This window comes from Haliotis rufescens, unplaced genomic scaffold (assembly GCF_023055435.1).
Source record: "Haliotis rufescens isolate VD_foot unplaced genomic scaffold, xgHalRufe1.0.p SCAF_81, whole genome shotgun sequence".
In the NCBI taxonomy this organism is placed as follows: Eukaryota; Metazoa; Mollusca; class Gastropoda; order Lepetellida; family Haliotidae; genus Haliotis; species Haliotis rufescens.
Genome location: NW_025964374.1, coordinates 1,450,356 through 1,594,534, shown reverse-complemented (window position 1 = coordinate 1,594,534; position 144,179 = coordinate 1,450,356). Strand labels below are relative to the sequence as shown.

Sequence of the window (144,179 nt, the reverse complement as noted above, 5' to 3'; positions counted from 1 at the left end):
GAGAAACTACGCATGCTCACATGTTCTGTGACCGCCTCTGTGGTCTAGTGGTAGAGCGTCCGCCCGGAGAGTGGAAGGTCCGGGGTTCGATCCCGGGCCGCGTCATACAAAAAGACGTTAAAAGATTGTACTTGTTGTTACCCTGTCTGGCGCTCGGCATTAAGGGGCTAAAACAAGGACTGGTCGGCTCGGAGTCAGTATACTGTGTCTGAGTGGGGTATTCATGTTAAACTGCGGCATGGTATCTCAGTGAGCTAGCACTATAAATCGGCATCAGTCCGGACTAGTACAAGCAGCCACACACACACATACACGTGCATGCACGTCGCTATATAAGTGCAATAATCTTGGACGCGACGTTAAACCCAATTTCACCTCACCTCACCTCACATGTTCTGTAGTAAAGTCTTTTGTAGGTTGGTTACAGCAAATGTATTCAAACAATCATCATTAGATAAGAATGTCTGTTTAGAACTACGTTGTCAGTCACAATGATAATTTTCTTCAAGTACAGGACGTCAAGATGGCCAACACGATCACCGTGACGGCAGATTTCCGAAGTCGCCAATGAACCTGTGGCGATTATTTGTGGATCCTGGCCGGTGACTATAAAGAGTGAGTGAGTATGGTTTTACGCCGCTTTTAGCAATATTCCAGCAATATCACGGCGGGGGACACCAGAAATAGGCTTCACACATTGTACCCATGTCGGGAATCGAACCCGGGTCTTCGGCGTGACGAGCAAAGACTATAAAGAGGTGTCGATTAGATACGAACCGAGTCGATAGTCTGGGCTTGCGTTTTTTCGTTCTGTTCGCTATGATGAGTCGTAGCGACGATATTCGGTCACGTGCATGCAGTCAAACCTTTTTCAATGAATGCAAGATTAACGTGGTTAAATTATCTGAAACAAGGCTTCTGTTTTAATTCCTACAAAGGAACCCCAGGGTTTTCCTCAGGAATGTGGAAGTGTTATGAGGTAAAAATGCATCCCCAAAACCTTAGAAAATTATAACAAAGTCAACCTTTAAATTGATGGTTATACTTAAAAAACCCGATGAAAGCCGAAGTGTTGGCGCAAACAATCAGGAAATCAATATGGCGACGACAGTGACAGGATACTTCGGGATAGCTTCGGTGGTGTTGTCGCCAATTAATCAATAGACATCTTTAATCGGTTAGTGGGTTCTGGTAATTTGCTGATCACAACACAAACACGCACGAGTTCATGATCTGATATTGTTCTCAACCAATTAAAATGATCTATGAAGACAGGTGACAAAGACAGGCCAGGCCTGAACACTTTAAAATGATACCGTCAACATTAGGAGAGGAGAGTGCGGTTTGCAGTCGATCGAGTCGAACCATGATCCTTCTAAGTTCTCCCCACTCAGTGACGAGCCTGGCCGGTCCGATCCTGTCGTGTATTGATAGATAGACTGAGAGTAAGTAAAACTAAAGTGAGTTTCGAGCTGGTGTTGCGTTTCTTTATTATGCGAGTATAAATGCTGATGAAGACAATTCGGAGTAGGCGTCGATAGACCAATCACGACTTGAGATGAGCCGATGATGTCCAGACGAGCTGTAAGGTCATGGATTAACTGACCATGACAATAAGGAAAGACAATGCGTTTAGGTAACTGTAGTAGATCCCACTAAGACGCCCGAACGTCAAAATGTGTCGTTCATATACATGTATACGTTTATGAGCGTCATGTGACCGGCCTCTCGTCCAATGGAAAAGCCGAATATCGGCTAATACCAACTTCACATTGATGAGAAGGACGGAGAAGAGCGACTCCGTAATGTGGTGGATAGACCGTCTTTCTCGGATAGGGGAAGGTCGATGTTTGCGGATTACCAAGAGACCGTAATACATAGTACTTGTTGTAACCCATCCTGGCGCTAGGCACAGGCACGCACGCACGCACGCACGCACGCACGCACGCATCGAACCCCGGCCCTTCCGATGAAATGTGGTTTAACGTCGCGTCCAAGATTATTGCACTTATATAGCGACGTGCATGTACGTGTGTGTGTTTGTGTGGCTGCTTGTACTAGTCCGGACTGATGCCGATTTATAGTGCTAGCTCACTGAGATACTATGCCGCAGTTTAACATGAATACCCCACTCAGACACAGTATACTGACTCCGAGCCGACCAGTCCTTAATTAAGCCCCTTAATGCCGAGCGCCAGACAGGGTAATAACAAGTACCATCTTTTAACGTCTTTTGGTATGACGCGGTCGGGGATCGAACCCCGGACCTTCCGCTCTACGGGCGGACGCTCTACAACTAGACCACGGAGGCGGTCTGTAAATTAGTCATTAAATAACAAATAAATCTGTTTGTCCTAATGGCTTGTTGCTTAATCGCAGCTTTGAAAGAGAATGGGACACAAATGATTAAAAGACAGTGTTTATTCTACTGGTACACAGGTATATTGGATCTGACGCGTTTTCCATTTCGGCAGGTTCGGCCTTGGCCTTGACCTTGAACTGAAATAAAGTCGTGGAATGACGTTGAATACAAGGATCATAACCTGTACACAAACGATTTGGAAGCTGATGATCAAAACTTAAGCCTATTTCCAACATAATGCATGTTGGAACAAAAGTGATGTTGATATACTCATATCCAAAACAAATGCACACCCTAAAATATGAAATGTCCGAAAACGAAAAGATGTATGCATATTACCTCTTTAGAGTGTGCGTTTGTTTTGGAGGTGAATATATGAACATTCCTATTGATCGTTTGGAAGTGAGTATATATAATATAAGTCTAATAATAATAATATCTAAGAAATTACAACAGAGTAAAAACGTATATATTCCTCGAATATGTATTTTGAGGCAATCTCAATCATCCAGTGTATTATATCTATATACTAGTGAGTGAGTGAGTGAGTTGGGTTTAACGCCGCTTTTAACAGTATTCCAGTTATATCGCAGCATGTCAGCTTAATGTGGGAGGAAAGCACGAAGTGATGCAGGTCTCAGACGTTTACCACTTCGGTGAAACCCACGAGCACGGGTATGGTGCTGACAAACCTAGAAACATAATAGGGGCGAACCGGGATTCGAACCCACAATCATAGGTTTCTGGCGTGCCCAAGGGACGCAACTCTGCACAGCGAATCGCGGCGCCTTAGACGACTGGGCCACTCGTGCCCCCTATATAATATCATGGAGGTATAATACCCTTGATATTCGAAAGTGATTTTGCTGTTAAAATTACTCGTTCAAGGCTTTGGAAAATGAAGCGGAGGCTATTACCTACCTGAACTGGATCCCATGGAATCTAATGGATCAGGCTGTGTCCGTGTAAATAAGGACTGGTCTGGGGATACACGCTAGTTTGACCTCCTGCGTAGGGATATGAGCCAACTGACCCGGCGTAGGGATATGAGCCAACTGACCCGGCGTAGGGATATGAGCCAACTGATCCGGCGTGGGGATATGAGCCAACTGATCCGGCGTAGGGATATGAGCCAACTGATCCGGCGTAGGGATATGAGCCAACTGACCCGGCGTAGGGAGATGAGCCAACTGACCCGGCGTAGGGATATGAGCCAACTGACCCGGCGTAGGGATATGAGCCAACTGACCCGGCGTAGGGATACGAGCTACCGGTGGAACTAGCGTAGGGATAGGATCCACCGAGACCAGAGTAGGGGTAAGATCCACTATGACCAGCATGGCCTGGGGCGTCTAGGTGTACGTAGGGATAGGAACCGGATGAGCTTGCGTAGGGATAGGATCCACCGAGACCAGAGTAGGGGTAGGATCCACTCTGACCAGCATGGCCCAGGCCGTCTAGGTGTACGGGATAGGAGATACTGCCACCATAGTAAGGATACGACCCTCCGTGTCCGAGGTATGACCCCCCGTGACCCATATAAGGGTAGCTTCCACCCATGTATGACCCCTGGCCAAGGCCGTAGATACCCAATCCGGAGTGAAGGCCGTGCATACGGGCCCCGAGGAGCAGGGGACTATGCATGTATGGGAATGGGTACAAGGCACGGGCCACTGCGGCCATGGCCATGACCACGAGGAGGAGCTGGACTGTCTTCATGTCTGGTGCTGAAAGTAAAATGAGGAGTTTGGTTTAACGCCAGCGCTTATGTTATATGATTGTGGTGAAAACTCAATCTGCAAGTGTTCGGTTTAACGTTTATGTTATATGATTGTGGTGAACACGCAATCTGCATGGGTTCGGGTCAACGTTTATGTTATATGATTGTGGTGAAAACTCAATCTGCAAGGGCTCGGTTTAACGCCTGAGTTTATGTTATATGATTGTGGTGAAAACGCAATCTGCAAGGGTTCGGTGTAACGCCAGAGTTTATGTTATATGTTTGTGGTGAAAACACAATCTGCAAGGGTTCGGTGTAACGCCTGAGTTTATGTTATATGATTGTGGTGAAAACTCAATCTGTAAGGGCTCGGTGTAACGCCTGAGTTTATGTTATATGATTGCGGCGAAAACTCAATCTGCAAGGGCTCGGTGTAACGCCTGAGTTTATGTTATATGATTGCGGCGAAAACTCAATCTGCAAGGGCTCGGTGTAACGCCTGAGTTTATGTTATATGATTGCGGCGAAAACTCAATCTGCAAGGGTTCGGTTTAACGCCTGACTTTATGTTGTATGATTGTGGTATAAACTCAATCAGCAAGGCTTCGGTTTAACGCCTGAGTTAATGTTATATGATTGCGTCGAAAACTCAATCTGCAAGTGCTCGGTTTAACGCCTTAGTTGATGTTATATGATTGCGGTGAAAACTCAATCTGCAAGGGTTCGGTGTAACGCCAGAGTTTATGTTATATGATTGCGGCGAAAACTCAATCTGCAAGGGCTCGGTTTTTCTCCTGACTTTATGTTATACGATTGTGGTGAAAACGCAATCTGCAAGGGTTCGGGTCAACGTTTATGTTATATGATTGCGGTGAAAACTCAATCTGCAAGGGTTCGGTGTAACGCCAGAGTTTATGTTATATGATTGTGGTGAAAACTCAATCTGCAAGGGCTCGGTGTAACGCCTGAGTTTATGTTATATGATTGTGGTGAAAACTCAATCTGCACTGGTTCGGTGTAACGCCTGAGTTTATGTTATATGATTGCGGTGAAAACTCAATCTGCAAGGACTCGGTTTAACGCCTGAGATTATGCCATATGATTGTGGTGAAAACGCAATCTGCAAGGGTTCGGTGTAACGCCAGAGTTTATGTTATATGATTGCGGCGAAAACACAATCTGCAAGGGCTCGGTTTAACGCCTGAGTTGATGTTATATGATTGTGGTGAAAACGCAATCTGCAAGGGCTCGGTGTAACGCCTGAGTTTATGTTATATGATTGCGGTGAAAACTCAATCTGCAAGGGCTCGGTGTAACGCCTGAGTTTATGTTATATGATTGCGGCGAAAACTCAATCTGCAAGGGCTCGGTTTAACGCCTGAGTTTATGTTATATGATTGTGGTGAACAAGCAATCTGCACGGGTTCGGGTCAACGTTTATGTTATATGATTGTGGTGAAAACTCAATCTGCAAGGGTTCGGTTTAACGCCAGAGTTTATGTTATATGATTGTGGTGAAAACTCAATCTGCAAGGGTTCGGGATAAGGCCAGGGTTTATGTTATATGATTGTGGTGAAAACTCAATCTGCAAGGGTTCGGTGTAACGCCAGAGTTTATGTTATATGATTGTGGTGAAACTCAATCTGCAAGGGCTCGGTTTAACGCCTGAGTTTATGTTATATAATTGTGGTGAAACTCAATCTGCATGGGTTCGGTGTAACGCCAGAGTTTATGTTATATAATTGTGGTGAAAACTCAATCTGCAAGGGTTCGGTGTAACGCCTGAGTTTATGTTATATGATTGCGGTGAAAACTCAATCTGCAAGGGTTCGGTGTAACGCCAGAGTTAATGTTATATAATTGTGGTGAAAACTCAATCTGCAAGGGTTCGGTGTAACGCCTGAGTTTATGTTATATGATTGTGGTGAAACTCAATCTGCACGGGTTCGGTGTAGCGCCAGAGTTTATGTTATATGATTGTGGTGAAACTCAATCTGCACGGGCTCGGTTTAACGCCTGAGTTTATGTTATATAATTGTGGTGAAACTCAATCTGCATGGGTTCGGTGTAACGCCAGAGTTTATGTTATATAATTGTGGTGAAAACTCAATCTGCAAGGGTTCGGTGTAACGCCTGAGTTTATGTTATATGATTGCGGTGAAAACTCAATCTGCAAGGGTTCGGTGTAACGCCAGAGTTAATGTTATATAATTGTGGTGAAAACTCAATCTGCAAGGGTTCGGTGTAACGCCTGAGTTTATGTTATATGATTGTGGTGAAAACTCAATCTGCAAGGGTTCGGTGTAACGCATGAGTTTATGTTATATGATTGCGGTGAAAACTCAATCTGCAAGGGCTCGGTTTAACACTATGTGTTATATGATTGTGGTGAAAACTCAATCTGCAAGTGCTCGGTTTAACGCCAGAATTTATGTTATATGATTGTGGTGAAAACTCAATCTGCAAGGGCTCGGTTTAACGCCAGAGTTTATGTTATATGATTGTGGTGAAAACTCAATCTGCAAGGGCTCGGTTTAACGGCTGACTTTATGTTATATGATTGCGGTGAAAACTCAATCTGCAAGGGCTCGGTTTAACGCCTGCGTTTATGTCATATGATTGTGGTGAAAACGCAATCTGCAAGGGTTCGGTTTAACGTTTATGTCATATGGTTTTGATGAAAACGCAATCTGCACTTGTTCGGTTTAACGCCTGCGTTTATGTTATAAGATAATGGGGAAAATTCAAGGGCTCGGTTTAACGTTTATGTCATATGGTTTTGATGAAAACTCAATCTGCACTGGTTCGGTGTAACGCCTGAGTTTATGTTATATGATTGCGGTGAAAACTCAATCTGCAAGGACTCGGTTTAACGCCTGAGATTATGCCATATGATTGTGGTGAAAACGCAATCTGCAAGGGTTCGGTGTAACGCCAGAGTTTATGTTATATGGTTGCGGTGAAAACGCAATCTGCACTGGTTCGGTTTAACGCCTGCGTTTATGTTATAAGATAATGGGGAAAATTCAAGGGCTCGGTTTAACGTTTATGTTATATGGTTGCGGTGAAAACGCAATCTGCACTGGTTCGGTTTAACGCCTGCGTTTATGTTATAAGATAATGGGGAAAATTCAAGGGCTCGGTTTAACGTTTATGTTATATGGTTGCGGTGAAAACGCAATCTGCACTGGTTCGGTTTAACGCCTGCGTTTATGTTATAAGATAATGGGGAAAATTCAAGGGTTCGGTTTAACGTTTAAGTTATATGGTTGCGGTGAAAACGCAATCTGCACTTGTTCGGTTTAACGCCTGCGTTTATGTTATAAGATAATGGGGAAAATTCAAGGGCTCGGTTTAACGTTTATGTTATATGGTTGCGGTGAAAACGCAATCTGCACTGGTTCGGTTTAACGACTGCGTTTATGTTATAAGATAATGGGGAAAATTCAAGGGCTCGGTTTAACGTTTATGTTATATGGTTGCGGTGAAAACGCAATCTGCACTGGTTCGGTTTAACGCCTGCGTTTATGTTATAAGATAATGGGGAAAATTCAAGGGTTCGGTTTAACGTTTATGTTATATGGTTGCGGTGAAAACGCATTCTGCACTTGTTCGGTTTAACGCCTGCGTTTATGTTATATGATTGTGGTGAAAACTCAATCTGGCGCAGGTTGATTCGTTTTCCACTGTGGTGAAACTCACGATCACAGGTGTGGTGGCGATGCGCCAAAGATCGTAATCGGGTCGGATCTGGGATTCGAACCCATAGAGAGCATTGAGGCGGATACCTTCAGAGATGATACTCCCGCCACAAGAAAACCACTGTGCTCAACCCACCTAGTTATTTTAGTCGTTAAAAACATGAATATATAGTACAACAAAAAAGATAGATGCAAAACCTCAAATCCGCATTTGCCCTATTTTGAAACAGACAGTATGAATTGTTTTGTCAAATGAACTTGAGAAATGAAATTGAAATGTGTTTCGCCAACTTGAAACTACAAACTCAATCCTGAAAAAGACCCGTGAAGATCCGGGATGGAACAGGTCCTCAGCAACCCACGCCCATAGCGGTGAAAATTATATGAATGGATGCGAATCGGTGATGACTACGAAATCCTAATGGTGCCACTATGTTACCATAATTATATTTTATTTTAAATCGAAGTTTCTCATTATTTCAACTATTTATTTGAAATTTCGATTACTTCGACCATTTTCTCGTTACTTCGATTATTTTCTCGTTATTTCAATTATCTTTTCGAAATTTCGAGTTTTTGAAATAAACTTGAAATAACAAGAAAATAATTGTAATAAAGCAAATAATCGAAGTAACGAGAAGAAAATCGAAATTTAGAGTAATTGTAACAAACTTGAAATAACGATTTTTGTGTGGAAATTTCCATTGTTTGAAATAAACTTGAAATAACGAGAAGATAATCGAAGTAACGAGAAAATAATTGAAATAACGTATGGAAAAAAATAATTATTGTATCAAAGCGGCATCATTAGGCTTTCGTAGATGACATCACCTATTCGCGAAAACTCACCTTCAGTTTATTTGAACTCCAGGGTACCGTTTTACAAAACGATGTTAGCGCCAAGATGACCATTACTCCCACACCTTGCCATATACTTACGACAATGATAGAGCTAAGGATGGTTTGTACAAAGACACTTCAAATCTTTAAGATTGAACCAAACCTTTGCAAACCCTAATAAAGACAACCACAGCACTTTGATCGCTTTGAGGACAGCGACCTCGAGTCTTTGTACGTACGCTCATTTCCTAAACACACCTCACTGTCCGCGATTAAGAAACGGAAGAAAGTATAATAAATTTAAAGAATACAAAAGTTTTTACTCACAGAATCCTGACAATCTTGAACTTCAGATAAGAATCTGCTACAAGATCTGGAAGGTCTTCCTCCTCCAGGGCCGTTTATATGGTCATTTTGACAGGCGGTGGAAACAGGGTGATCTATTGCAACATCCCTGTTGCCGTAGCCGCAGGTATGTGAAATGTTTTTTTCAATCTATCAACGCTGGACATGTTTTAAGAAAATAATGTTATTCTCTATGTTTATTCTGAGTTTTAAAATCTTTGAAATAATTACTCTGAAGGTTTAATTAAGATTAAATCTGTAATATATCAAATAATATATAAATATATATAATTGGTCTATTTTATATGTATAAAATAGACAGCACGCGTTACATTTATCCAAACGAACATTATCTCAGACCATTTAGATAAAAAAATTAAACCTTTATCATACCTCCATGTCAGAATGATCTGATTGGTACACGTGATCTTGATAAAATACTGTGTATCTCGCCTTGGACGGAAATAAATTTCTCAGCGGGGAATAAATCTCTTATACCCCGCCTAGGGCTAGTCAGGCTGGACGTGGATTTCTGAGAGGCAGAAAAAATCCCTTATATCCCGCTTCCAAGGAAAAAGCCGCACACTTTTTCCGAGTCAATGGAAGCCACGTGACATAGCGCAAGCTCACCTCCGCTCAATCGAACAGCTGTTTTCTATCAATTTTGAAATTGTTTTAATCCTTTTAAAACATGTCGGTAAGATAAATTCGTTGTAGCAGGATCAGTCGGGTACATGGGGTTTTATGCGTCCCTCGTTAGGTTTTGTACCTAACGCGGGACGCATAAAACCCCATGTTCCGGCGACTGGTATAAAACATAACGCGGGACGAATAAAACCCCATGTTCCGGGACTGGTATAAACATAACGCGGGACGAATAAAACCCCATGTTCCGGCGACTGGTATAAAACATAACGAGGGACGCATAAAACCCCATGTTCCGGGACTGGTATAAAACATAACGAGGGACGCATAAAACCCCATGTTCCGGCGACTGGTATAAAACATAACGAGGGACGCATAAAACCCCATGTTCCGCGACTGGTATAAAACATAACGACGGACGCATGAAACCCCATGTTCCGGCGACTGGTATAAAACATAACGAGGGACGAATAAAACCCCATGTTCCGGCGACTGGTATAAAACATAACGCGGGACGAATAAAACCCCATGTTCCGGCGACTGGTGTAAAACATTACGCGGGACGCATAAAACCCCATGTTCCGGGACTGGTATAAAACATAACGAGGGACGCATAAAACCCCATGTTCCGGCGACTGGTATAAAACATTACGAGGGACGCATAAAACCCCATGTTCCGGCGACTGGTATAAAACATTACGAGGGACGCATAAAACCCCATCCCACGTGATCCTGCTACAACTTATAATAACGCCAACGCCACACAATAATCGTTCTCGATTATCTTGCGTTACAGATTCCAAAGAGGCAAAACGGCGATGGAAATATATGATTCATTGATTGAGTGAGTACGGTTTTACGCCGCTCTTAGTCATATTCGGTGGGGGACACCAGAAAAGGGATTCACCTATTGTACGTAACCGATGTGGGGAATCGAACCGGGTCTTCGGCGTGATGAGCGAACGCTTTAACCACTAGGCTACCCCAACGCCTTTAAGATCCGGGATAGAATAGGTCTTCAGCATCATATGCTTGCCGTGAGAGGCGACTATGCTTGTCGTAAGAGGCGACTAACGGGATCGGGTAGTCAGGCTTGCTGACTTGATTACTATTTGTGATCGTATCCCAATTGCGTGGAACGATGCTCATGATCTCATGGTGTCATGATGTCAATGATTGTCTGGTCAAGACTCAATTATTTACAGAACAGACAAATAGCTGGAATATTGCAGAGCGCGGCGTTAAACAACAAACTCACTCACTCATCAACTTCATTTATGCCGTGACCGCCTCCGTGGTCTAGTGGTAGAGCGTCCGCCCGGAGAGCGGAAGGTCCGGGGTTCGATCCCCGGCCGCGCCATACCAAAAGACGTTAAAAGATGGTACTTGTTGTTACCCTGTCTGGCGCTCGGCATTAAGGGGCTAAAGCAAGGACTGGTCGGCTCGGAGGCAGTATACTGTGTCTGAGTGGGGTAGCACTATAAATCGGCACCAGTCCGGACAAGTACAAGCAGCCACACACACACACACACACACACACACACACACACGTACATGCACGTCGCTATATAAGTGCAATAATCTTGGACGCGACGTTAAACCCAATTTCACCTCACCTCACCTCATTTATGCCGAACAAAAATTAAAGTTTCTGATGCTCAAATGTACTTTTTGAATACCTGAACATAATATTAGAATAGTGGGTGCATAAATGCATTTTCCTTTGCACTAACATCCCTCGGATACAGAATTCACAACAGCTCTATTCCCACCTAATGCTTTCGCTCTTCAATGCCCGAAGCATCAGCTATTTTATCTTTGAAGGTAGAAACATGTCTTGCCATCAATCATATCACATTTAATGAGTTTAAAGATGACGACATTATAATATGACTTGGAGACGTTTTTCAAATCTCGGCAATATGGAATAGGGTCACGTGGCACTATGTGAGCGTGTCTACGAGCAAGGATTGGCCCAAGTTGTTTGTTTACTGGGAGACCATGCGAAAAAGAACTAAAATACAAATAAAAAGATATACGATATACGTTAAGTAATAAGCATACGTTTATGAATCACCATCACATAGTTAGGATACTAGGTGTTCGCACCAGTGAAAATCCAGGGTAGGATAGGTCTTCAGGAAACCATGCTTGCCGTAAAAGGTGACGGTGATTGTCGTAAGAGGCGACTAACGGGATCGGGTGGTTGGTGCATGTCATTGTATCCCAATTGCGTGGAAAGCATATGGTACAAGTCAAAATAGGGAATTGCATCAGAAATAATTTTGGTCATAAGACTCTTGCTCAGAAGTTGTTTGATCAAGGTTACAACATTCAAGGCCCCAGTAAAGCTTTCCAAAACAATTACGGTAGACATGGGGAGGACATTTCCAAATTTGACTCATCAGTGACAAAAATTATGTCCGATGCAGTACCCTATTTTGATTTGTACCATATGTTCCGGTGCTTTTTCAGGTGAACAATTAACTTGCCGTTGCATGTGTTTGTGACGGGTGCCACCGTAGAGGCAGGATACGCTGACCTTTTCGCGAACACCCGGTATCATCACTATTTGATAGTGATTCATAAACACACGATCACGATTAAGTCGGAAGCGTACAATCGACTCGGCTTTATGCAGAGATTTCTATTGGATATGAAAAGGGTTTTGTCGCTTTATTACCCAAATCACACTTGTTACCTGAATCACAGAACCTATAATAACAGAGACGGCGTAGCAGTGGTGATACCCAGGCTACTGACAGATTGTATCACACAAGTATGTTAGACGTACAGTGACTGCATCTTTGTTGTGTTTAAATCACAATTCACGAGATTAGACAGGGCTATCATTCTCGGATTTGCGTACATACATCCAGAATAATCTTCAGTCGCGACAGCCGTGATATCAAAGGTATACAGTATCTTGATAAAGATGTTTGGTTTGGTTTGTTTGTTGTTTAACGCCGCACTATATTCCAGCTATATGACGGCGGTCTGTAAATAATCGAGTCTGGACCAGACAATCCAGTAATGATATCATGAGCATCGATCCACGCAATTGGGATACGAGGATATGCATCAACCAAGTCAGCGATTTTGACCACCCGATCCCGTTAGTCGCCTCTTACGACAAGCATAGTCACCTTTTACGGCAAGCATGGGTTGCTGAAGACCTATTCTACCCCGGATCTTCACGGGTTCTGATGAAGATGTAACATAACTTAAATCACAACATGGGATGCAGATATCATCTCATGGACTATGCCATTTCCGGGAATTATGAATAGATTCCCGGAAGTGATGCAGTGGATGTTGCAGACATGTTTGATACACCGCGCTCTTCTCGAGACAATGAGATTAATAACTCTGGCAAAGACTTAAGGCCCCATTACACAGGGCTGCGACTTTTGTACCACCTTCGAGCGATCAAAACCTGGCCATGATGCTCAATGGTCGCCTAAACCAAGAAAGTCATGTTTCCATGTAACTGCTCAAGCAGTTGTTCAGTAGTAATTGCTCGAGTTGTTCAGCGTCTGCAACCACAATGAAACACTGCAGGTACAAGCCCTCTATTTATAGGCAGGCTGAGGAGGCACTACAGGTAGCTCAAATGAGGCAGAAAAGAGGCAGAAGCATTGCCATGGTGTCTCAAGGGATGCCGTGGTCGCCGAATGGAGGCACGGCGGTCGCAATACTCATCGTTCAATGCACGCTGTTGTTCACCCAAAGAAGGCACAAGGGACGCAGAAGCATCGCCCACATTTACTGGACAATATTTCAGCAGAACGCATCTATTACCTGGCGACCATTGGGCGACCACTGTGCCTCCATTCTGCAACAACGGCAATACTTGTGCCTCCCTACTGCCTCCTTTGAGCCACCTTTGAGCAACGAACCTCCTGGGCGACCTTTGTGCGACTGTTTTGAACATGTTCAAATATTCACGGCGACCATGGCGTCCATGGCGATGTCTGAACCTCCTGTGTACCACCTTGGAACGACCTAGGCAACCATTCTGCCTCCTTTGAGCCTCCAACGACGACCTGGCAAATTCTATGGTCGCACACGGGAGGCACGAAGGTTGCCATCCTGTGTAAAGGCCCCATTAATTAACTCATGTTGTCGCCACGGAATCCGTATTTTGAACGGTAGATCTCGGGGTGGCTCTTGTGGTGCTTTTACATGTTTTGTAAACAGAGGCGCTAGTATTGTTGACTACATGTTGTGTTCAACTGATTTATTTAGGTCTATTTTAAATTTCAGTGTTGAACAGAACAGAACGGGTTTTTCTCTTCAAACCGCCGGCGACGGTACAAAAGAGTACACAAGAATAAGCATGTTCACATTAAGTATTAGTATGTGACAAGATGGCAGTATGTCTAGCAGGGATATATTACCTCTTTTCTGTTTTGTGTTTTCGTACTGCTTTAAATATTTCATCGATAAATCTTGAAATGTTCTGAAGATGTCTAGCGTTTTGACTGGACAACAACCTCTTAAATGTATACAAATTAGACCATTTATTTTGGTAGGAAATTATATATACAAGTCTATGTTTAACAGAGCTTGGCATCCAAACAAATATTGACATTCGTGTGCAACTAAAGGAGAGTTGTACAGTTCACATACACGATCTTCCTACTTTACATTATTCCAACGGCCGGTTTCAATTGGTAAATCTGGTTACATGTTCTGAATTTTAAGATTGGGATATACATATTTTTTTTCATTAAAATGTATCGAAAGATAATTTTAATAATTTAGGCTTTATATAAAAGTGAAATTACTAATGTCTTCCTTAACTTATATTGAAACCAGGGTAGAATCGGATCATTTCCCGATAACATGTCAACTAAAACGCTATGAGAAAGATATAACTGTGTCTGAGTCTTATGACATCAGGGGGCACGGGTGGCCCAGTCGTCTAAGGCGCCGCGATTCGCTGTGCAGAGTTGCGTCCCTTGGGCACGCCAGAAACCTATGGTTGTTGGTTCGAATCCAGGTTCGTACCGATTATGTTTCTAGGTTTATCAGCACCATACCCGTGCTCGTGGGTTTCATCGAAGTGGTAAACGTCTGAGAGTTGCATCACTTCGAGCTTTCCTCCCACATTAAGCTGACACGCCGTGATATAACTGGAATAATGTTAAAAGCGGCGTTAAACACAACTCACTCACTCACTTATGACATCTCTGCTTTTTAGAAACGGTTGTGGCATCCAGCAAAAGCAGAGACATTGAAAAAGGCTTCAGAAAGTGAGTAAGATATGCTTTCTCTGGAGGAGTTTGATAACATTTCATCGAATAGTACATCGCTTGCTTCCCATACACTTATTGACAGTATATAATCGTCCGCTTTGAGCTGTGGTGTGACACCGAGTGTAAATAACAATAAGTTCTCCAAGAGTGGTGCATGGTTTGATAAAGACTGCAGGAAGTTGAAAAATGTCAAATATAAATTACTGGACAGTTTTAGACTCGCAGGTGAATTTGGATATTTGAGAGTTTCGTAAGGTCCGAAATAAATTCAGACAGATGTGTCGTCATCGTAAAGAAGTGTGTTATTCTAAAGCAACAAATGATATTTTTGGGCTCATGTGGAGGCTTTTAATAACAACTTCATATAGACCGTGCCTTCAATTCATCGTGCTTCAAGGGCTGAACACTGTTTTAAACATCCAAGATGATGTCATCGTTGATGGGGGCGGTCGGGTAGCCTAGTGGTTAGAGCGTTCGCTCGTCACGCCGATGACCCGGGTTCGATTCCCGACATGGATACAATGTGTGAAGCCCATTTCTGGTGTCCCCCGCCGTTGGAATATTGCTAAAAGCGGCGTAAAACCACACTCACTCACTCATCGATGATGACTTACTTTCGATGACTATGAGTTTCACGATGAGAGATCAGACAGCTGGGATGTTCGTCATCATGATGCCTGTCTTGTTAAACAGAGGCATCAGTATGGAGAGATTGAAAAATCTAAAAGTTACGGTGGCCCATAAGGGACATGGAGTCTGTTTTTCAATATTTTGATATTTCACTTACTTTTAACTTTTGCAAATTAACACGATTTGTCTTACAAATATGTGATAAATCATGTGTAAAGAAGATATTGAATCGCTGAAAAGTGAAACGAAAATGTCAAGAAGTAAAATGAAAATGTCAAAAACAAAAACGAAAATGTCAAAAACTAAAATGAAAATGTCAAAAACAAAAGCGCAAATGTCAAAAACTGAAAATACAGAAAACTATTTCCACCGCGGTGATAATAACCCACCGCGGTAATAATATTTCAACCGCGGTGAAAACTATTTACACATCGGTAATAATATTTCCACCGCGGTGGGAAAATTATCACCGCGGTGGAAATAGTTTTCTGTGGTTTCATTGTATTTTTTTGACATTTTCATTTTAGTTTTTGACCTTTTCGTTTTGGTTTTTGACATTTCCATTTTAATTTATGACATTTTCGCTTTACATTTCAGCGACTCAATAGCTACTTGAAAGTACATTTTCCATGTTTTCGGTTGTTTTTATACATGATTTATCACATATTTGTATGACAAATTGTGTATATTTGCAAAAGGTTACGATAAAAGTAAGTTAAACATCAAAATATTGAAAAACAGACTCCATGTCCCTTATGGGCCACCGTAATAAGTGATCTTCAAGATCAGTGGTCAAAAAGCATATTTTCTTCCATAAAACAAAAAGGGTAATCAACATGATGTCAATAAGTATGGTGGGATATGTCTAACGTACGTTTGTGGGTAGATATTCACATCTATACTTAACAATTGTTTGAAAGGTTTTGTTGAGTTTATGAATGTTTATATATGGAATCGGGGCGGTCGGGTAGCCTAGTGGTTAAAGCTTTCGCCCGAATACCCGGGTTCGATTCCCGACATGGGTACAATGTGTGAAGCCAATTCCTGGTGTCCCCCGCCGTGATATTGCTGGAATATAGCTAAAAGCGGCGTAAAACCATACTCACTCACTCACTATATATTGAATCCTAGAAGGGACATTTTTGCGTTGTCGCGTTGTCGCATTATCGACCTTCCAAAAAACAAACAAAAAGTCTCAAATTTAACCAAAGAGCGACAATGTGACAACGCGACATTTTGGCCATTTGTCGCATTGTTACAACAGTTTTGTCGCAAATGGGGATTGAGTGTTAATTTTAAGAAGACTGAAGTTTTAATTTTTAGAGTGGTGGAAAAGTGAAGTTTGTTCTATTGGTGGTAGAAAGTTGAAGATTTCAACCTATTATAATTATTTGGGACTGATATTTTCAGGTAAGGTTTTCTGGTCAAAAGCTGTTCAAAATTTTGAAAATAAAGCTAACAAAGCACTGTCCTCTGTAAAAATCATTGTTAAGAGTTTGGAAAAGATATCCCCTGCAGCTCTATTCAAAATCTTTGATGTCCAGATAAACCAATCAGTTCGTATGCATCTGAGATATGGGAATTCCAAAAATGGACTGTCATTAAACAATTTCATGTAAGATTTTGCAAATATGTCTTAGGTGTGGGTTATAATTGTACTAATGTTGCTATCCTAGCTGAATGTGGAAGACATTTTATTTTTGTTGATTCGTTGTTGGTTAAATACTGGCTTAGACTTCATGAATTGCCAGAAATCAGATATCCAAAACAGTGTTAAGCAGCTCTCACACTTTGCCGAGGTGGTTGCCGAGCTCTACCGAGCATAACTCGGTTAGGACTCGGGAAGAGACTACCTATATACGAGTATCATACGAGTACGCTACGAGTGTGTTACGAGCCCCATAGGAGTCCAATAGAAGTCCAGTAGGAGTGCAATAGGAGTCTATTAAGAGTTGCATACGAGCACAACGATCTCGATACGAGCTGTACGAGTTTGGTACGACTTTGGTACGAAATGGCTACGAGCTGCGAACTAATTCGGCGGGAATTACACTCGTACAGCTCGTATTAGACTCGGTCAACTCGGCAATAAATTTTGCAGACGATCCTCATACGAGTTCTGTACGAGCACCACGAGGTCGCCACGAGGGTACTACGAGTAGGACGAGTGTGTTACGAGTTTATTACGAGTTTGCTAGGAGTTGGAGTCGTAGATCAGTATGAGGTATCCCGAGTTACCCCGAGTTTAGTACGACCTCGCTACGAGCTCCATACGAGTACCCCCGAGCCAGCTCGGGTCCATACTCGGGACGCAACTCGGCAAAGTGTGAGAGCCCCTTTACAAGCTAGACAAGTTAGGACAAAAATGTGGGTATATCATATTAGAACGATATGGTTTCGATATGGATATAGTTTTGTTTGGGATGCATCGGGTGTTGGCAAGAAAGAAACCTTTTCGTTTAAATTTGAAACAAGAATAAAAAATTGCCACGTGCAATCTGTATTTTCGGATATTTCCAACTGTTCATCATATGGATTTTATTCTGAAATAAAACAATCGTTCTGTATAGAAACGTACGTGTTGAACATAAAATCAAAAGACGAACGGAGTAGAATTACTTTATTAATAACGTTGGTGACCACGGCGTTCAGCATCTTGACTCCTGCGAGTTTCTACGGCTTTGGTCCTGTCCCGCACAGAAGCACATGTACCATATGTAGTGTCTCCTTAGGCAAGTGACTTTAATCGAAATGTGCCTGTTCACCCAGCAGTGAGTGGGTACCCGGCAGGATGAGATGGTAACCATCTAGCGCCTCACATGCAGCTTGGGTAGTATACTCCCCAGGGAGCTGAGAATTAAAATCGAGTGCTCACTGATCCATTGACTGGTGTAATAATATAGGCGCCATGAGCACACGAGCTGGTATGGAGTAAAAATGGACTCATTATTACTATTATTATTATTATCATTATCATTATTATTATTATTATTATTAAGGGTTGCCGAACTACCCATTTACAAACATATTGGTAGACGTGATGGTGTTCCACGTCAGGGTCGTTTTTGTTAAACATATATCGTAGAAGATAAATTTCCCTTTCTCTAAATAAAAAAGTCCAGTATATCATCATCTTCGTCAAAAACGTTTAAGAAATTTACCTTCGCACATCAAGAATAACTTCCTAACTCATTTCTTACATGTAGTAATCTCGTGTATTTTCGTACTCATATTATATTAGTGATACTTTGTTTTTATACAGTTCCTTTCTATAGTAAAATCCATATGATGAACAGTTGGAAATATCCGAGAATACAGATTGCACGTGGCAATTTTTTTCCTTGCTGCAACTCCTGTTTTTGTATCTTCAAAATTGACGTTTTATGTACGCGAGGCTAAGGTATGTCTACTGAATGAACTGATTGATTGATTGTACGTCCGTTTCTCTGCATGTTTTCGTATCTCTGCCTGGACAGATTCTCTGCTCTGTTTGCTTGTATACTTGTACATGTATCAGCATTTTATGTGTATGTCTTCTTGTGCATCTTTTTGGTGTGAAGAAATAATTTGTTCCAGAAAATCGTCGAAGGTTTGCTTCAAGTTCTGCGACCTCAACCTGCATTATTTACTTGTCATCTGGGTGTCTGGAAATATGTGTTAATGTTTGATTCTTCCCTTGAGATGTTTCAGAAAATGTTTGTCTTGAAGCCGAAGCAGAAAAAGTATTATGACCCTAACGAAAACCTCTGGATTTTGTCATGGCAATGCTTGTTTCGTTTCTACCCGTTTAGATCCGTGGTAGAATAGGTCTTCAGTAACTCACGCTTGTCATAAAAGGCGACTATGCTTGTCGTAAGAGGCGACTAACGGGATCCGGTGGTCAGGCTCGCAGACTTGGTTGATGCATGTCATCGCTCCCAACTGCGTGGATCGATGCTCGTGATATCAATCACTGGCTTGTCTGGTCCAGACTCGATTGACAGACGTCATATAGCTGGAATATTGCTGAGTGCAGCGATAAACAACACAGAAGCAAACACAACTTGTTTCGTTTGTTACAACTTATATACTGAACAAAAAACGTGGTTGGGGAAGACTAAGGACACAATTGCATATACATATCTCCCAAAATATTCATGATTCCTAACTTTTTCAGTATATGAGCAAATATAATATGTTACCAATCTCATTATTTGTGTCTTTAAAAATGGCTTTTACTAATTTCTTCCTTCATGAGTTCATCACTCTCCTTGTCGCTACATGTCATCGATCCCAATCGCGTGGATCGATGCTCATGCTGTCAATCCCTGGATTGTCTGGTCCAGACTCGATTATTTACATACCGCCGTCATATAGCTGGAATATTGCTGAGTGCGGCGTTAAACAACAAACAAACCAACCAACCAACCAACCTTGTCGCTGGCGTCAAAATGAGTCAAGTTCCCGGTTGTCGTGTTTGTGCGATGTGTTTTGGCGCCATGTTCAGAATGATTTGAAAAACGCCATCAAAACAGCGCTGAACACTTACAGCATGTTTTTGTCTCTAAAGCTTCCGGGAGTGTGTTGTATTCCTCTACATCAAAGATGTCTACTTCCGGTTCACTCGGAAGTAGAAATAAGGTACAGTCGAAGGTACCAGGATCACAGAGGGCATCTTACCCGAACGCAACAATACGTTTAACCAATAAGTACGTAAGTGAGTGACTTGGGTTTCAGTTATAGCAACATGTTGTAGACTGGTGAAACCCACCAGCATTGTATGGTGCTGTAAAACAGAATCATACACCGGGGGAATCTTGAATTCAAACCCGCGATAATAGGATCCACGAACACCTAAGGGAAACAACTCTGTTCAGATATTTAACGCCTGGACCGTCCGTGATCCACTTTATCCACACACAAAAATAATTTTAAACCATGAACATCGCAAACACCAACGTCAACAGCAACATGACGTCAACTGGAAGGCAGAACATGATTTGAACATTTTCGAATGAGTGAGTGAGTGAATACTGTTTTACGTCACCAATAGTTCAGCTATTTCTTGACCTGCCAAACCAGAGGTTGATATTATGACCGCCGTCGAGGTAAAATGCACGACTGACCGAGTCTGGCCACCCGATACACTTTAGACGTCGGCTTAAGACAAATATTCGTGGGGTCAGGAGTCCCCCAGGGGGACTGTTTCATCACAGGTCTCAGAATGAAAGAAATGACAGAAATTCATCAGTGCTCAAGAGCTTTATTTTCTTATTTTCTTTCTCCGACCCTACAGCTGAGGCAACCAGACAAGCGACGGAGCAACGTAAAGGACTTCCGGGAGTGTGATACCTTCAACAGAAATAATAACAACCTTACCACCACAATGGCTGCCATTTATCAACACAACAAAATTATTAGAATGAAAGGTATATTTAAATCTGATTACGGACATAATATATAAAGTTCAATTCATCCCATTCTACAGATAAATCCATGGAACTTTTAGAAATATAACACAGCAAAATTATTAGAATGAAAGGTATATTTAAATCTGATTACGGACATAATATATAAAGTTCAATGCATCCCATTCTACAGATAAATCAATGGTACTTTTAGAAATATAACACAGCAAAATTATAAGAATGAAAGGTATATTTAAATCTGATTACGGACATAATGTATAAAGTTCAATGCATCCCATTCTACAGATAAATCAATGGTACTTTTAGAAATATAACACAACAAAATTATAAGAATGAAAGGTATATTTAAATCTGATTACGGACATATTGTATAAAGTTCAATGCATCCCATTCTACAGATAAATCAATGGTACTTCTAGAAATATAACACAACAAAATTATAAGAATGAAAGGTATATTTAAATCTGATTACGGACATATTGTATAAAGTTCAATGCATCCCATTCTACAGATAAATCAATGGTACTTTTAGAAATATAACACAACAAAATAATAAGAATGAAAGATATATTTAAATCTGATTACGGACATAATGTATAAAGTTCAATGCATCCCATTCTACAGATAAATCAATGGTACTTTTAGAAATGTTGCAGGATTATGAACAGATTTATTTCTGTGTATGTGTGAAATCGAGCCTTGACCATGCTATTTTATTGCAAAAAATCTTAATGATAAGATGTTAAGGGGAAAAATTACCTGTTTTCAAACCCGTTCTACCCATTGATGCCGTCACCAATTCCAGTTCCCGTTCCTGTACCCGTCCCAGTACCTGTCCCGGTTGTGGTTGGTAAAGTTAAACCATTGCTATTAAATCCGGTGAATCCATTTAATCCCGTGAAACCGCTGAACCCGTTGGTGAATCCGTTCAATCCGGTGTTGAATCCGTTCAATCCGGTGTTGAATCCGTTGGTGAATCCGTTCAATCCGGTGTTGAATCCGTTCAATCCGGTGTTGAATCCGTTCAATCCGGTGTTGAATCCGTTCAACCCGTTGGTGAATCCGTTCAATCCGTTCAATCCGTTCAACCCGTTGGTGAATCCGTTGAATCCGTTGTTGAAACCGAATTGGTTTAAACCATTTATGTTTGCCCCAGTAAAACCGGAGAAACCCGGAAATCCCTGGAACCCGTTCAGGCCCGGCTGAAAGTTATTGAATCCGTTTAGACCGTTAAAGTTGGTTTGTCCGGTTCCTGTTGTGGGGAAGCCGAAGCCAAAGCCGACAGTGGTTCTCGGAACGGACAGGAAGCCGAAACTACTACCGACGTTGCCGAGTCCGCTTAAGCCTCCTAAGCCTCTTAAGCCTCCAAAGCCTCCTCCGAGTCTGCCAATGCGTCCAAAGCCACCAAACCGATTAAACGGGTTAAATCGCCCTATTTGCGCGTTTGTTGCCAAGGCGACAGCCAGTAAAACGAGGAGGGTGGGAACAGCCTTCATTGTTAGGGGTAACTGTCAAAATAAAATAAACACGTCAACACCAGAGAATAACCAGTCTCGATTATCCGACGAAACAGATTCCATTGGGCGTAAAAGTCGAAATAGCAGTGAAAGGGAGCACTGAAAATCACTGATGACACCAGGTGTTTGCAAAAAGGATAAACTGCCCGACCTACTGTATGTGTTTAATACAGAACATATACTGATGGACAAATATAAAATGGACGCGAGGCATTATTAATGCTTAAAAAGGTGTCCGATGATGTGTGATCAGCGTTAGTATCTGCCTCGTCACCACATTTAGAAAACATCTACATGCTATAAAACAAAGTTTCCCCGTTCGCATATTTGATTCTATCGGTATATGAGTTCTGTAATTCTCAATGTCTGAGAACACCCGTTAAGATTCCCGGTTAGAATTGAAGGCGACTAACGGGATCGGGTGGTCAGGCTGGCTGACTTGGTTGATGGATGTCATCATATCCCAAATGCGTAGATAGATGCTCATGATGCCAATCGCTGGATTGACTGGTCCAGATTCGATTATTTAATATAGGCTTAAACAAGGACTGGTCGGCTCGGAGTCAGTATACTGTGTCTGAGTGGGGTATTCATGTTAAACTGCGGCATGGTATCTCAGTGAGCAAGCACAATACATCGGCATCAGTCCGGACTAGTACAAGCAGCCACACACACACACACACACACACACACACACACAGACATTCGCACGTGCAGTAATCTTGAACGCGACGTTAAACCCAATTTCACCTCACCTCAGTGTTGTAGAGTAACAAAGACAAACATTTTATCTCGTAAGCTAATTCACCAAACACAACACCGAACCCTGAATATAAAAGACTCACCTTGAACAGACGGTCGGGCCGAGCTTCTGGTTCCGATCGAAAAGCGTTTTCCGGTTTTATATATTATCCCATGGGCATGATACGCAATTAGCACCATGATTATCCGAGGGGGCATAACCCATGTAATCTGTCAGTCAAATCACTCAAATTGACAGCAGAGTCTTTGAAGAAAAATCTAACATTTTGTTGTTCACGACAAGTCCATACATCTTTCGGCAAACTGATTTTTTTGTCAATCATGAAACTCATTTGTGCGATCTGCGAGTACGTATGATATGAAGAGAGTTGTCCGGAGGTTATGAATCGTAATAGAATCGATATCCGGTCGATTTACAACTGAAATACACTGTGTAACCAATAGACAACCGCAGATCTACATTGTATAACCGATATATATTTGTTATATGGCAGTGGAGATTGTTGTTTGTTTGTTTCTGGTGATTGTCGATGCCAGCGTGTTTGTTTCTGGTGATTGTCGATGCCAGCGTGTTTGTTTCTGGCGACAACGCGTGACTCTGGCGCCCGAGGGATGCCGAGTACTGTAGCTGTCAATCTGTTCCGGGAGTATGCTCTTTAGTGTTACTTCCCTTGTGTTATAGGGCCTGTTACGTATTGCTGGCGACACTTATTTGATCCATTGTATTGCCTTTTTTATCGAAAACCAAGATCTGTGTGCTTCAAAATATTTTGTTAATTGTTCGTGTGGTCATTTACCGATTTGGTTCTGTATAAGTGATTTATCCTGCATCGCAGAAATCCACGTGCAGCCTTACTTGTTCGTGGCGGGGTATAAGGGATTTACGTATTCTCCTGCTGAAAGAATATTTGGCTCCAAGGCGGGATACATAATTTTTTACCAAGGCCACGTGGACCAATCAGATCTCATCATTGAGGCATGATGAACAAATTCATGCACCAGTGGTTTTCTCTATTCCTAACACCAGCCGGGAAATATAGTGGTATAGTCCTGCTTGAGTAGGTGTACAGATGCCTTCTGTAATAGTATTAAATTAAAACGGTTAAGGATATTGATATTTTTTATTCATGTGACTTTTTCAGACATACAATAACACAGTCTCCGTCATTGAGAGAACGAGTCCATCTTGACTACAGGGGGCACGGGTTGCCCAATCGTCTAAGTCTAACTTAGTCTAAGTTATGTTTCTAGGTTTGTCAGCACCATACCCGTGCTCGTGGGTTTCACCGAAGCGGTAAACGTCTTAGACCTGCATCACTTCGGGCTTTCCTTCCACATTAAGCTGACACGCCGTGATATAACTGGAATAATGTTAAAAGCGGCGTTAAACCCAACTCACTCACTCACTCACTCTTGACTACATGTCCGGCAGCAGTCAGATGCTCAAAACAAGTCTCCTTCCTGCTCGGTGCTGGTCTTTAAGTCTTGGCAACCTCTGGTAAGTCTCACTGTAAGTCCTCGTGTGGGGTGGTTGGCGGTCACCATGGGTCATCTGGGTCAACGTTTTTCTCTCGGTCTTCTCAAAGCTCTGCAGCACCTTGACAAGAGCAACTGTGATAGGATGGGCCTGTGCACCACCTTCTTGAGATGAGAGTGCCATTCCTCGAGCTGGTTGTTTCTCCAAGGACCGAGGTGGTGATGGTGATTTCCAGGTCCCAATGCGGCTGGTCATCGATCCAGGAGTTGTCCATGGACCTACTGTCCCATCTTCCGTCTCTGCTTGTTCTATTCTTCAGTGAACGTCAGGAAGGACCCCATGGTCTGGTTGGCCCATATCCTAGTCAAGGGCCTGCTGGTTCTGATCATCGGAGTTGTCTTGGACTGAACTCGCTGACGCAGAGAACTACCTTCAGTGCTACCTGGTCTTCTCGGGAATGGTTGTGTGGAGACTAGCTCCGGAAAACTTGCCCACTGTGGTACACTTCCTAGGCAGCAGCCCTGAACACATTTCCAGTCTACACACGTCAATGTCAGGTTATTGAGTCTGTACCTGTAGCAATCAAAGATTTGTGAAGTACAGTAAAGTACGGTTATAACGAACTCAAAGGGACTACTAATTTTAGTTCGCTATAACCGTAGTTCGTTATAAGCATATATACAGCATAACTACAGCAAATAGTCGGACCAAAAAAAGTAAGTTCGTTATATCCGTAAGTTCGTTATAAGCGTGTTCGTTATAACCGTAGTGTACTGTATTTCTTAGAATTTCTATAGCTGTATATTTCCCTCTCCCCTTTGAGTAAACTAAATACTTAAGTAAAACAAATATTCTTACAACATTTTCCTATTTACACCAAGCCATGAACTATCATGAATAAACACGAGATACACCAGGAGAAGCATATACAGGGTATTCAGCTAGTCTGTTGCAACAGTGTAGGCATTAGTGAACTCCAACGTTGTGGATCAGCCCACCTGTGTGCACGGAAGCGTTACACAGTCACTGCGCTGAAGCAACACACTCTATAGGATTTGTTGTCACACCTAGAGGATTTGCTGTCTTTATTTCCTCCAGTACTGAAGATTACACTTTCACATACTCTGTAGCTATTATTCCTTATAGGCAGACCTAACCGTAACCGTACGAGGTACTGGGGTTCTGTCCTGCCGGAAACGCCTCGTAGTAGACGAGTACGGGGTACTCGGGAACTGTTTAGCCGGAAACCCCACATGGTAGACGAGTACGGGGTACTGGGGAACTGTCTAGCCGGAAACCCCATATGGTAGACGAGTACGGGGTACTGGGGAACTGTGCTGCCGGAAACCCCTCATGGTAGACGAGAACGAGGTACTGGGGAACTGTCTAGCCGGAAACCCTTCGTGGTAGACGAGTACGGGGTACTGGGGAACTGTCCTGCCGGAAACGCCTCGTGGTAGACGAGTACGGGGTCCTGGGGAACTGTCTAGCCAGAAACCCCACATGGTAGACGAGTACGAGGTACTGGGGAACTGTCTAGCCGGAAACCCCTCGTGGTAGACAAGTACGGGGTACTGGGGAACTGTCTAGCCGGAAACCCCACATGGTAGACGAGTACGAGGTACTGGGGTTCTGTCTAGCCGGAAACCCCTCATGGTAGACGAGTACGAGGTACTGGGGAACTGTCTAGCCGGAAACCCCACATGGTAGACGAGTGTTAGGTACTGGGGAACTGTCTAGCCGGAAACCCCTCGTGGTAGACGAGTACGGGGTACTGGGGAACTGTCTAGCCGGAAACCCCACATGGTAGACGAGTACGAGGTACTGGGGTTCTGTCTAGCCGGAAACCCCACATGGTAGACGAGTACGGGGTACTGGGGAACTGTCTAGCCGGAAACCCCTCGTGTTAGACGCGTACGAGGTACTGGGGTTCTGTCCTGCCGGAAACGCCTCGTGGTAGACGAGTACGAGGTATTGGGGAACTGTCTAGCCGGAAAGCCATGTTGGTAGACGAGTGTCAGGTACTAGGAACTGTCTAGCCTGAAACCGCTCGTGGTAGACTAGTACAAGGTCCTGGGTATCCGTTCGTGCAGGAAACCCCACATGGTAGACGAGTACGAGGTACTGGGGAGCTGTCCTGCCGGAAACGCCTCGTGGTAGACGAGTACGAGGTACTGGGGTTCTGTCCTGGCGGAAAAGCCTCGTGGTAGACAAGTACGAGGTACTGAGGACCTGTCCTGCAGGAAAACCCCACATGGTAGACGAGTACGAGGTACTGGGGTTCTGTCCTAGCGGAAACCCTTCGTGATAGACGAGTACGGGGTACTGAGAACCTGTCCCGTCGGAAACCCCAAATGGTAGACGAATGTCAGGTACTAGGGAACTGTCCTGCCGGAAAATCCTCTTGGTAGACGAGTACGAGGTAGTGGGGGACTGTCTAGCCTGAAAGCCCTCTTGGTAGACGAGTGTTAGGTACTGGGGAACTGTCTAGCCGGAAAGCCCTCTTGGTAGACGAGTCTCAGGTACTGGGGATCTGTCCTGCCGGAAAATCCTCTTGGTAGACGAGTACGAGGTAGTGAGGAACTGTCTAGCCGGAAAGCCCTCTTGGTAGACGAGTGTTCGGTACTGAGGACCTGTGCTGTCGGAAAATCCTCTTGGTAGACGAGTACGAGGTACTGGGGAACTGTCTAGCCTGAAAGCCCTCATGGTAGATGAGTGTCAGGTACTGGGGACCTGTCTAGCCGGACATCCATCGGAGTAGACGAGTGTGGGCTTTTAGGGAGCTGTCCAGCCGGAAACCCCTCGTGGTAGACGAGTACGGGGTACCGGGGAACTGTCCTATCGGAAACTGCTCGTGGTAGACGAGTGTCACGTACTGTCCAGCCGGAAACACCTGAAAGCGGATACAAGGTAAGATGCAAGTCTGGGACCTCCATTCACGCCTTCTTTCTTACATATAATTGAAATATTGATTAAACATAACATTTTATTATTCAGCGTTATCATTTGGCCGTGAAAGGCAACATGGTGGTGAAAAGTATATGAATGAATCACTGAAAATCAGTAATGACACTAGGCGTTCGCGGAAATGTCATGCTTGACTGAGTGAGTGAGTATGGTTTTACGCCGCTTTTAGCAATAGTACAGCAATATCACGGCGGGGGACACCTGAAACGGGCTCACACATTGTACCCATGTCGGGAATCGAACCCGAGTCTTCGGCGTGACGAGCGAACGCTTAAACCACTAGGCTACCCGACCGCCCCGTCATGTTTGACCATTAGCACCAACCACTCATGTTTTAAGTGCAGAGACTTCCGCTAACAAGTGATGAGAACCACTTAATTACGACACGTGTTTTTTGGTGCAACACAGTTCGGAGAAATGACAAACACAGTAAATTTGAAAAGGTTTGATTTATTTCTTGAGTCTACACCAAAGACAGCCTGACTAGCGACGGTACCACTTCAAGGACATCCAAGGCAGAGTTTGAAACCTTCAACAAAAATAATAATACTCTTACGAACCAAAATAGACTAATAAAGATATAATTACGCAACAAAGTTGTTAATAAGATTACATGTATAAAGGGCAATTTTGTTAGAAAATTATTAAACAAAATTATTGTGTCAAGTATACCTTCAAAATGAAATTAAATTTTAATTCCTTGACTTTTGAAGCGTTTATGCGTAAGACAACGTTGTAATAAAAGAACGGCGGACAACGATAATTGACCTACATGTGTTTCCATATTGGAATATAACCTTGACCATGTGTGTCTTCGTGAGTAAGTGAATGGCGGCGAGTATGGTTTTACGCCACTTTTGCAATATTCCTGCAACATCACGACGCAGGACACCAGATATTGTACACGTGTTGAACAGAACCCGGGTTTTCGGCGTGATGAGGGAACACTGTAACCACTAGGCCACCCCACGCCCCCGCTGTGTCTTAGTGATAGGACTGCTGGGCTGACTCGATTTTTATCTTATGTCAGTGATAATTATGATTATAAATAAAACGTACCTTTTCAATAGCAGTCTATCCATTGATGCCTGGACCAACCCCAGTTCCGGTTCCGGTTCCGGTTCCGGTTCCCGTTCCTGTGCCAGTGCCAGTTCCGGTTCCGGTGAATCCACTGAAGCCATTTCCGAATCCAGCGAAGCCATTTCCGAATCCAGCGAAGCCATTTACATTGTTGAATCCGTTGTTAATTCCGTTGTTGAATCCGAATGCGTTGTTAATTCCGTTGTTGAATCCGAATATGTTGTTGCCGCCGGTGTTGAATCCGAATACGTTGTTGCCGCCAGTGTTTAATCCTCCCGTGAAACCGGAGAATGTAGGGAAACCTTGGAAACCATTCAGACCCGGCTGGAAATTAGTTAATCCGTTGACCCCATTGAATCCGTTGACCCCGTTGAATCCGTTGAACCCGGTGAAGGTGTTCGTGGTAGTTGTTGGAAATCCGAAACCAAAGCCGACGATTCCGTTTCCTCCGGTGAGTCCCGCCGCGAAACCCGTTAATGAACCAAGGTTGTTGAAGTTATTGAAGTTATTAAAGTTGTTGAAGCCCCCCAAACCTCCAAAGCCTCGAGAGCGCCCCCTTCTAAAGCTGCCAAAGCGATTAAATGGGTTAAATAGTCCAAACTGTGCGCGTGTTGCCACGGTAACGACCAATAACACAAGGACGGTTGGAACAGCCTTCATTATTCGGTGACTGCGAACATAAATGAAAAGGCATTACACCATGAGAATGTATATACATAAACATTGATGCTGATGGACAAAACACAGAAGCAAATATGACATAAGAGTGAGTGAGTGAGTTTGGTTAAACCGCCGCTTTATCAGTATTTCAGTTTTATGACAGTGTTATGTGGGAAGAATTGGGTGTGAGTGAGTTGGGTTTAACGCCGCTTTTAACAGTATTCCAGTTATATCGCGGCGTGTCAGCTTAATGTGGGAGGCAAGCCCAAAGTGATGCAGGTCTCAGATGTTTACCACTTCGGTGAAACACACGCGCACGGGTATGGTGCTGACAAACCTAGAAACATAATCGGGGCGAACCGGGATTCGAACCCACAATCATAGGTTTCTGGCGTGCCCAAGGGACGCAACTCTGCACAGCGAATCGCGGCGCCTTAGACGACTGGGCCACCCGTACCCCCTATGTGGGATGAAAGCCCGAAGTGCTGCAGATCTCAGACGTTTACTACTCTGGTGAAACCAACGAGCAGGGGTATGGTGTTGACAATCCTAGAAACATAATAGGGCCGAACCGGGACTCAAGATCGTATGTTTCTGCTGTAACCAAGGGACGTAACTCTGCACAGCGAATTGCGGCGCCTTAGACGACTGGGCCACGCGTGCACCACGACTACCCCAGAAACAACCCGTACGTATTGAGAAAACTTGATGCAGATGCGTTCAATGTTTCTTGTCCACTAAAGAGTCGTGTGTGAGTGAATGTTGTTTAACGCCGCAGTCACAACTTATAAACAGTTTTATTATGGAGCGTGGACGAGCTGCGGTTCATCCGTTCCTCGTTTAGTATCAGTTTGTTTTTTATACATCACTTCTGAGGGCTATGATAAATCCATCGATACAAACATTTTACCTTTCATACAGTTTCACCCCGTGAAGATCCGATTAATACACATGGACAAAAGTTAAGCGCCACCATATTCATAGTCTCTTGATTTCACGTGTGGGAATCAGAAATACGAAATATGATGATGTATGACTGAATTAGGCTTCCATAGTTTCATGAACCCAAATTTGTCCAGATACCACAAGGAAAGCGTGCTTTACGTGTTGCTGCAGTTCCCCTACCCTATAAAAAGTGGAATTCAAGTTTCAGACACGTGGTTGCATTTTGCTCCTGTGTGAGATTCCCCTTCCAATAGAGGTTGGAAATCAACCATGGTGAGGAAAAAGTTAACGAACGCTGAAAGATGGCAAGTGATAGGCATGAAAAATGCTGGCATGTCATGCAGGGCCATTGCAAGACAAATGGGTCGTCATCACAGTGTTATCACTCATTTGATTGTCAAACTGGGCTTATCCTAAAGGAGGGGGGTAGCTTTATCCCGGGGGGAGGCGGAAGGCCATCATCAGAGCATTCATCAGGCACAAGATTATTCAAAGCCGATGAGCGACATGTTTTTTTGTGTTGTCGAGTGTAATGACTTTAATCAAAGACCGCCTCCATGGTCTTGTGGTAGAGCGTCCGCCCGGAGAGCGGAAGGTCCGGGGTTCGATCCCCGGCCGCGTCATACCAAAAGACGTTAAAAGATGGTACTTGTTGTTACCCTGTCTTGCGCTCGGCACTAAAAGGACTATCCGGCTCGGAGTCAGTATACTGTGTCTGAGTGGGGTATTCATGTTAAACTGCGGCATGGTATCTAAGTGAGCTAGCACTATAAATTAGCATTAGTCCGGACTTGTACAAGCAGCCAAACACACACACGTCGCTATATGGGTGCAATAATCTTGGAAGCGACGTTAAACCCAATTTCACCTCACCTCACCTCACCTTTAACCAAACTGACGGACACAGGAACGTGAACACTTGAAAATTGGATTTGACCCAATATTTATTGACGTTATTAGGCTGAAAACAGTCGCCTGTTGTAAGATACTCACTGGCATGACCTATGTAGACTCGCCAATGATACCCGTGTCAAATACATCACCATCAAATAACCTTTTTTTTCACCATGAATCAAGGGTGCGTACTTCCTTTTGTTCGGCAGTGTACTATTAAATAGAAAATTGTTATGAATATAAAGTTATTATTTCAATATCTGCTTATCACGTTGACACTGGGGCTTATTCTATCCCCAGAATACCCTGAGAGAGACATGGATGAAGTACTGGGGGACATATTATATCCCCGGAATACCCTGAGAGAGACATGGATGAAGTACTGGGGGACGTATTCTGTCCCCGGAATCCATACAGTGAGACATGGATGAAGTCCTGGGGACGTATTCTGTCCCCGGAATTCTTACAGGGAGACATGGATGACCTTCTGGGGGACGTATTCTGTCCCCGGAATTCTTACAGGGAGACATGGATGACGTTCTGGGGGCGTATTCTGTCCCCGGAATTCTTACAGGGAGACATGGATGACGTTCTGGGGGACGTATTCTGTCCCCGGAATTCTTACAGGGAGACATGGATGACGTTCTGGGGGCGTATTCTGTCCCCGGAATTCTTACAGGGAGACATGGATGACGTTCTGGGGGACGTATTCTGTCCCCGGAATTCTTACAGGGAGACATGGATGACGTTCTGGGGGACGTATTCTATCCCCGGAATTCCAACAGGGAGGCATTCATGGAACACTGGCTGTTCTGCCAAAAGTCACATTTTCAATTTAGCTCTGTATATCTACCTAAACCTATGTTCAAATTAATTCAGCGAAGATTTCACTATGAACCTTTTCTTCTTTCACCAGAGTCCTCTGGTACTGTTAGATTTGTTTGTGTTTTTTAACCATTACAATAGACAAAGACCACGCCATGTCTTGTTCCATTAGAGCAGGATACGTATTAAAATTTCCACTATATACAGTTCGGTTTTCCTGTACGCGATCACCAGGCCGTGTCAGGTGTCATGCAAGGATAGTTTTAGTGATGGGATTCTTTTTTGGAACGGACATGGAACGCCAAGAAGGTCGTGTGCTGCTTTTTAGAGAATTCTATGTATGTACAGACAATCTGAGAATGCAGAGGTTTTTCTTCTCTTTATCCCAACAACCACACAGTAAGACGAGGAATAGAGGTGGCATATGTCTTTGTAAACGATGTGAGTTTGTTTTGCAGCATTACTCCTCCTCTGTGACGGCGTTTATATAATTTGTGAGGTGAGGTGAGGTAAGGTGAAATGGGATTTAGATTACAGTGTGTGTGCGTGCGTGTGCGTGCGCGCGTGTGTGTCTGTGGCTGCTTGTACTAGTCCGGACTAATGCCGATTTTATCATGCTAGCCCACTGAGATACCATGCCGCAGTTTTGAGATGAATACCCCAGACACAGTTTTCTGTCTCCGAGCCGACCAGACCTTGTTTTAGCCCCTTAATGCCGTGTGCCAGACAGGGAAACAACAAGTACCATCCTTTAACGTCTTTCGGTATGGGGATCGAACCCGGACCTTCCGCTCTCCACTAGACCACTGAGGCGGTCATATAATTTGTAAGTGAGTGAGTTGGGCTTAACGCCGCTTAGAACAGTGTGTCAGTTCTATCACGGCGTGTCAGCTTGATGTTGGGGGTAAGGCGAGGTTAGATGAAATGGAGTCCTGAGTCCGAACCAATGCTTGTTTGATAGTGCTAGCAATCTTCCCGAGGCAAGAGAGTTAACTGACTTTAAAAGTCCAGTTTCCACCTTTGCCGAAATACGCTGGTATTATGGAGTTACATTTTGGCTGGACTAACGAGTCTATGCATAGTCCAATCAAAATCTCGCAACGAAATCGAAATCCGGTTCGTAAACTGTCGTGCAGATTTCGGTCGATTGGAGGATTTGCAAAGCACGTGCACCGCCAACTTGTTGTAAACAGGTATTTTCCAAACCTTATCATATTTTAAATCAAGGTGCTCGCGTGATTTGATGCACTTCGCGATGTAAGACCCGTTTTATTACAATATAGATCTTGATTATTGATCAGATCGTCTTGACAGGACGCCGCCATATTGTTTGAAACAAATGCAAGTGATGGAATCGGATTGGTCCATAGGAGAGGCTTAGAAGGGACGTAACTCATAATAACCAATGGTGGCGCTACGATCGAGCCCAGGAATCCCAGCCTAGTTCGGCATAGTGGAAACCTGGACTTCAGTTAACTCTCTTGCCTCGGGAAGATGAGTGCTAGCCTACTGAGACCCCATGCCGACCGCAGTTTAACATGGATGTCGACACTGTGTACTGGATCCGAGCTGACCAGTCCTGCCGAGCGTAAAACATGGTAACAACAAAGAGTACCATCTTTTAACGTAATTTGGTACCAACAACCTTCCGCTTTCTGATGTTAGAGAAAATCTGGTCTTAGTGATGCAGGTATCAGACGTTTACCGGGTATGGTGCTCACAAACCTAGAAACATATTCAGAGCGAACCTGAGATTTAAACCCACGATCACAGGTTTCGGACACCCGAAAGGGACGTAACCCTGCATAGATAATTGCGGCGTCTGAGAAGACCGCCGGTGCGCCCTATAATGGGAACAGATTGCATTGAAGTTTATAAACTGGGACATATTACTATAGAAATCGATTCCATCAATTGGGTGCGTCAAAATGATCATCAGATACAAACTAACTTAACTGTCGTATTTCCACAGAAATATACTAGTGTTTGATGTCAACATAAAAATATTTATTCGGTATGTAAGGCCATATGGCCAAGAGTAAAACAAATAAGACAAAGCTTTTGCACATGGTCAAGTGGGACAAATGTCATGCTATATCAATAAAAATATATAATATAATGTAACTTTATACAGACAGAATTCTTTTCATTTTATATATATACCATTTTTTATGAGTTTTACATTCTTTGTTGCTAATAGTGGATACATGTAATATTAACTAGGGATTACAGTCTTTCTATTTTCCGTACAAAATTGACATACTAAAAGTAAATGGTATTCATTTTCAATTGCATAGTGGGAACACTATTCCAGTTATATCACTGGTATCAGCTTAATGTGTGAGCAAAGCCCGAAGTCATGCAGATCTCGACGTTTACAACTTTGGTGAAACCCACGAGCACGGGTAGGGTGCTGTCAACATAAACATAATAAGGGCGACCCGGATTCGAACCTACAATCATAGGTTCTGGCGTACCCAAGGGACGTAATTCTGCACAACGAATGGTGGCGCCTCAGGTGACTGGGCCACCCGTGTCCCCTCATTGTAACGAAGCTGTTAAATACTCCGTTTACACATATACAATACATCAACGACATCACATGTTCACACTATCACTCGGGCATGCATCCTGGAATCTGATAGTTGTGGCACAATCAGATTAAAGCGCGCTGCAACAGTTGTAGTAAGAGAAAGGCGTGTCAAGGTGAGAGGCTTGTCCTGCATATCACTTGGAGAAATATTGTGTCGTCCTATAACATCTGAAACAAGAATACAAGCCTATTAAACGACGATACACCTGTATTTTGGGACGTGTGGTTACTGGCGTCATTCAGCGTCCGCAACGGTGTAAGTATTTACTGTTAGGGGAGTGCGTGAAGGTGGTTTTAGGCCCTTTTTTGTATTGTACAAACGGCGGGCACCATGAATGGCTTCACACATTGAATAAATGTTGGGAGCGAGTGGGTTTGGCTTAACCTCGTTTTTAACAGTATCCCAGTTATATCAAGGAGTGTCAGCTAAATGTGGGAGGAAATCCCAAAGTGATGCAGGTCTCAGATTTTGATTAAAGCCACAAGCTCGGGTATGGTGCTGACAAACCTAGAAACATGATCGGGGAAAACAAGGATTCGAACCCATGATCATATGTTTCTGGCGTGCCCAAGGGACGCATACTGCACAGCGAATTGCACCTCCTTTGACGACTTCGCCAACATCAACGTTTGGAATAGACCCGGTTTTCTTACTTAATGGGTACTTTAACCACTTAACCATCCCATCATTTGTTGATAGACATACATATAGGAGGCTAAATAGATATTTGCAATTGTAGCCAAGTGTATTTAAGTTCTGTTAGGAATGAACAATATAATAAAGAATTAAAGAAAATTAAAGCCTTACGTTCTTGCCTAATCATCATTATTCTGGGGACCCGAAAAGCCAAACATCGGATTGGGATATGGTCCCATTGGGCCAAGCTGCCCCATTGGTCCAAACTGTCCCATCGCTCCCATTGGTCCAAACTGCCCCGTCGCTCCCATTGGTCCAAACTGTCCCATTGCTCCCATTGGTCCAAACTGCCCCGTCGCTCCCATTGGTCCAAATTGTCCCATCGCTCCCATTGGTCCAAACTGCCCCATTGGTCGAAATCCCGGGTACATTGAAGTGTACATGTTATTGTAGTAGTTGTAGAAGTTATTGTAGTTGTAGAATAGGTTGCCGGGGTAGGCCCCCCAAGCTCCTGGCCCTAAGTAGGAGAACATCCCCGGGAGTTGGGCCTGGGTTGACGCCAGGAGGAAGAGCATTACGATCAGTCGGTTCATCGCCTACAACAAGAATCGGTATTGAGTACGTTACAGTCAGCACATTACCTCCGTCATGTCTCGGTGGCATGGAATGAATGTTTGGACCCAGAGTCGTCAAACCGCCTCCGTATTCATCCCATTGAAGCGAGAGTGAGTGACTTTGGTCTAACGCCGCTTTTAGCAATATTCCAGCAATATCACGGCGGGGGGCACCAGAAATTGGCTTCACACATCGTACCCATGTCGGGAATCGAACCCGGGTCTTCGGCGTGACGAGCGAATGCTTTCGGCCTAACCACAAGGCTTCCCGACCGACCCATTGAAGAGGGAGAAATACGATGGCTAGTTGTACCACAAATGTCGTTGGGAATACCCCGTGTTAAACTTTTCTCGACTAAATGATTAGAAAACACATTCCGAATGTAATTTGTCGCTCTGATTGGTCGTTTGAAAGTTCGTTCTGACATGATCCATCATGGGTGCCCTGAGATCTTGGCTCAGCGGTAGTAGTGAGTGAAAGCGGTTCTAGCAACAGGACGGCGGGAAACCAAAGGTTGGTTTGTTGGGTGGTTGGTTTGTTGTTTTACGCCGCACTCAGCAATAATATTTTACAGACCGCCGTCACATAGATGGAATATTGCTGAGTGCGCCATTAAACAACAAACCAACCAACAAACCAACCTTCAGATAACCAGCAGATTTAACACGGCAAATAGATATGGGATTAGTTACAGTCGATATATGAGCCTTAGAAATAGGGCCCTGTTCCACAAAGCGACAGTAGCGCTTAGACGATCGTAACTCCAATACTTTAACAAAGGCCTACGACAGTCGTAGTGCTACGATCGCTTTCTAGAATCGTTGCCCGGTTTGCTTTGAACTGAAAATTGAGCCTTGAGCAAACGCACCATTGATGGCAGGTAGACCTTAATACAGTTTCAAAAGTTTCCCTCTTCTTTGTAATGAATGAAGAAAGAAAAATTACATGTCTTACTCTTTAGATTAGAGTTATATATTTAGACAATCACCTATTTTCACAAAATGGTGTCTGTAAAATGACAGTTATTATGTACACAACATTCATTTCTAGATTTTGAACTTCAAGGTGTCTGAACAACAGTAAATGTAACAATAATATTGGATTAAAGAACCATCGAATGTTATAACATGCGTGTACAAACGTTATTCTGTTTTCATTACCAGGTCCATATGAAAGACAAAACTGACCTAGGCCCACTTGCACAAAGCGTTCTTAGCGCTAAGATGATCGTAACTCCCATACTTTAGCATAGGTTTACAATAGTCTTAGCGCTAAGATCGCTGTGTGCAAGTGGGCCCTGGTTCCGAACTCAGGGAACAAAAACAAAAACAAGGTACATAGACCGCCTCCGTGCTCTAGTGGCAGAGCGTCCGCCCGGAGAGCAGACGGTTCCCGGCCGCGTCATACCAAAAGACGTTAAAACCTGGTACTTGATGTTACCCTGTCTGGCGCTCGGTATTAAGGGGCTAAATGAAGGAAATAAGGACTTGTCGGCTCGGAGACAGTTAACTGTGTCTGATTGGGGTATTCAGGGTATCTCAGTCTAGCACTATAAACCGGCATCAGTCCGGACTAGTACAAGCAGCCACACACACACACACACACACACACACACACACACAGACGCGCGTGTGCACGTCGCTATATAAGTGCAATAATCTTTGACGCGACGTTAAACCCCATTTCACCACACCCTCTTTGTGAAATGTAATACTCAAAAGAACTTAAAGAATTGGGTCGATCGGGTGTTCTTTAACTTCTTTTGAGTAGTATATGCTGCTTTAATTGCTTAAATTAATATTATCAGACGGTTTTTTTTTTATCAAATAGACTACCCTACCTATAGATATACCCTTGCATCGTGAAGTTCATTCCTATAAATACCTAAGTATAAACACAAACCACGGAAGCCAGTACTTACCAAACTATCACCAGTGAAGTCGAAAAACGAAGAGATATCCTAATCTTTAACGAAACAGTGAAGTCCAAATCCTGAATGACCAGTGGTCAGTTAGCTTATATATATACCTCTTACCTGACCCTCGTGGCCTGGGTCACCCTTCCGCATTTAGGCCAAGGCTGTGTCTGACGCGTGGGTATCTGAGTTTACCGCTCAAAGGACATGTTGTTGAAATGTCTTACCCAAGCTTACGTACATAGTCTGACTTTGTCAACCCAACCCGTCATACAAGAGTGAGTGAGTGAGTGAGGCTGGTCAGGCTGGTCACGCTGGTCAGGCTGGTCAGGCTGGTCAGGCTCGCTGACTTGGTTCATTGTATGTGATCGTATCCTGACGACGTATATAGTTGCTCATAATATCAATCACTGGTGTGTCTGGTCCAGATTCGATTTGTTATAAAGCCGCAGCCATATAGTTTGAGTAATGCTGAGATCGGCGATAGTGAGTGAGTGAGTGAGTCCCAGCCATATTACGGTTTGTTAATGTGCTTCATACATTGTACATATATGTCAGGAATGACGAGACGACGCTTTAAGCACCATCAACAAGTATCACGCTATACACAGCATCCATGTACAGTATGCTGCCACGGTGTATGTATACTGTTGTATAGCTACCTAGGCACAAGCTGTCGTTCATAGGTGTAAAGAAAAGAGGGCACGGCTGGCTGGTGGGATGACGCCATCGATGCCTTGAGTCCATTAGATGCGAGGGGGTTCAAATACCAGAAAGTACATTCCACGAACTAGTAAAAAACCACACTGTAATAGTTTTACAGCATAGAAAAGTGTGGCTAAATACGGAACCAGGGAATGACGTTGAGAAACATTTCTTCTTTATTTCTTTTTTGGCCTACAAATGGTCGTTTATTTATTTATTTATTTTGTTACCTTCGTTCTATGAGAGAGAGAGCGGGGGGGGGGGGGGGGGGGGGGGGGGTAGAGAAAGAGAGTTGTGTGTGCGTGACGTCGGCGGGGGGGCAAGCAATAATACTTTCACTAAGGAAATATTCGATTATTTCTATTGAATTAACAATGTGCATTTCTTATGACTGGTTTCGCATGATCTTTTACTAGCCCATATGAGAATTTCAGATTACATTACAGAGAGAGAGAGAGAGAGAGAGAGAGAGAGAGAGAGAGAGAGAGAGAGAGAGGGAGGGAGAGAGAGAGAGAGAGAGAGAGAGAGAGAGAGAGAGAGAGAGAGAGAGAGAGAGAGAGAGAGAGAGAGCAGCCATCTCTGGGCAATGCAAACCTGTGGTTAATAGCACGAGTTACAACCAAGGCATCGTGTGACGATAACACACTACAAGCCAAGTTCTTTCGACAACAGACTTCTTAAGGCTAAATGATCTAACAATAATGTTATTGAGTCGTGCAGATGTAAGATGTGGAGTAAGTTTTGACGTTATAGTTTGTCCACGTGGCCGGATCCTATCTGCGATTCCCAACAAAGTCATTATGTGAAGCCCATTTGTATATTGGGTTCTCGTCATCTTTTAATTTGAACATGGGTCAATTAATGGAAAAAGACCAGTGAAGATCACGGTGAGAACTGAACTTCAGCAACCGAAATTGTCGTAAGATGAGATTAACGGGATCGGGTGGTCAGGCTCGCTGACCTAGTTGATGCATGTCATCGTATCCCAATTGAGTAGATCAATGCTCATGATGACAGTTACTGGATTGTCTGATCTAGATTCGATTATTTACAGATCGCCGCCATATAGCTGAATTTAGTGCAGCGTTAAACAACAACAACAACAACAACATTAATGGAACTTCTTTTGGCACTTTTGACTTTTTGGCGACAAAGCAACTTGTTTTGTCAATAAAAGCGCAGTTTCAGAGGACAAAATGTTATTACGAAATACACCTTTATAAAAAGAAGTTTCCGGCTCAAGAAACTAAATCATGAATCAAAGTAACGTACTGAACTCATCAGGGTACATGGAACTGCGTTTCATTAACAAAAATGATTCATTTGCTTTAAGGCTAGAATTAACCTCTTCTATTTCGTGAAACCCGTGCAGGTCGTGGCCTATCAATCAATACCGTGATTGATTACCAACGCTTTCTTATCGATGAGACTTCCGAAAATTGTGACGCACTACCACCTACAGCAGCCTTGCCCTTGGCTTTTCTGACATAGATACCAGTCGCACTAGCATTAGTTTATCAGCTTCAGGGAAAACAACTGCGGGGTTTAATTAGGTTCTTAGAGTCTGTATGCTTAAATGAACTCTTTTACAATCTGGAAATTGTATGTAAAAACTTCAATATGTTTAAAGCCTATGTGCAATTTCAATTTGTAGTAGCATTGTCTTGTAGTCTTAGAGTGAGTGAGTGAGTATGGTTTTACGCCGCTTTTAGCAATATTCCAGCAATATCACGTCGGGGGACACCAGAAATGGGCTTCACACATTGTACCCATGTCGGGAATCGAACCCGGGTCTTCGGCGTGACGAGCGAACGCTTTAACCACTTGGCTACCCGACCGCCCCTTGTAGTCATAGAGATGGGGCGGGCATCCTCAACAGCCCCCGGCGTTATCAGTGGTTGTTATAAGCATGAAGTGTCTAACGGAGATATTTTCACTGTGTATTTTGGGTAATCATCAACTGACAATTCACCCGAGGCTGTAATTCCCCTTAAAGAAGACGGGCTTGGTTTGTTCCAATTGGCTGATCCATCAACTTACATTCAAGTCGTTCAAATTAAGACCATTTTGCTTGTTTGCTGTGTCAAATGTTATTATATCTAGCTAAACATATATAATGTTTACCACGTGGCACGAAATACAACGTTTAGACTGAGGCTGGAAATAAGCGTCTAGTTTATTTTGCATGCGTAACTTTTTCTGATTTTTTAATTGCCATTTGAAAATTGTATGAAAAGAAATAAAATGTACGTGTTACACATAAATCCGGGTTTTTTTGGCAAGTTTTGACTTCATGTGGTCATTTTGGTAAGCTGGCCCTCCCTTCCCTATCGCATAGAAAGCCGGGAACCACCTTATCATTTTGGCTGCAATAGAAATATAAAAAAATAAGTGTGGTATCCATAAGTGCGACATAACTTAGAGTTACTTCCCTTAGAAGACAGCGAATGGCGGACCAAGCCTCTCACGCTTTGTGTGTTTACAAATACCAATTTTCCTAACCTTACGACAGGCCCAAATCTGTTGTATAATTGTCTATGATGAGCGCTGCGACGGAGCCTGATGCATCGGAAACACCATCTCCGGTCGTGCAGGAAATTGTCAGCAACATCAAGTCGCAGGGCTTGTTTGATGAATTCAGAAAGCAATGTTTAGCAGACGTTGATACCAAAGTATGTTTTGTCACTGTATGTGTGTTATAATTGTTGCGTATTTCATCGAAGGACAACATTGCAGTTTACCGGGCGCGGCTTATAGCAGTAATTAGATAGGCTGCCGGCCGTGTGTCTCACTTCAATCAAGGATGCCCCTTACTTAGATCCTTCGTGCATGTCGGGGGCGGTCGGGTAGCCCAGTGGTTAAAGCGTTCGCTCGTCACGCCGAAGGCCCGGGTTCGAATACTGACATGGGTACAATGTGTGAAGCCCATTTCTGGTGTTCCCCGCCGTGATTTTGCTGGAATATTGTTAAAAGCGGTGTAAAACCAAACTCACTCACTCGTGCATGTCGTGATAGGTCTAGTTGTGTTGGGGTTAGGGTAGGTTACACAGCCCTTGGATCTCCTCTCTGATCAACTAACCTTTTACGATTTTTAGGGTTCGGTACCACTTTCCAATAAAACATGGGTGCACGGGTGGCCCAGTCATCTTACATGTTGTCTAAGACGCCGCGATGCACTGTGCACAGTTGCGTCCCTTGGGCACGCCAGAAACCTATGATTGTGGGTTCGAATCCTGGTTCGCCCTGGTTATGTTTCTAGGTTTGTCAGCAACATACCCATGCTCATGGGTTTCACCAGAGTGGTAAATGTCTGAGACCTGCATCACTTCGGGCTTTCCTCCCACATTAAGCTGACACGCCGCGACATAACTGGAATATTGTTAAAAGTGGTGTTAAAACCAACTTACTCACTCACTCCAATAAAACACTATGGTCGTTCTAATTATTTGTGATAGCGCCTTTGGTAAAAATGGTAAAGATTTGGCTAATTAGATTAACTCTTTAGTTTAGCTTTGCTTCGAGCTGACAATGTGAGTTTGATCCTGCAAGTGGTGCTAATTGAAATCTGAAAAAGTGTGTGCGGTAGAGTGCATTATACCCCATCTATGCTATATCCAGTTTTAAGACAAATATTTAGACAGTATTCTTATATATATTCTATAAGTATAACCATCATAACTGCCATGTGGAATAACAGGAATATTACCATAATGATCAGAGGTGGAATGTAGGCTTTTGAAATGGGAAAACATATTTACCCAGATGGTTAACTTGTATTATTGTATGGCCATGGGGAAGATGTTAAGTTTCATATTGTCCATTTCAAAACTCATTGGGCCACATTATAATTATAAAGTAAGCAGGTAAGGTGCCATTGCACATTTTTTCTGTAGTAACATGGACTCTGAGCCCAAACCCAAACAAATGTATCTTTTTATTACCAGTACATATCTGTTGATTTTTTTATGGTGTTAATATTATATGGACTAAGCTGTTCTTACCATGCTAACAAGAAATTTAGCTAGACTGGGGTTTTATACTAGTGGCTGAACATTACTGAAACCACAGACTGAGCATAGCTGCTCAGACCATGACAGACTGAGAGCAAATGTTCAGCATTAAGCATAAGCACTGACATGGCGGATGTGTATATTTTGGTCTGATTGTTAAATCTTATATGCTGTCTGATCATGTGATGGTGTGGACTTAAATAACATGTACTTATGATATCAAAAAGCATTCTTTGAATATTTTTTTTTTTTTTCCCCCTTGGCACCAGTGGTCACATTTAAAACAGAATATTCTGATGCACTTTGGCTCCAGTATTGTGTATTGTAGTGTTTTAATAAGCTGGTGATACATATTGTATAGTGACAGGTCTTTTCATCCTCTACTTAACACCTGAATAATTATGTTCTCTATTCATTCACTATGATAATGGACTACTGACCCTTCACCATGTTACCATGGTTACCATTGAGCTTGCGTAAAGTTGACATATACAATCAAATCTCATCCCAACTGTGTCCTTTTTAATATTTTGAAACAAGATAACGTGATTAGTGTAAGTAGAAAAGAATGCATAAATAGAACATTATCTTGGGCCACTTGTACTGGAAAGGAAACATTCTGGTGGTGAATGTCAGCCCATAGTAACAGATCATCTGATAAAAACATTCAAGAGACAACTCACTGTCCTCACTGACCATGCTGACGATGGTGACAATGGCGCTAATCCTGCTTACCATGCCTACCCTGCTCACCATGCCTACCATGCTTACCATGCCGAACTTGCTTACCATGCTTACCATGCCTACTATCCCTACAATGCTTACCATGCCTACCATGCTTGCCATGCTTTCCATGCTTGCCATGCCTACCCTGCTTGCCATGCCTATTATGCTTACCATGCTTACCCTGTTTACCATGCCTAACCTGCTTACCATGCCTACCATTCTTACCATTCTTACCATGCTTACCATGCTTACCACGCCTACCATGCTTACAGCATCAGGAAACAAACAGAAACTTACTTTTTAATGCAAATTGTCTGAGTGGCGGGGGCTACCGGTGATGCAGGACATGCTTATCCTTTTCGCGAACACCAATTGCCATCACTGATTTTCAGTGATCCATTCATATCATTTTGACCGCTATTTTGCATTTTACGCCCAATTGAATCCATTGTGGCCGTTAATTGAGACTGATTAATTGTCTGGAGGTGTTGATGTTTAATATTTACAGTGAAAACAAGTCCTTCCAAGTGTTGTCTCTGCTTACCTTGCTAAATGGTGAACTGGAACAAGAAGTAAGAAATAATAGTTTGGCTATCCCTGGAATTTGACGCTTGACATGTTTAGTGAGCATGGTGAGAGTTAGTTGTATTGTATCGCAGATTTACTATCAAGGTAAATATTGTATTTCCACAAGGTGTATCATCATGACCCGTGCATTGTTTGTGAACTGAAGAATTATTTGTTTTCACTTTCCAGCCAGCCTATACTAATCTGAAACAGAGAGTGGAGGCCTACGTTGGGAGGTTCCTGTCTACCACAAAATGGAGTCCGAGTCTCAGCAAGAAGCAGCTGAGAGAGAGTCTCAGGAAACAGATAGATCAGTGAGTATCGGGATGATTGTTTTTTTGTAATATAACACCAAGATGAATTGAAATCATTGAAATAGACTGGTTTCATTTGGAGTGTCGACACTTGTCATGTCAAACTGAAGCAGCTAAGAGAGAGTCTCAGGAAACAGATAGGTCAGTGAGTGTCGGAATGATTGTTTTTTGTAATATGACACCAAGATGAATTGAAATAGACTGGTTTCATTTGGAGTGTCGACACTTGGTGTGTCCTTCCTCTGTATGACAAAGTATAGCAAGGTTATCTTTGTACAAGTTTGATTAAAGGCAAACTTTGCCTTGATCATTTGATTTTTTTACAATCATGTATAGTAATGATTATGTTGAGTGTGTAATATGATTGTACACCGCTTTTAGCAATATTTAGCATTTTCATGGCAGAGGACACCAGAAATGAGCTTTACACATTGTACCCATGTGGGGAATTGAACCCGGGCTTTCGGCATGACTAGCGAATGCTTTAACCACTAGGCTACACCACTGCCCTGATTATGTTCATATGGACTCTATCATGTATATGGCTTTGGAGATGGTTCACTTCCTTCTCTGTATTTCACTTTAATACAGCACACCACCTGCCCACTGAGAACAGCCCCGGGTTACCATGGTTACTTGAAGCCATTTTATTGGATGTTTTGGTCAAAAAGGAAAGTCACACCTCCAATTCTTTCTAATTTAATTACCATGATTACTGTATGTCTTAAAAAGTCTTTGGGATGGAAAATGAGAAAACCCCAAACTTATGTTATAATTTGTGTAACCATGGTCTAGAACACAGAAATAGTGAGGCCCGAATTTGAATTGACAAGATTTAAGGTGTGTAATTTGCTTGAGTTATCTGCCTTAGGTATATGTATTCAAGAGTTGCCTCCCCTCAATCATGGCATGGAGCTTTCAGAGGCAGTTTTTGTGTGGCATTTTGACTTAGACCTTGGAGATGCAAGAAAAGTGGAGAGTGGGTGAAAGTGCCAGCTTGATCTGCCCAGTGTTCCTTTCTCTCTGAATGGGAGTGAAGTCATTTCTTTTTGTCTTTTACTGTGACTTGGAGACCCGTGAAGATTCCGGGGTATAATAGGTCTTCAGCAACCCAGACTCAATTATTTACAGACCGCCGTCATATAGATGGAATATTGCTGAGTGCGGCGTTAAACAACAAACCAACCAACCAACCAACTACTTTGACTTGGCTGCAATACTGCTGAAATGCTGAAAGCAGCATCATAACCTACTCACTCACAAATTAACGTACTCCTCACACACTGTATTCTACAAACTATTCTGCAGGTCTGGAATGCTGAACAATGGCGTGGAGCGAATCATCGAACAGGTTGTGAACCCCAAAATATTCCAGGTGATCAAACCTAAGATTGATGAGGCAGTGTGTAAGCACCTTGGCATTGATCCAAAGGAATACCAGGAGAGACAGCAGCGACGAAAACTGCAACAGCAGCTTCAACATCAAGCAGCACAGCAACAGGCTCAACAGCAACAGCAGCAGGTTGGATCATCGCCTGCTACACCAGGTAATAGTGGACGCTGTGGGGATTCCAGGGTAGACTAGGGGGTGGACTACTAAATACCCCATGTATTTTATATTATAAACAACGTTGTTGTTGTTGTTGTTGTTGTTGTTGTTGTTGTTGTTAATTCCAGGGTAGACTAGGGGGTGGACTACTAAATACCCCATGTATTTTAGATTATAAACAACGTTGTTGTTGTTGATTCCAGGGTATATTAGGGGGATTGGAACTCCAAATACCCCATGCATTTTATATTATAAACATTGTTGTTGTTGTTTTTGATTCCAGGGTAGACATGGGGGGTGGAATACCAAATACCCCATGTAATTTATATTATAAATGATGTTGTTATTGTTTTTGATTCCAGGGTAGACATGGGGGGTGGAATACCAAATACCCCATGCATTTTATATTATAAACATTGTTGTTATTGTTTTTGATTCCAGGGTAGACATGGGGGGTGGAATACCAAATACCCCATGTATTTTGTATTATAAACGATGTTGTTGTTGTTGCAGTTGATTCAGAGCCATTCATGCACTGGCCATTCTGATCTTGCATGTGGAACAGAAGTCTGATTATGATTAATAAAATGTCAGAGCGTTGATTATCTTGAAATAATGCTCACCTGCATTGTAACTCCAGTTACCTCCCTTTAGTCAGTTTTGCTTCATTCTTTGTATTTTTGGTCTCATCTCTTCTTCTTTTTCTCCAGGATTCTCTTCTCCTGAGTATAATGTCATGATGGGAGGATTCACTCCGACTTACCCCCCAGATGGTGTGTGGACTGGACAGACCCCCTTCTCCCCACCCAATGTCAACAACCCTCCCCCCGTCCCTTTCTCTTCCCCTCCCTTCAATTTTGGGATGATGCCCCAGCCCTTCCCATTTATGCCAGGGTGGCCCCCTGGAGTGAACATGTTCAACCACCTACCCCCATTAAATGTCCCACCCCCACCCCTCCCTGGTGCCACTGCTCCCCCAGGAGCCGCTAAAGCCGCACCTTTCATTCCCCCTCCCACAAACATCCCCCCTCCCACAAACATCCCCCCACCTACAACTACCCTGCCACCCACAAACATCCCTCCACCCAGCCTCCCCTTACCTGACGTCTCTGTGCCCCCTCCCAACATGCTTCCAAACCCTGGCAGCAAGACACCCCCACCCCCGGGCACTGTAGACATGGCTCCTATTACCCCAGGGTATGCAACTCCAAGCACCCCAGCTCCTCCAGGAACTCCTGGTCCCCCTGTTATTGCCACACCCCCTACCCCAGCCCCTGTCCCCACAGTCTCACCCTCAGTTGGGGCATTGAATCTCCTGGCTAATGTTAGCAGTTATGCTTCAAAAGAATCAAAACCTGAGGTGAAACCAGCAGAGCCGATTAAAAAGGAACCGTTTACACCTCCACCGCCACCCACAGAACCAAAGATTAAAATAGAGGTGAAGAAAGAAATGGTTGAGAAAGAATCCATCAACGTGGAACCAAGTTTGGAAGAAATCCCCCTACCAGCTGTTCCAGCCCCAAGAGACTTGAAACCACCAGAGACTGAGAAGAAGGAGCCGGAGACGACAGAGACAAAACGACCGTACAAGTTTGCCTGGACTGTGAAGGATGAGGACGAGATGTCGGATGTGACGGTCAGCTCCATCCACACCAGTGATCTGTCATCGTTCGAGGATGAGATGCTGGAATTGTTTTCTGAGAGTGATGATGAGATGGAGGTAACGGAAGAACTGGAAACTGAAAAGGAAACTGAAGGTGAGGTGGATTGAGCTGAATTATGTTTCAGATTCTTGTTTCAATAAAAAAACAAAAACGTTTTCATTGCTTTGATGGAAAAAACCAGTTGTGACTAAATTTTTGTTGAACATGTTGAAAGGCTAGATTTCTTTTGGAGGGCCTTTCATTTTCTACCTGTTGAAGTTATTATCCCCCAACACGAAGTGGAAGGGGGTATAGGAATGGGTCCGTCACTTTTTATTTCTGTAGCAGAACTCAAAAACCATGAGAGATGTCTAAACCAAACTTGGCACATAGATAGGTCTAGTGGTGAACTGGTGCCTTTTGATAGTTTGGGATTTAAAAAAATAATTTTTTTGAGTTTCAATGGCAACAACTTTGATCTTGAAAACCATACCATATTTCTTCACCAAACTTGGCACATAGATAGGTCTAGTAGTAAACTGGTGCCTTTTGATAGTTTGGGATTTTTAAACAAAATATTTTTTGGGTTTCCATACTGAAAATGGTAGTAGTGCTCGTTTCCAGAGCAGATGTTGAAAACTGTACAATATTTCTTGCCTTGCACACAACCGGACATGCCATATTGGCAGGGGATATGAGTATTTCATGCTTCTGTAAATTGTGCTTTCGTTTACGTGGCAAAATCAAAATTGTCTAAAAGATATAATTTGTTCAGTTGAAAGTATGGTCAGATGAGAAAATAGAAAATGATATAATGACAGAAACATTCTGCTCCTGGTGTCATCTTTCTCTGAATAATCTGTAAATGAATTAAGCAGAAGATGAAGATGATGAAAAACCTCCTGGCTTAACAGTGGTTGACATTCTATTCATTTATAGCTGAGAGTGACAAGGGAAGTCCAGAGAAGAAACCCAGTCTGCCGAAGCCCCAGGCAGTTCCTGAAGTAGTGACCAGTAGTGCTGACTCGACATCAACACCAGTCAGACCCCGCAAACTTCTGGCCTTGACCTACAACCTCAGCGATAGTGAGGATGATGAGACCAGGGAAGAGAGGAAGGCTAGAATTGTAAGTTGGCTTTTCATAATTTGGTCAAGAGGTGAGACTATTATCAGATAATGGGTCTTTAGAAACCCATGCTTAACGTTAAAGGCGACTGCTTGTCATAAGCGATGACTAATGGGATCGGGTGGTCAGGCTCACTGGCTTGGTTGATGCATGTCATCATATCCCAACTGCATGCATCGATGCTCATGATGTCAATCACTGGATTGTCTGGTCCAGACATGATTATTTACAGACCGCCGTCATATAGCTGGAATATTGCTGAGTGTGGCGTTTAACAACAAACAAACAAAACAAAATATTATCAGATTAGATATCTCATCATCTAGGTATTTACCCCACCTGTTAATTCAGATGTTACTATTCCAACTTGACCTTGAAATCTGTAAGTGACCTCATTCGACCTCGACCTTTGCTTTCACCTCATTCGACCTTGACCTTCTCTTCTAGGCCAAGGAGAAGGAGGAGCGTTATCTGAAGAGACTGCAACGCCGTGCTGAGCTAGAGGCGAAACGGAAGGATCGAGAGGAAGAGAAAGCAAGATTGAGAGAAGAAAGGAGGAAAGCTAAAGAAGCCAAGGCTGAGTCATCCATTGAGGAAAAGACAGAAGAATCAGGTATGTCCGTCACCTGACTATTACGGTTGTTTGCCAGCACTATACCCATGCTCATAGGTGTACCAATGTGGTTAACATGTACGACCTGTGCTACCTTGGACTTTCATCCCTGATGACTAACCCCTGTTGGGATTCTGGGTTAGAACAGGTCCCCAGCAACCCATACAGTAGTAAGAGGCAGCCAAATCAATCAGGTGGTTCACTCAGTGACTTGGTTGATTGTGTGTCTTCTTACTCCAACGTCTTGGGTCATTGCTGACAATATTGATCACTTGATTGTCTTGTCGATTATTACAGATTATTAACAGGCCACCTGAGATAAATGAGTTCACATAACTTCACTATATTTTTATATAATTTGTTTTAAAATGCTCCATTTTCAGTGAGTAAAACCGAAGAAGAACTGAACACATCCGTGACGTCCATCACCTCAACGACGTCCCAAGATGAAGAAGAAACGAAAACGGAGAAGAAGACCCTTCCTCGGAGAAGAACCAAGAAGCAGTTGAAGGAACAGCTGATGCAACAGAAGGTGATGGAGAAGAAACTAGCTCTCCGACGACAACGCAAACGCAACACACGCTACACCTCGGAGGAGTTCGAGACCATTTTCACCGAAAAGAAACAGCCCTTCAGTAGTCAAAGCTACACCGAAGAAATCATTACTGATGTTGTTGAGGAGACCATTGAGATTGATACGTCCGAGTACGTTATTCCCGAGGAAGTGGAAGTCCAGCCAAACTCACCAGCAACTCCTACACAAGACGAACAGTTCAATCTGGACAGTGTTAGCAATATTCCCTTGCCGGAACAGCCTATCCCCATCGTAGAAGTGGCCCCGCTTGCCAGCACCACTTTGACGGTGGGTCAGTCGGTGCACATCACAAGGTCGCGCAGCAGGTTGAGTGACGACAGTAAAAGTAATGACACTAGTGGCAGGGACAGACCTGCTTCTCCGTACAGTGATATATCGGATACGTCGTCACGGACAGACTCGGAGAAGGCGGCTCCAAGGAGAAAGAGGAACATTTCAGGGGAGAGCAGCCAGTCAGGACAGACCCCAATGCGGCGGTCGCAGAGGACAGTGAGTCCTAACGAAGAAGTGCCAGCGCGGCGAGGGAGAAAAGACTCAGGGAGGTTAGTTGAAGCAGAATTTCATGAACCTGTGGAAATTCTGGTCCCAAGCAACCTGACCCGTGAAGATTCCGGGGTAGAATAGGTCTTCAGCAACCCATTCTTGCCGTAAAAGGTGACTTTGCTTGTCGTAAAAGGCGACAAACGGGATCAGGTGGTCAGACTCGCTGACTTGGTTGATGCATGTCATCGATCCCAATTGCGTGGATCGATGCTCGTGATATTAATCACTGGATTGTCTGGTCCAGACCGCCGTCATATAGCTGGAATATTGCTGAGTGCGGCGTAAAACAACCAACCAACCAACCCAAGCAACCTATACTGGTTTGAAGAACGGACCAAATGGATAGGTGGTCAGACTGGGTGACTTTGTACATTGTGTGTCCTTGTACCCCCAGGGCTTGTTGTTCACAATGTCGATTACTGGATTGTCTTGTCCAGACTATTATTTACAGCCGCAGTCATATTGCTGAGGGGGCGGTCGTGTAGCCTAGTGGTTAAAGCGTTCGCTCGTCACGCTGAGGACCCGGGTTTGATTCCCGACATGGATACAATGTGTGAAGCCCATTTCTGGTGTCCCCCGCCTTGATATTGCTGGAATATTGCTAAAAGCGGCGTAAAACCAAACTCACTCACTCACTCATATTGCTGAGCGTGGTATTAAACAACAAGCAATACAAAACTGAAATTAGCGGAATTTGATATCCTGTAGCCGATTAACTTTGAACATGTTGAAAGTATTGTTGTGCTCAACATGAGAGCAGAATTTTATTAAATTTGAAGTTGACGTTCACCCGCTTCATAAGCTAGTCACTGATAGTGATTGTTTTTTATCCAAAAGTTAATGTCTTAAATGAAACATGTCAACTGTAAACCTTTTATGAAACATCACTCAACATTCATTTTGATCCAGACTCAGTGGTTTTGACACAAAAATCTGTAAAGAGGTCAATTACTTGGACCCAAGAAATGTAATAAGTCAACATGGTCAATGGCTAGAGTCAATTGGCCAAAGTCTGAAAGTTACAAACAGATGAATCTTTGTAACAAATCAATGCAATACTGTTCGTGATTGGATAAATATATACGATCTGGCCAATGAACATCGCGGTTAGAAAGGTGCTTGACCAAGTCACTATAGCTCCTGACAGCATTTCCCTATGATACCGAAAGTATGATGCAAAGACCCGCACTTTATCAGAATTTTAATTATGATTTTTGATGGCTGTGCATTTTATTAAATCTGTACTGTAATCCTCACTATTTTCTTTTAATTAATGAAAGTATGACACATGTGATGCTTTGCTTAGCTTTTCTATCGGTCAGAAGTCTGACTACTTAAACAAACCATCTGTCAAATTGAAATTTTATCGGTCTATGACCGGTGACCGATGGCCATCTGAAACTCTGTGACTGCATTCTTTCCTCAGAGGCAAATCCCCAGATGCAGATGGCAGGAACAAGTCTAGTCAGAGATACAGCACGGACGACCTCTACAAGCCTAGAATCAGTCATCGCAGACCTTTGACGCCACCTGCCGCCAAGGAGTCACCAGATACGCCAGTCAGAGGTCTTCGTAGTGGGTAGGTGGACGTTGCTTGGGGGAGCAATATTGAATATATTTACCGTATTCGACGTAATAAGCACCCAGGGCACTCTCAAAATTAGAAATAGGGGGCTCTTATTTGAATATTATTTTGGTGAAAAAAATAGAGTTGAAAGAGAAATTTCGTGGTTTATGCTGACAGCCTGAAATGTTTATGTACGACAGATATATATTTCCAGAATTAAATGCCCATAATTAAGTGTGCATATAACACATGAGTGCGTATTATACGCGAATAAATAAGTCTTGCGTACATTGATCAATCGGAAGGGGTGCTAATTGGGATTGTTAACTAGCCAATATCTCAGCAAATGTCGCCATGGGCGCTTATTAGAGCGGGGCGCTTATTTCGTTGAATACGGTAGTATATTCTTGCCTTCTTGATTTTCCTGCATCTGTGACACTATATGAAAATGCATCTGTAATAAATGCATTTAGTTTCTGCTTTTCAGCTAGCATGGCTTGATTCAATTAATTCTTGTTTTGAGGCCTTTCAATTTGTGAAATTAGGGGAGCCAGAATTGGACAATAAAACAAAGTAACTTTCTGTAACCAATTTTTCTGACTGTAACCATGATAACCATTCTATTACAAAGCTATTACAGTGGTGCAATATATTACAATTAGTATGGGGAATTCCTTATAAAATCATGATTGATGATTTGATCGTCACAATTGATCAGTGAAATTAATCGGTTGTCATTTTGCTTTCTCTCAGTATTTAGTAAAACTAGATCACACTTAAGAAACACTAGTCCTTACTTCAGCACTTTATTTTGCAAAAAGGACACTGACATCACTCTTTCTCACTTTTTTCCCTAAGTTGTAATGTAAGTAGTGAATAAGCCCCCTCAAGAAACAAAACTATCACATGTTTTTTCTTAGAAATTAAAACTAAAAAGGTACAAAAACTTTTGGCTCTTTGTAGGGCTTCCACGAGTCCAAATTTTTGGACTCGAGTACCCGAGGGGTGAAACTCGACTCGTACTTGAGTACCCGAAAATAGGACGTCCTTTAAGAATATTGGTTCATTAGATCAAAATTGCCATCTAAAAGTATTAAAACATGTTATAAGTATAATTGAACTGCACTGAAATGTAAATAGAGAGCGTCCACGGAACTTGTTTATCTGTCAAAGTGTATGGAAGTGTTCAGTGTTAATGTTTGCTTATAACTGCACTAATCTTAATCACTACCTTCAAAAACATTACGTCACGTCTACAAATACTACAATACATATTGAACACAAACCAAGCTTTTTTCTGACGATCAGTGTTTCATTCGACATCTGCCAACAAGCACGAACAATAATTTGCAGGAAGAAAATCGATAATGTGCATCACGTGACATACACGTATACACAGCTGCTGGGCTGCAAGACTAAGGCCGCTAAATATGGAAATGAAGTACTGTAAGTTCATTCATTCATGAGTTGGTCACGTTGTCAAACTGTACCAAACTGTTGACCTGTCGCTTGATTTGTAAGCACTGAATTAGCACATATATATCAGCTAATCAGTTGTTAATCTGTGTAAGGGAATACACTTGGCATTTGAGTCAGAGCAAAGAAGCAATAATCGCCTTGATACATTCAATTTCTTAAAGTCGGGAAGGAAAAACAATAACTACGTCTATTGTATGTGACATTCTCAATTGTTCTAATGTACATCTACTTTCTACAAAGAATACATTATTCAAACAATATTTTTTTATGCTTTAATCAATATATTGATGAACAATTGAACATTGAAACAGAGTGATCTCCCCTTATCAAGTACTCGAGTCCTTGATAACGGATTCGAGTCCCAGTAAAACCGACCCGGCCCCGAGTACTCGAGTACTTGTTGAAGCCCTAGCTCTTTGTTCACATAACTTGAAGACAGGACAAAATCATATGTGTTCAATCAATCTTTGATTATCAGAACACCAATTATTACAACGCTATTGTAAATCCCCCCCAAGAAGCACCTCTGTTGAGATTTTGTATGGATACCACATGATTAAGAACATTATTGTCATTTCAGTCGACAAAGGAGTTCACCTGTGGTTGCAGAAGCAGTAAAAAAGATAGACACTCCTGCATCCAAGTCAACAGCAGATGAAGCAGAGAAAGGCACACGAGACACTGAGTCCCCAGCTGTTGAAATAGTCAAAGTTGAGATGCCCCAGGAACCCAAAGGAAGTTCAAGGTCAAGTAAACCTGACCGGCGGCGGCGGCGGAGGAGGAGGAGGAGGAGTGAGTCAGATTCAGATTCAGATTCGGAGCGATCAAGACGGAGGAAGAGGCACAGCTCTGATTCATCCAGCAGATCAGGAAGTTCGGACAGCAGACACCATCGCAGACACAGACATACCAGCTCCAAGACCAGCCAGTCAGCTAGTTCAAGTGAAGAGGAGGAGACTGATGAATTTGGGAGAATTATCAGACGAGGCGGTCGGAAGAAGTCTCGCACTAGGAGCAGAAGTAGAAGTAGAAGCAGCTCCAGCACTTCTCGTAGGTCACGGTCAAGGTCGTTGTCAAAATCAAGATCAAGGTCAAGGTCAGTTTCAAGGTCAAGGTCAAGGTCTGTTTCCCCCAAAGAGAGAAAGAGACGTAGAAGCCAGTCCAAAGAGAGAGGAGGACCACTCCAGTCATGTTCGGATATCAGCTCCGGATCTGATTTTGGGGACATTGTGGAGGAAGAGGATAAACGTCCATGTGCAAAGACTCCGATTGACAGAGTTGACTTCGGTGAAGCAGAGAAGAGGCTGCGAAGGGCTAGACTTGCTGATGTGGACTTTGGTGAAGCAGAGAGAAGGACTAGACAAATGGACATGAGGCCTATGGACGTTAGACCTATGGACATGCGGCCTATGGACATGCGGCCTATAGACATGAGACCAATGGACATGAGACCCATGGACAACAGGTTGAGGAAAGGACACATGTTCTTTGGAGAAGCAGAGAGACGTTCAAGACAGTTGTAAGAATTTTTATAGTTTTCTGTTTCTGATCTGTTTACATTTGGCTAACTCGTCTCTCTCTTCCAAAACATTTGGAACTTTAAGTTCCTCATCTCTTTCAGTAGATTTTACTCTCAATCTCATTGAAATCAGATCTTAGTTCTCTCTACCGCTAAACAAAACGTTAACCATGTTTACACAGGGTATTCCAAACAGCAGTTACAGGTTGTATGAATGTTTCTGTCAAAGTCACCGGCTATCTCTCTTTTCAATGGGATAATCATTTAAAATGGACGACACCTTCCATAGGAATTACTGCCATACAATCTTGCCCATCTTATACACATTCCAAATTTTCTTTCGTTCAGTTTTCAGATTTTGAGTCGAGAAAGTTGTCAAAATAGTTTTCAAAGTGTAGTCTGGAATGGCCATTTTGAAACTACATGTAGTGTAGAGTTCAAGAAACCTGCTTTCTGATTTGCTAATGTCGACTTCTTGTTCGTCATTTCATTGGTTGGTCAAAGTTTGTGAAGATCATTCTGATTCTACCACTAATGAGATGTCCTCAGACCTTTGTGTAGCATTAGTGAGCACTGATATCTGATACTCATGTGATTGATTTCTATTTGTATGTGTTGTCTCATGTTGTTATGTCAAGCTTTGTAGACCCAAACCCCCTGGGGGGATTCCGGGCTAGTGGAGGTCCCCAGCAACCTAAGCTGGTTGTCAGTGGCAACCACAGGGTCAGGGTCTGTGACCTGGTTGATTCCAGGTCATTGTATCCTGACTGTGTGGATAGTTTCTCACAATATCAGTGACTGGATTGTCTGGCCCTGGCACTAGTATTTACAGGCTGCCGTCATATAGCTGGAATATTCCTAAGTGTGGAGTTAAACTACAATAATGAGACCCAAAAGATTTATTACCAGACTCTGGGTTTGGACTTGTTGGTGTTTAATAAGCCTGGCCCTGACTTGACTATTTACAGGCTGCCATCATATAGCTGGAATATTCCTAAGTGTGGAGTTAAACTACAATAATGAGACCCAAAAGATTTATTACCAGACTCTGGGTTTGGACTTGTTTGTCTTAAATGAGCCAACTGGTTAATGTAGGTTCGATATGTAGCCATTCAGTTCAAACATCAGGTGAAAAGACTTGTGTTTGTCCTTTGGAAATCTGAAGCATATATCTTGTAATTTCCTCATGAATTGAACGGTTGTATCACATCTTTATGCATGTTAAAGATTTCTTCATATATCAGTGACTAATAAATGTCAGGTGCGGTCGGGTAGCCTACTGGTTAAAGCAATCGCTTGTCACGCCGAAGACCCGGGTTCGATTCCCGACATGAGTACAATCTGTGAAACCCATTTCTGGTGTCCCCTGCAGTGATATTGCTGGAATATTGCTAAAAACGGCGTTAAACCATACTCACTAATAAATGTCACCGATCTGTGTCATTGTTTTAGCTGGAATGACAATCTTTAATGTCTTCATTTAATAAGGTTGATGTTGTTTTAAATTTAACATCTAAATCTGATGCATTCTCAATGTGTGTTTCCTTTCCAGGTCCATAGCCAAGAACTCCCCTCAGTATTTCCGGGAGTGGCAGGCCCACCGATCTCCTCGCGGCTCCATGGAAAGCAGATCTCCTCCCCGGTCCCGCTCCCCACTCGGATCCTACAGCAGTGGGTCGGAGAGCTTCAGCAGACCTGGAGCATCTCCAGGACGTGGTTGGGATGATATGGGACGTCCAGCGCAATTCAGGGAAGGATCTTCATCTCCTCTGAAGCGGCCTGTGTCTCCAGATATGAGAATGAGAGGCTCCCCTATGCGTCATCTTCCATCACCTCCTTCACCCGACATGAGACATGCATCACCAATGATGATGAGGAGAGGCTCCAGTCCTGAAATGAGGCGACCTCCGTCTCCTCTCGAACCTCGTATGACGCGTGGTAGAAGGCCCATATCTCCAGACGACCTCATGGACCAGCCACCATCACCGCCAGATATTTACAGATCACCTTCACCAGACTCACCACCGGGTATTCGAAGACAGTCTCGACGCCCAGCATCCCCACCTGATCATCGACGTCCCCCATCACCACCAATGCAGCCCAGACGCCGTCCTCCATCACCTCCTGATATTAGACACTCACCTGGCAGACGCCCCCAATCCCCTCCCATGCCAGGTAGACAGTCATCCCCAGAGCTACGACGCCAACAATCGTCACCTGGCCGCCGACCAGTATCTCCTCCAATGAGTGGCCGCCGGCCAGTATCTCCTCCAATGAGTGGCCGCCGGCCAGTATCTCCTCCAATGCCTGGCAGAAGACCAAATTCTCCTCCACTACCTGGCAGAAGACCACCCTCTCCACCAATGCCTGCCAGGCGACCTGTGTCACCTTCAGATCTCAGACGTCCTCCATCATCACCACCACGGAGGCCGCCATCCCCCGAAACACCTCCAGATCTGTGTCACCAACCTCCATCACCTGGGAGACGTCCACCATCACCCATGGAGGAATCTCCATCACCTCCAGATCTTCATGGTCCTCCATCCCCACCAGAGATGAGACAAACTCGACTATCAAGCTCAGAGTATACTGGACCACGAACAAGAAGACATGCTCCTTCGCCCACAGAAATGATCACCCGTGGACGCCATACCAGAAGCCCTCTTCAACCCCCTGAACCGATGGGCCGAGGACGAAGGGGAGCAAGTCCTTCTGTTCCTGGTGCAACAGTAGGAAGACCTCGGAGAGTAAGAAGCCCTTCACCCCCTGAGGTCACAGGTCGTGGTCGTCGAACTAAGAGATCGCCAAGTCCCCCTCCTCTTATGGAAGGAATTGGGCGTGGGAGACGAGGCAGAAGTCCTACAGCCATGTCTCCACGGCCACCTTCCCCTCCACTCACGAGGATGGAAAGAAGGGGTCAGAGACCTCCATCTCCACCCTCGCCAATTGTGAGGGAAACGCGACGACAGAGAAATGCATCACCTCCTCCACAACCAACAGTAACTCAGCGAGAGACACGATCCATGGCTGCACCGCCCGTGAGAGAAACGAGAAGTCGACGAGAGAAGAGTCCACCAACCAAAAGAGCCAGAAGATGAAACTAAACAAACAGTTGTGCAGAAATTGTTGAGGGTTCGACTGTATGAGAAATTCTCCATGATAAATCAGGGCGGTGGGGTAGCCTACTGGCTAAAGCGTTCGCAGGTCATGCTGGAGACCCAGGTTCGATTCCCCACATGGGTACAATGTGTGAAGCCCATTTCTGGTGTTCTCCGCTGTGATATTGCTGGAAAATTGCTAAAGGCGGCGTAAAGACATATTCATTCACTCATGATAACTCCATCACTAGGAGCCAGGAAATGAAGAAAGACATGTTGCTGTGCTATGGGTGCAGCCTAGTGGTTATAATGTCGGCTTGTCACACCCATCAAGCTGTAGTTCCCAGCACGTTACAATGGCATGCTATTCAGGGAAAGGTGGGATAAGACCTCCCTCAGTGGGTGGAAATGGTGTAGATTAATAATGGTAAGCTTTCCGCATCATAATCCCAGCTACAGTGCCCACACTGAACAACAATGTTTTGCAATACTTTTAAATGTGCCGTTAGTCTTCAAAATTCATGCTAGCCCGAGACTACAAAATTTGGCTGAGGACCAGAAACAAATGCAGTTTTTGCCTCCAGGTGCAAGTCGACATATTAAGCAACCTGTTCCAGCAAGCGTCCCCAACATTTTACAAACATATTGTCATGTTTCCTTTATAAGATAACACATATATTTCCTTCCCCACTACTGTTCATACTCCTTAAAGCTTTCTTGTAAGTGCCCATCCTATGAAAATTGTATGAACCCTTGGCACTTACTTATTCAAATGGGGCAGTGGGGTAGCTCAGTGGTTAAAGCTTTAGCTTGTCATGCAGAAGGGCTGGGTTCGATTCCCCACATGGGTACAATATGTGAAGCAATTGCAGTGATATTGCTGGAATATTGCTAAATACAGTGTAAAACTCTCTTCTAAGTCACTGTACATCTTCACCCATTGATCCCAGTAGATAATGTTTGTTCGAGATAGCCCTGTGTTCAAATGACATTATCACGAATCAATACCAATTATAATCAAGTTTGTAAAATACTGTAAAATATTCCCGTTTTGTATTCTGTAGGGCTGTAATGATGCTCTTCACAATTCTTGGTTACACAATTCCAAGTGTCATCGTGATGTTATAGCAATACATTAAGATACATGTCATGTTAAGGAAATAAAGTTTAAAATTCCCTGTTCTGATGTTTACAAGAATTCTCAAGCCATCGTTAGTTTCACTCAAGTTTATTAAATATGTCTTGGTTTGGTCTCTAGCCATTCCCATTATGTGACGAGTGTTGAGTTTTCATGCATCTTATCATGTTTAGTATCATAGCCTTACCTTCGTACCATATCTCCCATTGCCACAATGTGTGTATTGTTACACCTATGAAGATCCTGGTCTGCTGCAAACCATGCTTGTTGTAAGAGGCGACTAACGCTATCGGGTGGTCAGGTTCATTCACTTGGTTGATGCATGTTATGTCCAATGTTCATTATATCAATCATTGGATTGTCTGGTCCAGACTTGATCATTTATGGATTGACGTCATATAGATGGAATATTGCTGAGTGTGGCGTTAAATGTAGTTTGACATTCTATTGTAGTGCTATTTAGATTGTACATTCGATTTCACACACATTTGATGAAATGTCAGAAAAAAGATCATGTTTATTAATAGTTTTGCATGACTTGTCTTTGACATGTTATTGTAAATAATGGTGTAAATATTCAGAGCATATTATAATGTCAGAAACAATATGCATTTTGTTATTTGTTTGGAGTAGAATTTGTTCCTTTCTTTGAGACTGCCTCTATGGTCTAGTGGATAGTGTCTGCCCAGAAAGCAGAAATTTAGTGGTTCGATTTCCGCACTTGTACCGAACGTTAAAAGATGGTACTTGTTGTTACCTTGTCTGGGATAAAACAAGGGATGATCAGCTCGGGAGTCTGAATGGGTGTCTGTGTTATGTTGTGGCATGGCATCTAAGTGGGTGGCACTATAAAATGCTCGTCACTTAGTGCAATATTGAAAGAGATTATAAAACGCCCATTTTTCTTCACCTCCTATCCTACAAACTTGGATCAAGGTGTGGGAGTTTGATGGCAGAATGAGTCCAAGGAACCCAGGCTTGTCATAAAAGCAGGACCGCCTCCGTGGTCTTGTGGATTGTCTGGTCCAGACTCGATTATTTACAGATCACCGTCATATTGCTGGCATATTGCTGAGTGCATTGTTAAGCAACAAACAAACACAATCTTAAGAGCAGACTAATTAGGTTAGGGACCACTTCCGTGGTGTAGTGGATAGAGTGGAAGGTCGGTAATTCAATCCTCTGGCCACGTCATACATTCAGAGATGGTACTTTTTGTTACCCTGCCTGGTGCTCCGCATTAAGGGATAAAAACAAACAATGGTTGGATGGAGTCAAGGAAGGTGTACACAGTGATCAAAATAAGCGCCCGCCCAGAGGCCAGTGGCAGGTAGATCTCGTGTCGGGCCTGTACTTTGCATGGGTAAGTTGTACGGGTTCTTATGGGTTCAGTAAATTAATGTGTTTATTTATTGACACAGTCTGCTGCAGTTTTCAAATGAGGACCTGAAGAGTTTACTCGGGGCCTGCAGCTTCTAAAGTCTGGGGTCCTGATGGCAGTCTGGCATTTCTTTATGTCAACACTGTGTGTACATTATCCCCATTATCATTGGATGCAGATCTCGGGTGTACACAGTGTGCAAAATAGCTGCTTGCCCGATAGCCTGTGGCTAGCAAAATTTTCTTGGCCAAATGATTCTGAAATGTCCCGAGACCGACTGGCTACTGAAATTGTAACTGTGATTTTCTTAGGCCCACCTCTTTGTTGATAAAAAAAAGAAAGTTCCATTTCTGTAGATCTGTATGACCATCAAAATTGTTCAAAAATAATTCATATCCATATCGAAGCGAGGTGGCAAGGTAGTGTGATCAGAGATCCCCTCATAATATCTGACTTACCTTTAGGGGTTACCTTATTGATTAGGGGTTACCTTGTCTCATATAAAAGCAAGTGAAATTGAAACTGGCTGCTAACTTTAATGGCTAGCTAGCCCCCCTGGCCAGCAATATTGAGACTATTTCACACACTGGTACCTTTGGGGGCGAAGTTTAAGCTCCAAGTATGGTATAAATTTGTAAGACATTTTCTTATACTATCCCCATATCATAATTGCCCTAATAAGAGCCCTTGGCTCCTTGTCAAAGGAGGGACCCTTCTTAAAACCATACACAAATTAAATGTATTTTCAGATATCGAGCGGTAGAGAAGAAAGTCACATTTTCAGTGGTATTCCCCTTCTGAAATGTTTAAAGTTTTTGTCTCATATGGGGCGCTTACAGAGATTACAGATAGGTCTTATACTGGGGCACTTATAAAGATTTCTTAAAGGCTGATGTAGACAATGGTGAGGAGAGGTTTAACGTCGCGTCCAAGATTATTGCACTTATATAGCGACGTGCATGCACGTGTGTGTTTGTGGCTGCTTATACTAGTCTGGACTGATGCCGATTTATAGTGCTAGCTCACTGAGATACCATGCCGCAGTTTAACATGAATACCCCACTCAGACACAGTATACTGACTCCGAGCCGACCAGTCCTTGTTTTAGCCCCTTAATGCCGAGCGCCAGACAGGGTAACAACAAGTACCATCTTTTAACATCTTTTGGCATGACACGGTTTGGGATCGAACCCCGGACCTTCCGCTCTCCGGGCGGACGCTCTACCACTAGACCACGGAGGCGATCTTGATGTAGACATTGGCCAGGTGGTTCTTATTGGAGCAGGGTCTTGGATCCTTTGCTGACAAGATTACAAGTTGTAGTAAGGCTCACATCTTGCCGTCTTGATACTAAATTATACCTCGCTCACATTAAAATTTACCCTTCAAGTAACAAGGCTGCAAAAGCACAACAAACATCAAAGAAATACTTCAAGGACATTTATTCTGACATACTTGTATACATACACACACATTCATTTCTGTGAGTATATAATGTCATATTTGCCCAAGAATCCACCCCATCAGACATCCCACTCACAAGCCCCCTACACTACAACCCCCTTCCCCAGAAGTCCAATAACCCACCCTTGATTCATACAATTCTCTCTCCTCAATCCCATTTACCTCCCACAGTCCACCCTTTAATCCCCACCCCCCAGTCCCATCAATTTCTATCTCGCTTCAGCCTTACCCCACATAACCACAATATGGACGACAAAGCATGAACTAAACACTGTAGACCGCCAAAAGCTGTTACAATGTACAAGTTTGGCTCTAATGAGATAGTAAATAATACAGTTTATTCAACCAATGGATTGTTGGATTATATTCACTATGGTTGAAAGCTTACTATGGATACTATAGGGTACAATGTGTAGGTTGTCATGTTTTTGATGTTTTGTAATGAAAGTGTTAACAATACTGATGGTCTGTATGGACATGAGGACTTAGGCCAGACACTTTCTAAAACTTAGTTTACGAATCCGCAAAACAATTGAAAAATGATATGTTAAAAATAAAATAAAATGAAAAGCAGAGTTTTTTATTCTGCCTACCAGAAATAAGGAAAATGTTAAAAAAATTATCAAAAATTACATTTGAAATTGGAATTGTTTAATGCATTTTTTCGACCTACCGACCTGAGGTTTTGGGCCGAAAACCTGTAAACCAAAAACAAAAATAAGTCTGGGCTTAATGAACTATATATTATGCCACAAAATAATCTAAGAGTCAACAATAATACAAGACATGTTAAACGAGTTTGCAATAAGGTCTTATGGTTTTTTTAGTTGGTTTACGAGACAGACCAACCAAAAAAATAAAACGCAATAAAAGAAAGAAAAATGACATTGGACCAAAGTGTTTTGGCCTGATATTATTAGTGAAATGAAACAAACCCACAAGAGACACCCACAGTTGTTCATGAGAAATGGTACCGGTAAATAAAACATATAAAAATCTATATTCTACCCAAAAAAACTTTGGTATCTTGCCATGTTGTTTTTCATTCATTAGTAGCATTATTATGATCTTTTTTCGACCACCTACATCAAATTTTGGACCAATATTTTTAAAACAACTAGTAAAAATAAAAAGGCCAACTTCAATTTAATGAAACTAAACACTCGGCCTCAACATGGAGAAAAACTCATAAGTCTTGAAGGACAATAAGCCACTTTGGAATGGCATCCTTCGTTAACTTTTCCTCATCCTCATCAGCTATGAAAAATATCTCAGGCACCGCCCGCTTCCTCACAAATTCCGCCGCATGTTTCGTTTTTGAAAAAAAATAAAAATACTTAAATATTCCAAATCCAACAGTAGTCAAATACTGTATTCCACTATTTTACTCATCAAGGAATACATTTATGTAGGGAGGCCCTTTCCCAGGTTGGTGGTACACAACTGTTTATTTGGTTACATACTAGTTTGAACAACCAAAAAAAAGACACTGCCCGCCCACACTATACATGTATTTTAAAAAACCATTTCTGAGAACCCATTCTTTTATTTTATTAAGCCTAACAAATAAAAGCATTGCACAGACAGCTAAAAATCAGACCGCTCCTGAGGATGATACCTTGTTTTACCTTCTATATCATATATTTTTTCAAAAATTCTCTTAAATGTTTCCCCAACATGTTCTATCTTTGAAACCTTTACGTTTTAGAAATATATGTCATATTGGGGAATTTGTATTCAATGTATGAAAAAGGACTCATAAAACATAAAAACAATGCAAATCAGAAATAGATTACTCTGTAAGATCCATGGTAACACATTGACTTATGCTTCAACCAAAAACAACAATCACTCAAATGAAGGCCAGGACAATGCAGGAAATATCCCTGTTCATTCAAAAACACCAACAAGTTTTTGATAACATCAAGACTTGAACAACACAAAGATACATTAATCTCTGTAAATGCCTTATTTCAAATTGAATGAAAGATCTAAGTTCCAAACTGCTGAAGAAACAAGTGGTATTTTTTATAATAAACCAATGAGAAATATGATTGTTTATAAAACAATCTGACTGTTGATAAAATAAAGGTGCATTAGGCCGAAAAAGAAAAGAATTATGTTTCTGGTCCTTTGCTTTGATGATGCAGCATTTTTTGTTTTTGCTTTTTTCCCCCTTCTATTTATTAAGATCTGCTGACATGCATGGCTCAAGGGCAACAATACTCGATTATAGTCCATAATGAGCAAATTTTGAATCCGCAAAGAAAAAAACCCATCCATATTTCAATACTTTCCAAGTTGGAGGGTGGTTGCCCTTTAACATTTGGAGGAGAAACTGTTGTCTCTGCTAATAAAATGCCCTTTTTTTGGCAATTCATTAACGTTCAGTAGTGTGATGTCTAAACTGCACTTGACAAGCCCAAAAGGATGCAAAATCTTCCCCCACACACAACCTGCACGGACTGGAGCGGCATTGTGTATTTAGTGAGTTTGTACTTTCGTTTTGGGGGAAGCAGATTAGAGTTACCTGCCCTTTATTAAAAAATCTGGTAAACAAACAACCAGTCGTAGGGGGTTGAAAAATACCAGAAACATAATCTTTAAGGGGCGGCCTTTGTTATCTGTGCATTCCCCACAACTATTTTTCAGATCTTCACTTAACCTGTATAGGGTGATGGTGATACATGGTGTTTAACTTGGCAGTAAATGAATCAAACTTACAAGAATACAAAATAAATTCAATCATAACAGCAAGCAACATTAAGTAGAGCATAACAGACATACCTACACAGACCTGAACAAAGTTGCATTTAATAAGCAATTAAATAACTTGTAATGAAACAATGACACAGATTGCTTTGATCCTTTGACCAATGATAGAACAGAGACGTGACTCTCATCCAATCAAAATCTTGTAACATACACTACTCCAAAGAGGTTGATACAGGACACAAGATTTGTTCATATTACTATAGTTAATCTGTCACATCAGATAACCATAGTAGAATGAACGAATTGGGTGTTCCCTAACTTCTTTTGAGTAGCATATTCGATCAGTCTCAAGTTCCCTTCTCACAAACATTTGATTGTTCATTTCCCTACGGGCTTGAGTGAGTGAGTTGGGTTTAACACCAATTTAAACAATATTTCATTATATCATGCCTCATGGCTTTTGTACAAACTGTGACAGGACAACCAGCAGTAACCCAGATCTTAGTCGTTTAATACTTTGGTGAAACCTACATGGGTGTGTTGCCAACAAACAAAAGACAGTAATCAAGGTGAATCTATGATGTGAACCAACAATCGGTTGATCCTGGCATGACCAAGGGATGCAACTCTGCTTAGTAAATTGCAACTCCCTGGGTCCTCCCTCTGGTCCTGTATGTTTTGCAAACCAAAAGCTCCTAGCTGGAAACTACAGTAGTGTTATCTGTACGCTTTCTGTCCTGGATATTCTTGACAATCTGTGCATCCTAGTAGAAGCCTCAGACTCATCATCAGATGTTGTTAGGAAAATCTTATCTGTATCAGTTCCTCAGAACTCCTGATCAAGCCAAGCTCCTTACAGCAAAATCTGGTTTGCTCAGCTCTCATTACTATCGCTCCAACCAGTCACAGCTGACCACTGTTCCAGGATGCCACAACCATGCATAGAGTTTAACTCTCAACGGACTGGCTGTTATGTTTACAAACAAATGATGTGATGCCAAATACTCCTATCCCAGTTAAATTAGTTTGTTATTTGTCAATTTGAATTTCCACTTAAGGAAGAAGTTGGATGCTTTTCCGTTCATCTGCGATCTCAAACCAATCTGATTAAATTCATCTGGGCAAGAGTAAATAAGTCATAAACCTTTCCTCAAATGACAAAAACGACAATCCCACAGACATACCACAAATATGAATGTCACTACATTTCATAATTTGGGGTTAGGAGATATTTCACTATTCTTGTAATGGTCGCTTCCACATTGATGGCAGCGATGATCCTTGCAGGGTACTGAAAGTGTCACGCACTGTGAAGGAGTTTGCAAAGGGAGGTAATAAATCTGGGTATTCCTGCTCATCTTGCCACCACATCCCCATATGTAAACAAATGATGTAAAATATTACAAAGTAGCACTGAATCAACAAATACACATAAAAAGATAAAGAATTCATCACACTGACTTGTCCACTTGGTGACCATGTTCTACCTCTTATTTAGCAAGTTACCGATGGACAATATGCCACGATTATATGACGTTCTATACTCCTCAAAAGAAGCTAAAGACCACCTGATTCTCTCATATTGCTACAGTTAATCCGTCATGGCATAACAGATTTACTATAGTAATATGAAAGAATAGGGCGGCCTTTAATTTGTTTTGAGTAGTATATCTTATAACATACATAGGCATTATCCCTTGTGGAAATGAATGTACAATATACATACTGTGTTGCACATGGGATAAAATTCTAATGAATTACTACCATACAAATGATGATAAATATATATATCTACCTGTCCTAAGTGACATGGTGTTACAGTCTGTATGCACTATAACACATAACTTAACAATATGAGGAAACAAAATCATAACAATTGTTATAGATGACTTGTAAGATGGGATATAATCTGTGAAAAATAAGACTTATTTGAAAATGCAATGGCCAGAAATCTGTTTTCTGTGTATTTCCCACTGGACTCGTATATCAAGTCTTTGCTCCAACAAGCACACTGACATTTACAGTGTAACAGTATCCCCAAATTACAACACACAGCTTCTTTCCAAGTGCAAAGCGTTGAAGGTGTTGCATCTGCCAATCATCACTTTGTCCCTTCTGTAAGTGACAAGTTTTCAGTCACTAAAATATTTCCAATAGCACACAGTAAATGGGATAACGAGCATAAGAGTTATCTCCCTTCCAATGTCTATACTGGACATCAAGCGATGTCAAAGAGTTATCTGCTCTTGAAATATTTTGTCAAGAGTTGTCTCCCCTGAAGATGACCAAGTTTAGAGTGATCTCCCTTGTGATGACTCTTCATCACATTAGTTGCTTCAAGGCCTTTTAAGGCTGTCAGAGCCCTTCGTCATGAACCTTTGGTAGACACATGGCTTATTGGCCATGATATGAATGCCACAGTAGAATAATTGTCACCATCACTGAATCATGTGAAGGGCTAAATCTCATCAGGCAGGATTGTGATACAGAGTTTTTTCTCAGGCCAACTGAACGTCTTTGGGCACATCATCTGGAATATGAGATAATGTGTCTTTAAAATAATGTTATGAATATATTGCATATTCCTCAACATGAAAAACCCTTTTGATACCAAAAAATATTATTTAATGGTGCAGACATTCACTGTGGCCTTAAAATATGTCTACACCAGTCAAACTAGTGGTTGAAAACATGACCACATCAGCATGCTCAGACTATCACCACATTAAGTGCCTCCCATGATTGTCTGATCTTGGCATGACCAAGGGATGCAACTCTGATTAATAAATTTCAATGCCTTGGGTCCTCCCTCTGGTCTTGAGTGTTTTGCAAACCAAAACCTCCTAGCTGGAAACTACAGTAGTGTTATATGTACACATTCTGTCTTAGATATTCTGTACAATCTGCACGTCCCAGTAGAAGTCTCAGACTTAACAACAGATGTTGTTAGGAAAATAGCATCCGTATGGAGTGACATGGGAGTGGGGACCAATACAGCATGGAAGCCTATATGGAACCTGTCCGAGGAGTCTTGTGCAAGCAAACTTGGGAGATGAGGTGAAATGGGGTTAAATGTCGCATTCAAGATTATTGTACTTATATAGCGACGTGCATGCACGTGTGTGTGTGTGGCTGCATAGACTAGTCCGGACTAAGGCTGATTTTATAGTGCTAGCCCACTGAGATACCATGCCGCATTTAAACATAAATACCTTACTCAGACACAGTATACTGACTCTTAGCCAATCAGTGCTTGTTTTAGTCGAGTGCCAAGCAGGGTAACAACAAGTACCATCTATTAACGTCTTTTGGTAAGACATGGCCGGGGATCAAACCCGGGATATGCGTAACTTGACATATTCTCTCACCTCATCAGGGCAGGCTAATTCTTCTATGTCATGGCACATGTCGCTAATGAAGTCGTCAGAAATCAAAACCTGAAAAGAATCAAATAAAGTATTCAAACATGTATACAACTTATCTCTAGCATTTAAAAAAAAATAATAATGCAGCAGTTAATAAAATAATCAACAATTCTTCTGATATTACTGAGTGCTGCCTTAAAAAATAAACAAACAACAAACTGTTCAAAGCACGAGTACGAATGACTCATTCTTCCTGAAAATCCTACGACATGAGGATTACAATGATTGCAATGTTGACACAAGCGCCCCCTACCTGTAGCCATGTGCCGTGTGCAGCGTAGGGATGTTCCTCATCAGCGATGGAGCCAACAACACTGGGGGAGACTAGGGTGATGGCAACGTCGTTGAGGACGCTCTTGAAGGTGAAGTGGCGGCCGTGTTTTAACCTGCCCCTAGAATCAGCGAGACGTTAAGACAATCAGAACATGAAAAGATACTGTTTGTGTCAATTAGTTACTGGTGTTCCTAATAACCATCCCCCTTGAAGCAACCCATGCTTGTCGAAGAGGCGACTACTGGGACCGGGTGGTCAGGCTTTGTGAGCATCGATGCTCATGATGTCAATCACTGGATTGTCTGGTCCAGGCTCAATTACTTACAGACTGCTATCGGATAGCTGGAATATCGCCGAGTGTGGCATCAAACAAACAAAGAGAACTAATAACCTTCAGATCAAGTACTGAGGTATATATAACTGTGAATCAATCAATCACATCTACAGAATAAAAGGATGGTATCCAATTCATGGACAATCAAGGTCTTAACAGCAATGATTTTGACATCTAGCCCACTGGATCTATGTTGTATCTACCAGACAACTATTGTAGAAGGAGCCATGGTGCTATTTACCAGACAACTATTGAAGAAGGAGCCATGGTGCTATTTACCACACAACTATTGAAGAAGGAGCCATGATGATATTTACCACACAACTATTGAAGAAGGAGCCATGGTGCTATTTACCAGGCAACTAGTGTAAGAGGGAGTCATGGTGCTATTTACCAGGCAACTAGTGTAAGAGGGAGTCATGGTGTTATTTACCCGACAACTATTGTAGAAATAGCCATGGTGCCATTTACCAGGCAACTAGTGTAATAGGGAGTAATGGTGATATTAACCAGGCACCTATTGTAGAAATAGCCATGGTGCTATTTACCAGGCAACTAGTTTAAGAGGGAGTCATGGTGCTATTTACCAGGCAACTATTGTAGAAATAGCCATGGTGCTATTTACCAGGCAACTAGTGTAAGAAGGTGTCATAATTCTATTTACCTGAGAGCAAGTGGTAGGAGGGAGCCAGCTTCCAGGTTAAACTTGAGATGGACAGCATCAAGAGTCCGTGTCCGGATCAGTTCTGTTGGACCTTCAGAACTCACTGTGCTATCAAAGGACTCTTTCCGGGATGAGTTCTGATTCCTGCTGAGAAACAAAAACATTTCAGAAAATTGAAACAATATTATTTCCTTTCATCTCCCAGAACATAATTTATTCAAACTGATATTCAACCACAACATTCAAGAAGTGAGTCTACTTGTCGTAAGAGGTGTCTAACAGGATCAGGTGGTCAGGCTCGCTGACTTGGTTGATGAGTGTCATCGTATCCCAATTGCACAGATTGATGCTCAGGATTGTTTGGTCCAAACTCATTTATTACAGACCGCCGTCAGATATCGGGAATATTGCTGAGTGCGGTAAACAAAACAACAAACAAAATCATTACATATCGCTTGAGTGTATTTGAATTTGTCAAAAGATCTTTACTTGACATTGAGCACTGTTTTTCAATGAATCATTCAACAGCCAATACTCACTGATCATACTCATCATCTTTGCCGCCATGTGATGGGACGTTGGACCGTGAGTTACTCAGGCCCTTCTTCAAAGTCGCTTTTATTTGTTCAGATTCTGAAAAAAAGTAACATTTTTCATCTCATTTGAATCAGACTGTCACATGACCAAATGTAAATGAGGAGCCAAGGTGTTAGCAGTACACCATGAACAGGCTTTATACATTGGATCAATTTGGTAAATAGAACCCGGGCCTTCAGTCTGGTGAGCAAACACTTTAACCACTTGGCTACCCTACTGCTCTGATACCAGGGAAAAGGAAGGGAGGAGATTTGGTACTCTTGAGACTTATTCCGTTTAATCCTTAAAGGAATACTGAGAGCATCACATATTATTTAAGAACAAAAATATGGGTGAAAGGGCAGAGAACTTTATTGTAAAGGACTTAATTTGGTTATCACAAAGCATGCAGCTGTGGATGTTTCAACTGATGTTTCAAAGGGGAAGACAACAAACTGACAACGAAGCCAGCCATGGAAGCAATGTCACACACCTTTATACATACACCAGGGCTACATAAACCAATATTAGAAAGGATAACATATGATAAGGGCTATATTTGGTTCAATAGAATTGTCCAGTTTACAATCACTTTTTTAACATGTTCGAGTGACTGAAAACAAACCTTATTTCTTTATTGATGTTTTACATGGTCGAATATAAAAGTTAGTGATCATCAATATTTTAGGGAATATTTATGTGTAACCCCAAAAATTTCACGATCCCCAACTTCCTTTTCAGTATATAAGCATAGCTAGAAAGTGTTAAAGGCCAGTATTTCAAACTTCAATGACCTTTTACCATACCTTTGTACAGATTTGAATCACCATGGGTTTTGCTCATTTTTAAAATATTATATATACTGTATTTGACGTAATAAGCGCCCAGGGTGCTCTCAAAATTAGAAATAGGGGGCTCTTATTTCAATAAAATTTTGTTGAAAAAAAAACAGAGTTGAAAGATCGTAAATTTCGTGGTTCATGCTGACAGGCTGAAATGATACAAAATGTAAGCATGGTAAGTCTGTGCATATTATACACGACAGATATATTTTTCCAGAATTTAATGGCCCATAAAATTAAGGGTGCATATAACACAGGAGTGCGAATTATACACGAATAAATAAGTCTTGTGTACATTGATCAATCGGAAGGGGTGCTAATTGGTATTGTTCACTAGCTATACTGTAAATTACATCCTGTGAATTGTCACAGCTGGGTCAAAACAAGAGTTCTACTCACTTCCATCATCACTGATCACACCTGCAAGTCCAGACAGACGCCACCCATGCAACACAGTGTCTTTGTTCTTAACGACTGCATCAAAGGTTGACACGAGCCAGCCCGTATGTATTGTTTTAGCAGAAGTACTCTACTCAGCGCTAATAAGCAGTTCTACTTGGTGTATGATTGGATTAATGTAAGGTTGGATTAAGGTGCGGATTCTCCTGTAAACCTGACAGAGGACATTTTCTAAAGACATAAATCCACTGATGCTCGAGAGGAGATGGGCGTCGCATTCATATTGAGTCGCATATTTGACTAGGGGACAGCGGTCGCATTCTTTTGGAGACACATTAATTTCACGATTTACAGTATAATAGCAAATATCGTTAGAGCAGGGCGCTTATTACGTCAAATACGGTAAATGTTCCTTTTCCTTAAGATTATAATAAGTCCAAAACATGCAGAGTCTAATGTATTCGCCATATCAAGCATTCCGCTCTTATCAGTAATCAAGTAAGCCCAAAAGGACCCTAATACCTAGGCACTGTTTCTGTTTTCCTCATCATTGACAACCCTTATGTTAACTACAGCAACTACTGACCGTAGTCGGTGATGATCCTCCTGTCCACGTCCCCACTGCCACGGCGATCGATCTCCACCAATCGGTTCTCCTTATCGTCATCGTTATAGTTACTGTGAGCATCGGGGTCGCCTGGCTCCTCCCACGAGCACCGACTGCTGACACCACTCAAGTTAGACCCCTCGGTCTCGATCCCATGATCCACTGTTTCCTGGAGCAGACGTACGTACACTATGTACATGGCAGCCATGATGACATTCTGACCTTCATATCATCTCATTTTCTAATAAATTGACATCTTATGTGATAATGAATGTGTTTCCATGACATAGGTAGTACATTTTCAGTAAGCATTCAACAATTTACCACAAAACACACTGTACCTGCAGCGATGGTTCGATCTCAAAAATGGTCTCGCCTCGCCTCATGTCAGTCACTAGCCAAGCACCACCAGCACTGTTCAAAATAAATGAATACATCCAAATCAAATCACTCAAACCTCTCAAAACAAGTACAGAAACACTATCAACACCTGACTTCTTCTACATATAATCCAGCAGTATCTAGATGGGGTACACCAGGAATGTAGGCATTTAGGGATTCAAACCCAGACCTTTATTGTGACGAACAAATGCTTTAACATCTAGGCTATCCAACTTCCCTCTTTGGAATAAAAGGGCAAATGCTTGAACCACAAGACTACTTTTCCACCACCTCGGGCATAAGGTGGTAAGGTGAAATTGGGTTTAACGTTGCGTCCAAGATTATTGCACTTATATAGCGATGTGCATGCACGTGTGTGTGTGTGTGTGTGTGTGGCTGCTTGTACTAGTCCAGACTGATGCCGATTGATAGTGCCATCCCACTGAGATACCATGCTACAGTTTAACATGAATATCCCACTCAGACACAGTATAGTCGACCAGTCCTTGCTTTAGCCCCTTAATGCCGAGCGCAAGACAGGGTAACAACAAGTACCATGTTTTAACGTCTTTTGGTATGACGCACCTGGGGCATGAAGCATCAGCAGGTAAATGAATTCATTCTGGTGACATCACATGTACTATAGTCAGCAGGGCTGACGAGATCGTGGAGATACAGATATGTAACCCAGGGACCACTTGCACAAAGCCCACAGGGCCCACTCCCATACTTCAACATAGGCTTACGATAATCCTAGTGCTAAGATGGCTTTGTGCAAGTGGGCCCAGGTGGTTTTTTTGGCATACAGAAATGCTCTCAAACCCAAATCAGAATACAGAAGCTTAATGTTGCATTCAAGATTATCATGATTATTATACTAACCTAGCGGCGTGCATGCATGTGTGTGTGTGTGTCTCTGCTTGTACTAGGCTGGACTATTGCCACCTTTCGTGGTTTAAGCCCATTGAAATACCTTGCAGCAGTTTTAACAAATATACCCCACTCCAGGGGTCCGGAAAATTTAAAATCCCAATCGGACATTTGCATTTAGGCCACGCCCCCTTCAAATAGCGTATTTTAGTACGACTTTTCACACACATTACAAGTTTACGTATTCATAATATGATGAATTAAGAATTGTTTCAATTTAAATTGTTTAATTCACCGGACAATTAATAACAAATAATATCATTTTAGATTTACATGGAAAACATACGTTTGTTTCTGTTATAATCATGATAATAACGATCTATTAACGTAGTGAACGGTCTAATTAATATTCATGAGTTATATTCATGAGTCTGCTCAAGTGTACGCGTTGTAACATTTGGATCGAGACTATTATCCCATATTTGGTTATCACGTGACCTCACGGGAAAAGTGTTTTTTTAAACTAAAGATTTTTTTAAAAACAAGACAGATAATTTAATCACAAATACTAAAATATCGTTGATAGCAATAGTTATTTGAATACTTTTTTCATCTGTACTTAATTATTGACCATAAAAAAATTGGATATCGATCGTCCGAGAAAGCAAAATGGCGGTCAATCAAGATTCAATATACGACTAGCTACTGAAAAAAATAAAATCTGCAAATCCTCATTGTATGTCAACCAAGTGAAAGCCGTTAGCCACGACTTACAAAATGATCGTCCAGACTTTGAGGGTTTGGCAGATCCGGTCGACTGGCTGTCGTCACGCTTTCGCTTCTTGTCTGAGGTTACGTATCGTAGCAGTATGAGGATAATGAGGTACATCGATGATGCAAGGTATTAATGTACAGTTGTAAACACCTTTTACTCAAATTAACAAGATTTTCTCAGTAATTAATCCTCAATTAATCAGTGTCAACTCAGTTTATTGCCTATTACAGTGATTGACCGATTGGACTATCATGTAGGTATGATGTATTTACAGCAATCAAAACAAACAAAGCTTGTCAGTGTAGTTAATCTTCATTGTGTTGCAACTGCAGACAGAAACTGCTCAGTCCTAACTGTTGATCATGTCCGGTCAAAATTTAAGAATGTCCGGACAATACTTTTTAAAATGTCCGGTAAGCAATATTTTAAAACGGACATTTGAGATTCCCAATCGGACATGTCCGGCGCATATGACGATTTCCAGACCCCTGCCCCACTCAGACACTTTATACTGACTCCGAGCCAATATGTCCTTGTTTTAGCCCCTTAATGCTGAGCACCAGGGAAACAACAAGTACCATCTTTTAACGTCTTTTGGTATGATACAGCCGGGGATCGAACCACCGACCTTCCACTTCTATCCACGAGACCATGGAGGTGGTGCATACGCCAGAAATACTTACACAGCTTTAGATCGCAGTAGCTCGATAACTCCTGGTCCGTTCCAGTGTTGTGCCGCCTTCAACTCCTCTCCACACACACCAACAATCTACAACAGGAGGTATCCGCATACAGGCCTGGGATATTATCAGAAAACTTACATTCGGACTAAAGCTGTAAAAAAATAGTCTTGATTCTCAGACACCGCCCCATCATCACAAAGTCCGCCGCACATTTCGTTTATATTTCCATTTAAAAAAAAAAAAATCCTTAAACATTATATACACGATTTCGCCGAAACTAATGTAAACAAAATTGAATTAAATCTTGGAGAAAAATAATGTAATGGATTACAAACGTCCAGATACACTATGAACACTTTAATACCCAGACAGTGTAATAACAGGACTAACTTGTCGAGATGCTTCTTCCAGTGTTGTGTGCTCACGATAACATTTTCGCATAATAAAAAATAATCAAAGCTCATTGTATGCGTGTATTATGCACACACTGGCAGTCCAACGGTAGTCAAATACTGTATAAAGGTATTTTACTCATCAAGGAATACATTTATGTAGGGAGGCCCATTCCCAGGTTGATTGTACACGACTGTTTATTTAGTAACATACAAGTTCGAACAACCAAAAAAATAAAGGAAAAAGGCCACCGGCCCTTACCTGAGAACCAATTCTTTTAAGTCTAAATCTAACCACCTTTGGCCAGAACATTACTATATTATTCAATGTTAGCAGCTACTGTTGACTGTGTCATGAACATAACACATCAAACATGTTAAGTGACTGAGTGAGTTGGGTTCAACGCCGCTTTTAACAGTATTCCAGTTATATCGAGGCATGTCAGCTTAATGTGGGAGGAAAGTCAGAAGTGATGCAGGTCTCAGACGTTAAACACTTTGATGAAAGCCACAAGCAAACCCAGAAACATAATCAGGGCGAACCGGGATTCGAACCCACAATCATAGGTTTCTGGTGTGCCCAAGGGACGCAACTCTTATCAGTCTAGTTAAGCTATGATCTTTTCATCACAAAATTGTATAGATATTATTGTGACATATTCATTTAACAGCAGGTTTGATCACAAAATCTTAATCCTAAGTCATTTCAAGTCTATGTGCAACCTACGGTAGACACAACTTTATGGATAACAACTTCTTTATTTTATACTGTATGAAGCAACGTTTCTATAAAGACCGAAACGTTGCTTTTTACAGTATTAAAGAAGTTGGTATCCATAAAATTGTGTCTACCATATCATCTGTCAACTTCTAAGTAATGCCTATCAAACAATTTATGTGCACCCAGTAAAAAGTTTACCAACAGGTACAAGTATGTTGCTGACACACCAAGAAACACATTTGGGGCATCGAGGCCACGATCATACACATGTACCACTTTGAGTCATAATCTTGGCAAATATTTAAATCCTTACTTGCTAAGGGACACAACTCTGCACAGCCAACTACTGCACTGATTACTAGCTTCCATGACCCTGAACTTTAATAAACAAGAGTCATCAGAAGAGGACAAATCCCCCTGGCCTCCACAAATTTGAAAGAACAAATCATGTGACTGATACTTTAAGTCCAACTAATTGAGAGAATTTCTATCTAATATGGGGGGCACGTGTGGCCCAGTCGTCTAAGGCGCCGCGATTTGCTGTGCAGAGTTGCGTCCCTTGGACACGCCAAAAACCTCTGGTTGTGGGTTCGAATCCCGGTTCGCCCCAATTATGTTTCTAGGTTTGTCAGCACCATACCCATGCTCGTGGGTTTCACCGAAGTGGTAAACGTCTGAGACCTGCATCACTTCGGGCTTTCCTCCCACATTAAACTGACACGCCGTGATATGACTGGAATACTGTTAAAAGCGGCGTTAAACCCAACTCACTCACTCACTCACTCTATCTAATATGTCTGTCTGTATACAAGAGTAGTTATTGAGCTATCAAAACAATACCATGGAATTGGGATTTTGGAACTTTGTATTTCTAGGTCAAGTACACACTGCCATGAACAAAGTGATGAACCTGGAAACCAGGTCAAAGTCAAACTTGTTGCCATGGAAACACAAAATATATAGATTCTAAACACCCCTAAGTAGCAAAAGGCACCATTTGACAACCTGGTCATTGTGTATGCAAAGTGTTATGAAAGAGTACTTATTAGTTTTAGAGATATGGTCCGCACAAACACACCACTATGAACAGTGTCTAAGTCAAACTTGTTGCCATGCCATTGAAACAGGAAACAAGTAATTTAGTAAAATTCCCAAATAGCAAAAGGCACCACTTCAGCCCTTGGTTAATACATGTACTAGGTTTGGTTGAAAAGTTTTTCCCAGTTTTCAAGTTGTGCTCTGGAAACGACAGCTACCCCCGGCTCCCTACTCGAGATATGCTTCAGGAAATGAAATGATTACTGACAGACGGACAGACAGACAGACGGACAGATAATATTCTCCCCCATTATATAATAAGCTGGGGGTATAATAATTATATCTGTAGTAAATTGATTGGTCAATTGTCTTTGTTCCAAAACTCTCGAACTGCCTTAGCTGTTATATCAAATTTCATGTGAAACTAAAACTTCCAAATATTCATGAATAATTGTATATCAATTGCATGTTCACTGGGTTAGAATTTAACACTAGTCTGCTGGCATGGGGCTGGTACTAATTCCTGCAGGCTAGTACAAATTCCTGCAGGCTAGTACAAATTCCTGCAGGGTAGTACTAATTCCTGCAGGCTAGTACAAATTCCTGCAGGGAAGTACAAATTCCTGCAGGGTAGTACTAATTCCTGCAGGCTAGTACGAATTCCTGAATGCTAGTACAAATTCCTGCAGGCTAGTACTAATTCCTGTAGTACAAATTCCTGTAGTACAAATTCCTGCAGGCTAGCACTAATTCCTGCAGGCTAGTACTAATTCCTGCAGGGTAGTACTAATTCCTGCAGGGTTCTACAAATTCCTGCAGGCTAGTACAAATTCCTGCAGGCTAGTACTAATTCCTGCAGGCTGGTACAAATTCCTGCAGGCTAGTACAAATTCCTGCAGGCTAGTACAAATTCCTGAAAGCTAGTACAAATTCCTGCAGGCTAGTACTAATTCCTGCAGGCTAGTACTAATTCCTGCAGGCTAGTACAAATTCCTGCAGGCTAGTACTAATTCCTGCAGGGTAGTACAAATTCCTGCAGGCTAGTATAAATTCCTGCAAGCTAGTACTAATTCCTGCAGGCTAGTACAAATTCCTGCAGGCTAATACTAATTCCTGCAGGCTAGTACTAATTCCTGCAGGGTAGTACTAATTCCTGAAGGCTAATACTAATTCCTGCAGGCTAGTACTAATTCCTGCAGGGTAGTACTAATTCCTGCAGGCTAGTACAAATTCCTGCAGGGTAGTACAAATTCCTGCAGGCTGGTACTTATTCCTGCAGGCTAGTACTAATTCCTGCAGGCTAGTACAAATTCCTGAAAGCTAGTACAAATTCCTGCAGGCTAGTACTAATTCCTGCAGACTAGTACTAATTCCTGCAGGGTAGTACAAATTCCTGCAGGCTAGTATAAATTCCTGCAGGCTAGTACAAATTCCTGCAGGCTAGTATAAATTCCTGCAGGCTAGTACAAATTCCTGCAGGCTAGTATAAATTCCTGCAGGCTAGTACTAATTCCTGCAGGCTAGAACAAATTCCTGCAGGCTAGTATAAATTCCTGCAGGCTAGTACACATTCCTGCAGGCTAGTATAAATTCCTGCAGGCTAGTACACATTCCTCAATTTCCTCATTGTTTTAACATCACAAGGGCATTTTATTTTTATCAAGGCTTGTAACGCTTTTGAGTTTAGTTCTAACCTTGCAGCTGTCCTGATATTTCTGCAGTGATCATGTGTACATCAGAAGAGATGAAATAGTGAATGCTCATTTACGTGACTAATTGGCATCTTTCACACCTTCTGAACTGAACTGTCAAGATCTCCATGGCAACAGGAAGTACTGAAGTGCCAGGTGACACTAAAACTTCCTCAGTAACTTGATTGGTTGTCACAGGAGTTCATATCTGTGAATATCTTTTCTTGCCACACATACATCCCAAAGGGCACATTAACACATTCTTGCCACTTCCTTGTCACACTCTTGATAAGTAAGAAATTTCTATCCCCGAACTCTCTGTGACGTGACTTGTAAACCGGCGTGGCAATTCAACAGAATTTTTAATACTGCCATGTATTCTTTGCCTTTTACCAACTATTACGTGGACAGAAATCTTAATAAAACTACTAGCCCTACTGTTACTGACTGGTTATATTCAAAGTGAGGCAAATGCAGGGTTTTACATGGACTCCAAAACTAGGGGTCCAGGGGACCCCCAATAATTAATTTCATGGGTCCCTACAAGAAATATGAGGGTCCTGTAATATAATGGAATGGTGAAGTGTACTGAACTGTACTATAAGATTTGATAATTACATTAATTGCAGGCAGGACCTTTATGTCTCGTCAAGATTTTGGTACAATACATGGGCTCGTGATATAGAACCTAACGAGGGACTCATAAAAACCCATGTACCCTGAGTGATCCTGCTACAACGAATTTATCTCACTGACATGTCTTAATATGACATTGTAAAAGAACAAAAACAAATTCAAAATTGACAGAAAACAGTAGAGGTTAGCTTGTGCTATGTCACTTGACTTCCATTGACTTGGAAAAAGTGTGCGGCTTTTAGAGTGGAAGCGGGGAATAAGGGATTTATTCTGCCTCTCAGAAATCCACGAACAGCCCGACTTGCTCGTGGCGGGGTATAAGATTTTTTCTCCCGTTGAGAAATTTATAACCCTCCAAGGCGTTTACACAGTATTTTATCAAGATCATGTGAACCAATCAGATGTCATCATTGTGACATGGAGGTATGGTAATGAATATTACTGTGTGTCCCTCGGGACACCATACATTATTTTCTTCTGCATCCATTCTAGAAAGGTAAGAGTTACAGTGTGATATGGCCTGATGTGGGCACAGAGAAATATCTTAGTGTAGCGTATCACTGCATTTGGTAAAGTGCTTTCTGAGATGTAAAATATTCTAATTTCATTTATACCACGGAGAGTCAGCTTGATGTGAGAGGAAAGCACAAAAACTGCTGGTCTTTGATGTTTACCACTTTGGAAAAATCGAGGTATTATTGTCCAGCTCATCTTTATACAGTCTTAGGAAGCATGGTGGCCATGTTGTCTAGGGCGCTGCAAATTGATACCCAGAGTTGTCTCCCTTGGACATGCCAGAAACCTATGATCATGTGTTTGAATCCCAATTCACACTGATCATGTTCCTATGTTTGACACCATAGCTCTGCATGTGAGCTTCACCAAAGCTTTTCTCCCACACTAAGCTGACACACTGTGATATACCACGAATCCTGTTCAATGCCGCTTAATACCAAATTCACTCACTTATACAGTTTCAGCTATCTGGGTTTTATGGTTTCTGAAAAACCACTATCCTTTATATTTTCAAAGATCGAAAAATATTTCACCACCCCGTATTCACCCAATAGATTACTCTTTGACTAATATCATGATATTACCTGGACAAAGTTGACCACCCCAAAGGGAGTTGTGATTGGTTGCAGCTGAGCATCCTCCGTCATTAGCATGTGCTGAATCCTGGACTCGCTGCCGTCAAGAGGCGTGTGCCACGACACGTGGTCACCACTACATAATACATTTTCTGAAAGATAAAACATAAATAGTAGTCAAGAAAGTAGTATGGGCTCAAAGCCAATTTACATTACATTATGAAGTCACTTTTTTGTCTATAATTTTATCAATAAGTACATGATATATATATTCAATATTCAACCATTATCATTCAGGGAATGAAATTAAGTTGTTTTGATAGTCTAACATCAATCCCTAATCATCATCATCATAATCATCATCATTTTTACACAATGTCTATATCCTACAACCACAACAAAATATGCAGCGGTCAGGGTTTCCATAAGACTAGTTCACATTACTTAGTTTCTTCGATTGTAAACACTCATAGCATGATAAAAATTGGTCACGTAAATGAGATCATCATCATCATCATCATCATCATCATCATCATACCTGACTGAAAGACGTATCTAGCGAGGGATTGCATCAGGGCAGCAGGCCAGGTAGGGGGGTTGGTTTCTTCTGGTTCTCGTCTCAGTCGGAACGTCAGCTCAAAGCCATACCCACTCGGACCCTCGTTGTTAGTTGTCCTGAAAGCAGTTCAGTTTTAACAATATCACAAACACAAAACTTTCAACACCTATATTACACTTCTCAAAAGAACTGAAATTAAAAAGATACATATTTTACCTTTGTATATTGAAACAAATTTTTCACTCCTGAATGAGTTAAATGGCAGTGCTCGATTCAAACATGCACCAGGGCAACTTTTTATTGAAATATGCAACCTCATAATTATGTCTACATGCACCAAGTGCATGTCCAAAAAATTCAACTTTGTGTCTGACTAGCCCTTACTTGTCCACACAACATCAATCTTTGGACAAACTCAATATCTTTAAGTTTTATTTACCATACTACATCACTAATACCTGTGTTGTGTTGGTTTCATGACATCAGAGATCTGTCATTTTGCTTACCTAGATTAGATTATGCATCTGTGTTTTAACATTGATAAATTTATGGGACCAGGGTGCAACCTGCTTCAGTCTGGTGTAAGAGCTTTTCACATCAAAGTGCACCTGGTGCAGGTTAAATCAAGTTCCTTAAATCCAGACCTGACAGACTCACAGAAGAAGAAAAAAAAAATATAAAAATTCTTCAATTACAAAATTCTTAAATTCTGAGTTGGCAAATCCGTAAACCAAGTGATCAAACAAAGTAATCAAACAGAAGCAATTACTTGCTTTAAATATAAACCTGTCACCTTTCAACCATTTTCTAAACATTTTCATTTGTTTGTTTTTTGTTTGTTGTTCAATGCAGCACACAGCAATAGTCCAGCTATATGACGGCAGCATATAAATAATCAAATCTGGACCAGACAATCCAGTGAATCCAAAGCTCTTTTATGCATCTCTCTGTTCTCAAATGTATGACAGATATGACAATAGTCAAAATGCAGTAATAAATTTAGTCATTTATTTTATTATTCTTAAAAAGTGATTATTTCCTTCCTTTCTGTTATCAGGCATTTTGGGTACAAAATCAGTAAAAAAAATAATCAGTTTGATCTGGCCCCATTTGCATAACAGTCTCATATTTCAGACCACGGATCCGACACAAGCATGATATATAGCTTCTGTCAATGATTTCCTCTTTATCTTCACGATAAAACCTATATGTCTTAAAGGCTCAACATCTATTCAGTCGTCCTGTCTCAGGTAGAAGCTATTAATTTATTTTCCCACTAATGACATCAACAAGAAGTTGTTTCATTACAACAGGTCACCCAAACTGACAAGCTCGGATATCGGTATTAGCACACCTGAAACAAAGACCCGATCTCAGTGTTCTATACACGGGGACACAGTTATTGTTTCTATCTGTCCGGCAGTACTGTGACATAGAGCGAAGTGGTGCCCTATATACCATTACCCTTGTGATGAATGGGAAATAATCTGCAGAGTCATATCCACAGATAATAGTGACAGAGCGTTAGTGGTGACAGTATAGTTACCCTTGTCAGTCTCACAGACCCTACAGAACTAAAGAAAAAAATAGATTCAACTCATGTCTAAAATGATTTGGCAAGTCTAGATTTCCTCAGCTCTAGGCCTGAAAAAAGCTTTGTCCTGGCTCCATTTGGATCTTATTTTGTATTTTGTGGATATATATTTTCAAATAAGATAACTTTATGTAAGTCAATGTTTCCCTAATGACCCCTGATATAATATGTTTATCATACCTCCATGTCAGAATGTGAGTGGGTGAGTGAGTTGGGTTTATCGCCGCTTTTAACAGTATTCCAGTTATATCGAAGCGTGTCAGCTTAATGTGGGAGGAAAGCCTGAAGTGATGCAGGTCTCAGATGTTGAAACCCGATGAAGCACGGTATGGTGCTAACAAACCAAGAAACATAATCGGGGCGAACTGGGATTCGAACCCACAATCATAGGTTTCTGGCGTGTCCAAGGGATGCATAAAACCACATGTACTCCGAGTTATACTTCTAAAACTTAAATGTTTTCGTGTTTTAGCCCATCCCAAAATAATGAAGGTAGGTAGGGCAGGCTTGTGTTACTTTTTCTGCTTTAAAAAATAGTAACTTGTGGTATGTCATTTATTAATAGAAAAGTTGGGTTGTTTTTTTATTTCTGCTGCTACAAAATCATCTTTCAAATGCTGTTTGCAGAAAACGAGTTTTCATAGCATTTATGTCCTAGCCAGTTCAAAACATGACACCGAGACAAGCCTATTCAGAATGACATAACTCCAAAAATGATAATAGTATGAGTGACATGTTTCCTTAGTAGACATTTTCGTAAATATTATGCAAAACCGTGTAAATACTGTAGAAAAATAAACAAAATATTATTAAAAAGATATATAATAAATTAAATATTTATTCAAAACTGACTGGGAAGATAGGAAGGATTTTAATAGGGCTTAAAACTAGCAAAAATAAGACACATCATGAGAAACAAAAAATGAATTTGACCAAACCTAATGCCTTAACTGAACAAAGTACACATGTAACACTTGTCAACAAATTTTCTATTTCCTTGTGATAGGAAGGATTTTAATCATTATTTCTTTTAACTTAACCTATAGTAGGTTACAAACCTATGATAGTAAACTTAATACTAATGTGCAATTTGATAATATTTGTCAACTGACATTGTGGATAGATACACTTGTGAACTTGACAAAAAAAACATTTGCTGTTTGCTCAGGTCAGAAAACGTGCCGAAATGAAATTTGAGTTAAAAAAGACTTTTCTTAATAGAGCTTAAAACTAGCAAAAATAAGACACATCATGAGAAACAAAAAATGAATTTGACCAAACCTAATGCCTTAACTGAACAAAGTACACAAGTAACACTTGTCAACAAATTTTCTATTTCCTTGTGATAACATTGACATGTCCCACATGTTAATTTGTTGCAATAGCACTTTGTCAGACTAACATATCATCTATGAAATCTTTTATTACACAATACATGAAAGGACACAACTAGAACGCATTTTGATAACTTTCGATAAAACACAAATTACAATACTTAAATACATAATTATCTCACAAATAACAGCATCCAAACAAGGTTCCAGTAAAGAAGAAAAAACAGGAACTCTTTATAACCTTTAACCTTTAACATTTATTAATTGGAAATAAACTCAAACTTAAAGACAAATTCTGAATCCTTAAACCTGCAGGAATATTCTGTAATTAACACAACAAACATGTCCACCTGCTCCTAAATCTTGACAAAAAAGAACCAAAATATCAATGGATCATGACCCAAGGATAGTCTTATCATACTTAACTTGCTCACTGTAATGATAGTTTGCGACCTAAGCGACTGAGCCAAATCCCATGTCTAGTAACTACTGTTTGGTCTAATAAGTTCACCTAAAATTAGTCCATGTACTAAGAGTGAGTGAGTTGGGTTTAACGCTACTTTTAACAGTATTCCAGTCATATCACGGCGTGTCAGCTTAATGTGGGAGGAAAGCATGAAGTGATGCAGGTCTCAGACGTTTACCACTTCGGTGAAACCCACGAGCACTGGTATGGTGCTGACAAACCTAGAAACATAATCGGGGCGAACAGGGATTCGAACACATAATCATAGGTTTCTGGCGTGCCCAAGGGACGCAACTCTGCACAGCGAAACGCGGCGCCTTAGACGACTCGGCCACCCGTGCCCCCTACCCATGTGCTGGACTCCAAAGTTTTGAACACATACAGCAATGATACGATTATTTCAACAATCCAAATGACAAAATATTATAATTGGATGGCATTGTTACCATGGTTACAATTATAATACAGTATAACTAGGGTGAGATAATATCACAAATTTCCAAGCAAACAATTTACATTTTAATGCCACTTGTCCATCAAACTGTAAAACAATCATTAACAATCTATACTAGCCACATAAAGAAACTGTGCACGGAGAAAATATATTCTGGATTGAAATACAACACAGCAAGAACAAAATGATGCAGACGCTGTAGCAGCTGAATGATCGGACCATAAGAAAATGTCAACGGGACCTGAACAACATCTGTAACGATGACGTCAGAAGATCAAAATGGAGTAGGGGGTCAAACGACAAAGTCACAAAGTCAATAACGGGTATGACCACCCTGTGCGTGAATAACAGCAGTGCATCGGCGACGCATGGAGTCCATCAAATGGGCATGGAAGGCCTGGGGAATGGCCTGCCATATCCTCCTCAAATCCTGTGCCAGGTCACGGACGTTATCTGGAGGATGTGGAAGACGACGCAGACGGCGCTCCATTTCATCCCACACATGCTCTATTGGGGAGAGATCTGGAGAAATTGCAGGCCATGGCAGTAACATGACATTGTTATAGTGAAGGAAATCCATTGCGACCCTAGCCGTGTGAAGACGAGCGTTGTCCTGTTGAAATGTCAATCCCGGGCCATGACGTTGCAGGAAAGGAATGACCACAGGCCTCAGAATCTGATCTCTGTAGCCAACACCGGTGAGATTGCCCTGAACAACCATCAAAGGGGTTCGGTGCCGTGCTGTTATCCCACCCCAAATCATCACAGAGCCACCTCCAAAATGATTCCTCTCCACAATACAGTTGTGTGCATAACGTTCTCCCAAACGCCGGTAGACACGTTGGCACCCGTCACTGTGGGAAATGTTGAACCTCGATTCATCTGTAAAGACAACATTTCTCCACCATATTCGAGGTTGGCGAACATGATTTCGACACCATCTTAGACGGTTGACTCGATGACGGTGTGTCAGGATGGGACGTATGGCAGGGCGTCGTGGTCAAATCCCGTAAACGATTCCTGGCAGTGTTGGGATGGATACGGCGCAGTCCAGGAATTGTCTGGGACGTCGTTCCTGCCGTTTGGAACCTGTGTCGGAGATGTGTAACTCGAATCCATCTGTCCTGTCTTGGCGTCGTTACTCGGGGACATCCTGAACGTGGGTGGTCAGCAACGTCATTTGTGTTCTGATAACGCCTCACCAATGCCGATATCGTGTTACGATGGCATTGGAAATGTGTTGCCACCTGTTGTTGCCTCATTCCCGCTCGGATCATTCCAATGGCTTCATGACGCTGTGCAGCTGTCAATCTTGGCATGATTTGCTTGTGATATGCTTGTGTCTGTGCCTGAGAATTTTTGAATTTTTTAATGACCACAGATCATGCTTTCCAAAGTGACAGCGAATTTTGAGTTGCACATGCTGTGTACAGCTGCACAGGATGCACGTGCAGTAACACATTGCACGTCCATAGGCCCCCATCAATGACGTCATATCGCATGACACGTGCATGAGCGTTTGAATGTCTCCAATAATTGTTGTGTTCAAACCTATCTTTCATAAATGAACGGTGTGCCCTTATATCTATATTTTCTCCGTGCACAGTTTCTTTATGTGGCTAGTATATATAGAATGTAAGATATTTATTTGTATTATGTCTCCGGCTTGTAATATAGACGACCCTCTTATATAATATCAAATGTTATATATAAATTCCATGCCTACATCACTACCAGTGATTCAAGAGGCCACCTGCAGTTTTAACTCCACAGCAGAATAACTTTCATATAAATAAATAAATAATTGATACATATTTTTATTTTTATTTGGACCAATCTTTCTTCATTAAATGTTTCATGGATTTATTCTGACTTTTTCACAAATATATTACAAGCAGGAAACATAATAAAAATAAATATTTTTATGATTAATTTATTTCTTAGACTGGCTGATTTTCAGTAGGGGAGGTGGGCTTGTGAAACGAAAAATGAAGAATGTGTGGCCTAAATGTGAACCTTGAACTTCCACTGTACATTTTACACTTGCATCATGGGCCTATGGCCTACAATACACTTGATTAAAGAACTATAAATAGGTATATAAATGAAGCTAGCTGCATCCAATCATGTAATATTTTGACATCATCTCATTAGCATGTCATAAGGAATATCTTAATATCATTACATTTTCAACAATGAAAACTTCCACATGAATGAAATTTTTACCAAGATCCTGTATAACACTGATGAAAAAAAAACAAAAAAATAAAACTATACCTTATCTTAAATAAGTATCAAACATATATGTAAAATAAACTATTAAACTCACAGCACAACACATTTTTCCAACATATACAATTTACAAAAACAAATAAATCTGCAAAAACATCAATAAGGCATGAATCATAAAAATGAACAAAATACAACTTTTTTTATCCTTTACCATTAAAATATATCTGCAAATTTCACTTACTCGTGTACTCTGCCGTCGCCATGGAGATCGGAAAGCCCGAAACTGATATAATGCCAGTGGGGAGGAATATGCCTGCCGAGGTCGCCAGGGTTGGCGTACATGCTAATATAATCCAGGGGGTCTGGCCCACCCAGCCTGAAACAGAAACATGGAAATAAGTTTCCCCGTCATGTTCATGCCTACCCCCAGGCAGGAGCTCGGAGGAGTGCTCTTGCATCACAAGTAGAGGAGAGGATGGCAAATGGATTCTGCTGGAAAAAGGCATTTATTAAATCTTGTCTAAAAATAATTTTCTAGTAGTGTTGAGGATGAGTTTGCTTAAAAAATCTTGAAATTACATTCAAACATTCTTTCATACCTGAACATTTATTTATTTAGGACAATTATCTACCAATCATTTCTACCTTATAATATATTATATGAAGGAGATTAATATAATTTAACCTATATGCAGAAAATTGTATATTTTGGAATATATATTATCTATCTTACATATTAATTTCTTATCAGAAATGGCCTTGTAAATTTCCAATAGTGACTTTCATTGACTTTGTCTTCAAGTCTTCAAAATATATTATAATAAAGGTATTATAATATATATATGTCATTGGGATGAGTTCTGACAGACTATAATATTAATTTTGGCAGTTTACATACTGTAAGTATTCCCTGATACATTTCATTTACAAAATGCAGCAGTGAAATAACATAGAAAATGTCAATATGAGAGGATGGCAAGAAAAAATTGGATGTGGTTAATTGTAACTATTTTGTCTTAATTTCAACACCCATTGATATTGTTAATCATGTTTAATATTTCAAACATTTCTTCTGCAAACATTTGCATTTATGGCAAACAACTTAACTCACTGTCTTGGTTGGTTAAATGCTTTCATTTAAATATTTCCTGGGTCTTCTAGGAGCCAAAACAACAAATTGTTGCAGGAAAAAATAACTGATGTATTAACAAACAATGCCACTCTTTTTTTACAGGTCAGGGATCTTAAACTAAAAAATAAGCACGGGTCGTAAGAAATGACGCTAAAAATACATTTTATGGTACTAAATAAATTGGATTACCATTGTGCCCATTGTGTTGGGGGTTTGGTAAGATAGCCATGAATGATAAATGCTCACATTTCACATTCGATATAAAATATCAATACCGAATAGTGATGGGTTTGGGCCTGATTTTCGTTTTGCAATTTATTAATATATTGCATGCGCTCTTTCGTCCGTAATTTGTTAATAAGCCGAATAAATGGACCCATACCATAGACTCCCACCCAACTTCCCAATACCTTTGTTGCAGAGCTCCAGATAAGCTGCGTATCTGCGTAAAATATGCATCAGAAATGCAGAAATATGCAGTAAAATAAAATCCAAGCGTATCAAATACGCAACGAACATTACAGATACGCTACAAAAAAAAACTTGTGTGTATCATCAAAATATTGTGAAGTAACCCTGAGTATTCGATTAGCAAATCAGCAACTTATTTTGAAATTATAAACGGGCATTCCGTCAACCTTGCCAAACTCCACGATGACAGTTACATAATGATAATTTGCCATCACACTTTCTTGTGGAAGTATCGTGGTATTTGTGAGTCCTATAAAGCCCTCGAACCCACATGACACCAGTTTGCAGGGACTAGATGAATAGTGTTTTTAAATATTTAACTTTAAAATCCACATGTGTAAAAACTAGTGGGTAACAGAAATTTGAATACCCAGATAGAATTACTGATACCAAATGATTTTAAAATGCATGGGTAAAATACCCACAACACCAAAAGCTTATCTGGAGCTCTGTTTGTTGTCATCCATTTTGTTGGATATTACTATGGTCACAATATATGTATATTACTCACATCATATAGGGGAAGCTGGCAGCAAATAGTTTAGCATTTTTTAGCACAGGAATCAGTTGCTAATTTCTGAATTTCAATTCAACTTGTCACTTATGTAAACTTTGACAAGAAGAGGAAAATATGCATGATTTGAAAAAACGCAATATACCAGGACTTTCCAACGTATTGTGCTACGTATTCATTAGTGTTTCAAATCGGGGTATACCGGTAATACTGCGCACATCTAATACAGAAATAAGTTTTCATTTAAAAGATTTTATGTTGGTACTTTATTATATTGACCATATCAGTCTGACTTCACTAGGAGCTGGATCACTTGATCATGTTGATATGAGAAATTTTCAACACTACGTTTGTTTTACTTTGTAGTTTTATTTCTAAATATTCTAATTGAAAAAAAATAGAGTGAGCTGGCAAATATTTCTCCCCATTTTTATGATTGTAGGTGGCTCTTAGCCATCGTCGCTCAATTCATGAACTGAAAAATAAAAGTGTTTCAAATATCCAATATCTGACACATTCTCATGGTATAAACATTCTTATTTAACTCCCATAAAAATGGTTAATGATTGTGTATGCTTATAATATATACACAGAAAATACAACTTAATCTGAAAATAATGGTTGGTTATGAGGTGATAAAATATGATCTACAGTATCTTTACTGTTGCCGTAATTACACCTTCTTCTTTGTCTACTTCCATTGCAGACAAGAATTTTAACAATCCTGCAGTAATGCCAACATAAATATATCTCTTCATTTCTTATAAGCAAAAGGCCACAAACACTCCATGATGTATAAAACATGTTCTCTGAATTTGAACAGTAACTTGTGTCCTGTTTCCCTACTTTCCCTGCTTTCCATGTTAACAACTATACCAAATATAAGTCTACAGGACGCTATCACTTTAGGATTTCTGTTTTAACAACTATACTGAATATAAGTCTACAGGACGCTACCACTTTAGGATTTTTGTTTTATTAACTATACTGAATATAAGCCTAAAGGACGCTACCACTGTAGGATTTCTATTTTCTATTTCTATTCTGAATATAAGTCTACAGGACGTTACTACAATAGCATTTCTGTGTTAAAACTATACCAAATATAAGTCTACAGGATGCTACTACTGTAGGGTTTCTGTTTTAACAACTATACTGAATATAAGTCTGCAGGACGCTACTACTGTAGGATTTCTGTGTTAAAACTATACCAAATATGAGTCCATAGGACTCCACTACTGTAGGATTTGTGTTAACAGCTACACCAAATATAAGTCTAAAGGACGCTACCACCACAGGATAGAATGTCCTATAAGGGGACGACCACTTGATTTTCTAAGGTAGGGGGCCAGGGCCTTGTTCCACAAAGCAATTGTAGCGCTACGGCTGTTATAAACCTAGGTTAAAGCATGGGAGTTACGATCACCTTAGCGCTATGATCACTTTGTGGAACAGGTCCCTGATATATATTCTATAAAATCTAATCTGTTTCCAGAAAATGGAAAATACTGCAAAAACAATATACTGTCCTCAGGTGTTACACACAAATTTAATTGTTAAATGGTTACGCTTGATGTTTAAAAAGTAACGTGTTCAGTCTCCCCAAAATCTGATGAGCTCCTCCCGTACAGGAGAAACCTGTGTTTTTTCAGTGCTGAATAAAAAATATCCTGTCTCAAACAGAAATCCCAGCCCCTCTCAAACCTTGAACATTAAATTGTCAGTCTTAAGAAGACAATTCATGACACCTAATGTCAGTTAACGATAAATATCTCCAGATAAGTTTCCAAATGCATTAAACCTTTGGATCCGTGAAGATCCGGAGTAGAATAGGTCTTCAGCAACCCATGCTTGCTGTAAAAGGCGACTATGCTTGTTGTAAGAGGCGACTAATGGGATCGGGTGGTCAGGCTCGCTGACTTGGTTGATGCATGTAATCTTATCACAATTGCGTGGATCGATGCTCATGATGTCAATCACTGGATTGTCTGATCAGAACTCGATTATTTACAGACCGCCCTCATATAGATGGAATATTGCTGAGTGTGGCTTTAAACAACAAACAAACAAAGCAGTAAACCGTTATCAAGATTAATGTGTATCGACTGTAGCATCAAATAATTACCATTAAGTTTTCCCACAAAAATATTTTCCCATTCCAATATGGTGAAAGAGTTAAGATTCCAAGCTGCTTCTAAAAAATCAGAATGTCATCTGATATTGGAGCAAAGCCCAAAGAGACACACAGGTCTTCATTGTTTATCAGTTTGAACACACAAGCATTGGTACGACGGTGTGGAACATAATTTAAGGGTGGACCTAGGATTTGAACCCACTATCAGCAATTCCTCACACAGCTAAGGGACACAACTCTGCAGAGGTATCTGCAAGTGCCAGTATGCAATGGGCTATACAGGCTCTGGTAATGTATGGAGAAGGATGGGTTTTTTTATCACCATCAATGACATTATCTACATGATGTATCCTGAAGGTCATTCACTATTGGGTTTTTTATCGCATACCAGTTTTATCAGATCAACATAACAATCATAAATGCATCTGTTTTCTAAAAATCCAGATTAGAAAGATAGTAATTCTACCATCCTAATCTAAGTCTTCATCAAGAGTGCTGACAAGTGGAATCCACGACACAAGCAGACAACAAACATTTGAAACATTTCTTGACATCTGAACCAAATTCAAACTTTGCAAAAAATAAATAGTGGTCATACCTCATATTTACATATCTACTGTGTCGATTATCCAACAAATTTTAGATCTCTGAACAAGTATCACAGTATTTCCAACAATTTGTGAAATAATAACTTCATAATAGATCCATAGATGTCAAAAATGCAGCAACACTAGAAAAAAGTAGGAACATCAAAACCTAATGTTGTAACTTGATCAAAAATAAAAATATGCCCAACAACATATTATATGTTGCTACAAAAAAATATCATAAAGACAAATGACAATGATAAATGCCAAAATAATGGGCAAAAATAATATTTTCAATGTGGCTGCTGTAATGGCCAAGTTTCAAGTCTGATCAGAATTCTGTGACTTCATAGCTGATGATTCATACAAAGTTTCAGCTTCATTAGCCATGTAGTTTAATAGATGTTCAGAAATATTAGGGTAGGTAAAGGTCTTGATTAAAAATCAAAATATGCCACCATAGGTGGTATCATTCACACACAGTTCAAACTTGTAGGCCGTACAAACAACCGGACGACAAAGCGCCACAACATAAGCCCACTTCACTTTCAGTCAGGTGAGCTAAAAACTGAAGCGCTAACAATAATCAAAGGTTCCCTCTCCAAACTTCAAAGACTGAACCCTACAATATACCATCCCCAACTCAAAGACATTAATCTTAACACAGCGGTTTACATGTGGAAATCTAAATCAGTTAGCACCTGACATATCAAAAAATCATTTCAACCAACACAACAACACAACTAATTATCACTGGCCTCCCCAGACCCTAATCTGCCAAGCATGTCCATATCTCTAGCACCCCCACCATGGTATACGCTGTATATATCCCGGCTGGTGTATACGAGCCCGGCCCGCCTGGCCGTGTATACATGCTATAGTCCACATGGGGGCATCTGGATCAATATTCTCAACCACTAGGTGCCCCCCTGTGAAGTCCCACATACAGGGAGTCTTTGTGACGCTGTCACTACCCTTTTCTCTACCACTAAGTTATGGCATCTCCCTATGAGAAAAGGTGGGGGAATCCTCCAGTCTAATGTGCTGTGGGGGTAAACATGCTCCATGTGGGGTCTCCACGGGATAATCAACTATATCATCCCGACCCCGCCCTGACCTCCCACATCATAATATTGCCATTGTATTTCTCCTGAAATAATCAATATTAATCATTTTGATTGTCTGATGGTGATAATTTGCTGGATCTGATAGGATAATAATGAAATAGCATATATATCATTCAGGGCATAATATTTATGATGATTGTAGAGCACTTTAGTGTTAATATTTTTTGCAGTCATGTACGTCATATACTGAATAAAAGTGGTTGGTGATCATGAATAGTTTAAAGAATATATTTAAGTAAAGATTGAGCACACAATTTCATAAAAAATATCCCCAGACATATTCAGGATCCCTAACTTATTTAGTTCAGTATACATACAAAACCTGCTTACAGTGAAAACTCCTGCATTCCATGGCCATACCAATCCCGTAAAATCATCCGCAGTGACAAATTTCTGGATTAACAAATCACTGGCTAGAAGTACAGGGATATATCTAGACCAGCTGAGAGACCGATATTCAGCTCAAAGTCTACAACAACTGTCATCAAATATTGAAAACTTTTTAAAATTTCCCAATTCATGTTAATATGTAAAATAACCAATCTTATTGGTTTGTAAAGGTAACCTGTATTTCACAGATAATAGGACAATAAATAGGACGAGATTTTAATGCTTAGTTATATATTATCGCATTGAATGCAATCTCAAAATACAATGTTAAAATATCTCTGAATATAAGAAAATAAGAACTTAACCCCAACTTTGAACAAAACTATTTTTAGGTGCTGTCTATAACACATGGTGAAGTTATCCCTCCCCTGCTAAGTCCCGACATTCCTCTAGCCAGGCTCTTTCTTCTCGTCAAGACACAGGTAGCCAGGCATCCATAGTGAAATCCCCGCCCACGGATCAGGTGAGAATAACATAGGTCTTAACAAGATGGTAATTATCGGTGAAGGAACTGACCTCCCACATGGGAGATTTCTAGTTACTGACCAGTGGGTGCAAGCAGGCATGAATTTAGAGAGACCACCACGAGGAATTACAACTCCATGCTTCTAACAGTGGTGAATATACACCACAGTCAGGAGTTATCATGTTATATAGTTTCTTTACAAGACCAACTGACAAACCAAATCTAAAATTAGAAGAAATTGAACATTATTTTTATATATTTTTCAACCACCTACATTGAAGTGTTAGCCAATTTCATAAATCAAACTCATAAAAAATAAATGGCCTCACTTTGAAAAGCTTGGCTGGTTTTAATTACCAACATGTTTAGTTCATTTTAGTTCTTGTTAGTTCTCTTGACAAAGAGAAGTTGATCTTAAACTATCTTATGTAAACATTCTATTTACTCTGTAGAGACACTTCGACTTGGCTGCCATTTTTAGGTCTAAAGGCCCAAATTGACTGTTTACTCTTAAAATTATAACCCTAAGAAGTATAGAACAGGGTTTTACATTTCTGCATATTTGACACAATAATTTTCTAAAATATTCGCAAAACCCTTTGATATGAGTCACAAATGAAATCTAAATTCAGACTGAGAATTTACAAGATTTAAAAAGAAATACTGACTCCAACTCTACTAGGCATTTAAAATTTAACAAATCTACAAACTTTCAGAATTAAATATATCTGAGGTGAGATAAGGTGAAAATGGGGTTTGACGTCACATCAAACATTATTGAACCTATATAGCGATGTGCATGTACGTGTAAGTGTGTGTGTGTGTGGCTGCTTGTACTAGTCTGGACTGATGCCGATTTATAGTGCTAGCCCACTAAAAGATACCATGCCACAGTTTAACATGAATAACCCACTCAGACACAGTATACTGACTCCGTGCAGACCAGTGCTTGTTTTAGCTCCTTAATGCCGAGCGCCAGACTGGGTAACAACAAGTACCATCTTTTAACGTCTTTTGGTATGACGTGGCTGGGGATAGAACCCCCAATCTTCTGCTCTCCTGGCGGACACTCTACCACTAGACCACGGAGGCGGTCAAATTTATCTAAGAACTCAACTGTGAGAACTCAACTGTAACGTAAAGTGAGTGAGTGAGTGAGTGAGTTTGGTTTTATGCCGCTTTTAGCAATATTCCAGCAATATCACGGCGGGGAACACCAGAAATGGGCTTCACAAATTGTACCCATGTCGGGAATCGAACCCGGGTCTTCGGCGTGACGAGCGAACGCTTTAACCATTAGGCTACCCAACCACCCCCCTGTAATGTAAAGAAAAACATGACTCTAAAACTTTGAAAATGAGCCCCCCACAAAAAATATATATGATAAGACATCATGACTCATTTTCACAAGGCGATGTAAAACCCTGATTGAACGGCACTATTTTGTCACATTCTGTACATATACAACTGGAAAGAAACATATTTACACATCTACATGAAAGGGATGTTATCTACATGAAAGGCTCTTTTCCCCCTATTTTTATAAGCTTATCAAACATTTGCTTTCATTTCATATCTCAACATACTTAAAATGTTCTAAACATGAAGTGAATAAGTTTTTCAAATCTGGAGAAACTCAAACATTCAATAATTTATCACACAATGTACCCTTTACCACCCACTTATCACTCAAACATGTCAAAAGCAATACTTTTTTATATTAATATGGAGGATTTATTCTAACAAAAGTGTTTAGGTTTGTCAAAACATGTATAAATTAACTGTGTATCTGAATATTTACATTTAATTCTGAATAACAACATATGTAGGCCGGTTTAGCAAGTCAACTATAATATTAATCTGTGCTTGATGGTAAATATATTTACCGATAAAGTAACCAGCATTCACTTCAGTCAGATAGTGCTGGATGGTAAATGTATTTACCGGTACAGTAACAAGCATTCACTTCAGTCAGATAGTGCTGGATGGTAAATATATTTACCGATGCTGTAACAAGCATTCACTTCAGTCAGATGGTGCTGGATGGTAAATGTATTTACCGATAAAGTAACCAGCATTCACTTCAGTCAGATAGTGCTGGATGGTAAATATATTTACCGATGCTGTAACCAGCATTCACTTCAGTCAGATAGTGCTGGATGGTAAATATATTTACCGATGCCGTAACAAGCATTCACTTCAGTCAGATAGTGCTGGATGGTAAATATATTAACCGGTACAGTAACAAGCATTCACTTCAGTCAGATAGTGCTGGATGGTAAATATATTTACCGGTACAGTAACAAGAATTCACATCAGTCAGATAGTGCTGGATGGTAAATATATTTACAGTGAAAAGAACATAAATACAGCACATAAATGCGGAAGCCATTTAAGGCCATTGTTTTTAATTATTTTCTTGAAATTTCAAGTTGATAAGTTGAAATTTCAAGTTTGTATCTTGAAATTTCAATCTCACATGTATTGAAAAAAATCAAAAAATCAACTGGCCCTAAAAGGCTTCTGGACATAAAGAAGTGACCTGGAAACAAAATCCACTCTTGTTATCCGCTTATATAAGTGATAGAGTGAATTGGGTTTAACACCGCTTAGAAAGTATTCCGGTTATATCACGGTGTGTCAGCTTGATGTGGGAGGAAAGCCTGAAGTAAGGCAGGTCTCGAACCCAATATGATAGGTTGTTGGCCTGCCCAAGGGACTCAACTCTGCACTGCGAATTGCGGCACCTTAGACGACAAGGTCACGTGACCCGCCATTTATACAAAATACAGGCAATTTTTTCAAAATTGAGCATCCTTATACCTCATAATAAACAAACTTCAGTGTATTGTTTTATCATAAATGCCATGATTAACTTTCTTATGCATGTCACTGAAGTGTGTTGGGAGTCACCTGCACTCGCTGTGTATAATATCAATGACATAAAAGACACAACACACCGACAGCTGCGATAACGAGAAACATTTTTGTTCGCCTATGTCAAGCCTGATTTGCTCCAACCTTGCCAACGGATGTTGTACTTCGATCATGAACACCGGTCTAAAAAAGTTTAATGTTGCCCCCTAATATCTCCACATTCAACATATGGTAGACTGCAAGCATTAAATTCAAGACAAGGAAATTGATCAGCCATAATCAAAGCTAACTCTAACCAGTTAATGTCAACTGAGACTTGTTAGGGTCACATCAAATATCACCCCCTACATCTGCGAATTGGAGAAACGTGATCCTCACTATCCCAGTACTTCCACATAATAACATACTATCAGTAACACTAACACCGCAATTCACAATAACCCTGCACTCGGACAAAAGAAACATTGTCTAGCAGATGAATAAGTCCCCTTGACAAAGTCCAAAATTTCCAGCTAGTTAGCAGAGAGTCGGCAATCATCCATCAGTTTCAATTCATTGATTCTCTGGCAAATCTCGTTCATACTTTTTGTATATGTTATCCACCTGGATTTACCGGGTTTGTTTTTTTTCTCATTGATTGGCATTGTGCGGCTACTTTTTACCATTGGATCATTATCTTTACCACCTCCACGCTCTCGCCCAACTCCCCTTCAGTGTCAATCCCCAATCTTGCGTTAATCATTCATCTTTCTCAACTCCCCTTAGGGTATTGGAAGGCTATTGGTCCATACTCCAGTAATATTGCATGGAAGTATTTTCCCAAGGGAGCTGAGAATTAAATATGAATTCACATTAGAAGCATTGCAGTAAGTGAGTGTGTTTTTGGTGAGTGAGTGAATGAGTGAGTGAGTGAGTGAGAGAATTTTAGGTGCATTTTGAGTAAGTGAGTGAGTGAGTGAGTGAGTGAGTGAATACAAGCACTTGTAGCAATATTCCAGTAAAAGGCGACTATGCTTGACGTAAGAGGCGACTAACGGGATCGGGTGGTCAGGTTCGTTTACTTGGTTGATGCATGTCATCAATCCCAATTGCGTGGATCGATGCTCATGATATTAATCACTGGATTGTCTGGTCCCGACTCGATTATTTACAGACCGCGTCATATAGCTGGAATATTGCTGAGTGCAACAAACAAACCAAACTAAAACATCAAAGTAGGGGACACCATGTGAGAATCAAACCTGAGCCTTTGATATGAAGAACCAAAGCCATAACCACTAGGCTACACTAGGCAATTACTTCCTCCCCCCCCACCCTCACACACCTACTCTTCTGTAGGCGTTTGTCACTGTAGGCCTTAGTAGGGCGAACCCTTGCGTGGACGCTGAGCATAGGCCGAACCCTTGCGTGGACGCTGAGCAGGGGTAAATTACGGAAAAACACTAAAGCCTGGGTTCTTGTCCAGTCTCTTGTAACATAATCAAGCTGTAAACACTGCTTTACCTCCAAGGTAAGCAAGATAATGGTATACATGACCAATAAGAATTATCCTTCACCCCCTTTAATATTCATCATTTCCCACTTCTGCTGTCATCTCATTATCATGCCTCACCTCCTCCCTTAATACAGGCACCCCTGATCACTGACCCACCCTCTTCACCCCCCACTCAAGCACACCAGATCACGCCAACAAACACTGAGGACCCCTGATCACTGACCCACCCACTTCACCCCCCAACTCAAGCACACCTGATCACGCCCACAAAAACTGAGGACCCAAGTCTCACCCCGCCCCCTCCTCCCCCCCCCCCCCCCCCACACACACACACACACTCAAGCACCCCCAGATCACCCCCACAAACACTGAAGGTCCCCTTGTCACTCCCCCTACCCCCTTACACACACACTCAATCAACCCTGATCATTCTCACACACACTTCACACTCAAGCACCTTGGTCACTCCCCCAACCCATCACACACTCAAGCATCCTGGTCACTCCCCCGAACCCATCACACACTCAAGCACCCGATCACCCCCCAACCCATCACACACTCAAGCACCCGATCACCCCCCAACCCATCACACACTCAAGCACCCGATCACCCCCCAACCCATATCACAAACTCAAGCTCGCTGGTCACTTCCCCAACCCATCACACACTCAAGCATCCTGGTCACTCCCCAACCCATCACACACTCAAGCACCCGATCACTCCCCCAACCAATCACAAACTCAAGCAAGCAGGTCACTCCCCCAACCCATCACACACTCAAGCACCCTGGTCCTGGTCACTCCCCAAACCCATCACACACTCAAGCACCCGATCACTCCCTGACCCATCACACACCCAAGCACCCTGGTCACTCCCTGACCCATCACACACCCAAGCACCCGATCACTCCCTCCCACCACAGTATCAAGCCATCACCTGACCCAATGGGCCCCCTGTTCAAACCTTATCTACGACCGAGGTTACCTCAACACACGACTGATCACAGAGTTCTTTCGACAAATTTGACACCTCCCACATACAGATGTCACAAGATATACCTTGTCGCACTGTAACAAAACCCATTGTCTAACCACTTACCCCAGCAAGGCAGTGCCGTGACGCGTTCATTCATTTCTTTTCACTTATTTATGTAAGACCAAAACATTTCATATTCTGATAACTCGTCACGATATGGCTGAAATATTGCCGATGTGACGTAAAGCATTAACTCACTCACTCACTCATATTCTGATAATGTAACAAATCCTCATTTCACTAAATCTGCTTCCAAAAGTTTTTTTAAATTCCTGACATAAAAAGATAGCTGTACCTAGGGCACTGCAACCCATATACAACATTAGTTTGTCTCCCTGCTAAGACCCAAAAGAATAAATTATATAATGAAGCCAACTCAAGTCTAGAATGATTTGGCAAGTCTAGATTACCTCAGCATCTAGCCCTGAAAAAAGCATAATGTTGTGGGCTGTATTTGGATTTTACTTTTTATTTGTAGATGTATATTTTTAAGTAACTTTAAATTTATTTCTGGGACTAAATGTTAGTCTCTACAAATTTACTGAGAGATTGTGGATAATTTTTTCTCTCAATCCATTCGCAGAGTACTTTGATTCCTCCTGACAGAAACATGAACTATACATATATATGGTCCACGCCTAAAATAAAAAAGGTGACACAATTTAAGTGAGTGAGTGAGTGAGTGAGCGAGTGAGTATGGTTTTACGCTGCTTTTAGCAATATTTCAGGAATATCACAGCGGGGGAGACCACAAATGGGCTTAACACATTGTACTCATGTCGACAATCGAACCCGGATCTTCGGTGTGACAAGCGAACGCTTTAACCACTAGGCTACCCGACCGCCCCGACACAATTTAAGGTATTCAAGGGACACAATCATTCTTCTTCAAACAGTAAATAATATGATGCCCAATTTGCAAATAATTTGTTTAGTTCATCTTTTTGAAAATAAATTTGTATCAATGGCAAATATCTATGCTTTTGCTAAATATGTTTCATGTTGGATTTATTAAACTAAATTTACACTTGTAAATGAAAAATTTAGCAAGCAACAAAACGTACAATAGCAGGCGTGATTTATTTTTTTACTGAAAACAATGTCCAGCAGCCCATGATATTATTGTCCAGAGCAGGTGAGCTAAAAGAGCCTGGAACAAATGACAATCCAAACCCTCAACAAGCACATACCTTCCCCATCCTTCAAAACACTCGGAACCTTCTCATTCTTCCACCCCAACCACACACAGGCACACAGGCACACCCCCACACACAGGCACACCCTACACTTCTTCCCCACCCCCCATCCCCACCCCTCTTCCTCACCTGCCTTCACACACACCACATACACACAAACCCGCTCACACGCAAAAGCAAAGTCTTCAGGTACACTGGGGGTAACACAAACCTACCTACCCTAAATTAATACCCCCCTCTACCCCCCACCCACCCGACTCCCTCACCCTCCAGGGGGTACAGCTCCAGACTAAATTACGTCCCCCCACTGATCAACAAGGCCTATCAGCATTTGCCACCACCCACCCCGGATCTCCACATGTGGTGGAGGTAAATCTGACTGTCAGCGAGGGCTCTCCCGCTACCAAATGAACCACGACAAAGTCTTTTTCATACACTTCACATGCACCCAAGACCTGTAGAAACCCCTGGGGGCAGATAAATTCAACCTGTTTCGACCCTCTGAAATAATGTTCAAGAGCTGTCTTAGCAGTTTAAACAGTACCTCTAATCTCCTGCCATAAACTTTCCTTGCAGTATCAAGCCAATGTCAACACCGAATCTGATAAATCTTCAAAAGTATTTCATTTTTTGCTGTTATCTTAAGCTCTTGATATTTCAAATGAATGTAAGAACTTACAAAATTGATTACATCTGTCCTCTTTGTATCTGTTTTATGAATTGGTAATGTTGAAGAAAATTAACCATAAATGGATATTTATCAACTGAATAAGTCACGACACACGTGCCAACCAAGTCCTCGTCAGTTGGCTCTGTTGATTAGCATGGGGTATTTACACCTCCAAGTGAGCTTTCTTCCACATAGTCACCATGGAGAGAGGACCTATTCTGCCCTGAAAACCCACAGGGAGACAAGCATGGGGTACTGGGGACCTATTCTGTCCTGAAAACCCACAGGGAGACAAGCATGTGGTCCTGGAGACCTATTCTTTCACAGAATCCCAATGGAGAGACAACCATGGGGCATTGGGGACATATTCTGCGAGTTTCCTAACATGGAATAACATAAAATAAGTCTCATATGAGAGACAAAATGTAACTAAGTTAAACATTCAACTAATATAAAACAGTTTCAAAGGTGCTTCAGGATCTGCACAAAAAAATGGTTCCATGATCAAGGATAAACCCCAAAATAACAAGCATCCCTGAAGCACAAAAATAAAAATAAAACTGCTGGGTAACGCCACAACATACTCAACATCATTCAATGGATTTTGCCCACTGAGAGGAAACCGTATAAAACTTCCTGTTTTCTGTCAAAATGACAACTCTATTCAAAAAAAATATGTATTTTAATATTTTCTCTTGGCACATGTTACTATCTCATGAACTGGTGGAATACCAAGGACAAGAAATTACTGATGTTATTTTAAGGTATTTCATGTAATTGTTCCTTAGCTGAGAGATTACACTGGAATTTAACCACTGTTATCCACAAGGCCCCATCCACCTTTTACCTATGTTGGTATAAAAGTGCCTAAAAATAAGAACCTGATCACAATCCAAACCCAATGGTAAATACTTGTCGTGAATAAATATATGAAACTCGTTGCCATGGAAACTCAAAAAAATATTTATTTAAAAAATCCCAAACCATCAAAAGGCTACAGTTCAAAGCTAGATCTATCTATGTGTCATGTTTGGTAAAGAAATATTTTAACATTTTCAACACATGCTCCAGAAACAAGCACCACCCTCATTTTCAGCCTAAGTCAAAGTTGTCAAAATAAATTTTTCAAAAATCCCAAACCATCAAAAGGCACCAGTTCACCACAAGACCAATCTGTGCCAAGTTTGGTGAAGAAATATTGTACGTTTTTCAAGATCTGTTCTAGAAACGACATGTTGCACGGATGCACGGACAGTGTCCATTTTAATAACCCCCTCTATAAACGTGTTGCAGGAGATAAAAAGACAATATAAAATAGACCCACGGGCACTGTAGCTCACCTGGATATATAGTCAACAAAGATGACGGGACAACCATGCTCCAACATAAAGCTCATTTGACTCTCAGATCCAAAGTATCGAGTAAGCATGGTTTTACGCCACTTTTAGCAATATTCCAGCAATATCACGGCAGGGGACACCAGAAATGGGCTTCACACATTGTACCCATGGTGGGAATTGAACCCGTGTCTTCGGCGTGACGCAAACGCTTTCACCACTAGGCTACCCAACCGCCCTGCCCAAAAGTATCGAAAGTAAAAAAGTTGAGTTTTTTTAGCTTTCATAGTGACCGAAACACTAATTACCTACAGGCCATATTTAGAAACAGTATAACCAGGTGTAATATTGTTGATCAAAACACTGAATATATTATGTGGGGGATAACATAATATTATACCAAATAGAAACAAAAAAGGCTAAACTAATATTTAATCACCTTTTGCAAAAATTATCTATTAACATAGAACAGAAAGAAGAACAGAATCTAGACTTGCCAAATATTGTAGACTTGATGGGGAGGTTTTGTGGTAGTGTTGTTACGTGGTCAGTGTTAGAGGCTAAATACACACTACTTTTTTTTAAGCCTTATCAATAAGCTTTGTCTCAAGAATCCGATTGTGACAGCCATAATTTCAAATAATACCATCACATGGTCAATTTAACTAACACAAAAGCATACAAAATCTAGATATTTGTTACTAATACAGACAAATCCCCATCACCACATTTTGTCATCAATCAGGTATCAATATTCACTATCCATGTTTGGGGCTGCAAAACAAGCATATAGCTCTGATCATGTATAATGTATCTAGTGCTTAGTAATGGTCTGTTGCTGCTGTAGCTGGGTGATGTGAAAAGGCCAGACCCCCCACACAGAAGCTCATGACCCCCCACAGAGATAAGGAAGGCCCAGGGGGCCTATCTCCTGAAGAATCAACTCTCATTATTAATTGACAAGCAGTTTCCCTGAAAACTAATTTGGCGAAGTTCATGGTTATTTGTTTTTGATGCATACATGCAAAGATTGTGGTTGATCATTAACATACATGGATTCCACAAGGGGAATTAGTTGTTGTCAAGCACAACTTTCTCCATATCTTTGTCAAAAACTGAATAATCGTTTACTAAAATGTAATTGTGACTGAATAAAATTCAAGTATACATTTGCCAAAATGTCCTGGTGCTAAAATAAGGTGATAAAATGAAGTAGGGAATATTATTATCATTAAGTATTGAATTTACTTAAATAATACACAGAACCCTAAATAAATATATATTGAACAAAAAAAGTTACAATTTGAATAGTGTTAGTGTTAATGTATTGCAAGCTTTCGTTTGTGATACAATGTGGTACAGTGTTCATGATACGATACATACAGCGATACTTTCTTCATGAGTGTAAAAGTTTTGTTTTAGATGCTTTTAGTCATAGTCCAGTCATATATTCCCAGGGACACTAGTAGTGGTCTTCATACATTGTACCAATGTGGGGGAATCAAACCCAGGTCTTTGGAGTGACTACACCCGTGAAGACCCGGGTTAGAATAGGTCTTCAGCAACCCATGTTTGACGTAAAAGCCAACTATGCTTGTCGTAAGAGGCGACTAATGCTAGGTGGTCAGACTCGCTGACTTGGTTGGTGCATGTCATCATTTCCCAATTGCGTGGATCGATGCTCATGATGTCAATCACTGGATTGTCTGGTCCAGACAAACACATTTCGGCGTGACAAGCCAAAGGCTACCCCAACACCCTCTTTAATCAGCAGAATCACTATGCATCACACTATTCTAAACCTGCATGAATGTACTCAAATTTTAATATTAATGTTGAAAACAAAAGCTGACATGGTTTCAAATGCTACAGTAGCATACATGAGATATAATCCAACTGAACAGTGTACTGAATAATTTCACAAAACAATGGACTATGTATTGCCAAAATAACTATCAATATCAACTTTTAAACATCTGATATGCAGATAATTAAAACAGTTTGTGAAACACTATACCGGTTTTCTCTGAAGCGATTGTGATTCGCATCGATGAGCTTCATAAAATGGTGCATCAGTGAATTTCAGCAACTATGCAGCTATTACACTGCTCCGAGCACAAATAACTTTGTAATTTATATGCATAGAACCATACCATAGTCTCCTGTGTTAAATGCACACACCCTATTTACCTGACCACCCTGAATCCTTCAACACTTAAACAATTTCAGTTCATTCCCTTCAGTATGGATCCTTGACAAAATACTTAAGCAGACAGTTCACTCCTTGATATTAGCATTGATTAGGCTCCATTCACAGCATGTGTGGCAATAGTTATTTTCATACACAAACATGAATAACATTCTTTCCTTCACCAAAATAAATAATGTTCTACTTCTTCATCAGAATGAATATCATTTTGCTAAAATGGAAGTTTTATATAATTGCCGACATGTTACTTTTTTTTCTCTGATTGATTGATTGTTTGTTGTTTAACGCCGAACTCAGCAATATTCCATCTATATGACGGCGGTCTGTAAATAATCCAGTGATTGATATCATGAGCAGACCTGTCAACCCCTCATCATGACAATGTGGGAGATTTGACTTCAAAATGGGGGAGATTTGACTCCAAAGGGGGAGATTTTTAAGATAGTGAAGATAAGATAATTTCCAACTTTTATTTTTAATAATGTTACAAAGAAAACCAAATATTTTGAAACAATAAATAATCAATAAGTTTCTTATACGTACAGCTTGCTTAATTTCCGTTTGGATTTTCCTCCTCCAAAAATAAACCCAGCACAATCTACCCATATAACTTTCGTTCAAAGATCATCTCAGATAAACGCAAACAGATATTGAAATTTCACAATCGGTAGCTTGACCAGTTGACGACGTGTTCAATCCGACCAGTTGTCAGGCTTCGTTACGATGCAGGTTTTCTGAGTATTTGGCGCGATGTTGGTTACAAAATTCGCCAAAGAAATATCAAATGCCTTTATCCTGACGCAACATCATCGCCCTTAATTTCAATAAGATATACTGGGTTTTTTTCTGTCTGCGGTAGTCTGTTGACAGTCCCATTACTTCGCTCCTTAAATTTCCTAGAAATGTTCACGTTATTCCATTCCAAGAAATGTATGCCATATTTGGAAGTACTATTACGTTTTACTACAATTTATGAATGAAATGAGTCTCGTTGTCGTTGTTGACCTTTCTGACCTTGATGTGTATTAATCTCATTGGTTGACTAGTACTGTTGTATGCAAATTAGATTGCAGATCAGGGACACAAGCAAACTATTAGCCAATCAAATCGTGTAAAATAATCACATGATACATTATCGCGAAATTTGATAAAGTTCTGTTTTGATATTTTCTGTGCACACAAGTCACGATGTCAGTCAAAAGGAAATTTATAAGTTTCACTTTAAACTTTGACTTTGAAATCCTAGCTGTGAGGAAGCCTGATCGTGTAACTCATTGTTATTTCGACTACCGAATCAACCAATCACGCATAGTGTTGTTTCTGAAGACGGCGCTTGCAGGACATATTTTGTTTTCATTTCCAAGAGTTCAATGACGTAACTTTGAGGTATCTTGATGTTTTAACAAAGTTTCTGACAAATCTGATAACCAATAAAGTTATGTATAACTGGACTGGCCATATGTATCTACGTTCTTAAATTATGGAAGAATAAACACGCTAAGAACACGATGACAACAGTTCATTTCATGAAGTGATGAATACTTGGCTGATTTTTCATTTCAAGTTCAACCCTTCAGGCACCTGTTAGGACTATCCGAGTTTTCTTAACAGTTTACATTGTTCAATCGTTCACCATATGAATTTAATTACCAGTTGATTAATGGACAAAGGCCCATCTGGGTCCCCCTGCGGGTGGCTGTGATAAGGGTCGCTAATCCGGGAGCCTACCGGACAGATCGGGACGCAAACTTCCCGTTCATTGTTTTTACTCACAGGACAATGGAGGCGAATTTTTTAAAAAATGAAAAATTCTGTTTTGCGGGAGAAATAGTCCATCTCGCGGGAGACTGGGAGATTTCATCAAATTGCCGTTAGTCACCTCTTAAGACAAGCATAGTTGCCTTTTACGGCAAGCATGGGTTGATGAAGACCTATTCTACCCCAGATCTTCACAGGTCTTTTTTTCCCCCCCCGAATGAACATCAGCAGTAAGGATAGCAGTTTCATTTCAATCCAACAATGATACTATAACCTTTCTCCATGTTCTATTGTTAAGTAATTCTGTAAATTAAAACATGGGCCAACAACATGCATAACAATGTTATCATGGTTATAAATATGTCAAAAAGTAGAATTAAACTGAAGCATATATTTTTAAAATTCTGTCAGTACTTTCCAAGCTCAGTAAATACCCATTTTCTATTTCTTTTAATGAACAAGCTTATTTTTAGTATTACACTTTTTTCAGTTGTACCATGGCAACAACATGTAACACTGTGCTTTGAGCAAAAAAAAGTACATTCAAAATAAATTGGGCATCATCAAATTGAGTCTTCATTTTTCCTCTGATTTTTGTTCGGAAGTGACAGTAAATCTTAAATTGAAAAACCAAAGTGACTCCAAAATACACAAGGGATGTCTTGTTTGTTTGTTTCTTGTTTACGCTGCGCTCAGCAATATTCCAGCCGTATGACGGCCATCTGTAAATAATCTAGTCTCGACTTGACAATCAGGTGATTAACGATCCATACCGTCAGGGTGTGAGAACACGCTAACAACAAAATCAGCAAGCCTGACCAACCGATCCTGTTTAGTCACCTCTTCCAACAAGCATGGGTTGCTGAAGACCAATGGTAACGCGGATCTTCCCGGGAGCAACAAGGGATGTAACAATATGCTGCCATTCATTACATCACAATACTCTAAGACACAATACAAGTATCAAATTGTATCATGAGATCATTCATCAATAAAAAATACATTACAACTAAAGAGTATAAAGAGTCCATAAAAAATGGAATGAGCACTGACTGCAGTGCTATTTCTGTCGGTAGGCGTAAGAGTGAGTGAGTGAGTATGGCTTTACGCTGCGGCGGGGGACACCAGAAATGAGCTTTACACATTATAAACATGTTGGGAATCAAACCAGGGTCTTCGTCGTGATGAGTGAACACTTTAACCACTAGGCTAACAATCGCCCCCAGTATGTGTAAGAGGACTGAAGCTACTCAAATCTACTTAACATGCTTTGGTCTGGCTTCTCTTCATTTCCTTTGATGCCTGAAGATCTGACAGAACAAGGCACAAGTTTCATGTATTGTGTATCTTGACCTTACTATTGAGATATGTATCACAGCACCCCAGAATAAATTACCAAACACTCAAAAACAACTTGAAAAAGAAGAGTTACATCGCTTTTAATAGATAGCTTAATGTTACCATAGTGACTGTCGACAAAAGATGTTAATCTCTGTAAATGCATTCTACTTTTTACCATAGTAACTGTTTAAATGCAAAAAATATGTTAATCACTGTAAAGGCATTCTTCATCAAATTCAAACTCACCAATAGAGGGCATTAGAGGCATACAGAAGTTACTCACAATATGTTGACTATTTATCATGTTTATTAACACATTTATCATAAATACTTCTCAAAGAAGTTAAGGAACACCCTATTTTTTTTTCATAGGAAAACATAATTTATCACTGTTCGAAATTAAGCATGAATGTCAAAGGGTCCTTGTCATATCTCTAATGATAAAGTAAATAGATTGGCAGAGCTCTTTGATTCAAATACCATAGAAGACCTCAGGAATTCCCTCATTTCAGTAACTGTTTGTACACACTCTAACCTCTTCATTATACATTTCATCACATTAGACCCACAGTGAAACCCTATTAATCTGGATGATTCCAAGTAACATTGTCTGGATTAACAAATTTCCAGATGAACATGATTAACAAATAGAGGCCTCTAGTAGCGACCCTCTTATTATATATCAGTGAGTGAGTTCCCAACAGTACACATCAGGAAAGCAGGTTTCAGTACTTTCCAAACTAACATGATTTCACTGTAAGTGCTATATTATGTACACATATTATGCACCTCTTGATTTAATGAACTTGATTTAACTTGTACCAGGTGCATGTTGACATGAAAAGCTAGTTGCACCAGGCAAAACCAGTTAGCAACCTGGTCCCATGAATTTATCAAAGTTGAAACATGGATGTATAAATTAGTCAAAAGAAGTAAATCTTAGATCTGTGATGACTGTGTCATGAATTAAAGATAACACAGGGATTAGTGAAATAGTATGGTAAATAAAGCTTAGAGGTACTAGAATCTTCATGGGTCTCTTGCATGTACATCATGTGCATATAGCATGTATAACAGACATAAAAACAAGCAAACTGCCATAGTTACAACAGGCAATTAATATTTACTGAAGCAGGGGGGAAACAACAATCAAGGCTTAATCAAACATGTTTTATAATTGATTTTGGCTAATTTGTTCATAAATCACCAAAAATTGGGTAAGAAAACTACTAATGATGACTTTTCAACAATCTCTGACAAGTAGCTATTTTGAACCTTTCAAGGATTAATAATATGGGAAAGACTTCAGCCTGTATCCGCCCTCCAGAAGTTATATCTCCTATGCATAGCTGCTCAATCCTTTTTATTATATAAATTTTGAGGGGGGATATGGGAAAGACTTCAGCCTGTATCCGCCCTCCAGAAGTTATATCTCCTATGCATAGCTGCTCAATCCTTTTTATTATATAAATTTTGAGGGGGAATACGGGCGGAAGTTTTCGAAATATGCACAGATATGAGAATATGACATGATTCCTATCTGTATCATGGATCTGATTTTACAAAATTATCTGTAGAACATCTAGTTTAAATATGAGTTGCAATTTTAGCATTCATGAATTTCATAAGAATATGGAAGATCAATAAGATTAATACACAATAAGCAGATATCCTAATTAGGGCAGTGATCAGAACCACAGCAGACAGCTCGTCCACATGTACCATACATCATACAGTCAGAATGTATCTTAATAAGTTTAGCCTATGTTCACCACTTCCCTAACTTATTTCAAAATCACTACTAGATCCTACTTTTGAACAGGCATTATTTAATAATTAATAATAATCATACGGTAAGAATGTATATGCATACGACATATACAACATGCTTGTTAATCTCAGCTAATGGAAGGTAGAATTCATCCTTCTGAAATTATTGTTACACTTCATCAGTCTAACACACATTATAAGGTTACAATGGTTGTGTTTTGTATGACATCTATAACAAATAGAAATCTTCAACTAAGTTATTTATCACAAGTATAAACTAGGCTAGAGTAATGAATCATTTTTTTAAGTCAATGCTGGCAGGTACTTCTGTCAGAAGTACTGACATGAGAAGTTGACGTTTTTTCGTTTCCTCGATCAGTAACAAAGCGTTAGAATAATCTGTCCTATTTGGCAATATGCTGCTGCTTGAGGATCTCAAATCAGAGCAGAATGAATCATACGTGATGGCAAGATGTTGAAGCATTGTTTTGATGGAAGTCAAAAAAGGGCTTGTCAACATGAAATCTTGTTAAACTTACCAATATTTCACTAAAGCTGTGACCTGCAAAGGGTTCGGCTGAGTAGGGTAAAGTCTCCGACATGCTGAATAAATTGCTTCCAATCCCGGTGGAGTCAAAGCAACGCCGGGCGTGGACGAGTAACTACCCGTAGACGAGTAGAAGTTCTCTCTCTCCTCCATTTTAGCTTCACTGTGGCATCTGGCTCTTCCGTTGTCTCCCTTCGGTAATTAAAGTGATCGAAATATGGTTGATTCCACACTGCTGCAATCCTAAGTGACAGTTCGTTTACATATATTCGTAAACTGTCTGTTAGCAACAAAGTTGTCCCTTTATATGTGTCTTGCACCACTAGCAATACAGTGACCGGCAACAAATAGTCATTTCGGTCGGCGTACCTGATTGGTGGAACAGCCAAAACATCTTCCGCTGTTGGACCACCCATACAGTCACGCAGTGACGTTACTTATAGGATTAGTTCATTATTGATTTTCCTCGTATATTTTCAGAGTTACAACGAAAGAAAATGTTCAACTAACTTCAAAATGTAATAATACTGATAAAAAGTAATTATTTATAGTAATTTGATTGAAAAAATACATACTCAGAACAACTAGTTGTTATTTCTTAAAATACTTCCTTCGGGAAAATGATAAGCGTGCTATCTTTCTTTCGGTATGTACATCTGCAAAACTGTAATAGGGTTTATCAGACAGAATTTTAATACGTTATGTGAACGACACTGAAGTACAACGTAAGTAAAAATGTATGACAAATAACATGTACAGATATTTTGTAGTTGTGACAACGTGTTCCGCTTGATTAACAATAGACACACAGTAACAATTAGCACATGTCGTTAACAAATACCACAAGTTGATTGTTTCCGTCACACTAATTGGAAGCATATTACTGTAGCCAATGAGCTCGGCTATGTTTGGTTTGTTAACGAGTTCAATCGACTATTAAGTTTGCTTGTTTACGGTGTTACAACGGTAGAGTACACTGGATAGTAACCTTTGAGTGTGAATTGCAGAATGATATGTTATCCATAGACAGGTTTCATTTTCGATTTGTATTTTTGCAGTATGTTCGAAATAAATATCGGACCCAACCATGCTGAGGTCATACAGAAATAATTACTCATTTTCTCGATTTTATTACATAAATTCAAAATAAATCGATGACGAAATATTTTTGTTTTCTAAATAACGGCATCTCCTAGGTTTCTAGTTTCAGAATGAAAAACTCGATTATTTTTTTAATTTGTGTTTACGTCCTTTGAGGACTTGTCATTGATATTTTTGCCCCAACAGTTCATTTTTTTTGTCCAGGGAGGTAAGGTAAATAAACTTGTATTTCATTCTATACGTTCTCTCATCTCAGACAGATTTGATAATGAATTATTAGAAACAATGTGATTGCATGTATATAAAGTTTATCTTTGTTCAAATGGTGTTGTTTTAGAGAAATGTTTTCATTCGCCATTTGCTATTTTATATATCTCGCTGGTGAGTACGTTAGTTATCAAATTGTGTGTTTTATTTTAAACGGCATTAAGAAACCAAATGATATATATGCATCATTGAAAACACAGATAGTCTGTTGTACAAATACAGTACAGTTATTAACACTCATAGTAATAACTAGTTTCCTCTCCTTGAATGACCTATTAAGTAAGTTTAACTGCAATCGTAAAAACAACCATCAAAAATGATTTTATTCAATAGAATGCTTAAAATTCGTCCCATTATTAAATGAGCTGTAACGAACATAGCACAATGACAAATGTACCCACAATGCAGTCTATCCGGAAGTTCTATGATCATTAGGAAAAGACTGGTTGGTTCGATAAAAGCGAACAAATAAGACAGAATAAACTGTCTTTATGGAGTCTTACGATGTAATTGCAAACCAGCCCGTTGTCATAGACAATGTAAGTTTGTTGAAATGCAATCAGTTTCATTCTCTGAGCTCTGGATCGCGCACAAACCTACTTAACGTCTGCTAGACCTGTCAGTCGTCCCAACTCGTCTCCGGGCACTTGTTGGCTTTGAAATGATATGTGAAAGATGTGGATGACTCATACATTCATATGTTTGTAAATACTGTGCAATTGCAATTAGTGTGTATATTGTATCTTAACATTTGGTCTCCTTACACTATTTTGATAGGTCAAATGACATTAACTGTCACACTTTTCTCACATGGTGTCATTAATTCAACCTGTCAGATAACATTCTTTTGACATTTGGTCATGTATCGGCATCAGGTGTATTTAATTTGTATTAAATCTCCGGGTATTATCATTAACTGTGCCTGCATGTTATTGAACACCCATAAATGAGTACTGGTGCACTGTTTGTATGTTGCATCTTTCTCTGCACCTTGACCATACATATATATACTGCCTCTGTGTTTTTTGTGGTATGGCATGTATCGGCATCAGGTGTATTTAATTTGTATTAAATCTCCGGGTATTATCATTAACTGTGCCTGCATGTTATTGAACACCCATAAATGAGTACTGGTGCACTGTTTGTATGTTGCATCTTTCTCTGCACCTTGACCAACATATATATACTGCCTCTGTGTTTTTTGTGGTATGGCATGTATCGGCATCAGGTGTATTTAATTTGTATTAAATCTCCGGGTATTATCATTAACTGTGCCTGCATGTTATTGAACACCCATAAATGAGTACAGGTGCACTGTTTGTATGTTGCTTCTTTCTCTGCGCCTTGACCATACATATACTGCCTCTGTGTTTTTTGTGGTATTGTCCGCCCGGAGAGTGTAATAAAGGTGCAACAACTTTGGATGTGACTTAAAACCCCATTTCACCTTTCCATGCTTATAAGGCACATATGTTATGAGGATAATATTAGGCATACTACTTGTATCATATATGTTCTCAAGAAATTAAGGATGTAAATTTGTATTTGTTAGTAATTTGATTATCTGTCACAAGATCATTCCTCAAAAGAATTTATCAATATTTACATTGGAAACAGTTCTATTTCTTGTTATGTTAGTTTATAAAATAACCTACAACAAAAACTGAAAAGACTGATAAATGGCAAAAATCAAACTAAAACACCTAGTTTTCTGGATTCATTTGTTGCCTCCTTCTTACAGCGTTCGAGTCCTAACATGTGCACAGTTATATTTGTGAACATGGTGAATGCCTCTCCTGATAAAGTGTAAACACAACTGGTCATATCTAACTGATCATCAGATAATTTCGCACTAATAGCTTATGTAACATTACTAGATTTGGAGAGATAACATCTAGTCCCTCTAGATTTTCACTAGTCTCGAACTAACAGACTAGTAGCCATGTATATCCCTATTGATTTACAACCACAAGGTGTATTTATGATGTGCCTGCAAGTTTGCTATGGTTAGCATTAAACTGTACACACACTTTGCAGTACAGTGGATAATGTTGATGCAAATACTGATGCTATATGATTAAGTAACCATGTTTATCATCATCATAATAACATGAACAAAAAGTAAGTATATATTTGTAACAAAACGTTTTTAATTTCTGTTTTAGGGGTCTGGAGTGATCAAAGCTGGTTTTGCTGGAGATCAAGTTCCTAAATACATATTTCCAAACTAGTAAGTTGACCTGTTGACTGATATTTTAGAACCATGATCAGTGTGTTAGACAGTAGTTGTAGTGGGTACTAATGCAGGGTTAGAAGGCCCTTTCTGAATGACTCACAGGGATACATTATCAAGTTATGATTTGATTTTCCCTATGTTTGCAAAACATGTTCATTTTGAACATGTTGAAAGACAGTTAAACTTAGTACATCTAAAATAATGTAGGCATTGAAATTCGCGCTAGCCTGCTAGCTCGAGACACTTTGCCAAAGATATATCACAATCGTCCCAGGGATTTAATATATTCGACCAACAGCAGTCCACTTTAAATATGTTTCAGCAACTGTTTTCCTTAGTGTACAGGCTGTGTAAGGAAAATGTTTTAAGCCCATGTAAAATTTTCAGTTTGACCATTTGGCCTATTGACCAATATTGGCAGTGGTCTACTAATCAATCATGTGATTGGTTTACTCATCCTTTATATGCCGAAATTTAGTATTATTGATCACGCAATCATTATGTTGATAATAACATCAACTGATAAATAACAGTCATGTAATTCAAGAATTATAACAATGATTTCTGAATTTCAGCTTTAGCCATGCTAGTTACATGTCTTTAGTTTCATAGTTCTGTTTTTGTTTGATTGGCAGAGTCTATTTTTATACTGAACTATGAATCTGTAGTTAAACCTATCAAATTTTCATCAATACAAAGTTCCAGTTACTGGTAATGAACAAGTTATGTATTTTGTATTGAAAAAATTAAGTAGGAATATTAATATACACGTGATCAACACTATTGAATTTGAATTAGTTAAAATTTAGCGTCACATCTGTATAATTCCGCCATATTGAATTTAAAGGCCTCATGAACAATTTAATTGAATCATAACTGGACATTAACTGTCTACAACACTAATAAAAAAATGCAGGTAATATACGTAATGTTAATCAATACGATCTGATGTCGACAGTAGCACTTTGTGCAGTGGGAGTATGAGCCAGGCAGCCATTGTTCCAATGTCATCGGTAGTCTATATGCAGCTGCTGCAACATGGTATTGATTTGTTATTCTCTGTTTCATTTCATATAGATTTTACTAACATGTACACAATACATCTGCTTGGCTGTACTGATCAGGTAGCGAGTGGGAATAAGCCGAGTGTGGAGCTGGCAGGGTTGATAATCACGATTCTAGCCCATTCAGTTTCTTGAAAATACATTCTCATACTTTGATTGTTTTATGATTTTGAAATAGGATCCGTTTTCTTTCGAAATGTGAGAAGATTATTATGTTCAATAAATGATCACTATATACGCTACCACTATTTGTTTGAAATAATTTTTAAACCCAATCTCATTAAAATCAGATCTTAGTTCTCGCTACCGCTAAACAAAGATCTGAGGACATCCCATTAGGGGTCACGTCAGAATGACCTTTCATCCGACCAGATCATGAAAGTGACAGTCGGAATGTGATTTCTAATCATGCAGCCTCGAAAACGTTAAAACGGGGTATTCAGAACGATTGTTACGTCCTTAGCGACTGAATCTATACAATCTAGACCATATATTAGCCATTCTAGAACATTCTTTTGTTCAGGTTTCAAATTTTTAAGCGAGAATTTGTCAAAATATGTTTCGAAGCGTAGTCGCCAATTTGAAAACACGAGAAAGCTGCCTTCTGATTGGCTAATGTCGACTTCTTGTCAGTAATTCCATGTCAGTCGGTCAGAGTTTGCCAAAGGTCGGTCTGACGTGACCCATAATGGGATGTCCTCAGATCTTTGTTTAGCGGCAGCGAGAACTAAGATCTGATTTTAATGCGATTTGGTTTAAAAACCTAATGAGATAGTCGGGCCCATAAGTGTTCTCTGCCCATCTTCAAAGTTACCTGCCCACATTCAGACACTATATATATTGAAAAATTGCAACAAAAAAAGTAACTGACAAATTTCATCTTGTTTTAGTTGTAATAATGCAAACAATTACTTGAGAGTCTACAAGGAGTTACAATATAACTGAATACATAAGTAGTCTTAAAATTATCTGCTGGACAGTTGGGCAGGTGGAGGATAATATCATGCAGCCCGACAGAAAAGTTACCTGTCACGGGCAGTCCGGCAGGCAGTTATTTCCGACACTGTTAACTACTCAACATGTGATCAGGATACTGAGATATTACATACTGACTGACCTAACGCGATGACAACAATTTCCGTTGTGAAATGTGTAACCAACTTGAAATGAAGATGCACATGCTTTTGTTCCATGGCAAATTTGAATACTATTCCAAGCAATCAGTCACATTCACACCACATCTGGTGACTCGCAGTCCCTGTCAAAAGGACCTGTCATGTAACTGTTTATGGGGCTCAAGATGGCAAATTATTTGTCTGAGATCTGATTTGTTGTATTTTGGAGCCAAGTTGAACTGAGTTGAATTTTGGCGTGTGAGTCCATGTTGATGTTTGTTAGGCTGAAGGAATCGTCAATATGTAATTGTATGTTGAGATGTAACTGCAGCCTTAGAATCTTTCTGGTCCAGAGGATTAGTGGAGATCTTAGTCCTCGGAGTTTATGGCTAGTCCTGCTTGAACAAGACAACAATGTTTACTATGTCAGTCTTGCCAAAAACCTTTGAGTATACAAGCCTAAACTCAGCTATGCATCATGTTTAGAACATTTTAGGGGGCGGTCGGGTAGCCTAGTGGTTAAAGCGTTGGCTCGCCACGCCAAAGACCCGGGTTCGATTCCCAACATGGGTACAATGTGTGAAGCCCATTTCTGGTGTCCCCCGCCGTGATATTGCTGGAATATTGCTAAAAGCGAAGTAAAACCATACTCACTCACTCACTAGAACATTTTAGTGTTATTACTTGTATATGGATATTATTAGCTGAAGCTGAACAGAATTTATCTAGACTCGGGCTTCAGACTAGTGGCTGGTGTCACAGACTGCTATGTTTACATTTTGTCAGTTTTGTTCACTTCCAGTTTGTAGAAAACTTGAACCATTGAGAACTGGGTCAGAATTATAGCCTTTAATTGTCAATGAGGACTGCCATCATTGGTCATTTACTTGTCCACAACACAATTTTGTTGTCTCGAGCTAGTGGGCCAGCGTGACTTTTGAAGGTTTAACTGACCAGTACTGATGACGCCACTGTATGGTTTGTGCTTTGTCACTATGAGTGCAGGTGTATATCTAGGATTTTAAACTATGTTTCCCTGGCAGGTGAATTGAGTATTATGACTTTTCTTTTCTCCAAAATTGGGTATTTAGCATGGCTTGCACAGCCATAGTCCACCAGTTATCTTTAGCCTTGAAGTCCTTTTGAAGAGTGAGAGAATTTGGTTTTACGCCGCTTTTAGCAATATTCCAGGAATATCACGGCGGGGGACACCAGAAGTGGGCTTCACACATTGTACCCATGTCGGGAATCGAACCCGGGTCTTCCGTGTGACGAGCAAACGCTTTAACCACAAGGCTACCCGACCACCCCTCTTATTGAAGAAATACAAAACAAGAATTACCAGATTTTTTGTATATTATGGCCCTATATAATAGCCTGAATTGAGAATTTTGATACTCCAATTTTGGAACTTTACCATGTTTACTATTACTAATATTTGCCATACACCTGGCGCCAGATAACAGCACCTGGGAATGTCTAGATAAGACGCTCCAGTGTTTCGTGATGCTGACAATGATAATGCTAATAAATGCAACTTTCCATCTTGCACACTTTGAGTGAGTGAGTGAGTGTGTTGTAACACCTCTTTTCACAGTATTTCAGTTCAATTACGGCGTGTCAGCTTGATGTGGGAAGGAAGCAAGCAGGTCTTAGACATTTACCTCTGGTGGAACCCACGATCAGCTGTACTTAATTTTGTTTTATTATTTTCACAAATAACGCTTGTAGAGACATTTTTGTGCAACATGCAGAAATCCATGGTCCACTGACAGGCCGTCATGCATACGAGTGACCCCCTCTCAGGTGGTCACTTGTACGCGAGACGGGAGACCCGTCTCGCGTACACGTTACCTCCTCTACTGATCAGTGGTTGTCTGTCATTATTTGATCATGTTAATATGTTTATCTTTACAATGAATAGAAATGTGTTGTGATTTGAAATATTTGTCTTTTAAGCACCCCTTGAAGGATTAAACTGTTTTTAACCGTTGAGCGTATGATTTGCATATAGTCTGCCCCAAGCATGCCATGTGTTGGTCTGTCTGACACAGCTTTATTTTAACTGCCAAGTATTCCTGTCTGGAAACTCAACTACAAGTTGTCTGTGTTTGACTTGCAGCATCGGCCGCCCCAAGCATGTCCGGGTCATGGCAGGTGCCCTGGAGGGAGACCTCTTCCTGGGACCCGAGGCTGAGGTGAGAAGAGAATGGGAGGACTTAGGACCCATCTTGACAGGGTTTAACAGCTTGTCTTAATGCTTGTAATGTTTTGAGAATGGATGCTCGGCCCCAGGGACAAGAGCAATTAGATTGTATTACAGTATGTTTTCATAATACAGTCTGAAAGGTATCTTTGTGAGATGATACAGGCATACTTACATACTTACAGCCTTAATCCTTTCTTGGTGTAAGGGATAAGACCATTTATAAACACACTGATTCAGTGATTGTGTAGATTAAGTATGTAGTGTGGAATGGGGGCATGATTGACCTAAAAAGTGACTTAAACTTGTAAGTTTCTTTATTCCTGCGGATTGAAATTTTCCAGAATTGAAATATTTTTATATATTCAGAGATGCTTCCAGGGTGGTGAGTTTAGCAATCTGATTAAAATCAGATCCTTATTCTCGCTACCGCTAAACAAAGATCTGAGGACATCCCATTACAGGTCATGTCAGAACGACCTTTATCCGACCAATCAGAGCGTTGTTTACCAGATCGGGAAAGTAACAGTCGGAATGTGGTATCTAATCATGCAGCCTCGAAGAGGTTAACATGGGCTATTCTGAACAACAGCTACAAGCTGTAAACTGATTCCATCATAGTCATCATCTGTCTAACATCAATGGGATTAAACATTTAAACGGAAATGGCGTTGAATAGCCTGTGGGAAGTACTGCCATACATTGTCTGCCGCCAGTAAGACATTCCAGAGTTTACTTTTGTTCAGTTTTCAAATTTTGAATTGATATTTTTCTAAACGTAGTCTTTTATGGAAGTTGCCAGTTTGAACCTAGTGCCGTAAAGCTTGAGAAAGCTGCTTTCTGATTGGATAAATTATTATTTGGCATTTTGATGGCTCAGGTAAGATCATTTAAGATAATTAGATACAGAGTTTCAGATGGCCGTCGATCATCGGTCATAGACCGATAAAATGTCAATGTTGACAGATGGTTTGTTTAAGTAGTCTGACTTTTGACCGATAGAAATGATAAGCAAGGCATCCCACATGTTATAATTTCAGCATAAAAAAGTAAATATTAAGGAATAGTAATACTTACAGCATAGGTTTAATAAAACAATGTCCAACTATAATAAATCATCATTAAAATTTTGAGCAGTGTTTCCTTGCATCATACTTTCTGTATCACAGGGGGGGACGGGTGGCCCAGTCGTCTAAGGCGCCGCGATTCGCTGTGCAGAGTTGCGTCCCTTGGTCATACGTGAAACCTATGATTGTGGGTTCGAATCCCGGTTCGCCCCAATTATGTTTCTAGGTTTGTCAGCACCATACCCGTGCTCGTGGGTGTCACCGAAATGATAAACATCTGGATTGGGGGTGGTCGGGTAGCCTAGTGGTTAAAGCGTTCGCTCATCACGCCGAAGACCCGGGTTCGATTCCCGACATGGGTACAATGTGTAAATCCAGTGATATTGCTGGAATATTGCTAAAAGCAGAGTAAAACCATACTCATTCACTCAAATTTGATTGCTCCGAATCATGTTTGTTTATACATATCAGATCTATCATGGTTTATATTTGAATGTTTCATTCTTTGTATAGGAGCACCGGGGTCTGTTGTCAATCCGCTACCCAATGGAGCATGGTATTGTGCGAGACTGGAACGACATGGAGCGGATTTGGCAGTACATTTACTCCAAAGACCAGCTACAGACTTTCTCTGAGGAGGTGGGTGCTAGATTGATGCAAAGCTTTATCTATGTACTACTCCCCTTTCACTATCTGACATATACTGGTCACTGTTACATTGCTATGAATTGCTAGAAAAGTTCTTAGGAGCCTGTTGCTGATATTTACATCAGGCATCAAACATCCTTCATTTGCACATTGTAGAATATTGTGGAAAGTCTTTTACATACCTAGTTCAACCATTTACGAAAATTCACAAATGAATTTGATTGCAATTAATATAAAATGTTTTTGTTTTGAATTATGAACGCGAAACACAATCATGTCAAGTACTTTCTGAACGGTTGTGTAACTTATGTTCTAAAAATAGCAACAGTGACGAGGCAGGGAAATGTTATTGCTTGAATATTGCTTTACGAGGCATGAAACCTCACTCACTCACTGAAGGATCTTGGGTGTGTCTCTAGTTGGATACATACTTCTACCATCTGGCTGTTTCAGCACCCCGTGTTACTGACAGAAGCACCTCTCAACCCCAGGAGGAACCGGGAGAAGGCTGCAGAAATATTTTTCGAGACATTCAATGTTCCAGCCCTCTTCATTTCCATGCAAGCTGTTCTTAGTTTGTGAGTACTTCTGTCTTCATGGTGTAGTATTATGCCTAATTGTAAGATTTTGATGGATTTTAAGAATTTCATTTATCATATTTCGTTGCACTCTAGAGATATCTGGGAATGAGTTTTTGTTTGTTTGTTGTTTAACGCACACTCGGCAGTATTCCAGCTACATCATGGCGGTTTGTACGTACTCTCGTCTGGACCAGACAATCCAGTGATTGACATCATGAGCATCAATCTATGTAATTGGATGCGATGACATGCATCAAACCAAGTCAGTGAGCCTGACCATCCAATCCGGTTTGTCCCCTCTTACGACAAGCATAGTAGCCTCTTGCTGGCAGGCATGGGTTGCTGAAGACCGATTCTAACCCGGCTCTTCATTGGTTGAATGAATTTGTGAAGAACTGGTATGTTGACCCAGTTTCAGATGGAAGCTAAATGACGGGAGGGAAGCATTTCAAACTCCAACCACTAGTCCAATCTTAAATAGTCCAGATTCTTCTAGTCTTGTGATGAGAAATAGGCTGTGCAGAGTTGCTTACGATTCCTGGTTTGCCCTGATTATCTTGCTAGGTTTGTCAGCATCATAACCATGCTTTTGGGTTTCACCAAAGTGGTAATCTACGTTAAGCTAACACTCTGTGATATAATTGGAATACTGTTAAAAGCAGTGTTAAACCCAACTCACTCACTCCTTGTCATGTGCAGTGTGTCCTCATGAAGTTTGGGGAATGCGTCTAGAATTGTACAACTCATCAAGCATCATATGTTGTTTCAGATATGCCACTGGTAGAACAACAGGAGTGGTGCTAGATGCGGGTGATGGCGTCACACATGCTGTACCCATCTACGAGGGCTTCGCCATGCCACACAGTATCATGCGTGTTGACATTGCCGGGCGGGATGTCACACGCTACCTCCAGCTTCTCCTCCGGAAGGAAGGCTTTGATTTCCACACCACTGCCGAATTCGAGGCTGTCCGAACTATCAAAGAAGTAAATATTTTTCCTTTTGTTTTCAGTATTGAGAAAAGGAAGTTCTGGGCCCCGTTCCACAAAGCGATCGTAGCGCTAAGATGATAGTAACTCCCATTCTTTAACATAGACTTACGACAGACTTAGCGCTAAGATCGTTTTGTGGAACGGGGCCCAGAAAAACAATTTGGAATGAAGTATCAATCGATTTTAGAAATTAAATTAAAAATGCATTAATTACTTCATTATTTTTAAAACACTTTTTCAATGGGTAGTTTTGAAGATGATAATGACTTGCTTATTCAGTATTTGTGAATGAACAGTAAGATATGTAGAGAATCTCGCCTAAGTATCTCTTGATATCAATGATATCAACACAAATTGATAAAAGTTTAAAACTCTGAGTCTTTCCGAGGAGTTTTGGACTTTTATCGATGGGTGACGATATTGCATCGGTACTGAGACTAAAATGATTTTCTATAATGTGTGCATCTTCTTGCAGAAAGCATGCTATTTGTCTATCAACCCCTTGAAGGAGGAGAGTATGGAGACGGAGAAAGTGCAGTACTCCCTGCCTGACGGTAACGTCATCGAGGTGCGTCCCAGAGTCTTTCCTTCAATTTAATATGGGTGGCAGGGTAGCCTGGTGGTTAAAACATTCGCTTGTCACGCCAAGATCCGGGTTTGATACTTCACATGGGTACAATGTGTAAAGCTCATTTCTGGTGTCCCCCCCACTGTCATATAGCTGGAATGTTACTAAAAGCTGCGTAAAGCATACTGACTAACCTTAATATAACAGTCAAACTCATCTACAGTCTGCGACTTTAGCCACTAGTCAGAAACTGAGGTCAAGGAAAATTCTGTCCTGTCCAGTAAGCTCAGTTAATAATAGTCCATATAATTGCACTAAAATCAAGACTGCATCCATACCGAGGGCAGATAGGCATTGGCTATTGGAGGAGTCATGTGTTTGCACAAGTTGTGTTTGTAACCTGAAGAAAATCAGCTATTGGGTTAAGTGTACATAGTTGGGGTGTGACAATTGACTACCTCGCAACACCTTTTGTATCAAGATACTTTATCTGCATTGTTTTCACTTCATGTACTTGATGTTCAAGCTTGCTGGCTGACAACCTGTTTGTGTTATATTCTGTTTTTGTTGATTTAGGTTGTTCTTATGGTATTGTTATCAAATTACAAAACAAGATCAACGCAGAGCCATGTGAAAGACTACATGGTTATGTCATGTTTATTGTGTATTGTATCCTATCTTCTAAAATAAAGACAAACACTTCACTCATTGGCATATTTTATAATAGGAACTGTGTTACTATTAAAGAAATGCTGGATTTTAAAATAACTGGCGCAGTAGATTGCAAATGCTGTGCTCTGTCGTGGTCCAAGTGGAGATAATTTCAAGGAACATCAGATTATCTCCCCTTACAGTCTTTGCCTTCACTATAAAAATCTTTGTTTGATTTCAATTTGGTAACTTTTTTAGGTGCCTGGTATTGAAAGTTAAACTTCTGTTTGATGCCTACATATTTTCATGTTCTTTTCCTTTAATGTGATGTTTGATATCATAGGTTGGGCCAGCTCGATTCCGAGCTCCAGAGTTGTTGTTCCGCCCTGACCTGATCGGTGAGGAATGTGAGGGGATTCACGAGGTGCTTGCATACTCCATACAGAAGTCAGACATGGATCTCAGGAGAACACTATTTTCTAATATTGTCTTGTCTGGTGGATCAACATTATTTAAAGGTACACTCAGATTTTGATGCTGCTTCATCTGAATTATTGATCTCTAGTCATTAGTATTTTAAAGTATTTAAGACACTCTAATCCTATTTCCCTTGCTAAAACAGCTTTGAGATACATATCATTCATGAACGAGAAAGCCTTGGTTAATATGTGACATTACCCAAGTTTTTCGTATTTACGAATTGTAACTAAGATTTGAAAATATGATTTCTTCCCTAGTTCATACGAATACAGTGATCGCTCGCTATTGCGCTACCAATGGGGTCCAAATAATTGGTGGGCGTTATAGACGATGAGCCGTTTAACCGAGGCTGAGGCGGGGGAGCGCGCTCGGCTAATCTCAAATCATCAATAGGCCTATGTGTTTATCTCACGTCACGTCAAAATAGTATATATTTTTATGGACCTAGATCTACCTGTAAAATCATTCATTTATTAAATCTGTCATATTTCACAATGTCTGAAATACGTATTCCATTCTAATTTATCATTTTTTGTCAATAAATTAAAAAATTATTCACTATTTCCCGCGATGTTATTGAAAATAAAATTCTCGGACACACATTTCGACAACGGGTCCGCATCGAACATGTCAAAGAGCAAAATAAAGACTATTTTAAGCAAATCTTAAAATATATTATACAAAGTGATAAATAAAATCAACAAAAATATATCTAAAAGTAATCAAACTTACATCTAAGTTATTATTTCCATCGTTTCGTGCGATCGCGTGTAATGTAAGTCAAATGACATCTCAGCTTTCGTCGCCTTGAATTCTCGGCTCGGACACAACGTTTAATGCAAAAATATATGCATGAAAAATCTTTGTCACAGCTCGTAACCTAGCACGATACATTCGCGAAGTTCCATATTTTTAATATATATCGTGATTTCCTGCTTAAAACGTTCAGAATAACACGATTTAACAAAAAATCTTTCGCTAACTTCTGAAATTTATCAAACACGAGCTTGGTATCACAGCTTGATTGGCTGCCTGAGGTCACGTGCTCAAAATTGACCAATCACGAAACTTGTAGCAGATTTCGGCAAGAAAGAGTCATTAGAAACAAATTTTAATCCAATGAAATCGCTTGTTATAACTACGGGGAAAAAACAGGCTATGTTACGAAAGCGCGATTACTAAATGAATGACCACCGTGTTGTGACAGCAACTACATGTGTGTGACAGTTTAGCCTTAAATTGGATTGCCCACTAATTAAGAATATAAACTTCGCTTGTGGTTCTCTTTTATTGCATGCATGCGCTTCTAAGATCAAAGGATGTATAGTGTGAAAAGTTAACTAGTTGAACAATCGTATTTCCGGGACTTGCCGCGGATATTTTCAAACAGATTATTAGAACTCCATTCAGCGATAAACGGTTGATTATGCAATGAGAAGCGTTATGTGCAAATGAACAACGAACAACAATACAATTATGTCTGTGTAAAACTCTCAGTAATAAAAGTGTACATAAATTTTGGGAGCCATGCGTTACCGCGCGTAGTAACTGAGGTAGCGCTTTATCGAAGAGCGCAATAGCGAGCGATCACTGTATGTCAATCTACAAGAGAGAAATCTCACAAGAACTAAATTTTCAAAGACACCAGTAAAGAGAGAGTAATTATTTAGCCTTACACTGTTTGTTCGATTGGTATGAAGTCTACTTACAGTGTTGCAGGGGGCACTTCTGACCCAGTCTTCTTAGGCGTTGCAATTAGCTGTGCAGAGTTGCATCCCTTGGGAATGCGAGGAAACCTATGATTGTGGGTTCGAATTCTGGTTCGACCCAATTATGTTTCTAGGGTTGTCAGCTCCATACCCATGCTCATGGGTTTCACCAATGTGGTAAACGTCTGAGACCTGCGTCACTTCAGGCTATCTTCCTACACAGCTAACATGCCGTGATATAACTGGAATACTGTTGACAACGGCGTTAAACTCACTCACTCACTCAACTCACTCACGTGTAGCAGCATCTGTCGGATCTAGACACTCCCCTCGTATTATCAGAAGTTCCTGCAGTCAAAACACAATTTAAGCAAAAAAATCATCAACTACCTCTTGGAGTCACATGGCAGTATTGTACTGTAGATGATGCATATCACCCCAGTCTTTGGTTTCTCGACAAGATCATATAAAAATACTAATTGTAAATTGTGAAAGTTGGCAGCTATGTAATTCCCTCTATTGGTACAATCCTAGGATTACAGAATTCAGTGGAAATCTATTAATCCACCCGGAATATGTTTTTGTTTTTACTGCCTGTACATCTACAAGGTTTACCTGTATGACTTCCTGCTGAGTCTGATACATTTCCTTCTTTGATTCAGGTTTTGGAGATCGACTACTTAGTGAAGTGAAGAAATTAGCACCTAAGGATATCAAGATTAGGGTCAGTATTTTTATTTATTGCCTTATGTTAATATATAATAATAACATATTTTTTCTAAAATACTCCTGCATTCTTCCATGGAAGCTGAGAAGACAAAGTTGAAAAGGAGACATGGATAGTACAAAACAATTTAATATAGCCTTCATAATGAAAACAACAGTTTCATTGTCATTTACTGAGAACCATTTGCAGCCTTCGAAATTTAGGGTTTGTTTTAAGATGAACAAGAGGACCAGCGTAAAACTTACGCCACTAGCCTTCAGAGTTTGTGCTGGACTGACTTCACAGCATTGAGAACTGGTAAAGGGTTCTAGCCATCAAATGTTATCAGTCATTAATAACATTCAAAGGCTGAGTTGTTATTCCTGACATGGGTACAATGTGTAAAGCCCATTTCTGGTGTCCCCCGCCACGGTATTGCTGGAATATTGCTAAAAGCGGCGTAAGACCATACTCACTCACTGGTACTTTGCAAGTGTTGAGTGGTATGGATGGATTTATCTGAAAATATTTTCAGTTGTAATTGATGTTGATAACTCTTCTCCACAGATATCTGCTCCACAAGAAAGGTTATATTCTACATGGATTGGGTGAGTACTCTTTCATATCTTTTTTTCATTTTTTTTATTATCATCATCATCATCATCATTATTATTCCCATTATTATTACCATTATTATTCTTCTTCTTCTTCTTCTTCTTCTTCTTCTTCTTCTTATTATTATTATTGTCATTTCAATGATGGGGCAAGGGTTATCCTGTCCCCCAAGTTACGGTAGTTGCATCCCCTAGGCATGCCAGATCCCAGTGGGTTTGAGTCCCAGAGCAGGCTTGATTATCAGTCTAGGTTTATCAGCACCCTACTATTGCTAAGGGTTGCACCAGAGTGGGAAATGTCTGCCACCCGCACATAACAGGCATATCTTCCACAAAAAGCTGATGTGCTGTCCTACAACTGAAATACTGTCCAGAGCTGCATTAAACATGTTACACTCACTGTTTCATTGCGTTCTAGAGCTATGTTAAAGCCAATTCATTCACTGTTTCATTGATTTCTAGAGCTGTGTTAAAGCCAATTCATTCACTGTTTTATTGATTTTTAGAGCTGTGTTAAAGCCAATTCATTCACTGCTTCATTGATTTCTAGAGCTGTGTTAAAGCCAATTCATTCACTGCTTCATTGATTTCTAGAGCTGTGTTAAAGCCAATTCATTCACTGCTTCATTGATTTCTAGAGCTGTGTTAAAGCCAATTCATTCACTGTTTTATTGATTTTTAGAGCTGTGTTAAAGCCAATTCATTCACTGCTTCATTGATTTCTAGAGCTGTGTTAAAGCCAATTCATTCACTGTTTCATTGATTTCTAGAGCTGTGTTACAGCCAATTCATTCACTGCTTCATTGATTTCTAGAGCTGTGTTAAAGCCAATTCATTCACTGCTTCATTGCGTTCTAGAGCTGTGTTACAGCCAACTCATTCACTGCTTCATTGATTTCTAGAGCTGTGTTACAGCCAACTCAAACACTGCTTCATTGATTTCTAGAGCTGTGTTACAGCCAATTCATTCACTGCTTCATTGATTTCTAGAGCTGTGTTACAGCCAACTCATTCAATGCTTCATTGATTTCTAGAGCTGTGTAACAGCCAATTCATTCACTGTTTCATTGCTAGGAAACATGACATCATCGAAAACACTTTCAAATGAAGACTAAATGGTGATAGAGATGAAAATTATCAGTATATTTTTGTTCGACCATATCTTTTTGTTTTTCTAATATCCATCAAAACAGTGCAATGATAAAAAAAAAGATCAATATTTACCGATAACTGAAAATAAATATCGCGTGGCTTTAACTGTGAAATGGTCTCGGTTCCAGTGGCTCCATCCTTGCTTCCCTGGATACATTCAAGAAGATGTGGGTGTCTAAACGCGAGTATAACGAGGAAGGAGTCAAGGCGATACATCGGAAAACATTCTAGACCAGGAGGCATTTTAACACATAATTCTACATCCTCATATGTGCATTTCTTGTAAATGTCCATGTAATATATTATTTATCTGTTGACTTTAGCCGCAGGGGTAGCACATCAAGGACTGTTTCAGCCATCTCCAAAATGGCTGTTGCCTTACGCACCCGAACAAGTGGTGTAACTTCACTGCTTTGTGATAGGCCTGCTCTGGATATGTTAATGTGTTCTCATGTATATCAGTTCGGGATCTGAGAGACAGGTCTCCTTGTGTAGGCTTATAGCTTTGACTTAATCATCATGTCATATCATGATAAAAATTGCTTAGTTGTCAGATTTAGTTATGTTTCTGTTTGAAGAAAAATAGGAAACTTATTCCAGTTGCAAAGTGTCTTCCCTGTAACGTAGCTGCCAACTGTCCCACATGTTTCGTGTTTGTTACAAATTTGCAACTAAAATACAATTTCTTCCTTGATTCATACGAATATTATGAGGATAAAATCATGAGGACTAAATTTTGAAAGACGCCCGGATGCCATTGTACAAAGGGATCTTAGCGCTAAGGTGATCGTAACTCCCACACTTAAAGGAAGGCTTACGATCATCGTATTGCTAAGGTTGCTGGTCGTTGTTTTGTAACGGCACCCTGTACAGAGAGTCATGTAGCCTTCCAACCTCTGCTACAAATGTGTATCAACTGGTGTGAAGTCTATAAATTGTGTTGCATCTGTCCAATTGAGGGGGCAGTCGGGTAGCGTAGTGGTTAAAGCGTTAGCTCGTCACGCCGAAGACCCGGGTTTGATTCCTGACATGGGTACAATGTGTGAAGCCCATTTCTGGTTTCCCCCGCCGTGATATTGCTGGAATATTGCTAAAAGCGGCAAAAACCATACTCACTCACTCACTGTCCATTTGAGACACTTTTGTCGTGTTATTGGAAGTTGCTGTAGTCAAAATTGAAACTAAGCAATAAAATTATCGATTCAGATTTGAAATCTCATGACTGTATTGTACTGTAGATATTTCCTATCGTCAGGCATTGGTGTCCCTACCCGAGGACTGTAACAAAATACTAATTGCAATGTGGTGAAAGTTGACAGCTATGCTGCAGTATTTGTTTCAAATTTGATGTTTTATTAAGTAGCTGAACTTTATGTACTCGATATGAGAAACATTATTATATTCATTGTATTCCAAATAAGCTCTGATCTGCTTTACATTGCTCTCAAGACGTTTTGGACAATGAAACCAGAGGAGTTTAGTGAATTAAACTTTAGTTGAAAACAGCTTGAAATTATCAGTAGTCACAGTACATTGAAAGTGTGTTTGGATTTAAGGAAATATATTTTCTGAAGAATATATATTGTATTTGACCAACTCTGCTTGCTTGATCCAGATCTTCAGAATTGTCAGTAACTGTAGCTGTTGTACATACTTTATCCTGGTCCTGTTGGGGGTCATCTCTGCTTGAGTACACGTAGATTGTGTTCCATGCATTCACTGTGAGTTGTTACACAAAATGCATCATTCTTATCGATTGAAACAAATTTTCGTAAGACCTAAGAGTCACATGAGAAGATACGCTGTACCTACCCGTAAATGCAAGCACACAAATGGTGAAAAGGTCACTGTGAACGAAAAGTTCTATGATTGTGACGTGAATTACATGACACAGCTTTTGACATAATTTATTTGTTGTTTGTAATTCTAGTGCTAAGATTCTGATGTGTGAGCTGCCAGTACTGTGTTTCTTTGTGTACATTCACAGTGCTGTACAACTAGAACAAACCATGCTTTGATTACACAAACATCATGTACAAGCTGAAAGAAATACTCACTATCTTTCAAGATAGACACAATTTTATGGATAACAACTTCTTTAATACTTGCTTGACAACGGTATAAAGATCTATACCGAAACATCGCTTTTCACAGTATTAAAGAAGTTGGTATCCATAAAATTGTGTCTATCTTGTCATTCTTCAACTTCTAAGTAATCATGGTAATGCCTATCAAACAATTTCACTATCTTTCATTTGTCAGACCAATTTTTGCACTAAAATATACAAAAAAGGTATTGAACTGATTTTTTAAATATTATTATAGATAGCTTTTCCGATTGTCAGTTATTTTTCAGTTTTAGTGTGTGTTTTGAGCTTTCAACATTTGCAAATATATTGATAATTATCCAATGAAATATGATTATCAAACTGTTATTAAACCTACAATAAAGTAAACATAGGAGTAGGGATGTAGTATAATTTATTTGTCAGCCAGTCATTCAAGTGTATCCATGGTAACCATTCCAGGAAATTGTATCCATGGTAACCAGATATCTACTTCAAGTATCCGTAGTAACCACACTAGGGTGCTGCTCATTCTACGCCTGTTTACAGGTGTATTTGCCATTGTAGTTGTGCAATATCCTGAATACATAGACTGACAGTAGAAGATTGTCAAGTGGAAGTTTGTCTTCACAGTGTTTTGGTTTTCATCAGTGCATTTAATTATAGAATTTGGACTCGTCATTGCCGACATCCAAGCTTAAAGGATCTAATAGAGGAGAGACTTCCGTTTTCATCACTTTTAATTAATAACTGTTTGCCATGCATTTAAATAATGAAAGATAATAATATTAATAGCACACATACTTGTATTGCTTATAAATATTATATATCTTTTGTTTAGAAAAGAACCATCACTTTTAAAGAAGAGTGTCTACATACTTGTTGAAATGAACCTTTTTTTTAAACAGACAACAGTTTCCCATTTTGAATTCTACTTCAATAAATATTTGAAGGAACACAATGTTTTACCGATGTAGATTATTACTTACATGTAATGTACTATTTGCTGTGTAACTACTTTTAGGTGAAATGTTTCCCTTATATCATTGTATGGGGATCTTACCTCAGATGAAATGCTATTGATGTAGATAGACTAGTTGTTATGGTTTGAAGAAGGAAACATGTTGTTTTGTATAACTGTTGCTATCACAAGATCTGTTGGTGCTTCGTTCGTTTCTTAAATTATTAATTACAGGAACCACAACTTTCTGTGGTTTTGCCAAAGGCACTGATGGTTTCATACAAATTTTAGCCAAGTTAGATGCTAATGAAAATAACTACTTTTATTCTCGGCTGGTGAATGCTGTATTTTGAATGGGAATATAAGAAATGACTGTTTTCTTTAAAAAGCAAGTTCTTTTCTTTTTGATCTTTTCGAGAACTTGAAATTTTGAAGGAGACCTGCCAAGAGCCATGGGAATTCGGGGCTAATGTGAAGCATGGAAAAAATTAGAAATTAGACGTCATAAATACTAAAATGAAAGATATAAATGTAACATTGGTTTCTACCTGGCCATTTATATTGGTACCACGTTTTTGAATATCAGGAAAGATTGTGAGTTTGTTCATTAGAGGACTTATTCATTGATTCTTGATAAGGCTGTTTTTGATGACTTGGCTCATAGATGTTTTCCTAAACCTTAGGGTCAGAAAGGAAGAAAAAAGAACATTTGAGACAAAAAGTATGTGATGAAGTCATCTCAATACATGGTAAGTGGGGTGATACAGAAATTAAATTAAAGATTGTTGTTTTTTACTTTAACAGTTACTTCCCTACTTTGAAGTTTTTTTCAGTAATAAAGTACAAGTTAACAGACTTGATTTGTTTTTTATGGGAAGAGAGACACAATTTAAAAAAACAATTGTAATATAAAAATTTGATTTAGTGGATCTGTGAACTAAATCTTGCATTATAGGGATTTATTTAAGAGCTAGTAACCTAAAATGTCTAGTCAGTATGTTGTTTGTGTGTATTATCCTTTCAAAACCAGTGTAGGATAATCAGCAGACACCGTCTCGGATATTTGATTGAGGAGTGACCATTCTCTACAGTCCACAGATTTCTTAGAGTCTTCGTTGTGGTTTGGGTTTTATATCTTTATAAGAAGGTTGAGTGTCCTACCTTTTTGAGTATTCCAAGTTTGTTAAGTCCAGGGTTCGACACATGTGCTTGTTCAAGAAAGAATAATGCCAATCACATTGATAATGACCAGTAGTTTAAGATAAAAAATATGAAAGGTCAGTCTCTCTATTTTCAATCACACTCTTTTTTTAAACAAAATGTTAAACGGGAATAATTTAATAATAAAGTGTGAGAAATTGGTGAAATTGTTATGAGCTTGGGGGGCGGTCGGGTAGCCTAGTGGTTAAAGCGTTCCCTCGTCACGCCGAAGACCCGGGTTCGATTCCCGACATGGGTACAATGTGTGAAGCCCATTTCTGGTGTCCCCCGCCGTGATATTGCTGGAATATTGCTAAAAGCGGCGTAAAACCATACTCACTCACTAAATGTTATGAGCTTGGCTTGTGTTCGGCAGATGGCTGATGGCTGATGCCATACCTGTGGAAATTATTGCTTATCAGTCCAAGCCTTGGGCAGAAATTGGTGAAAAAATATTTGTCAAAACGTGCATAATTTTTTCTAGTTTTCTGGCCATATTTTTGGGTGGGACCAGTAACTGTTCTGTGGGACTGGTTTTGTTACAAATGGCTGAATCAAGATATCATCAAATATGTGAAAACTTCACATAATAAAATATTAATATCCAGAACTTAGCTTCTCCACTTTAAGAAACAATTTGTGCTTACACACAAATCAGTTTAATTATCAGCACGATTAGAAATGGTGCCTTTAGCTGAGGATATGCGACGGTAAATTACAACCTTGTTTGTATTTCTTTGCTTTCATAAGACCTTTGTCACAGATATTTTGTAATAGTTAAATAATTAATGTTTTCAGGTAAGAAATATGCCCAGGTCAAGCTTTATTTTTTAAGGGCGGTTGGGTAGCCTAGTGGTTAAAGCGTTCGCTCGTTACGCTGAAGACCCGGGTTCGATTCCCGACATGGGTACAATGAGTGAAGCCCATTTCTGGTGTCCCCTGCCGTGATATTGCTGGAATATGCTAAAAGCGGCGTAAAACCGTACTCACTCACTTTATTTTTTAAAACTCTTTTTGTATCACGGAAAGTCATTGGTATACTGTATGGTGTCTCGCCTTAAAATACAGCCAAGCTTACTGCTTTATGCCCCTATGCATCTGAGATGTCCTGATTTGGTGATTGTGTATCAAGTACGGTATGTAGCATCTTAGTGTCAGCTGTTAATGTATCCCTTCCTGGCTTGACTGTAATAATTGACTGTAATTGACTGTCACTTGGCAATGTACAGAATCTTGTTCTCAGTATATATGATATCTGCAAACAATAAAATGTTAAATAATGAATGTTTGTTTTGTATATTTGTTGTTTATCACCACAGCATTATTGAAGGTATATGACGATGGCAGATGTGGTGTTGGTCATTCTTGAATAAAGACTTTAAATCAGCAGTGGATCAGCTGAATCAAGGCAGTCTGTGTTCAACTCTGGAGCAGGTAAACCAGTGGTTGCCTCACAACTCAACACAATACTATCTAGGTCTTCAAATTGTTTTGTTTCATGTTTTTTTAATGCAAACGAATTAACCAGACCTGACCACAGATGGCCAGCATAGGTTGTTGGGGACAATTTTTAACCTGGAATCGCTATATGGTTCCCTCCAAAGTGTTGTCCATAAAGATCCAAGAAATATGTAGAGAGAGTCTGTGAATGTTGTTTAACACCGCACTCAGCAATATTCCAGCTATATGACAGTGGTCTGTAAAAAAAGTCTGAATCAGACAATCCAGTGATTGACATCATGAGCATCGAACTTAGCAGCTGGGATACGATGACATGCATCAACCAAGTCAGTGAGCAGGACCACCTGATCCCATTAGTCGCCTCTTACGACAAGCATAGTTGCTTTTTACAACAAGCACGGGTTGCTGAAGACCTATTCTACCCGGATCTTTGTGTCTATTCCAGCTATGTAGAAGCATGCAAAATAACCAAGACAACCAGTGACTAAAAGCATAAACAATGAATACCAGCACGGTTCGATGACATGCAATAAAGTCACAGATCCTGACCACCTGATCCCCATGTTGGTCTGGTCCCGCAAGAAGCAGGCCTTACTTGGGATCTACTCTGACATGACTCCCCATAGGGTGACAGTCAGGGTCTGATTTTTTGGTTAAGTTTGTTGTTTAACGCCGCACTCAGCAATATTCCAGCTAGCTGACAGCGGTCTGTAAATAATCAAATCTGGACCACACAAACCAGTGATTGACATCATGAGTATCAATCCACACCACTGGGATCGATGACATGTATCAACCAAGTCAGCGAGCCTGACCACCCAATCCTGTTAGTCGCCTTTTACGACAAGCAAAGTCACCTTTTACGGCAAGCATGGTTTCCTGAAGACCTATTCTACCCTGGAACCTTCACGGGTCCAGTCAGGGTCTGACCACAATGGGTAAACATCCATAACGGCTCTCAGCAGAAACACTATTTCATCCTCATTGTGTTGGCCAGCCAATTTATTCAAGTTAAGCAAGACAACATATACATCTTCTTGAAATAAACAACAAAGGTTTACAAAAATAAGTAAGATGTATTTCTTCTTCGCAGAATATTCAATTATGTAACCCAGTCCAGTAACAACGTATGAATGAGGTACATGTGAACATGGACATAACTTCTCAAATCAACATGGGGTAACGGTGCAATATTCTGATACAATTAATTGGCAGTGTCGCATCAAGGAATTTGAGAAATACCAGCAGAACTCAAATCCCGAATTCTGAAACTGGAACTTGGCCGTGCAAAATGTTCTTAAGCTGCAACATCTTATCTTAAAGCTATACCCTGTATTGCTATATGTCATTCCAATACAAATCCATGACCATTTGCAGTCACCTGTGAAGTTATGGCTGCGAGGCAAACTCCGACTTCGGAGGCATTCTACACCTCTTGTTATAAGTAGCATTATGCTGAAGTCATGCTGAAGTCATGCTGAAGTCATGCTGAAGTCATGATCAATACATCATACAATACAAAGGAACAATTTCACTACAGGAACAGACACTCTTTAGTACTATTTTCTCAAGGGCAATTATTCCCATGGAACAGTTTTTCCTATGACAATCTTTCGATGGTACATTTACACTGGCAATATTTGTTCCGGATAGAACCAATTCCATGTGGACCTGATCATCATTGACACAGATAATCTTTGACATGTACACATACATACATCAACAGTGACACAGTTTGGAAGAACTGACAGGTTAATATGCAAACACAGTAACTTGAAAAATGTACCTTTTTGGCCCAGGAATATAATTCTTACAGAAAAGCTTTTTGTAAATTGTTCAGCTTAAATATTTCCTTTTTTTGTATAAATTCTATTGGATTTAAATATGCTTATTTTGAACTTTATATGCTTGTTTGTTTATTTATTTATTTATTTATTTATTTGTTTGTTTGTTTGTTTGTTTGTTTGTTTGTTTGTTTGTTTTTATTTATTTATGCAAGATCTAATTAACCCCAAATCCAACTGCAACATAAAAAGTAATTTTATTTTCTTGATCTTTGGCATAGTACCAATAATCTGTAAAACTAGAAATAAATTCATCTAGACTTTACATGACAAAAAACGTCTCTGCCACTATAACGTATACACTGCATAATATATTTATTTAATTAATGGTTGGAACACAGGAATCATTCAACATGGATTTGTTTGACAACTGGTGTATTACATATATATGATATGAAAACAATATCATAAATCCTCTCTGGTTAACTAAACTTAATTTTCATTCCCTGACAGTGATACTTGCTCAAAGATTAATACTATCTAGGGATTCAGGAAAACCTTTTAAAACACATATTAGGGGTGCCACATTATTGCAAGCCTCAAAAAGTTTCTATAAAAAAAAACTACCGGGTACTCCACTTGAACAGGACCAAAGAAACTGTCCATACACTGTATGCTGTATTGAGACATGTTGCCACACTTGAGTCTTGAGACAACACGTATCATAATAATTAATTAATACCATTCTTGAGTGACATTCTCTATGACTGACTCATTCTTATTGTTTTATGCAATCAGATTTAGCATTTTGTCTCTTGACATGCTGCAAGTTAACAATAAGTAGTTATCATGCCAAGTCATTACAAAATGTAGTAAATAATAGCTTCTAAAAAACAAAAAGAATTAAAACATTTATCAACATATGGGTAGCTCTACTGTGTAGCATATCGTCAGGTTAAATTTGTCGTGTTGCGATGAATCGTGGCTACCCTGGTATGACACATGTGGTGTGAAACAGTATCTTATCCTCCAAAAATCAACATCAGTTTACACCACATATTCATGATAATCTGGCACACATAACATGATTTATGATACCTCCATGTCAGAATGATGAGATCTGATTGGTCCACGTGATCTTGATAAAATACTGTGTAACCCACCTTGGAGGGTAATAAATTTCTCAGCGGGGAATGAATCTCTTATACCCTGCCAAGAGCAATGCAGGCTGCACATGGATATTTGAGAGGCAGAATTAACCCCTTATACCCGGTTTCAATGCAAAGAACTGCACACTTCCCACCCCCCGAGCGTGACACAGCACAAGATAACCTCAGCTCAATCGAACAGCTGTTTTCAAGGCCGTAGATAATTATTTTTGACAGGGGGGGCAACTTGTACAAGTATCACTTGTCCCCAAAACTGCCTACCCTGCCCCTCCGGCTCGCTACGGCAATGGTTTTCTATCAATCAATTTTGAATTTGTGTTAATTCTTTTGCAATGTCACATATAAACATGTCAGTAAGAGGTATAAAAGCTAACGCGGGACGCATAAAACCCCATGTACCCTGAGTGATCCTGCTACAACCTGGAATATTATGACCAAACATAAAAAGAATTTAACAATATTTTCTGTACTGACACTGAGAATGAAAATTGGTAAACGAGGAAACATCAAACACTGAATAACCATGACGACAATTTGTGACAATCTTAATCATGATAATGACAAAAAATTATGATAATAAGTAATAACCTGATATTGAATTATATCAAATAGTTTGTTTGTTGTTTAATGCTGCACTCAGCAATATTCCAGCTATATGACGGTGGTCTGTAAATAAATGAGTGATTGACATCACGAGCATCATTCCAGGCAACTGGGATACGATGACATGCATCAACCAAGTCAGCGAGTCTGACCAGCTGATCCCTTAAGTCGCCTCTTACGACAAGCATAGCATGGTGAGAGTGGTTGTCTGAATAAGGGAACATCCATTTGATGTTTCCCCAGCTGTCTTGTTATTTACTGACCACCATCAAACACTTTTCACTTTCATTATTAACACACATAATATGACGTTGGGTATTTTCCACAAAACAACCTATAAAAAAATTTCACTTCTGCCAACAAACTATTCATTTGGGCGTATTTCTGATCAAAGTATTCATTTAAAAACTCTTCCATCCATTATTCGAGTGGTTTCCAAAAAAGTGTATCCAATTTAGGGTTCAGTCCACCATGTCCAAAAACAAAGCAAGGGCCATAACTCTGTACAATATTGATTATGATGGCTGGGTTTCGAACTTGATCTGGATAGGTATCCCATAATGCTGTATGAAAAATATTATCCTAGTGTTTCAAAGAAGACTTGACCCCATTTTGACACTGGGACCTTGTTAAGAAAATCAAACAAGGGCCATAACCATGAAAAAACCAATGACGGGTTTCTAACTACATCAACATATTTATCTCTTAATGATGTATGGAAAATTCCATCCTTGTTTCAACAGCGGTGTCTCAAAAGAGTTGTCCCCATTTAAGTCAATGGACAGAAGGATGGAGGTCTAACCGATATCCCCGTCCTACTCCGTGGCAGGGGATAAAACTGTTTCACATAACTGCTACAAGTTTGACAAGCTTATCCAATACAAAAAATGATAATGAATGTATATTTAAGCTTGACAAAAAAATATCCGTGAACAAAATTTTGTCAACAGGCGGACCAATCAAGAGAGCCCTAATTCTGAAACCAACATCAGTTCAAGGACATTTCCGTAAAATCTATGGGAAGACTATGCATCAAAGTCCATTTACAGTTTTTAGGTGAGAACTTGAGATGTATTTTATGACAAATTAAAAGTAAACGTTTATTTCTAGATTGATCTGGATCTTGACCAACATTAAGACTCTGAAAAGAAAAGAATTTTGTAATTAAAAGTCTCTTAATATATAATATAAGTGATCCCAGAGAATCTCCTTGTCTTTCTGAAACTGAAGAAATCCAGACGGAAGTACAGTAGACTTGCATGGGAGTTTACAGATATGTTTGTGTCAGGACCTTAGGGTTTTACCTTCACTTGTTATCTCTATACATTTGTGTGTACCGGATGAAAATTTCTGTGTCGTGAAAAACACTGAGGTCTGAAAGTGAGATTACCGTATTCGACGTAATAAGCGCCCAGGGCGCTCTCAAAATTAGAAATAGGGGGTTCTTATTAGAATATAATTTTAGTGAAAAAAAAGCAGAGTTGAAAGATTGCAAATTTTGTGGTTTATGCTGACAGCCTGAAATGATATAAAAGAAGAATCTGCGTGTATTATACACGATACCCGGTAGATATATTTTAGATAATTTAATTGCCCATAATTAAGGGTGCATATAACACACGAGGGCATATTATACACGAATAAATAAGTCTTGTGTACATTGATCAATTGGAAAGGGTGCTAATTGGGATTGTTCACTAGCCAAAATATTAGCAAATATCGCCATGGACGCTTATTAGAGCGGAGCGCTTATTACGACGAATACGGTAATCTGAATCATTAAACTTGAGTTCGCAGACATGTTCAGGTGTTGTACAGTGATCCCTCGTTACAATACTAGCTTTGGGGTCCAAATAATTGATGAGCATTGATAATAGACGAACAGCGGTTTAACCGAGGTTGAGTCGTTGGGGTTGATGAACAATGCAACAGTACATGATCTGCCTACCTAACAGGATTTACACTGCACATTTCGGAATTTGAAAAAAAAGATTAGAATAGTAGTTATTTATGATTTGAGTGTGATGTGCCTTGAAAAAAACACATCATATTTGTATTTGTATTAACAACCTGATTCAAACTTAAGCTTAAAAAAATAAAAGAATTGGTTTTCAGGCAATGACTTTTGAAAATATATAGTGGGTGGTGTGTTTTTTCTTTTTTGCTTGTTCAAACTAGTATGTAACCAAATAAACAATTGTGTACCACCAACCTGGCGAAGGGCCTCCCTACATAAACAAGCATACAAACTCCTATCGCCACCTTGACCATAACACAAGATGTGCAGTAAAAAAGTGTGCATATGTAAAGGGAAGTAACTGTGATCTATATTGGATCACATTGTTTTTAAGTATTAGGATTTTTTGATTTTTTGAAAATGGAAATAAAAATGAAACATGCTGCAGAGTTTATGATGATGCAGGCAGTGCCTGAGAACCAAGACTATTATTCTTTTAGCCCAAAGTGGGACTGCCAATTGGGTGAATGTGGGGTTAACAGTATTTGAGTCACATCATGGTGTTTCAGTCTGACGTGGGAGGAATGTGATGCAAATCTCAGACATTTAAAAGTTCAATGAAACCTAGAGCGTCGGAACTCAAGATCACAGGTCTCTTGCATGTCTAAGGGACATGGCCCATCCCCCCGCCACCCTTACCCCTGACTGCCAACCCCCTTCAATGATGACCATTTCAATATCTCTCCCCCATTATCAATACTACTAGAGCTGACCACCCTGTAAATGGGTGGCTGCCTTTGCCCTCTCCAGTTTTGTCACTATAATTTTCCCATATATATCCTGTTTTTTCATAATTAGTCATCAGATTATCAACAATATTTTTTCTCAAATCCTTGTATATAGACGCAGCCAAATTTTGGTAAGGTCCTCTACTTCTGGAATAAAAGTCTAAGGCGCCAAGGGCTAAGTAGTTCATGTTGATCCAGATGGCGCCTCTCCAGTATGGAGGATCGTGTTCAGTATTGTATCGGTTGTACAGTTTTGCACTCTGTGACAGTGACCGTAAACCATAGTCCGTCCACAGCAGGGATGGATTTTTGAGATCGTTGAGAATCTTGTACAGTTTGGGTGAATCGGGTTCCACGATTTTTAAAAGAAAAGGAAACAGACTGACATATCCGAAAATGTTGACGAACTGGTTTTTCGGTTCCTCCTGAGTGACCCGGATTTTGTCTTGGTTCATTGGTGGAGGTCGTTGCCCAGGTTGGAGATTTAACTGAGGCTTTGGCCGTTCCAACTTGACCCGGTCGGTATGAAAACCATAGTCACTGTACTGCTGACCTTGTTCGGACCAATGGAGCTTGTCCAGGAGGTCATTGTCGGTCAACAGTTTGTGAGTGCGGTCATATTCTTCCCAATCTTTGGCCAATGAGCGTGCAATGTCAGCCATAACACCTGAAGCTAGAGCAAGCCAACATCGTAGATCCACATGTCGCTCGTCATCAGTTGGGTGAGAGGATCGTGGGTAGTCATCAAGACCAGAGGTCAAGGTCAGGGGATTGAGTTGCTTAACAGCAGTTGCATCTCTCCCCCGCCAGCGATAAGATGAAGGATCTTTTCCAACTTGACTTGAGTTGTACCACGAGTACCAGGCCTTTAATCGTGGATAGAGGGCGCTGAGGAATGTTCTGTCTTTGAGTGTGTTGCTCTTGATCATGTCTTTGATAAGTCGCTGAAGAGGCAGGAAAAATGTTGGCGGATTTGCATTTTTGTTTCTTTGTACAACAAATTCTCCTGGAACCTTTGCCCGAGCCTCAACACCAAGAATCTGCTCACGAGGAATCCAGCCCTCAATATTCATGGTATCAAGCCAATGAGCAATGATGTCTTTGGAGATGGAGGGATCCCATTGGCTGATGAGGAGGTTGTGAAAGCCTTCATCCCACAGAAACCCTCTTGGAAAGAATGGTCGTGAAGGGACTCCGGTGTACAGAGGGGTTTGCCAATATTCAACAGGTTCTTCGTTGTAAATTGACTGAACAAGTGACGATCCATAGAAATAACCAATGCTGCCTACCATGTTACTAAAAGCTGCTTTTGCGAAGTTAATTTCATTGACAGAGTACCCTCTCTCTTTGAGGGGAAATGTTTTCAAGAAACGTTCATTGAAGGAACTCACATGGTTTTGCAAGGCATTTTCAAACACATTTCCAGCCAAAGTGTCACGTCTGTTGGTGACACTGCCAGACTCAAAGACAACCTCCATCTCAAATGGGAGAGTTGCAGTGACCTGGTGCACAACAAAGTTTGTGGGCTGGTCACTTGGGATGGCTCGACCATTTAGTACAAAATATGGCAGAGTCCTCTTCTTGTCCCAAGCATCCACGGCCATTGAGGCCATGAGGACGTCCTTCAGCTTGTCCAGTTGAGGGGAGTGGCTGATCAGATGACTGTTTCTGGCCCCTGTTGCTGTGTTCTTGGGGAACTTCAGCTCAAAATGACCAAGCTCCTCTGAGTATCCCTTGATTGATGAGAGGCGCTTCTTGGTCAGTTGTGGCGCAAGTTGACCTTGGCCGTCCAGGGCCATGTAGAACATTAGAGATACTGTTGCAGGTTTGTTTGGGTTCTGGAAGTAGAAAAGATACAGTATGTAATTTTATCCTCAGAAACAATCAACATTAACAGATATTAAGGTGAGGTGAAATGTGGTTTGACTTCATGCACTGATAGAGCGACGTGTGTGTGTGTGTGTGTGTGTGTGTGTGTGTGTGTGTGTGTGTGTGTGTGTGTGTGTGTGTGTGTGTGTGTGTGTGTGTGTGTGTGTGTGTCTGTGTGTGTCTGTGTGTGTCTGTCTGTGTCTGTGTGCTTGTGCCAGTCTGGACTGATGCCAATTTATAGTGCTAGCCCACCGAGATACCATGCCGCAGTTTAACATGAATACCCCATTCAGACACAGTATACTGACTCCAAGCTGACCAGTCCTTGTTTTAGCCCCTTAATGCCTAGCACCACGCAGGGTAACAACAAGTACCATCTTTATCGTCTTTTGATATGACGTGGCCGGGGATCAAACCCCAGACCTTCAGCTCTCCGGGCAGCGCTCTACCACTGGACCATGGAGGCGGTACAGAAATTAAGGTGTTTTAATGATTCTTGTTTTACCTATTAATGACATTTTTTTAATTGTTTGATATGATAAAATGAATTTTTAAACAAACTTAAAAGCTGTAAAAATATTATAATTCCTACTACAACCAACGATGGAGAGAGTTATGTTATTACTACATAGAAGTGTGACTCTCTGACAATCACAGTGTTTATTCGAACACAACTTCTTTTATCATGCTTATCACACTGTGGATAGGATCCATAATCAGGAAAGTGTGAATGGTTCAATATGTGCTGCTTTTTAACATAATATACATGCACAAAGCATTTGTTCAAGACCTCAGAAGCGAGGTCAAATGTATGACAAGCACCAAACAGGGACCCACTAGGCACTATAAGCCATAAAGAGGCTGAGCATGTGTTGGCATACAAATTTCATTATATTTCGATGCATTTCACTAATGCAAAATAACATACTTTCTCCAACAGGGATTTATCTAGGATTCTGAACTAAGTGGCCCTTGGTAGGTAAATTGAGAAAATAATCATTATTTTGTTCAAAATTGGAAATTGTAAAGACACGGCTGCTTACATATGGAACTGCTTTGACTCTGGCTGACCAGTCCCCTCCATGCTGACCTCCAGGTCGCTTCACAAACTGAGTCCTCAGCATGTACGTGGAATCATGGATGTCCTGTGAACCAAAGTTGACGCCATCATGCAGCATCCAGCCATAGCGCTGTAGCCTGTCACCCTGGTCACACCAATGACGTAACGGTGGCGGCATCTGCCCAGTGAACTGAGTCAGCCACATCAGACCTGCAAGTATTAGATATGCATTCTTGTGTATCCTTTTATTTATATCAAAATTTCATTCAGAAACTATTTAAATCCCTTATGAATAAAAACATTAGAAAAAAATAACGAAAATATTAGTTAATAATCAGCCGTGAAAGTATTGTCAGTTATGTGGTGTGCTATTCTTCCACAGAATCCCCATCCCCCTAACATGGGGAGCCAAAAACAATGCTTAATTTCCTGGAGCTGAAGCAATCTAATTATTCTAAACTTGAGTTGGGACTCTTTTTGTAATTTATTCTCTGTTAGTCTGTTGGGGTCTCTTGTGAAACACAAAACTTTAAGAGACATAATACAGAAGATTTTGGAGAAAAGGGTTTCATACCAACTACAGGGGATGCTTTGCTCCTCGTCTTCATCCCGAAATACATGTGCGATCTGTAAGTCCCCCAAAATCTATCGGGGTTTTCAGCAGCACTGGAACTATTATCTGCCAGTATTGTCGGTGATTGCAGTGGCGTTTTCACTGCTGACTTCAGTGACGTCTGATACCGCATATATGCAATAACTAGCACCACGCCGGCGGCCACAGCAGATATTGCCAATTTGGTCAAGAGGCCTCCTGGGGTTTTGGAAGATTTTTGAGACGGTCTGCTGTAAGATTTGGACGGTCCGAGGCCGTCACGTGGTCGGCTCCGACGCCTGACTTCCTTAGACATTGTTGACAATTATGTAATAGATGATTAATGCATAGACATTTGGAAATGCATCGTATTTACACACAAACACAGCAACGTGGACACCGACGCCATAAACCGGAAGTAGCAGACCACAGATAACCAAATTACGTTTGTCGTAAAATAACACGTTCAACCTAACCTTTATTGAGCAGAATAAATATCCGATCAAACCTAAAATACACTCAAATCCCATTGATGATCGAAATAAATCATAACGCCCAAGTAATGATTACGACATCACTAATTAATCGAAGCGCTCGTAAAATATAATACTTTCACAGCCGATACATTTTTCGATGTCCACAGCCACTGTAAATTATTTCTAAATTCTTTTGTAGTAACATTCTGAACGTTTTGGAATTTTCATATGTTGATTTCGACCTTCTTGCTACAATTTCGACAACACAGACTGTTGAAATATAACAAAAACACGCATGCTTATCTTGACACCGTGAGAACTCACCAGATTTCAAGGTACTGATAAACTATTAATTTGGTTCTGAAGGCAAATCACGTCTGATTTAACTTGGAAACAAATCATGAAGACCGTTGTTGTTCTGCTATTTGTGGTTTTTGTGTCGTATGTGCAAGGTAAACTGTCAGTTTTATGTTGATGAAAAAAGAGAACTGTTTCTGTTCATAGCCTATATCAAAGAGTATTTACTACTTATTATTATGTATTTAGTGACGAAATACTATAATAATCTGAAAATTTAAATCAATCCTTCCCACAGACAGACAGATAGATAGATAGATAGACTGCCTCTTTTCTGCCTCATGGTCACGACGTGATATATACTGTATGGTTATATTAATATTTTCATATTTTTATATTCCTAAATGCTAATTTCGTTTACAGTAAACTACGGTTATAACGAACTCAATGGGACTACTAATTTTAGTTCGTTATAACCGTAGTTCGTTATAAGTACATATACAGTATGACTACAGCAAGTAGTCGGGACCAAAAAGTAAGTTCGCTATATCCGTCAGTTCGTTATAAGCGTGTTCGTTATAACCGTAGTTTACTGTATCAGATATTTTGGGGGATGTTTCAGCTATATTCTTTTTTACCACCCAGGGGCACCGGTGGACAACAGGAGCTCAGTCCAGTGTGAGTACAGACGTACATAATGTAGACAAGGCAGTATCACCAACACAACAAGACACCAATTATTTATCTTAGAGAAAATGGCACTTTGTTAACATGGAACAGAGAGGTGTCCCTTACTTACGTGTATGTTAAAAGCGACACCATCTATATATGCACATGCATGTTTCGCCAAAATGCATGAAACCCGTGAAGATCCGAATTAGAATAGGTCTTCAGCAACTCATGCCTGCCGTAAGAGGCGACTAACGGGATCGGGTGGTCAGGCTTGCTGACTTGGTTGATACATGTCATCGTATTCCAATTGCGTGGATCGATGCTCATGATGTCAATCACTGGTTTGTGTGGTCCAGACTTGATTATTTACAGACCGCTGTCAGCTAGCTTGAATATTGCTGAGTGCGGCATTTATTATTT

At 40.5% G+C, this 144,179-nt stretch overlaps 7 protein-coding genes across 10 annotated transcripts; 2 read left to right on the top strand and 5 right to left on the bottom strand.

Annotated features, from left to right (window-relative positions):
• Positions 1–2,406: 2,406 nt before the first annotated feature.
• On the bottom strand, positions 2,407–9,095 carry LOC124142061 (shematrin-like protein 2). 2 transcript variants are annotated; one of them, XM_046510323.2, is made up of 3 exons: positions 8,952–9,095; positions 3,284–4,089; positions 2,407–2,499 (listed from the first exon to the last, which is right to left on the bottom strand). In XM_046510323.2, the coding sequence occupies exon 2, from the start codon at positions 4,079–4,081 to the stop codon at positions 3,305–3,307; it is 777 nt and encodes a 258-aa protein (XP_046366279.2). In that variant the 5' UTR covers positions 4,082–4,089; positions 8,952–9,095; the 3' UTR covers positions 2,407–2,499; positions 3,284–3,304. The 2 variants fall into 2 exon arrangements, with proteins under 2 accessions (XP_046366279.2, XP_046366280.2); XM_046510324.2 differs by lacking the exon at positions 8,952–9,095 and adding an exon at positions 8,634–8,651.
• An 11,638-nt stretch (positions 9,096–20,733) lies between these two features.
• Positions 20,734–23,415, bottom strand: LOC124142062 (ATP-dependent RNA helicase glh-2-like). Its single transcript, XM_046510326.2, has 3 exons — positions 23,276–23,415; positions 21,673–22,421; positions 20,734–20,836 (listed from the first exon to the last, which is right to left on the bottom strand). The coding sequence occupies exon 2, from the start codon at positions 22,407–22,409 to the stop codon at positions 21,690–21,692; it is 720 nt and encodes a 239-aa protein (XP_046366282.2). The 5' UTR covers positions 22,410–22,421; positions 23,276–23,415; the 3' UTR covers positions 20,734–20,836; positions 21,673–21,689.
• Positions 23,416–28,070: 4,655 nt separating this feature from the next.
• LOC124142063 (ATP-dependent RNA helicase glh-2-like) lies at positions 28,071–29,385 on the bottom strand. Its single transcript, XM_048390088.1, has 2 exons — positions 28,696–29,385; positions 28,071–28,165 (listed from the first exon to the last, which is right to left on the bottom strand). The coding sequence occupies exon 1, from the start codon at positions 29,374–29,376 to the stop codon at positions 28,711–28,713; it is 666 nt and encodes a 221-aa protein (XP_048246045.1). The 5' UTR covers positions 29,377–29,385; the 3' UTR covers positions 28,071–28,165; positions 28,696–28,710.
• Positions 29,386–40,947: 11,562 nt separating this feature from the next.
• LOC124142027 (serine/arginine repetitive matrix protein 2-like) lies at positions 40,948–59,598 on the top strand. Of its 2 annotated transcripts, XM_046510268.2 has the most exons (11): positions 40,948–41,177; positions 43,998–44,122; positions 45,431–45,669; positions 46,382–47,428; positions 48,254–48,441; positions 48,889–49,054; positions 49,438–50,191; positions 51,619–51,771; positions 53,819–54,757; positions 56,310–56,985; positions 57,016–59,598. In XM_046510268.2, the coding sequence occupies exons 1-11, from the start codon at positions 41,043–41,045 to the stop codon at positions 57,853–57,855; spliced, it is 5,262 nt and encodes a 1,753-aa protein (XP_046366224.2). In that variant the 5' UTR covers positions 40,948–41,042; the 3' UTR covers positions 57,856–59,598. The 2 variants fall into 2 exon arrangements, with proteins under 2 accessions (XP_046366224.2, XP_046366223.2); XM_046510267.2 differs by having other exon boundaries at positions 56,310–59,598.
• A 2,203-nt stretch (positions 59,599–61,801) lies between these two features.
• On the bottom strand, positions 61,802–110,025 carry LOC124142029 (suppressor of fused homolog). Of its 2 annotated transcripts, none has more exons than XM_046510269.2 (12): positions 109,640–110,025; positions 86,833–86,967; positions 80,491–80,627; positions 79,962–80,104; positions 74,384–74,469; positions 72,016–72,088; positions 71,654–71,843; positions 69,790–69,883; positions 69,251–69,397; positions 68,232–68,370; positions 67,922–67,990; positions 61,802–67,083 (listed from the first exon to the last, which is right to left on the bottom strand). In XM_046510269.2, the coding sequence occupies exons 1-12, from the start codon at positions 109,798–109,800 to the stop codon at positions 67,012–67,014; spliced, it is 1,446 nt and encodes a 481-aa protein (XP_046366225.1). In that variant the 5' UTR covers positions 109,801–110,025; the 3' UTR covers positions 61,802–67,011. The 2 variants fall into 2 exon arrangements, with proteins under 2 accessions (XP_046366225.1, XP_046366226.1); XM_046510270.2 differs by having other exon boundaries at positions 69,251–69,394.
• Positions 110,026–111,421: 1,396 nt separating this feature from the next.
• On the top strand, positions 111,422–132,315 carry LOC124142030 (beta-centractin). Its single transcript, XM_046510271.2, has 11 exons — positions 111,422–111,554; positions 113,181–113,245; positions 117,553–117,628; positions 119,217–119,342; positions 119,805–119,929; positions 120,702–120,918; positions 121,400–121,492; positions 122,487–122,661; positions 124,995–125,056; positions 125,606–125,646; positions 126,933–132,315. Exons 1-11 carry the CDS (start codon positions 111,507–111,509, stop codon positions 127,033–127,035), a joined length of 1,131 nt encoding a protein of 376 aa, XP_046366227.1. The 5' UTR covers positions 111,422–111,506; the 3' UTR covers positions 127,036–132,315.
• A 1,161-nt stretch (positions 132,316–133,476) lies between these two features.
• On the bottom strand, positions 133,477–142,740 carry LOC124142031 (mannosyl-oligosaccharide glucosidase-like). The gene is made up of 3 exons (XM_046510272.2): positions 142,297–142,740; positions 141,706–141,932; positions 133,477–140,631 (listed from the first exon to the last, which is right to left on the bottom strand). The coding sequence occupies exons 1-3, from the start codon at positions 142,628–142,630 to the stop codon at positions 138,739–138,741; spliced, it is 2,454 nt and encodes an 817-aa protein (XP_046366228.2). The 5' UTR covers positions 142,631–142,740; the 3' UTR covers positions 133,477–138,738.
• Positions 142,741–144,179: the final 1,439 nt, after the last annotated feature.

Bases quoted from the DNA above. Each gene is read 5' to 3' on its own strand.
- LOC124142061 (XM_046510323.2), bottom strand. From the start codon at position 4,081: ATGAAGACAGTCCAGCTCCTCCTCGTGGTCATGGCCATGGCCGCAGTG.
- LOC124142062 (XM_046510326.2), bottom strand. From the start codon at position 22,409: ATGAAGGCTGTTCCCACCCTCCTCGTTTTACTGGCTGTCGCCTTGGCA.
- LOC124142063 (XM_048390088.1), bottom strand. From the start codon at position 29,376: ATGAAGGCTGTTCCAACCGTCCTTGTGTTATTGGTCGTTACCGTGGCA.
- LOC124142027 (XM_046510267.2), top strand. From the start codon at position 41,043: ATGATGAGCGCTGCGACGGAGCCTGATGCATCGGAAACACCATCTCCG. The intron at 44,123-45,430 runs GTGAGTATCGGG...ACTATTCTGCAG, and splicing joins CTCAGGAAACAGATAGATCA to GTCTGGAATGCTGAACAATG. The intron at 54,758-56,309 runs GTAAGAATTTTT...TTTCCTTTCCAG, and splicing joins GAGAGACGTTCAAGACAGTT to GTCCATAGCCAAGAACTCCC.
- LOC124142029 (XM_046510269.2), bottom strand. From the start codon at position 109,800: ATGGAGGAGAGAGAGAACTTCTACTCGTCTACGGGTAGTTACTCGTCC. The intron at 80,105-80,490 runs GTATGATGATGA...TTTATCTTTCAG, and splicing joins TAGATACGTCTTTCAGTCAG to AAAATGTATTATGTAGTGGT. The intron at 67,991-68,231 runs GTAGGGGGCGCT...GATTCTTTTCAG, and splicing joins CACACGGCACATGGCTACAG to GTTTTGATTTCTGACGACTT.
- LOC124142030 (XM_046510271.2), top strand. From the start codon at position 111,507: ATGGAGTCTTACGATGTAATTGCAAACCAGCCCGTTGTCATAGACAAT. The intron at 117,629-119,216 runs GTGAGAAGAGAA...TTCTTTGTATAG, and splicing joins TCCTGGGACCCGAGGCTGAG to GAGCACCGGGGTCTGTTGTC. The intron at 119,930-120,701 runs GTGAGTACTTCT...ATGTTGTTTCAG, and splicing joins ATGCAAGCTGTTCTTAGTTT to ATATGCCACTGGTAGAACAA.
- LOC124142031 (XM_046510272.2), bottom strand. From the start codon at position 142,630: ATGTCTAAGGAAGTCAGGCGTCGGAGCCGACCACGTGACGGCCTCGGA. The intron at 141,933-142,296 runs GTATGAAACCCT...TAATACTTGCAG, and splicing joins CAAAGCATCCCCTGTAGTTG to GTCTGATGTGGCTGACTCAG. The intron at 140,632-141,705 runs GTAAGCAGCCGT...TTCTACTTCCAG, and splicing joins GAGTCAAAGCAGTTCCATAT to AACCCAAACAAACCTGCAAC.